The sequence below is a fragment of the Budorcas taxicolor genome, chromosome 11 (assembly GCF_023091745.1).
Source record: "Budorcas taxicolor isolate Tak-1 chromosome 11, Takin1.1, whole genome shotgun sequence".
Classification (NCBI taxonomy): Eukaryota; Metazoa; Chordata; class Mammalia; order Artiodactyla; family Bovidae; genus Budorcas; species Budorcas taxicolor.
In genome coordinates, this window is record NC_068920.1 from 146,165,580 (window position 1) to 146,299,585 (window position 134,006).

General features: G+C 47.3%; 2 protein-coding genes across 5 annotated transcripts; one reads left to right on the plus strand and one right to left on the minus strand.

The window, feature by feature from the left end:
- The first annotated feature begins 32,713 nt into the window (after positions 1–32,713).
- Positions 32,714–55,658, plus strand: PDIA6 (protein disulfide isomerase family A member 6). The gene is made up of 13 exons (XM_052647901.1): positions 32,714–32,801; positions 37,745–37,886; positions 41,223–41,280; positions 41,733–41,859; positions 44,147–44,253; positions 46,442–46,572; positions 46,976–47,090; positions 47,835–47,975; positions 48,695–48,779; positions 48,901–48,973; positions 53,110–53,268; positions 53,993–54,089; positions 54,722–55,658. The coding sequence occupies exons 1-13, from the start codon at positions 32,783–32,785 to the stop codon at positions 54,788–54,790; spliced, it is 1,323 nt and encodes a 440-aa protein (XP_052503861.1). The 5' UTR covers positions 32,714–32,782; the 3' UTR covers positions 54,791–55,658.
- Positions 55,659–55,770: 112 nt separating this feature from the next.
- Positions 55,771–115,369, minus strand: ATP6V1C2 (ATPase H+ transporting V1 subunit C2). Of its 4 annotated transcripts, none has more exons than XM_052648778.1 (15): positions 115,141–115,369; positions 113,981–114,135; positions 111,397–111,464; positions 83,987–84,072; positions 82,869–82,898; positions 76,046–76,140; positions 70,220–70,311; positions 67,677–67,775; positions 67,030–67,098; positions 64,791–64,883; positions 64,582–64,675; positions 61,946–62,083; positions 61,013–61,110; positions 56,168–56,300; positions 55,771–55,948 (listed from the first exon to the last, which is right to left on the minus strand). In XM_052648778.1, the coding sequence occupies exons 2-15, from the start codon at positions 114,107–114,109 to the stop codon at positions 55,859–55,861; spliced, it is 1,314 nt and encodes a 437-aa protein (XP_052504738.1). In that variant the 5' UTR covers positions 114,110–114,135; positions 115,141–115,369; the 3' UTR covers positions 55,771–55,858. The 4 variants fall into 4 exon arrangements, with proteins under 4 accessions (XP_052504738.1, XP_052504739.1, XP_052504740.1 ...); XM_052648779.1 differs by having other exon boundaries at positions 113,981–114,132; positions 115,141–115,225; XM_052648780.1 differs by lacking the exon at positions 82,869–82,898.
- Positions 115,370–134,006: the final 18,637 nt, after the last annotated feature.

Below are 134,006 nucleotides of genomic sequence, written 5' to 3' on the forward strand. Positions count from 1 at the left end.
CCCATCTCCTGAGCACCTCTAAGTAGGAAATTGGCTGCCAAGCCCAGCCAGACACTCTAGAACACCGTGTTCTTGGGTAATTCGGTCTCACTTTCTAGAACATTTACCCCATTTAAGAACACACTGTTGCTAGGTTACAACCAATGAGTAAACACCCTGACTTTCTATTATTGTTCCATAGACTCCCAGCCTCTATCCTTTTATTGAAACGGCTCTGCTAAGGGCTCCCGTGACCTCCTAATCGTTCTCTCTAATGGGCACTTTCTAGTCCTTCCCTTGTCAGACCTGTCGCCCACAGACTTGGGCGTTGGTTTCTATGGCTTCCGGAAAATTCCTTGCACCTCTCTGCTCCTTTCCCCCTTCCCCGCCCCACAGCCTGCCTCTTAAAGATGGCTGGTCCCCAGGCTCCTCCGCCAGGGCCGGGATGGGGTGAGGCGAGGGGACCCAGGCGGCACGTCTCACGGGTGCCTGTCCGGTGCCCGGGATGGAGGTCCTCCAGCAGTTTGCAACCCAGGCCCTCACCTAGCCTCTTCCTTCTGATGCTGATGCCTCCCCAGGGGCCCTGGTCCAGGCTGCCCCATGGAGCACAGGCCTCCCCTCCGTGTCTACTGGGGCTTCATCCAGGGCTCCTTCCCTAGCCTCAGGCCCACGTGTCCACCTTCCTTCCGATGTCTCGACCTTCACCTCCCTCACCTTCTCAAGAGATGGTGTCCACCACCCCAATAAACAAGCTCACCTTTCTCCCTCAGCCTCCCAAGATACAGAAGTGAAAGTCATCCCCCCCGTCCACATACACACACACACACATAAAACCCCACTTCTCTGGGGCTTTCCCAGTGGTCCAGTGGTTAAGAAGCCACCTTGCAATGCAAGGGACACCAGTTTGATCCCTGGTCCGGGAATATCCCACAGGCTGCAGAGCAACTAAAGCCCATGTGCCACAATTACTAAACCCCAGCTCTCGAGCCTGGGGCTGCAATTCCTGCAGCCCGTGTGCCTAGACTCTGTGCTCCAACGCAACAGGAGCCACTGCGGGGAGAAGCCCTCACACTGCGACAGAGTAGCCCCTGCTTCCTGCAACTAGAGAAAGCCCTCGTGCAGACCCAATGCAGTCAAAAAAAAAAAAAAAACAAAACACATAGCTCTGTCACCTTGGCAGGCTGACTTCATGTATTTCTCCAAATCTTTGCTTCCTCAGCACTCCACCGGGACTGTCTTCTATCAGACCCTCACGTCTCTCTCCGGGACTGCTGCAAAATTCACCTCGTCACTGTCCTTGCTCCAGCTGGATAACCCACCTTGCCCAGTCCTCTGAGACTCAGTGCATTCCTGCTGTGATCAGTCTGCTCACACACAGGACTTTGTGTGGCGAATGATTCCCCTCTGACGGAGGACAATTTGGCAAAATATTTATCAAGAGCGTAAATGCAAATGGCCTTTGACTTCGCAATCCCACTTCAGGGAATTCATTCTCTGTGCACATCTCCTATGTATGAGCATATTAACTGCAGTCTGTTTGTAATAGCAGGACATTGGAAACAACTGCAGTGCCCTTCCATTCACAGGGGAAGTCTGGAATATAACATGCCGGGTCCATGGAACACGTTAACAGCTGACAGAAAGACTCCAGCAGTGCCATATGTCCGAATGCAGGATAACTCACAAGGCGTAGAAATAAAATGCAAGGAGTAGAACAGTGGTGCCTCATGTGTTACCACAGAGCTAAAAGGGGAAATATAGTCAGGTACATACTCAGATTCTGTCTGGAATAAACACTGAAAAGGGCCAGTGATTGTTTTTGAGATGAGAACTCAGGGATAAAGGCCAGGGGAGAGTTGTCCCCATAAGCTTTTGGCACCGTTAAAAATTCTTCAAGCTGACCATGTTTCTACCTTTCTAAATAAAAATACGCTCAACCCATCTTGCATGCTACAGCCAGCAACCTTTGCAAAGTACAAATCTGATGACGTCACACTCCCACTTCAAACTCTGCAGGGCTCCCTACGACACTGTGCCTGGGACAGCCATGGTCCACTCTTGTCTAGAGCAGTTCACACCTGTAAGGGATTTTTAGCGCCTGTTCACTCTCAAAAGTGTCCTGGATGGGTGAAAAATTACACTCTGACTCCACCCGCGGCACTAAAAATGTTGTCCGGCCTCCGTCCGCAACCGGAACTGCACGCCTTCCTCACCTGGCCCATCTCCCCAGCCCCACCCGACCTGGCCCCTGGTGGCTTTTTAAGCTCCAGAAAATACTGAACTACCTATGGCTCCCTCCACCCACCCACGTACAGGCTATTTTTAGCCCCCTTTGTTCAGGCTGCACCCTCCCCTGGAAAAGCCTCTGATACCCCGAGCCCCAGGGACAGGCAGCCACTCGGCCCCAGATTGCCCTCCCATCACTGCACCGCCCTGAAAGCCTCTCAGAGCCTGGAGCCTCAGCACCACAAAGCTTTTATGTTCCTGCTTTCTCTCCTATTCTTGACGGCGAGAGCTGCGTCCTATTTAAAATAAAAGGAAAAAGCAACGCACCAAATTCAAGCCCAGCTCCCTGGTTAGGGGAACTAAGATCCCATAGGCTGCATGGTGCAGCCAAAAATAAAAGCAGAAAGAATTCATGAAAGGCCTTACCACAGTGCCTGGCTCTTAGTTGGGTCAATACAAGTTGGTAACACATGAACTGATACCGGATCTGGAGGGATTCTCAAAGCTCACCTAAAGAGATCCAGGCCCCTTGACTCAAGGTTCAGAGAGAAGTTCCTGGAGCTGGCCACCCATGCTAGCAGGCTTTCCCCCTGGAACTCTGATCCCCTCTGAGAATTCATCTTCCTGCCTAGAAGACAGCTCAGCTGACCCCCAGCTGGCACATGGCTGGGTCCTGTCCACGTCAGGCAAGCTTGTCTCTACTTGCGCCAGACATTCCCCCCAGCCTGCTTCTCCAGGGGCCAAAGGAGAAGGTTCTGGGCAGGAATAAGTACTCAGGGACGTCAGAGGTTTTCTCTTCCAAAGAGAAAACCCACTGTCTTCAGAAGGCAGAAAGATTTTTAAGCGGTGGTTGAGTTTATTGAGAATGGGGTTGTACCCTCTTAGAGATGAGCTCTGCTCTTACGCAGCCCATGTGCACAGGGTCAGGGGCATTCCCAGACTTGATGAGAGCTGGGTTCTACTACTTGTGGCTGCAAGGGACATTGGAGGCCAGTGCATACACAGGGCCTGGGAGTACAGACGGTAGGGTTTCCATGGCCAGGACCCACACGGTCAGAAGAGGGCCAAGTGGTCGAAAACCCAGGGCCTGGGAGTACAGAAGGCATGGTTTCCACGGCCCGGACCCATGTGGTCAACAGAGGGCCAAGCAGTCAAAGAAGGAAACAGTGAGGGCAGCACAGAGCTCTGCAAACCCAACCGAGCAGGGACCCTGGATTCCATGCGGCAAACAGCAGGATACGTGGAAGAAAGGCAAGAGGCAGATGAATCCCTCTTATCTGCAGGGATGACTTCAACCTCTCTGAGACTCTGCTTACTTCCTTGTGCAGCAGGGGTGATGATAACTCTGTGGATTAAGAAGACGGATGACAGCGGGGTGGGGGTGGGGGCACAGATTACATCCCTACCATGATACTTATTAAATGTAGTCTTGCAATATCACAGAACTTAGAAGAACTGTGCGGGAAGCATACTCTTACCCACACCCCCCCCCCCCGCCCCCACCATCTTTCTGGCTCCTAACTGTACCCGTCATCAGTTTATTATCTCTCAGCTCCAAATCCACCCTGTCTGCCTCTGGGATGCCAGAGCTGGACCCTGGGAACTTTTGCCCTTGCCAGCGAGTGCAAGCTGAAGCTCTGCCCCTAGAAGAGGCTGGAGGGACACAGCAAAGCCACACAGAGCAAAGGGCTTCTCGTCCTGCTCCCAGGCGTGGTTTTTCCCTTCCCAGGCGCAGCCACCGACAGGACTGGTGTGCAGGAGTCCTGGTGGCACTGATGTCTCCAGCAAACCTCACCGCTACCCAGCGCACCGCTTTCCCTTCCGGGACTAGCTCCAGCCTGCTCTCATAGCCCAACGGCCTGGCCCTGGAGACCACTCTGGCCCCCAGGCCAGCAGACTTTGTGTTTCTGCAGGGGCCACGGCCTCTCCTAAAGGTCTGAGTCCCATCTCAGGGACTCCAGGTCTGTAGTCCCTTCCTTGTTTACTGCCATCAGCCCCGGGATGGGGGTGGTGGGGCAGCCGCTTTCTGCACCTGCTAATGCTGTGTGTGTCTTAGAGGGAGCTTGTGCCCTACTAGTGGTTCAGTTCGGTTCAGTTGCTCAGTCAGGTCTGACTCTTTGCAACCCCATGGACTGCAGCACGCCAGGCCTCGCTGTTCATCACCAACTCCCTGGGCTTGCTCACACTCATGTCCATCACGTCGGTGATGCCATCCAACCATCTCATCCTCTGTTATCCCCTTCTCCTCCTGCCTTCAATCTTTCCCAGCATTAGGATCTTTTCAAATGAGTTGGTTCTGTGCATCAGGTGGCCAAACTACTGAAGCTTCAGCTTCAGCATCAGTCCTTCCAATGACTATTCAGGACTGATTTCCTTTAGAATGGACTGGTTGGATCTTCTTGCAGTCCAAGGGATTCTTAAGAGTCTTGTCCAACACCACGGTTCAAAAGCATCAATTCTTCAGGACTCAGCTTTCTTTATAGTACAATTCTCACATCTATACATGACTTCTTGAAAAACCAAAGCTCTGACTAGACAGACCTTTGTTGGTAAAGTAATGTCTCTGCTTTTTAATATGCTATCTAGGTTGGTCATAGCTTTTCTTCCAAGGAGTAAGTGTCTTAATTTCAGGGCTGCAGTCACCATCTACGGTGATTTTGTAGCCCCCCAAGTTAAAGTCTGTCACTGTTTCCATTGTTTCCTCATCTATTTGCCATGAAGAGATAAGACTGGATGCCATGACCTTAGGTTTCTGAATGCTGAGTTTTAAGCCAGCTTTTTCACTCTCCTCTTTCATCAAGAGTCTCTTTAGTTCTTCTTTGCTTTCTGCCATAAGGGTGGTGTCATCTGTGTATCTGAGGTTATTGATAGTTCTCCCAGCAATCGTGACTCAGCTTGTGCTTCATCCAGCCTGGCATTTCGCATGATGTACTCTGCATATAAGTTAAATAAGCAGGGTGACAATATACAGCCTTGATGTACTCCTTTCCTGATTTGGAACCAGTCTGTTGTTCCATGTCCAGTTTTAATTGTTGCTTCTTGACCTGAGTACAGATTTCTCAGGAGGCAGGTAAGGTGGTCTGGTATTCCCATCTCTTGAAGAATTTTCCACAGTTTGTTGTGATCCACACAGTCAAAGGTTTTGACATAGTCAATAAAGCATAAGCAGATGTTTTTCTGGAACTCTCTTGCTTTTTTGATGATCCAACAGATGTTGGCAATTTGATCTCTGGTTCCTCTGCCTTTTCTAAATCCAGCTTGAATATCTGGAAGTTCACAGTTCACATGCTGTTGAAGCCTGGCTTGGAGAATTTTAGCATTACTTTGCTAGTGTGCAAGATGAGTGCGTTTGTGCAGTAGTTTGAACATTCTTTGGCACTGCCTTTCTTTGAGATTGGAATTTCCAGTCCTGTGGCCACTGCTGAGTTTTCCAAATTTTCTGGCATATTGAGTGCAGCACTTTCACAGCACCATCTTTTATGATTTGAAATAGCTCAACTGGAATTCCATCACCTCCACTAGTTTTGTTCGTAGTGAAGCTTCCTAAGGCCCACTTGACTTTGCATTCCTGGATGCCTGGCTCTAAGTGAGTGATCATGCCATTGTGGTTATCTGGGTCATGAAAATCTTTTTGGTCTAGTTCTTCTGTGTATTCTTGCCACCTCTTCTTAATATCTTCTGCTTCTGTTAAGACCATACCATTTCTGTCCTTTATTGTGCCTATCTTTGCAGTCAGGCTTCCCTGTCCTTCGCTATCTGCTGGAGTTCACTCACATTCATGCCCATTTAGTCAATGATGCTATCTAACCATCACATCCTCTGCCTCTTTCTTCTCCCTTTGCCTTCAATCTTCCCTAGCATCAGGCCCTTTTTTCAGTGATACACAGTAGGTGCTCAATAAATATCTGATGACTATTTTGATATTTTAGAGTTTATTAGAATCAGAGTCTGAAGGATATTGCTATTACTCTCCCAGTATTTTTTTTAAATCAGATTTTAATAAATAACAAGAACCTGAAAGAAGCCTTGTATCTGGTGAGTTTTCTTCTTAAAATTCAGCATCTTTGTTCTCCTTCCCTTTTGTGCTGGAAAATGCCATATGGTCAGTCTTGAAGCTGACTGAGGTCATATTCTGCTTTAGTGAACTTCAGTGACCCTGTGTGACTTCCAGCATGGATAATCCCCATCCTGCCAAGCCGGACCTCCACACAGGCCTGTCCAGAAGCAGGACTGGAAACTGGAAGGTTCTCTGAGCGCCGAGCCTGGTTTCTGAGCAGCTGCAGAAGATGACACAGAAGACGGACAGTGGGTTGTGGCTATGGCTTTGTTTCCCAACTCATCACCTGTGTCCCTGGGCCACACCCTTCCCCCTGGTCAGTCAGAGGTGTCCTCCTGGAAGTAGTCCATGTTCTCCATCTGGTTTGGGTCAGCAGACCCTGCTTAGAGGGGAATGCACCCTGTAAAGAGATCACCTACAATCTTGCAGGGTTCCAACTGGGATATGTTTACTGCCAATTAAGCTGTTTTCTAATACAAACCAACAAAATCATTAAGAGAACAATCTTGATGGAATTAGCATTTGCTTAAACTCCTGGGAACCGTTGACAAGGTAAAAATCTACAAATGATTAAAGCAAATTGCTCAGAACCTGCTTCCAGCAGTGGGGTGGGGGTCCATCCAGATCAGACTGCTCTGTGAGGTTTCTCCAGGGAGCTTTCCTGTGGGAGCCCTGGCCTGTGTGTCAGATCCCAGCAGAGACGTATCCCAGGGGGAGTCCACTCCTGCCTTCTCCAAACTGGGAGCTCAAGAGAAGCACATCCAAGTGCGGGGAGAGTGGCCAGCTTCGGCCAAAAGAGCTTCCATGTGGACCTCAGCACTCACCTTCCTGTGATCTTTCTGGGCCTCTATTTTTCCCTCTGTGAAATGGGTCTACTAATCCCTACCTTCCTCAAGCACAAGGGTGAGCAGTCCACTATACAAAGTGCCTGGCCCGGAGTGGGCCTCCATCAGTGCTGCTCTCAGTTCATCATCCTTAGGGCCTGCGAAGGGGAGGGCTCTCGGCCACAGCCCAGTGACCACCCAGCTGTGCGATCAGAAACCCCTCAGCCTTTTGCTTCTCCACAGCCCCGTACTGGAATGTAAGGTCATCAGGGCACTCTGTCTTGTTCTCAGCTGCCTCCCTGGCACCCAGAACTCAGATGTGCACCCGGGGACCTCCATAAACATTTGTGGAGTGAACCTGTGAGTGAAAGAGGCACAGCTCTCAACACTAACCACCGTCTTAGCTAACATGCCTTTCACCTTGAGAATTTTCTAGAGGGACTCAGACGACGGCCCTGGGCCCCTCCATTCCTGAAATCCATGCCAGCCTATCCACGTGGTCACCTTAACCTCTCCAGAGAAGCCCCTGTACAGCCTCTGCCCCTCTAGTGCCCTGGAGGTGATGACACCCATGCCGGCAGAGCAGGTCTGAGCTCCCTGCAGAGACCATCCCCGGACCTCTTGTCCTTCATTCAGTATCCTTCAGGGCCTCAGTGGAAACTCAGACAGAAGTCTAATTTTATACATCCCATTGCACAGACAGAGAAATGTAAAATAAAACAATGCACATGATTTCTGAGACATTTTCAAAGATAGCAAAGATTTTTTCCAGTAGTCATGTACAGATGTGAGAGTTGGACTATAAAGAAAGCTGAGCTCGGAAGAATTGATGCTTTCGAACTGTGGTGTTGGAGAAGACTTTTAAGAGACCTTGGACTGTAAGGAGATCCAACCAGTCCATCCTAAAGGAGATCAGTCCTGAATATTCATTGGAAGGACTGATGCTGAAGCTGAAGCTCCAAACCTTTGGCCACCTGATGCAAAGAGCTGACTCATTTGAAAGGACCCTGATTCTGGGAAAGACTGAAGGCAAGAGGAGAAGGGGACGACAGAGGATGAGATGGTTGGATGGTATCACCAACTCAATGGACATGAGTTTGAGTAAGCTCCAGGAGTTGGTTACAGACAGGGAGGCCTGGCGTGCTGCAGTCCATGGGGTCACAACGAGTTGGACACGACTGAGCAACTGAACTGAACTGAACTGAAAGATACTCCTTGTTTGTCCTGCTCCAGCTAGGGGAGGGGCTCTGCCCACATCTGTGTGTGCAGGGCCTCAGGAAGCAACAAGGACTGCAGGAACTTGCCCACCTGGGCCTCCCAGGCTTCAAATCCCCTGTCCGCTGCACAGTAGCTGGGAGTCCTTGGGCAAGTTACATAACCTCCCTGGGCCTGGGCTTCCTCACTTGTAAAATGGGATAATAATAGAACCTCCTCACCAGGCTGCCGTGAGGATTAAATGAATCTATATTTGAAAGCGTTCCTTAAATCATGTGGGCTTTCTGTCCCAACCTCCCCACGGCTTCATCTTATTTTTTCCTCCCCCCATTTTTATTTCTCTCTGATAACCCACTTTTTTTTTGATCTTGTCATACTGAATTTTCTTTACACACTGCCTCAAACACTTTGGGGAGGTAAGCAGGGTGTAAATACAGAATATATGCTCTGTCCTCCTTTTCCTGTCTCTCTCCTTGGGTATTTAGTTAAGTCTTTATGAGAGTGTCCCCCCGCCCAGAGGAAGGGGGTTATACCCACCACAGGGGGAGGGGGCAGCATGCTCGTGGCAGAGCTCATGAAAATGGGAGAAGGGTGACAGAAGGGAGGCAAAGGACAGAGCCAGGTCCTAAACCAGGCAGGCTGCCTCCAGAGGTTCTCCTTCTCAGCCCCAAACTCAGGTAGAGTCCTGTATCTACTGTTTAAGAGAGGCAGGATTTTCTTGTTGTAAGAGGGACATATCGTTATTAACCATCAATCATGTTTAAAGATGGGGAAATGGAGCCTCAGAGAGATGTTATCCTTTCTCTGTGCTTACAGCTTGCTAGTATGGGGGTGTAGGGGTGTGGCCTGCTGGATGAGTCTTGGGTGGGTTTGCTGGGCCCTACCTGCTACACTGAAGGCTTCCTTGTTATATGGAGTAAGCCATTTCTTTCTTTCTTTTCTAATCCCCATAGAACTATATGAGAATAAAAAAAGGCACAATATTAAGAAAACATTCTGGAGTTAGAGAGTGGTGATGGTTATACAACCTTGTGAAGATAAGAAAAGCTACTGACTTGGACACTTTTAAAAGGTGGATGGTATGTCGTGTGAACTATATTTTCATTTTTTAAAAAGCTTAAAAAATTTTTTTTCTAAAACCTTGGAACCCCAAAGCCCCAGTTCTAGTCTAGACATGGAAGCTGCAGCCTGATGTAGAGACAGTGTCCACAGCCGCAGTCACAGGACAAAGAGAGCCTTAAAGCAGTGTGACCATCTGTGATTGAACTTCAGGAGCCTCTGCTTAGCTCTGCTCCCTGGGAGGTACCCTCAGAAAAAGAGGGCTGGCTCCCCACTTCCATTTCATTAGTGATCAAAGTAATTTTGGTTTAGCAAAGAGATGTATCAGTGAATGTAATGATTCGATGAGTTTTGGTGCTGGGGAAGAGCTCAGTATTTGGGTACCAAAAAAGATGCAGCTCTACCGCCCCGAAGGCAGGAGATGGAGGTGTGTCTTCAGCTGAGCTGGCAAATGTGCCTTCTTTTCAGGCTCTAATTTGAGTCCCTGGGATTTAGGATGACCAAACTCTGGTGAGAGTAGAGGCCCCACAGTGCCTGCCCCCATCCCTCTGCAGGGATTCGGGTTTGTGGGACAGAAAGCTGACCCTTGGGCCAGAGTCTCCATTCCCCAGGGCAGAGCCACTGGCCCTGTTCAGAGTGATTCCTGAATTCAGTGTGGTTGATTTTGCTGACATAAACACCCAGCAGGGAGGGGAACTGGGATTGGCCCCAGCTGATGCTGAGGTGTAGGTAAGTGGTAGGGGGAGGAGGGGAGGTGGATTCAGGGCTCACCCTGAACATCCTTTTCTTGACTTCTAAGATGAGAGTTTGGGTTTTAGAGGGCTAAAGTTCCTTCTGGGGCTTCCTTGGTGGCTCAGCAGTAAAGAATCCACCTGCAATGCAGAAGACACGGGTTTGATCCCTGGGTGGGGAAGATTCCCTGGAGGAGGGCATGGCAACCCACTTCGGTATTCCTACCTAGAGAATCCCACGGACAGAGGAGCCTGGCGGGCTATAGTCCATAGGGTTGCAAAGAGTCAGACACAACTGAAGCAACTAAGTACGCATGCACACACAAGTTACTTCTACAGAAAAAGAAGACAATTTCTCCATCCTCCGACACAAGAAGGATTGGGGTCAAGAATCTGGGGAGTCCCTCCTAGTCTAGGCTAAGTTCCCATCCAGGTGCCTCAGTCAGATTGGAAGTTTCTTTTTTTTTTTTAATTTTTATTTTTACTTTATTTTACTTTACAATACTGTATTGGTTTTGCCATACATTGACATGAATCCACCACGGGTGTACATGCGATCCCACACATGAACCCCCTCCCACCTCCCTCCCCACAACATCCCTCTGGGTCATCCCCGTGCACCAGCCCCAAGCATCCTGTATCCTGCATCGGATATAGACTGGCGATTCTTTTCTTATATGATAGTATGCATGTTTCAATGCCATTCTCCCAAATCATCCCACCCTCTCCCTCTCCCTCTGAGTCCAAAAGTCCGCTATACACATCTGTGTCTTTTTTGCTGTCTTGCATACAGAGTCATCATTGCCATCTTTCTAAATTCCATATATATGTGTTAGTATACTGTATTGGTGTTTTTCTTTCTGGCTTACTTCACTCTGTATAATCGGCTCCAGTTTCATCCATCTCATCAGAACTGATTCAAATGTATTCTTTTTAACAGCTGAGTAATACTCCATTGTGTATATGTACCACAGCTTTCTTACCATTCATCTGCTGATGGACATCTAGGTTGTTTCCATGTCCTGGCTATTATAAACAGTGCTGCGATGAACATTGGCGTACATGTGTCTCTTTCAATTCTGGTTTGCTCGGTGTGTATGCCCAGCAGTGGGATTGCTGGGTCATAAGGCAGTTCTAATTGCAATTTTTTAAGGAATCTCCACACTATTCTCCATAGTGGCTGTACTAGTGTGCATTCCCACCAACAGTGTAGGAGAGTTCCCTTTTCTCCACACCATCTCCAGCATTTATTGCTTGCAGGTTTTTGGATCGCAGACATTCTGACTGGTGTGAAGTGGTACCTCATTGTGGTTTTGATTTGCATTTCTCTGATAATGAGTGATGTTGAGCATCTTTTCATGTGTTTGTTAGCCATCCGTATGTCTTCTTTGGAGAAATGTCTGTTTAGTTCTTTGGCCCATTTTTTGATTGGGTCATTTATTTTTCTGGAACTGAGCTGCATAAGTTGCTTGTATATTTTTGAGATTAATTGTTTGTCAGTTGCTTCATTTGCTATTATTTTCTCCCATTCAGAAGGCTGTCTTTTCACCTTGCTTATATTTTCCTTTGTTGTGCAGAAGCTTTTAATTTTAATTAGACCCCATTTGTTTATTTTTGCTTTTATTTCCAGAATTCTGGGAGGTGGATCATAGAGGATCCTGCTGTGATTTATGTCGGAGAGTGTTTTCCTATGTTCTCCTCTAGGAGTTTTATAGTTTCTGGTCTTACATTTAGATTTTTAATCCATTTTGAGTTTATTTTTGTGTATGGTGTTAGAAAGTGATCTAGTTTCATTCTTTTACAAGTGGTTGACCAGTTTTCCCAGCACCACTTGTTAAAGAGATTGTCTTTACTCCGTTGTATATTCTTGCCTCCTTTGTCAAAGATAAGGTGTCCATATGTGTGTGGATTTATCTCTGGGCTTTCTATTTTGTTCCATTGATCTATATTTCTGTCTTTGTGCCAGTACCATACTGTCTTGATGACTGTGGCTTTGTAGTAGAGCCTGAAGTCAGGCAAGTTGATTCCTCCAGTTCCATTCTTCTTTCTCAAGATTGATTGGAAGTTTCTTAAACAGACAGGTCTTTCTCCTCCAGCCCTGCGGGCAAAATGAGGCTGACAGAAATGGGCGTCTCCTCATGTCCAGGGTGGACACACCCCAGCAGATGGCTCTCCCAGGGTGCTAGTTCCTGAGGTCCCTGTAACAAAGTACCCCAGACCGAGGGGCTTAAACAGCGCATGGTGATGGTCTCACACTTCTGGAGCTAGAAGTCCAAGGTCAAAGTGTTAGCAAGGTTGGTTCCTTCTGAGGGTCCCCCTTGCTAAGCACACCAGTCACACTGACTTAGGGGCTCACCTCCTCTTGTACAACCTCATCTTCAGTTCGGTTCAGTCGCTCAGTTGTGTCCGACTCTTTGTGACCCCATGAATCGCAACACGCCAGGCCTCCCTCTCCATCACCATCTCCCAGAGTTCACTCAGACTCACGTCCATCGAGTCAGTGATGCCATCCAGCCATCTCATCCTTGGTCGTCCCCTTCTCCTCCTGCCCCCAATCCCTCCCAGCATCAAAGTCTTTTCCAATGAGTCAACTCTTCGCATGAGGTGGCCAAAGTACTGGAGTTTCAGCTTTAGCATCATTCCTTCCAAAGAAACCCCAGGGCTGATCTCCTTCAGAATGGACTGGTTGGATCTCCTTGCAGTCCAAGGGACTCTCAAGAGTCTTCTCCAACACCACAGTTCAAAAGCATCAATTCTTCGGCGCTCAGTCGTCTTCACAGTCCAACTCTCACATCCATACATGACTACTGGAAAAACCATAGCCTTGACTAGACGGACCTTAGTTGGCAAAGTAATGTCTCTGCTTTTGAATATGCTATCTAGGTGGATCATAACTTTTCTTCCAAGGAATAAGCGTCTTTTAATTTCATGGCTGCAGTCACCATCTGCAGTGATTTTGGAGCCCCCCAAAATAAAGTCTGACATTGTTTCCACTGTTTCCCCAACTATTTCCCATGAAGTGATGCGACTGGATGCCATGATCTTTGTTTTCTGAATGTTGAGCTTTAAGACAACTTTTTCACTCTCCACTTTCACTTTCATCAAGAGGCTTTTTAGTTCCTCTTTACTTTCTGCCATAGGGTGGTGTCATCTGCATATCTGAGGTTATTGATATTTCTCCCAGCAATCTTGATTCCAGCTTGTGTTTCTTCCAGTCCAGTGTTTCTCATGATGTACTCTACATATAAGTTAAATAAGCAGGGTGACAACATACAGCCTTGATGCATTCCTTTTCCTATTTGGAACCAGTCTGTTGTTCCATGTCCAGTTCTAACTGTTGCTTCCTGACCTGCATACAGATTTCTCAAGAGGCAGGTCAGGTGGTCTGGTATTTCCATCTCTCTCATAATTTTCCACAGTTTATTGTGATCCACACAGTCAAAGGCTTTGGCATAGTCAATAAAGCAGATAAAGATGTTTTTCTGGAACTCTCTTGCTTTTTCCATGATCCAGCGGATGTTGGCAATTTGATCTCTGGTTCCTCTGCCTCTTCTAAAACCAGCTTGAACATCTGGAAGTTCACGGTTCACATATTGCTGAAGCCTAGCTTGGAGAATTTTGAGCATTACTTTACTAGCATGTGAGATGAGTGCAATTGTGCGGTAGTTTGAGCATTCTTTGGCATTGCCTTTCTTTGGGATTGGAATGAAAACTGAGCTTTTCCAGTCCTGTGGCCACTGCTGAGTTTTCCACATTTGCTGGCATATTGAGTGCAGCACTTTCACAGCATCATCTTTTAGGATTTAAAATAGCTCTACTGGAATTCCATCACCTCCACTAGCTTTATTCGTAGTGATGCTTTCTAAGGCCCACTTGACTTCACATTCCAGGATGTCTGGCTCTAGATGAGTGATCACACCATCATAATTATCCGGGTCGCGAAGATCTTTTTTGTACAGTTCTTCTGTGTATTCTTGCCACCTCTTCTTAATATCTTCTGCTTCTGTTAGGTCCCTACCATTTCTGCCCTTTATCAAGCCCATCTTTGCATGAAATATTCCATTGGTATCTCTAATTTTCTTGAAGAGATCTCTAGTCTTTCCCATTCTGTTGTTTTCCTCTATTTCTTTGCATTGATCGCTGAAGAAGGCTTTCTTATCTCTTCTTGCTATTCTTTAGAATTCTGCATTCAGATGTTTATATCTTTCCTTTTCTCCTTTGCTTTTCACTTCTCTTCTTTTCACAGCTATTTGTAAGGCCTCCCCAGACAGCCATGTTGGTTTTTTGCATTTCTTTTCCATAGGGATGGTCTCGATCCCTGTCTCCTGTACAGTGTCACAAACCTCATTCCATAGTTCATCAGGCACTCTATCTACCAGATCTAGGCCCTTCAATCTATTTCTCACTTCCACTGTATAATCATAAGGGATTTGATTTAGGTGATAATTACATCTACGACAACTCTGTTTCTTAACAAAGTCACATTCTAAGGCGCTGGGGATTAGGACTTCAGTGTATTAATTGGGGGTGGGGGACACAATTCAATCTGCTTGTGAGTTCCTGTTCTCAGGTCCCAAACGTGCGGGATGGCAGGGCTGGCCTCTGAACAAGTGTTGCTCGCTGATAAGCTGGAAAGCCGTCTGTGCAGAGTCTAGATTTCAGATGCAGCTTCCTGATGTTGCCCTGGCTCATTGTGAGACCCAGGCCAGGTAATGCAGGAAGCCAGAGTTTGTTTCAGCTACTGTCGTCATGGTCCATACTGACAAGGCCACCGTCTCCTCGTGCAAAACTCCAATCAGTTCCGTCTCACAGAAAACGGTAGGGGCGCGGGGGGTGGAGGGGGAGTGGGGGTGGAGGTGAGGGGGTTGGGGGGGGATGGGGGGTGAGGAGCAGGCCAAGGATCAAGTAACACACTTCCCTCACCCAGGTTCACAGGATCATCTCCGGCTGGAACCACACTTTACAGTTTGCAGGCGTGGCTGAAGCCCTTACTGGAGTTGAGGGCTGAGACTGCGGTCCCCACGAAAGGCGACACTCAGGCTCTGCACCAATGCCCTCGTGAAGTGAAGTGAAGTGTTAGTCGCTCAGTCGTGCCTGACTCTTTGTGACCCCACGAACTGTAGCCTCCCAGGCTTCTCTGTCCATGGGATTTCCCAGGCAAGAATACTGGAGTGGATTGCCATTCCCTTCTCCAGGGGATCTTCCCAACCCAGGGATGGAACCCCAGTCTCCTGCACTGCAGGAAGATTCTTTACCCTATGAGCTACAGGGAAGTCCATGTCCTCATGGATCTGAGTCAAATTTTGTTTAGTCCAAAGCAAAATGTTTGATTCATGAAAACATTAGCTCGATTTCTTGTCACACAGAAAGGAATTCAAATGCACTAAGAGTCCTACCTTGGGCTCCCCCGCCGGCCTCCCGGCCTCTGAGGCCCCCAGTGCAGACTCCAGCGCGTCCGCAGTGCCACCTGCTGGACGATACCAGCCTCCGGCTCCCCTCCCGCTGCCGGCATCCGGCCTGAGGCTCGGGCATTCAGAGAGCCGAGGGCACAGGGCTGCAAGAAACGGCCCCAGGGATGGAGCCCAGACAGCGATGGTGGGCACTTGGAATCATGTGGATTCCCTGCAGTCCTGGGAGGTCAGGAACCCAGGCTCTGGAGACTGACGGGCTCGGGTGTGCCGCCCTCACCGTCCCGCCCTGTGACCCTGAACCTCTGCTGCCACCTCACGTCTAAAGGCAAGATGATGTTTGGTTCACAGACTGGTTGGGAAGCCTGCAGGACATAATCCAGGTACAGTGTGAGATGGCCACTGGCCCAGCACACGTGCTCAGTAAACACAAAAGTGACAGCAAAAGTGTGAGTCCCTAAGTCGTGTCTGAGTCTTTGGGACCTGACTGACTGTAGCCCACCAGGCTCCTCTGTCCACCGCATTCTCCAGGCAAGAATACTTGAGAGGGTTGCCATTTCCTTCTCCAGGGGATCTTCCCAACCCAGGCATGAAACATGGGTCTCCCACTTTGCAGGCAAATTCTATACTGTCTGAGCCAGCAGGGAAGCCCCAGTAAACACAGAAGTATAACTAATTTCATAAAAATAAAATAAAGTTGCTCAGTTGTGTCTGACTCTTTCCGACTCCATAGACTATACAGTTCATGGAATTCCCCAGGCCAGAACACTGGCGTGAGAAGCCTTTCCCTTCTCCAGGGGATCTTCTCAACCTGGGGATCAAACCCAGGTGTCCTGCACTGCAGGCAGATTCTTTACCAGCTGAGCCACCAGAGAAGCCGTTTCATAAACACACACTCTAAAATTCATTCACTCAACAAACGTTTTCCGAGTGGCCACTGTGGCCCCGGGTGCTCAGTGTCCAAGGGAAAGGAAGTGCCCACCTCTCTGTGTTTATAACAGAAGGACCCAGCAGACTCCCTGAGGCCACAGAGCCCCAGTCCTTCATCCCATCAACACGTGGTCACTGAGCACCTGGGCGGTTCAGGCTCAATGAGACCCCACCCCTCAGAGCCCCATTCTGGAGGGGCCAGTGTGTGCCCAGGGCAGTACCCCAGGCTGTTACCTGCCAGGGGTGGAGAGCTGTGCCCAGGTCCCCCAGGAAACAGCAGAGACTTTGAGCAGGAAGAACACAAATCTAGAAGGTTCCAGAATGTTCTGTTTCCACTGAGGGTCGTTTCCTCTCAAAGCACACTGCTGCAGGCAGCATCTGCGGCCCACGTAGAAACAGCTTCCCCTTGATCCAGCTCAAGATTTCTACGTTTTTAATCTCTGCTCAGAAGTGGAGCCCAAATGGAAATGGAATTGCTGCCTCCTTTTGAGATCTCGCAGCTGCTGCTGCCAGAAAAAAAGATAAAAATGCATTGCAGATTTTTCTTCAGACCTGCCTTTTGCTTACTGTACAAGCTCTTGGGCTTTCATAACAATATTGAGAAAATTCATAATACCGGGCTTAAATCTTCTTCAGAAGTTTGGGGGTTGGGAGAGGGAGGAGGAATTAATTTTAGAATTTCGTGTCTACACAGCATCATCAAAAGATAAGTGGAATACAGAGAAGCACTGGTGAGGGCTGGGAGAAAGGAGAATTCTCTACAAGTGCCCAAGGCTTCTGATAACCATTCTCCGCCCTACTCCAGGATTCTGGTACCCAGAGTTCCACTCCCAGACACTTTGTAGCTTCTAGCCCTGAAGATTCTCTGGTGGCTCAGATGGTAAAGAATCTGTTTGCAATGCAGGAGACCCAAGTTCAATCTCTGGGTTAGGAAGATCCCCGGGAGAAGGGAATGGCAACCCACTCCAGTATTCTGGCCTGGAGAACTCTATGGACAGAGGAGCCTGGTGGGTTACAGTCCGTGAGGTCCAAAGAGCTGGACACAACTAAGCAAATTTCACTACCCTGAGGACATGGTTTAACCTTTCCAGCCTCGATTTCTTTATCTGCTTCTAATCGTGGAGAGCCGGCTATGCATGGGCACTTTGCCCAGGGGATGCTCGTGGCCCCGAGTCCCTGCCCTACCCTGCAGCAGCTCCAAACTCATGTACTGGGAGGAAAATGGGTCTGTGCCAAGGACATGAGCATTTGGGAAACATCTGAGAAGGGGCTCAGGAAAGTCCCCAGCAGACTGCAGCCACCGCTTACTTGGCAGAAGTCAGGAGGTGAATCTTCCAAGGGTTCGTTGAGTCCTGGGGCCACTGTCCTTTTCTGTGACATTTACTACCCAACTGTAGCACTGATTGCAAACCCCCAGTGTGGTGGGGCCTGTGCAAACTGAGAGAAATAACAGCAAAGCTGCCCTAAGAACCCACTTCCTGGACATCCCGCTCCCAGGAATCCCAAAGAAGGACAAGGTGGTGGCAGCTGTATGGAGCAGGGGAAAGGAGGGGGGAGACAGTAAGTGGCAGAAGGAAGGAGACCCTGAAACTCCTCAGGCAGGATCCAGCCTGGACCAGACTGGGTCTGATGTCCGCCCCTCCAGCAAAGCTGGCCTGCCCACCGGGCTGGGCGAGGTGGGCTGCAGCCTTGGGTGTGATCTGAAGGCTGCCTACTGCACCTGGATCAGCACCGGTGACACATCCTATTTATGGGCTATGGGGCTATAGGGAGGGCTGACAGGGATTCATCTCCATCCTGGGTACAGAACTGTTACATAAAGCATCGTATTTGCAGCTGGAAGGTGAGAGGCTGTAGCCACACTGCCAGAAGAGGCTTTCAGCCAGAAAGGAAGTGTCACCTTCTCCCTGGGCAGCGAGGCTGGTTTCAGTGTATTCTCAGCACACCAAGTGATTCTGCAGAGGCGGGAGAGTCCTGGCAGAAAAGCCAGGCCAGGGGTTTCCACAGGTCGAGAGGGTGCCCTTTACATTGATGTTGCTGTTGTTCAGTTGCTCAGATATGTTTGACTCTTTGCGACTCCAGGGACTGCAGCAATCCAGGCTTCCCTGTCCTTCACCATCTCTTGGAATTTGCTTAAACTCATGTCCATTGAGTCGGTGATGCCATCCAACCATGTCATCCTCTGTCGCCCCATTCCCCTCCTCCCCTCAATCTTTCCCAGCATCAGGGTCTTTCGCAACAAGTCGGCTCTTCACATCAGGTGGCCAAAGGATTGGAGCTTCAGCATCAGTCCTTTCAATGACTATTCAGGGTTGATTTCCTTTAGGATTGATTGGTTTGATCTTGGTGTCCACCAAGGAACTCTCAAGAGTCTTCTCCAATACCAGTTTGAAAACGTCAATTTTTCAGTGCTTAGTCGCCTTTATGATCCAACTGCCACATCTGTGCATGACTACTGGAAAAAAAACCATAGTTTTGACTAGACAGACCTTTGTTGGCCAAGTAACGTCTCTGCTTTTTAATATGCTGTCTAGGTTGGTCATAGCTTTTCTTCCAAGGAGCAAACGTCTTCTAATTTTGTGGCTGCAGTCGCCGTCTGCAGTGATTTTGGTGCCTGAGAAAATAAAATCTGTCACTGCTTCCATTTTTTCCCCATCTATTGGCCATGAAGTGATGGGACTGGATGCCATGATCTTAGTTTTTTAAACGTTAAATTTTAAGCCAGCTTTTTCACTCTTTTCTTTCACCTCATTAAGAGGCTCTTTAGTTCCTCTTTGCCTTCTGCCATAAGAGTGGTGTCATCTGCGTATCTGAGGTTGTTGATATTTCTCCAGGGAATCTTGATTCCAGCTTGTGGGCCCTTTACATAGACTACAATATAAACAGGGCCCCTAGGATTGGGCAGGGCTGTGGCCCCAGCCACACGGGTCAAGGGAAGGCTTGTGGGGGGTGAGGGAGAGTGGTCACAGGGGCAATCATCTCAAAGCCTCTCTGTCCAGCTCACCATACTCTTCCTATTGCAGTAAATTCATCTCTGGCTCCAAGTATTAAGCTGAAATTAACCCAAGTGAACTGGAAGTGAAAGGAATCCAGAAAGAAAGAGGTTGGTGGCGTGGGATTGTTTCAGCAGGGGCCTGAAGCAGAGCGGAGGTCCCCGCACTTCCCCAGGGGCCCTCGGAGTTAACAAGTGGGAAAGCCCACAGCTCAGGGAAGGCCAGAGGCTGGTTGGCGCCGATGTAGGACAGAGTCCTCAGTGACAAGAAGAGGCGGAGAGGTTCACTGGGGGAGGAATGAATATTCTCCTGAAGAGCTGCTCTGAGTGGCTCGTGTCCGGAGGAGGCCGCAGCAGCCGGTCCATTTGCCCCTTGAAGAGTCAGCCGACGGAGGGCACCTTGGGGAGTGGACCCGAGCTCTCGTCTGTGCTGTGGAATCTGTTGCTTCCGCTCAGCCTACATCCTGCATATTCACTTGGACTCTTTTCCTCCTTTTAACTGAATTTAGATATCTTTCACGACATTTCTTTGCCTCCATGGGCTGGATTTTGGATTTCAGAGTGAGCTCATGGATACTCCTTCCAGAAAGCAATCTGGAATGACCTACAGCCCCTTTGGAATATGCTCTCTGGGCCTGTTGTTGTTCAGTCACTCAGTCGTGTCCGACTTTGCAACCCCATGGACTGCAGCACGCCAGGCTTCCCTGTGCATCACCACCTCCCGGAGCTTGCTCAGACTCCTGTGCGTTGAGTCAGTGATGCCATCCAACCATCTCGTCCTGTGTTTCCCCTTCTCCTCCTGCCTTCAATCTTGCCCAGCATTAGGGTCTTTTGTGGGCCTGCGAAGGAGGAAATGAACTGCGCTCTCCAGCACGGGGGCCTAGCGCCACCTGGTGGTCTTTCTAATTATACCCAGGCGCGCAGGTAAGCTTGCTGCCATGAAGGCCTTTGAACTTGACAGTGTAGCCACCCCGCCAATGACATTTGATTTGTGCCACCATTTCACCGGGCCTCTAAGTAAACAAATCCACAGTTAGACTTTCGAGGTTGTCTGCAAATGACATTCAATATTAAGCTCCAAGGACTTACCGGCAGGGTAGAAAAAAATGAGAAGTTCGTGAAACTTTCGACTTGTATCCTATTATTAATACCAGGTCACACCACTTGGGATGTGCTATATAGTATCAATTTTTTTTTAAAATTCTACAACCATCTTGTGACTAACACAACCAGATAGCATTATATTTTAAGAATTTAAAGCATTAATTCTGTTAAAAGTAAACATGTAAAATTTTATCATAATCTTATAACCCTGCTTTAACATATTTCTGGGTTTAATGGCTCCAAAAATGAAATAAAGAAGGGTCCTGGGCCTCTCTCAACCTCTGGAACTCTCTGAAAAGCTCTGGAAAGTTCTGGGGAAGGATGGGATGGAAGAGAACCAGAAGAAGGTGAAGCAAGGAGGTACATGTAATAGTTCAGGCCTGAGAACCTGGGCTGAGCCTGGATCTGTGTGGATGGAAAGGAGAAATGCTGCTTAGTTTCCAAATTTGGCAGGATTTGGTGACTGATTCTGTGCTTTCCTGGTGGCTCAGATGGTAGAGAATCTATCTGCCTGCAATGTAAGAGACCCAGGTTCGATCCCTGGGTGGGGAAGATCCCCCTGGAGGAGCAAATGACAAACCACTCCAGTATTCTTGCCTAGAGAATTCCATGGACAGAAGAACTTATCAGGCTACAGTCCATGGGGTTACAAAGAGTCGGACACATCTGAGGGATTAATGCTTTCTGTGAAAGAGGGAAAAAAAGTTTACCATCCCCAGTGCCTGCTAATGAGGGCAGATCTTGGCAATCACAGGACCTTTTGTTTGGAAAGCAGAAAGTCAACATCCTTGGTGTTACAGCTCTTGGCAGAGTTATGAGTAGTATCAGACAGGGGAGGTGCAGGGGCGAGAACTTGAAGAAGCAGGACACTGCCAAACTGCTCAACCAGGAAAGGGAGTGGGGATGTGAAACGTGGACATTCCAGCGGTCCTAGGGGCTGCCCAGGGGTGGGTCTCTGCAGGACAGTCCCTAGGTACCAGGGGACCCAGAAGGCACCTGTATAGTTAGCTACAGGGAATTCTGAGACCTGCTGAGGTCAGTACAGCAATGGAAATGGCCTGGGGACCCAGGCCCAGGAGAGGAGAGGAAGGCATCCAGGGTGAACCCTCAGTTTCTGCCTCTGATGACCTGAATTCTTGCAGAGGAGCCAGGTTGCTGGGAGGTGATACAATCAAATGTCCCCAGGCCACACCAACCTGTGAATCTGAACGCAATTGTCCTGTTCACAAGCACAGAGGAGGGAGTCCCACTTCACTGATCTTGGGACCTGGGCTCAGCAGTGTGCAGGGAATTCTCCCTGCAAATTTCCCCCGGGGGGCCGCCTATGCTGGGGGGACCACTGCCAGGCCCCACAGAGCCAGGGCAGAAGGTCATTTTGCCTTTGTGCTCCTCCCGGAAGGAGAGGTTTCCTAGGAGCATGCTTGGGCCCCCTAGTTCTCAGAGGTCCTCGTAGGAATCAGATTAGGGGGAGAAACAGAGCAAGTGTGGGTCAGGCTCAACATCAACCTCCCTGGCAGCGATCAAGTATAACCGTGGCTTTCTGCCAGCCCCCTTTTCTCCCAAGTGCCGTCTAGGTGCACAGGGAGCCTCCTATGTCCTCTGCACGTGAGAAGGCGACAAACAGAGCCTCAGTGATATCAGCCAGGAGTGGGGAGAGGGGACAGTGCCTGCTAGTTCCAGCCCAGATTAGCACAAGCTAACCTGAGACCCTGGAGTGTTCTTACATCAGCCCCAGACAAGCCCCAAAGGGACACAAAACATAAAAACAGTCCATGGCTGATACTCAAGTTCCAGCGAGAGACTGCTCAGGGAGGAGATTCAGAAAGAGAAGCCCTTGTCTCTGTCCTCAGGAAGCTCTCCTGAGTCTTGCTAGAACAGCAAAATCTGTGACTAAGGCTCACCCTCTGAAGTAGCCTCCCTATTTTTTGGTTTCAGCTTTGCCTAGAAGCCAGGCCAGATCACGAACCAAATGCCACTGGGTCCATATCTGAGCCTCCTGTTTGATGTGTTATAGGTGTAGAGGGTGGAGCTATCTGCTGGTCTATGAAAGGCCTCCTTAGCAAAGACACCCAGATAAGGGGCCTGTGCCCAGTTGCCTCTGTTTGCTGAACCACACTGAAAACCGTTCATTATCACCCTTGGCTATGATCTTCAAAACCACAGAAACACCCACAGTGGTGCAGAGGGAATATGCTCGCTGACTCCTTGAGCCAGGCTTCCGCTTCCTGGATGTTTTCTTAAGGTCAGTTCAGATATGCTGAGCAGGAGGTGACACCCAAGTGCACAGCCAGAGCCCTCCCCGCATGGGCATTGGGACCGGGCCTTCACTGACCTCTCTTTCTCTTCTCGCTGCCCCTTTGGCTTCCTGGTTATCATTCATTTATTCAACACTCATTTATTGGGGGCTTGCCTTGCAGTGGGTACCCTGTCCAGCTCCATGACAAGTGACAGTTCATTGACTAAATCTTGCCCTCCACTTCTTACTTCTCAAGGGGTGATGACAGAGATGGATGGAGGAAGCGAGATGAAGTGAGTTGGGGGCAGAAGAGGGGCAGGCACCGATACTTCTAACTGAGAGAAAACAGGGGAAAGTTGGCAGATTTCAGCAAGGCTGTAAAGGATGGACAGCATTATGTTAAGTGAAATAAGCCAGACACAAAAGATCAAACATTTTTACGATTCCACTTATCTGAGGTACCTAGACAAATCAGGGAGAAGGCAATGGCACCCCATTCCAGTACTCTTGCCTGGAAAATCCCATGGACAGAGGAACCTGGTGGGCTGCAGTCCATGGGGTCGCTAAGAGTCGGACACGACTGAAGTGACGCAGCAGCAGCAGCAGCAAACTAATCAGATTCATAAGACAGAAAGTAGAAGGGTGTGTGCCAGGGGCCGGAGGAGAGCAGAATGGGGTTTATTATTTAACGAGTATAGAGTTTCAGTTTGGGAAGATGGAAGATGTTCCAGACATAATGGTGGGGATGGCACAACAATGTGAATGCCATTGAATTCTTAATGCCACTGAATCATGTATCTAAAACTGGTTAAAATGGTAAATTTATATTGTGTATATTTTACTACAATTAAAAAAAAAATCTTCTCCTCACTTATTCTAACTGAGAACAAGACCCTGCTCTGCTGTGTTCTGAGCCTCAGAATGAATGAGAAACTCAGAGGAGCATCCCTAGGAAGACCTTTGTGCCCCCTGGAGCAGTCTGCCCCAGTCCTCTCATTCATACATCAGCCCAAATCTCCACCATGACAATGTTAAGCCCTGTGTTAGTCAAAGCAAAGCTAAGCTGTTGTGGCAACTCAATTTCAAGAAGTAACAGCTTAGAGCTATAGGATCTTTTCGGTCCCTGGGGGCTCAGAGGGTAAAGCGTCTGCTTGCAATGTGGGAGACCTGGGTTTGATCCCTGGGTCGGGAAGATCCCCTGGAGAAGGAAATGGCAACCCACTCTAGTACTCTTGCCTGGAAAATCCCATAGAAGGAGAAGCCTGGTAGGCTACAGTCCATGGGGTCGCAAAAGGGTCAGACATGTCTGAGCAACCTCACTTTGTCACTTTCACAGTAGCATCAGCGGCACTGAGCCCCACGGTCATTCTGAACTCAGATTCCTTCCAATCACTGTCCCACACTCCCAAGGGTACTGAGGTGGTCCGCATGGTGGAAGTGGGGGTGCCCCACATCTAAGTAGCAGGTAAGAAGAGAGAAGGGAGTCCCAGGCTAAGTCACCGAGGCATCACCTGCTCTCTCACTACATTGGCAAGGACTTGGTCAAGTACAAGGCAGCTGGGCAGGGCAGGGAGGCTGGGCAGCCACGTGTTAGTGTTAGTTGCTCAGCTGTGTCGGACTCTTTGCGATCCCATGGACTATAGCCCACCAGGTTCCTCTGTCCATGGAATTCTCCAGGCAAGAATACTGGAGTGGTTGCATTCTTCTCCAAGGGATCTTCTGGACTCAGGGATCAAACCCAGATCTCCTGCATTGCAGGCAGATTCTTCACCATCTGAGCTATGAGGGAAGCCCTGGTGCCCTCCTGGGCAGCCATATACCTGGCTACAATTCTATGTGGATGAAGGGAGAATGGTACAGATTTTGGCGCTGTACTCAATAGCAGTGTTTATTAAGAGTAACTCTAAAACAAGAGTCACTGCACTGGTACTTTTTTTTTTTTTTTAAGATTTATTTCAGCTGTTATGGGTCTTTGTTGCTGTGCACAGGTTTTCTTTAGTTGCCGACAGCGGGGTCTATTCTCTGTGTAGTGAGTGGGCTTCTCATTGGTGTGGCTTCTCTTGTTGTGGTCTTCCCTGTTGCTCAAATGACAAAGAATCTGCCTGTAATGCAGGAGACTTGGGTTTGATCCCTGGGTCGGGAAGATTCTCTGGAGAAGGGAATGGCAATCCACTCCAGTATTCTTACCTGGAGAATCCCATGGACAGAGGAGCCAGGCAGGGTACAGTCTGTAGAGCCACAAAGAGTCAGGCACAACTGAGCTACTAACACTACTATTGTTGCTGAGTACGGGCTCTGAGGCACTCAGGCTTCAGTAGTTTGGTGCCTGGGCTTAGTTGCTCCATGGCATGTGCGATGTTCCTGGACCAGGGATCAAACCAGTGTCCCTTGCATTGCATGGTGGATTCTTAACCCCTGGACCACCAGGGAAGCCCCACACTGGTACTTGAGGAGAGTTCTTTGCTCTGATCCAGAAGGACAACTAGGATGTCAGAATTAGTATCTGGAGACCCTTGGGCCTAGATGGACCCAGACGGAGGTATACAGCCATGACTCTATTCTCTGTGTCACGACAGTGTTACCATCAATGCTAAGGGTGCGGAAAGCAACTTGTTGCTAATAATACTCACATCTGCAAACCGTTGACTTTGCTGTAGAAAGTAAAAGGTTAGCCTTCCAACAGCATCACTATCACCCAAGAGAAAACCCATGGGCTTCCTGAGTGGGAGGGAAAGGATAGATTCCATAAGTGAGGGTGGGGGAATTTGTTTTTTTTTAAAGAAACATTAATGGGCCAACAAAGGGCATGCCCTTCTTTGCCCCCCTGGGAGCACCTGCGGCCATCAGAGCTTCCACAGGGAGAGGATGATGGTGTTTGTCACCTTCCAGGTGCAGGCTGGCACCAGCCTCTCTTGGCCCAATGTGTCTTGGCAGCAGTTGTGCTGAGTCTGGCCCTTTTAAGAAAGATGGCCCTCCATGACCCACGTGCTCTCTGTTCCTGAAGCATATACATCAGGACTGCATGAGAATTCTGGGGGCTCTCTGTAGAGTAGACAACTGGGGCGACCATGGATGAGGCTGGGGCCTCCACAGAGAAAGGCCTGGAGGGCCACGGGGGCCAGGCCTGAGCAATGAAATGCTCCTGAGAGCATCCAGAGCCCCAGGACAGCATGGAGCGGAGTGTGTGGCCTGGAGGCAGACCAGCTTGGCAGGATCTCCTGCTCCTCTCATCACCTGTGGGCCCTCAGGCACAGTACTCCACCTCCCAACTTCAGTCTGCTCCAAGGAACACAGGGACACAGCTGTGACTTCATCCTAGGATGACTGCCAGTCCAGCACGAGGCAGTCCAAGTAAAGCGGTCACACAGCATCTGACGCAGGGCGTACGCTCCCTGAATGATAGCCCTATTATCAAGGAATGTGACTTATCCTAATAGTGAAATGAAAATGGTGCATACATTTGAGGAAGACACTGGGCATGACATGCGATCAGCCAGCAGCTGGGCCACATGAGGATCAGAGAGGACCAGGCAAACCCCCCTCCTCAGTGAGCTTGTGACCAGAGCAGAAGGCTCTGAGCCAGGGCTCCTTACTGGATGTTGGAGCTGCAGAAGCTGGGTGAGAATCTATGTGGACTGCCCGGAGCCAGCGTGGAGAATCCCGCCCATGGCAAAGGTCATGAGGAAGAGGCCTGACGGGCAAAGGCGAGATCAGGCCTCGAGGGGCCCCCTTTCTCAGGCATCTACCCCAAAACCAGAATCTCTCTGTTTTTTCATGACTTTCACCAACTCCTCTGACATTAACAGGGGGCTATCCCCAACCACCTTTCTCTGGAGAAAATCAACTTAGGGCTGTAGCTAATAAATCTCATGGGCATGAAAAGAGTGCTTCAATTCAAACCCCCAGTTAGCATTCTAGCTTACTTGGCAGGTTTATCCAGACTCTTGCAACATTGTTGAGCCAATGCTTGCTGCCAAGTTCTCACATCCCTTATCCATTGTGTTCCTGGGAGTGCATATAGTCAGGATGTAGAAAAAACAAGCAGCAGCTTTAGCATTAGCAACATTAGACTTTGAGTTAATAAGTTCTTTCTTCGCTGTAAGCTGCTGAATCTTTGCTCCATAAAAATGTAACTCTGTACTTTAAGGGTGATGCAGGCTAGGAATTTAAGAAGAAACATTTTAAGGGAAAATTATCATTCTGGCTGACCAACCCTTATCAAAAAGGGGTCATAAAATATCAACAGGCCTCCAGGCCAGAAGATAATGTACAAAAAATAAGAATCTTGCAGGAAAGAACCTGGTAGCAATAAATGTTAATACTGGTGGAATGTTGAGTTGAGTCTACATTTTTCACCTTGCAGTATGTACAACTCAGGGTATAAAAGCCCTCTCTGAAAATAAAGTGATGGGCCTAGCTCACCGAAGAAGCTTGGTCTCCCTGTATCTTTCTTCCTTTCTCTTTCTTACTCTTCTTTCAGGCTAGTTCCCATCTGGAGCACAGAGGTCTGCCATGTCTACTTATTTGCCTGGGCTTCTAAACCCTGAACGGGAAGGCGCCCTGCGTCTTCACTCCCTCGGGAGACCGGGAGGGCGCCTGCGGCCTACACAGACGGTGCAAGTCTCTTGTCTCAGGACTTTATTGATTTTCTGTGTAAACCAAGGAACATCAGCCTCTTTTCTCCCCTATTTTCTCCACCACACTATTCGCTCCTATTCTTTCCTCCCTCATTCATTCCTTTCTTTCTTCACTTGCCAACGTCATCCATCCTGAGGATATCCCTGGACTCTGCTGAGGCTGGACCCCGGCAGTGGACTTTATATAAATTTTCTGCCACAAGTTTCCTTACCCTCCCCGGGATGTTCTTCCCTATGGGAAAATGACCCATCACTGTTACCAACTGAACTGTGTCCGCTCAAATTCATAGGTGGAAGCCTTGTGCTCCAATGGGACTGTATTTGGAGATGGAGCCTTTAAGGAGGTAATTAAGATTAAATGAAGTCATAAGGGTGAGGTCCTAAGCCAATAGGACTGGTTGCCTAATGAGAGGGAGAGACACACAGAGGAAAGGCCCCTGGAGGACATGGAGAGGAGGTGGCTGTCTACAAGCCAAGGAGAGAGTCCTCAGGAGAAACCAATCCAGCCGCACCTTGATCTTGACCTTCCAGCCTCCAGAAATGTGAGAAAATCAATTCCTGTTATTTAAACCACTCAGCCTATGGTACTTTGTTAGCAGGGCCCTAGAAAACTAATTCAGGCCCCACTAGTTAAACTCATGGGTCCTGCTTTGGTTCTACAAATGTGAGGACTTACAGACAGAAGATTTAGGAGCCTGTGTGTGGCTGAGCCAGAGATCAAATTGTCAGCATCTGTTGGATTATAGAAAAAGCAGAGAATTCCAGAAGAACATCTACTTCTGCTTTATTGATTATGCTAAAGCCTTTGACTGTGTGGATCACAACAAACTGTGGATAATTCTTAAAGCAATGGGAATACCAAACCACGTTACCTGCTCCTGAGAAATCTGTATGCAGGTCAAGAACAACAGTTAGAATCAGACATGGAACAACACTTGCTCCTTTGAAGAAAAGCTATGACAAACCTAGACAGCATATTAAAAAACAGAGACTCTACTTTGCTGACAAAGCTCTGTCTAGTCAAAGCTATGGTTTTTCCAGTAGTCACGTACATATGTGAGAGTTGGACCATAAAGATGCCTGAGCACCAAAGAATTGATGCTTTCGAACTGTGGTGTTGGAGAAGACTCTTGAGAGTCCCTTGGCCTGCAAGGTGATCAAACCAGTCAGTCCTAAAGGAAATCAGTCCTGAATATTCATTGGAAGGGCTGACACTGAAGCTGAAGCTCCAATCCTTTGCCCACCTGATGTGAAGAACCAACACATTAGAAAAGACCCTGATGCTGGGAACGATTGTAGGTAGGAGGTGAAGGGGACGGAAGAGAATGAGATGATTGGATGGCATTACCGATTCAGTGGACATGAGTCTGAGCAAACTCTGGGAGATGGTGAAGGAGGGAAGCCTGGCATGCTGTAATCCATAGGGTCACAAAGAGTCAGACACACAACTGAGCAACTGAACAAGTAGGGTCACAAAGAGTCAGACACGACTGAGCAACTGAACAACAACATCAGAGGCCCCTGGAGAAGGGCATGACAACCCACTCCAGTATTCTTGCCTGGAGAATCCCATGGACAGAAGAGCCTGGTGGATTACAGTCCGTTGGGTCTCAAAGAGTTAAACATGACTGAGGTATTAACACACACACGAGTGTCAAACAAGGAGAGGTGAAATGATATTCCAGTTTCTTCCTCAGGGTTTTCATATCACTTACTTCTGAGCAAATGTAACCCACGTGAGAGGTACATATTCTCATCCAGCCCCACAGCCTTCCTCTCTTTTGTTTCCAGGGTAGAAAGATTGCTGCAGAAACTTGGGGTTGATGGAAAAGGGCAGACAAGCTGCAATCACGGTAGCTAAGCATCAGGGGCTGGAAATCATAAAAAATGAAATGAAAAATAAGTGTCCAGTTTGTTCATCAATATCACCACACCCACTTTAAAAAGTTCTGAAGCAAGCACATACAAAGTTATCATCTATTATTTATTATTATAGTTATTATTAACCATATGAAGCATGATGGGAATTTGAGTCACTAACATTGCTCATTGTTCTATTAAAAAATATGAGGATTTCTGGATAGTCCTCTCTTGCTACTTAAATCATCTGTTTTATTCTTTTCTGGTTGGAGATGAAGCCTTTGAGGACAGAACAAGAAGAGGAACCTGCGGTACTTCAGAAGATATGATGGCTGCCTTTTTTGTCTTTTCTGGGAACAATGGTCCAGAGCTGGTGTTTGATCAGCTTGTCTTCCAGCCAAGGTCAGCAAGAGTTTTTGAAACTGTCTCCAGTCTCAGCCACCCAATGCTGGAAAGCTCCATCCTTAACTGCTGAGCACCTAAAGAGACCTACAGAATGTCGGCCCAAAGTTCTAGAATTCAAGAAATTTAGTTATGTAAAATGGTTTAATCTTTTGTTCTTAAAACTCACAGTTTTGATAAAAGTGTCACTGTTGAGACTGGTCCCAGTCGACCTGCTATGGAGGGCTGGTCAGGTTTCTCTATGCACCACGTATTTCTCCACTTCTGTGCTTTTGGTCATGAATCTGCCCGTGCCTGGAACATCTCCTTGCCATGCCAGGAACCCTCTTCCAATCAGACTCTTTCAAGCAGAGCAGATTAATGGCTCATTTCATGACCCGAGAGAACTCTCTGTATGTACCTTCACTGTAACTTTTTATTGACCTGCCTTCCACTTTGGACTGTGAGCTCCTTTGGGCAAGAAACAGCTCTTCATTACATTGGTACCCCCCAGGACCTACCAATGTGCTGAAAATAAGGGGATATTCAGGAATTATCTGTTGAGTGAATGAGTGAGTGAACTTTTCCTTTGTTTGCACCTGTAACCAAAGCCTTCTTCGCACCTGTAACCAAAGCCTTCTTCCAGTGTCCACCCATCAGAATGATTCCACCCAATTCAGAACGTCCACCCATTTCAAAATGGCCCTAAACCGGGGACCTCTGTGTATCTCCTACCACTTTCCTTTCTGAAAGGGACCATTTATTATGATTCTCCTGTCCTGTCCTGTCCCAACATTGTACACTGGGAGTTTGGGGGTAGAGAGGATAGTTCTAATTTCCAAGCTCGACACCATGAGGACTCACCTCCTGACGTGGGATTAAGACATCATCCAGACACCCTAACTTTAGACTTGCTTTAAGCATAAAATACGGGGTTCCCAGGTTGCTCAGAGGGTAAAGAATCTACCTGCAATGCAGGAGACGCAGGAGATGCCAGTTCAGTCCCTGAGTGGGGAAGGTCCCCTGGAGGAGGACATGGTAACCCACTCCAGTGTTCTTGCCTGGAGAATCCCATGGACAAAGGAGCTTGGTGGACTACAGTCCACAGGATCGCAAAGAGTCGGACAAAACTGAAGCGAATGAGCACACACACACAAGCATAAAATATACACTGCGTTTCAAATATTTAGAATGAAAACAAATGTCAATAGCTCATCAACCATTTTTTCTTGATTACATGTTAAAATGATAAAATTTGGAATATTTAGGGTCAATCTGCATTATTAAAATTATCTCCTCTTTTTACCTTTTCAACATGGCTCCTAAAATTTTTAAAATTTCATGTATGATCGTGGTTGACATTATATTTCTGTTGGACAGCCCTGTTCTAGAGCACTGTTTCTCTACTTGGTTTTTCATCATCACCTCTTCTGGCATGCTGCAGTTCATGGGGTCACAAAGAGTCACACACAACTTAGCGAGGAACAACAATAACCCCTAAGGAGAACTTTTAGATGTCTCTTCTCCTAATTTCTTCTCTCCCATGAAATTTCTGTTTCTGTACTGTGGCCCTGGTAATATCTAAGATTTTCTTAATATTCTGTGCCAAAATCCAATTTTGTCCCCTTGGGGCAGTATTTCCCATGTTGAAAGCACTTGTTTTAGAGGATGGTGTCTTTGTACGGTGTGAGGACCCAGAGTCCCTGAATCACCACAGGAAAAGCTGCTCTCCAATGAGAGTAAGAAACAAACCATTATGGGAGAAGCCACTGGGATTTCAGAGTTTTCCCTAAAACTTACCCCAACACACCAAATCCTAGATTTTACAAAAGTATCAGTAAACTCAAAGAGATCTTACAGAATCAAAATTCAGGAATCTACATGGCTCTACATGATCTTAAAGTCTCTCAAACAGCCCCTAGCACCACCCCTTCATCTGGCTTTTGCTGCCAGCTTCCTTTTCGTGGTGTCAGTTCACCCCTCTGTGCCCTCATCACTCCCTTTCCTCTCTGTGCTTTGACAGACTTTCTCCTTCTTCCAGACTCAGCTCCAGTGCCACTTCCTCCAAGAAGCCCTACCAGCCTCCACTACTCCCAGATCTCATAAATGCTTTGGCCAAAATCAGAGCTGTTTCATGCACTAAGCATTACGAAGAAATAAACCATGGTGATAATACACTAGTAATACAAAACCAAAATGCTCGAGTCTGCTCTAAACGTAAGAAAGGGAATCAGAGTGGAAAGATGCAGAGATCTTAGCCCGTAATGCTGAAAATATTTCACTTTTGCAAGTGCTACAAAACACATGACCATGTAAACTCATTGCTAGGGTCCCTCCCGGGAGGAGGAAGTAAACCCTGCAAATCAGGAGTCGTGAAGCTTCATCCCCGCAGGGTTTCCACAGAGAACGGAGGGCCTGTCTGTGAAAAACTTTGCAGTCTTGTGCCCTGGTCCTGAGAACTTTAATTCAACAAAATGAATACTTGTTGAATTGTGTTCTGTACAGTGTGTGCTTAGCAAGTGTTTTTTATAACTGAGTACTTGTTCAGGCACAACGAGTGAAACAAATTAATATGTCATTTTTAATAAGGTCGTAGATACGCTGACGGCCCAAAAAAACTTTTCCTCCCTGGGGACAAAGAGGGTGATGGGTGGAGGATTAGGAGGGTAGAGGGAAGCAAGGGATGAAGGAAGGAAAGAGACTGGTTAGAAGCGAGTGGGGAAAAGACAGAACCGTAAGGATCCGAGAGAAAAACAACACTAACTGCTTTACTCCCAGAAAGAACAAGTACGGAAAACCAGGGCTGTGGGTACGTGAGGCACAAGGGTGGGGGGCGGGGCGGACAACTGTTCTGCCCCGCCCCCCATCTAGTCCCTCCTTCCGCCCATCACCCCCGCTCCCGCAAAAACCCAAACCGGTAACCTCTACCCGGCCGCCTGTCATTGGCTATGCAAATGAGCGAAGTCTGCCGGGACCAATAAGCCGCGGCCACGGCTTGGCGAACGTCTTCCGGCCCACCCCTGCCGCCCCGCGCCGAGCTCACCTCGCGAGCCGAGGGCGGTACGAGGGGCGGCGGGGGCGCGGCGCGGCGCGGCGCGGCGGTGAGGCGGCGGCTGGAACGTGTGGCGGCGCGGGCGCTCAGCATGGCTCGCCTGGTGCTTGGTAGGCTTGGGCCTCCTCGTCCGGGAGGCCGGGGGGTGAGGTGAAGGGAACAGCCTGAGAGGTCCGGGGAGCAAGCGGGCGCCTGGCCTTGCCCGGGCCCCGCGCTGGCGAGGAGGGTCGCGGGCCGGGTCCTCGCGGAGGATGCCGCAGAGGCAGCCGCGGCGGCGGTAGGGGAGCTCTGCGAGCTGAGACTGTCCTTGACCGGAGCTTCCCCCTCCTCCCCCAACCCTGCGCTGGCCCTCCAGCAGACGTGTGGGGCGCGCGGGAAGGTGAGGGAGCCCTTGGCGGGGGGCGACCGCATCCCACCTGGGCTGGGGTGGTGGGTGGAGCGTGTGCGCGCAGGAGCCCCGAGGCTGGGCTCGAACCCGGGGCGCTGGGGACAGCCCCGAGCCGGGGGCCGAGTGCCGGACGCCGGGCTCTTGTGAAGGGGCGGGCGGGGTGTGAGCGAAGGCCGGGAGCTGCGATCGAACCCCCCGAGACCGACTATGGCTCGTCCCTGACCGTGGCTGGGTATTGGGGCGGGGGTGGGGCACCTGGAAGGGGGACCTTGTTCTGGGCCTCGAGTGTTCGGGGGGAGTCACGGGCTCCTCATACTGCAGCTTGCCCTCACCAACTGTTTTATGGAATTCCCACTTGTGAAAAACCTGAAATATCAAAACCCAGTCCTGAAATCGATCAGAAGTTTCCTTCAAAGGCAGCAGTACCTTCTTAAAGCGGGTTTCACGATGCAAGAGCGCTTTAGATGTGATTGAACTTTTCAGAACTAAATCGAACCCAGACTAAGGGAAATGTCTTAGCGAGTTCAGTAGTGAGATGGAGGATCCCCTTCCTTCCCTGGGCCCTCTTGGTCCCAATCAAGGCGCTGTAACAGTGGGTACCTGAGCACGCTGGTCCAGAGAGCAAGATTCGGTCCCCCGAATCTACTAGCTGGGTAACTGGGAGCTAGTTACTTAACCACTTTGGGCTTGTACTCCCTAGCGTTGTTCTCGGGATTAAGGAGTTTGTGTGTATGTATATATACCTAAAGAGAGAAAGCAAGAGAAATATTTGCCATATTACTGTAGAGATAATAGATGAGGAGCGAAGAACTTAGTTTCTGTTTAGTTGCTTGCAAGTGAATTCAGACAGGGCTCTGAAAGCGTCTATGATTCTTTCAGTTGACTCATTATTTTAAGGTAGTCAGCCTTTTGGGGCGCCCTCTCGGTTTCTAGATGACTTTTTTGGGACCATGTACTCTTGCTAGCAGGTGAAGTACAGAGAGGTTACTAATGTAGATTTATAGCATCTTTAACTACTGTTGGGGGATAATAGGAGGCCACAGATGGCAAAACCATCTGCTCACAAAGCTTCTAGACATTTGGATGTTCCAATTTCCCATTGGTGCACGTTATCAGTGAGTGGAATGACCATGTGAATATTAGAAACAGATCATTATCGATCAACATTGACCTACTCTTATCATTTTAAGTGGGCTGAATGTTTTTGTAGGGGGTAGTTACTGACTGCTGTTATTGCTGTTGGATTTTGTACACCTTCTAATACTTTTGGAGTAGCATGTTTGATTTCCTTCTAACCCTATAGGTCTTACTGCCTCTTAAAGAATTTAGTTCTTGAACCTTTATCAAGACATTTCCATTGATAGCCATTATAGTGGGAGGGTGCTCTTGGGAGATCCAGGCTACTTTATAGAAAGTTACAAAAGTCCAGCACCATTACTAGAGGGAAAAAAAGCTGAAGTTTATGTTATACTGAGTGTCATTAGGCATGCCCATCTTCGTACCACTTTCCTGATGTGAACAATTAAACAAAAATCACTGTTTAATGAGTGAAACAGTCATTAAAACCTCTTATAATGACTCCAACCTACTTGGAACAGCATGAAGAGGAGAGTGCCTTCTTCGTTGTTCTTCCGGATTGACAGAAGAGAAAGAATGTGATTCCTCTGCACAGTCTGTAGAACGCCCCTTCTGGGGTTTACTCCCACAGGGTCCAGTCCTTTGGTTAAAATTTGGGGGTGGGTACCTAGTTACTCTTTAGTTATGTGGCCTTAAGCAAGTTACCTTTTCTGTGTTTCCATTTCCTGGGCTAAAAATGGTCATGATGACACATACCACTTAGAGTAAATGAGTTAACTGTATGTAGTGTCTTATAAGTGTTATTCTTAGTTGAGATGTCAATTTTTGGAGGCCAGTTGAATAGATACATATATCAAAATGGTAGCCATACCCCATCTCCCTTTTAAGATTTTTTCTTAGGGAAATAATCAAATTTATTTGAGAATAAATAGAATTTTTAGCATTGGCCTCTTAATAGGAAAAAAAAATGTGGAAACCATCAAATTGTGTCAGTAGTGGATTAGGAACATGATACAGCCATTAAAAATGGTTACATGGGGGCTACTTAGTAGAAAATGTAACTTATTTTGAGTGAAAAAGGTTACAAAAGGGAATGTATAATAAGATAACATTTATATAAAATTTTAAACCTCTGTATAATGTAGAGAGATGTCAGCTACAATATCTACCTAAATATTAATAATTCATTCTAAGCAGAACTGTTTATAGTTTGTTTGTTTGCTTTTCTTATTTTTAAAAATTTGCAAGGAGCTCAATATATTGAATAAATAACAAGTCATACAGATTTTTTTCTTTAAAGAAGATAAATGTATTTTAAAAATCCATAGAAGAGTTTCCAAAACCAGTTTTATTCTCAAGCTTACTGACGATTAGGATGGTCTCTACTTAGGTTCTTGATTTACTTGCTTTAGTGAATGTGTCCAACTCTGATCTTTTCCACAGCAAAGATTATTAAGTGGCACCACCCAATAGAAATATAATGCTAAATTTATATGGTAACTTAAAATTTTCTGGTAGTCACATTTAAAAGACAAAAGGAAGTCGGTGAGATTAATTTTAATATATATTTATTTATCCGTTATATCTAAAATATCTTGAGGAAATCAATATCAGAAATACTAATGAGATAATTTGCTCTTTTCCCCTATCAAGTCTTTGAGATTCAGTGTGCTTTTTACACCTCCAGCACGCCTCCCTTCGGGGTAGCCCCATGTGGCTGCTGTATTGACCTGCAATTATAAAAGGAGCCTCTCCTTGGTTGGCTTGACCTCCGTCCGCACTCACCCTTCTCCACCTCTTGAAATGGAAGAGGAGTTCATCCTGTGGCAAGATACCCCTCTCTTTGACTCTGGGTTTACTCACCTCCTTGTAATTCAGGCATTTTGTTCCATTATTCCCTGTAGTAGTCTCTGCTGCTCCACATATTTCTTCCCTTCATGCTCAAATCACTCCCATCCTTGAAAAGAAGACTTCCTTTTATCCCACATTGACTTGGCGTCTCCTGCTCTCTATAAGAAACCAGTTTTAAAAGATTCTGTATTATTTTCACCAGCTTGTCCCCTCCTGCTTTCTCTAACCTTGTGCAGCCTGACTGCTGCTTACTTTCGCTTCTCTCCCACGACCGCCCAGGGCCCCGGGGACCTCTCTGTCATCATATATCCAGTAGGCAGTTTTCAGCCTTGGCTACTTGACCTCCTGTTAGCCTTTGTTACTGTAGTTCATTTCACGTTGCCCTCGGTTTATGTGAAACCACTCTCCTGATAATTCTCCATCCCCTGTTCACATTGCAGCCAGAAGACTCTATAGAAAGCAAATCTGATCATACCCATTGCATGATAACCTTTAGTGGCATCGCATCACTGTTAGTAGAGTTTGCAGTGAAGTTCCTACAGTGTGATAGAGTTCACGGTGAAGTTCCTACAGTGCTAGTCATGTTGTAATTCAGATGCAGTGTTCTCAAGCAGTGTAATTATTATTCATGCCCATGGCGTACTGAATCTTTCTATCTTGAGTACTGAAAAGACAACATGGTTTAATTGATAGAGCTTGGAAATAAGAGTCAGAGCTGCTCCACCAGTTTTAGGTGTAACCGTAGATGGGCCATTTGATCTCTATCTGCCCATGTTTCCAAAATCAGGATGATTCTCATGTTCTAAGTAGTAGTGCTCTGAGAAATCAAGTGGATCCAATGTATTTCAAAGTGATTTGAAAATTCAGAATGCCTTAGTAGTAGGTGTAAGGTGGAGGACTGAGCAATAGAACAATTGACATCAATATGTACTCCTTCTCAAAGTTTACCATTGGGTTATTTAAAAAGTTCCACATGAAATCTAAATCCTGTCTACAAAGTAAGCATATGAAATTGTGACTAAGGTGGCATATGAGTAGCCAGAGAAATATATTTGTTCCACAGGGTAGCTAAACTGTTAATAATATAATAGACTGTCTGCCTCCCTTTGTCAGTTGTTCACGTGAACATTCAGAGCTCATCCAGCAGCGCTGTGAGTGCCTCATGATATGCCATGAATAATGTTAGTAGCAAGAAAGATACCTAAAAAAAAATCATTGTCCTTAAGAGAGTCACAGTCTAGTCGAAGAGTCAAATAATTATTTTTCCCGTCAAAAAGCTTTAATAAAAATAGCATGCTAATAATGCATTTGAATAACACAAGAAATAGTGGATGGATTATCCAGGGTTTCAGAGTTGGATGGAATGTCCCAGTTTTTCAGCACCCTTGCCCAGAAGACGGCAGTAATAGTCCTGCCTCATAGAGTGTGATTGTACAGAATGAAGGTGTTAGCATAGGGAAAGCACTAAGAATAGTATTTAAATCTGTTCCCAACACAGCTCAAGAGATGAGGGTGTGGGCCGTCTGTTCCCTTCTTGTTCACCACTGCCCCAGAGAGAGTAAAATCCCAGGAGCTCCAACAGTAGCCAGGCTGAAAGTGGGGGAGTAGAGGAATGAGAGGGCTAGGAGAGAGCTGACCCAAGCTGCCCTCTGTGTGAATGGCCTAGGTTAGTTGAAAAGAACTTTTCCAGTCAGAGCGTGAACCCTGCTGTTGATGGTATGTTTCTTGTCATTCCAGGTCTGATGAGCTGTACCCTCTTTATAACAGTTAATGGTCTGTATTCGTCTAGTGATGATGTAATTGAATTAACCCCCTCAAACTTCAACCGAGAAGTTATTCAGAGTGACAGTTTGTGGCTTGTAGAATTCTATGCTCCATGGTAAGTAAGTATAAAGTAGTTGTCGATTGAGCCATCTTGTTTACCTAATTTACTGATTGTTTAAAAGAGGTAGAGAAAAAAAAAAATAAAAAAAAAGAGGTAGAGGACACATCCAGGTAATGCTAATGAAAAGAAATCTCATAATGGTAAAAAGTAGAAGACAAGAGGGAAAGGGTTGATTGACTATTAAAGGGTGCAGAGTTTGAGTCAGTTAGGAAAAAATGCTGGAAGTAGCTAATAGTTGCAAGAAAGAAGGAATTTTAGGAAGACGCACTTACCTGGTCTTTAGGACAATGTAAGTGGGCTGAAGATAAATTCTTCTCTTGCTTTGCATCTACTTCTGGGGGGAAAAGAGAAACCTGCAGTGAAGATACAACTGTGCAAGTCACTTAAATGTGGGCTTTTTTTTTCCCCAACAAATTTGTACTCCATTGTTACACAGTTCACTGTGGTTGAATCTGTGGATACAGGGGGCTGACTATAAAGTTATATGTGGATTTTCGACTGCAGCAGGTCAGCAGCACCTGTAACTCTCCTTATTCAAGGGTCATCTACACAGTCAAAATACACAGTATTGCACTGATCGTTTATGTAGTTAAAATACTTAATGAAAACAAAACCAAAGCCCCAACAAATAAACGTGTAGAAACAGATCAATGGAATTGGTGCAGAATAGGCATGAGACTGTCACTGCTGCAGACTGCAGGTGACAGGTGCCTGAGAGGAGATGGAGTACCACCAGCTGTATCTGCAGGTGAGCTGTGCGCCGACTTGAGGTCCAGAGTGGTCCTCTGAGGGGCAGGGCGGGTAGTGAATGGAATTCTTACAGATAGTCCTTGAGCAGGCGCTTTTTAGGCAATGCCTAAATAATAAAGATTTTCCTTTATTGCTTTTCAGTTTTTTCTTTGGAAAAAGAAAACAGTTTTAGAAACTCAGTACCAGTTCAGTGTAGCAAATCATGGTAAAATCCTTTACTTTAAAAGTTTATGTTACTACATTATGAAAATACTGTTCATCTTAATACTTTTTTTAAAATTCCTTTTGTTTTTTTCTTTGTTATCCAAATAAGAATTTTGTATAGGTTCATTCATTCATTTTAGTAAAGGTACAAATGGCAGTTGTACAGGCTTAATATTGTTGAATGCCTTTGTATGCAGCTTTTACAAGTTTGATATTTTTTGTCGTTTATGGCATTGGTAATTTACCTTGTTTGGGGGGAGCTACAGTATATGAAAATATACCTCATTTCAAAACAAAACCAGTCAGCATGCTTGAGAAGGTTCTGGATCAAGTAGTTAATTATCATTGTTAACTGGCAAAGTTTTGCTTCATAGTGTCCTGGATGAGAGAATGTCTCATTAGAGAGTGTGCTTTTAACCTCTCAGTGTGTTTAAACTTTGGCAGCTTGGCGAAGACTATGAGTTCCTCCTTAGAATAAAGGTTTTACATGCATAGAATAAAAGCTATGGGATCACAAAGGAAACCTGAAATACTGGAATAAGATTATTAAACTATCAAAGTAAATCTTGATATGGTTTTGCAGTCCTCATTTACAGAGACTATAAACAGCAAGGTCCAGCAGCAGATTTTCACAGCTAGCTACCATAATTCTGAAATGGTGATGAACGTAAATGATGTTGAAAGAAACTTGCACCAGCTATAGTGGTGGTGAGAAAATAGCTGTGATTTTTATTTTTGACAGAGTCACAAGTACAAACCCACTATGATATGTAATTACTGTTTATAATTGAAAGAAATCCTAAATTTTAATTATAGGTTAGTGAAAATAGAGGATTTCCCCCCAATCAAAGGTTACAGAGCTCTTAAATTCTTGTCCACTATCCCTTTGGGGATCTGTGGACCCCAGTGAAAAACCCCTGAGTTATAGGGTGTGCTGCTATATTTATATTTGTGGCATTTTGATCTGTCTTTACATTGCTTGACATTGAAATTACAGGGTGTATGTACTCTGACAATCTCTGATTTAAGTCCTTCCTTCATTAGAATAAGTTCAAATTAAAGAGGCACAAAGTCCTGTAAAATTTTGACTCCTAGATTTCCAAGTAGCTTACCTGAATAGGAAAATATGCTGTGTAGGTAGTGGGTAGAATCAGCATTTCAGGGCACTTTGCTGAAAGATCTTGACTTCTAAACTGTTGGATTATGCTTAGGCCCCCGGAAGGTGATGTTACATACTGACTAAGAGCGTGGGATCTGGAGCCAGGAAAACCTGTCAGGCAGCTCTGTGACATTGGAAGGGTTTCTTACCTTCTTAGGCTCTGTTTCATCATCTGTAGAATGAAAATGACCACGAAGCCTGCCTGCAGGGTGGCTGTGCTGATGAGATGAAATCCTGTGTGAAGAATGCGCTTCATGGTCCTGGCACGTGGCATTGGCTCATTAGGTGCTTAGAGACCTAATTAAAAGAAAATTGACTTTGTTTAAAAAAGGAAATAGTCACCTGTAGTTAAATTAGCTACGCTGTCTTCATACATGGGTATTACACGGTGATGAAAGTAATACAGCTGCCTATAACCTATGGCTGATACACACATAATAGACTTCTGTATATATAATTTTTTTTTTAAGCACTTGTCTGTGTGTTACATTTCACAGTAATTTTTCCCAAGTACTAGTACCTAAAAGATGAAGAATATTTTTCCTTGTCTTGTGTGTCTCTGTCTCACTCCCCTTGTTCTTTTATCACCACCTTATGGTGTCAAGGCTTTTCACTCCTTAGCCTTACTGACTTGAGACTCCATGTGCATTTCAATTCCACAAGCTGCCATGGGAGCTATAGCGCATTAAGACACAGGCCCCACAGATCCAGGCTCTAAAACAGTCATCTCATCTATAAGATGAAAATTCTGGACTATGTCGGGGCTATCAAACCTTAATAGATTGAAGAATCACTAGTGGGACTTACTAAAGACAGGTTCCTGAACCTCTTCTTTAGGAACTCTGATTCCTTGGGGGTCTCAGAATCTTCATTTTGCTTAGCATAGAACTCAGACCACACTTGAGGCACACTCGGCAAGGTAAATACTGATGTTCCCCCTCAGGGATGGAGTTAAAATGATAATATTTGTTTAAACTGTTTAAATATAATTTAACTTGGCAGTAGTTTGGAAGGTTTTTTATTATGATTTTTTTAAAAAAAGGATCGTAGTGAAATCACAACAATGAGCTCCTTCTGGTCGCCGATCATGTCTTTTTAGTGCTGTTCTCCCTGCAAACGCCCACCCCCAGTCCATGGCACTCAGGAGACCATTGGGGAGTGTTTCTCGAATTGGAATCAAAGACTGACTGTTTTCTCGTGTTTTTATCCCCTGCAAGGTGTGGCCACTGCCAGAGGTTAACACCAGAATGGAAGAAAGCAGCAACTGCCTTGAAAGTGAGTTTATGGGATGTTTATGTTCACCTGTGTATGTGTATGTTGAAATAAGTTTAAGCAAATGGGCTTAATGTACAGTAGGAGGTCAGTTTGCATGTTGAAGCCCAGTACTCTTGTTCTGCTTCCAGAATTATGTAGGGAACAAGGGGATACTGTACATTCTAAATTATGTCTTGTCTGTTTTCGTTAATTCTGTTTCCCAGTGAAGTGGCATAATTGTGCTTAGTCGGGCTATTTCTGGGAGCTGCTGAGTTTCCTCACAGGCTGACTTGCCTGTTGTCCAGCCCTCCATTTAGGATTGGTTTCCCAGGCTACAGCTGTCATAATTCTGTTGGCAAATAGGACCCTGCCCTTTATTATCTTGTCTCTGAGTTTACATCATCAGATGATGGGTTCTTGTGGAGTCTGCTCTGGTTGAAAGAAAATCGGATATTCCTTCTGTGTTTCCACAGGATGTTGTCAAAGTTGGTGCAGTTGACGCAGACAAACATCAGTCCCTAGGGGGTCAGTATGGTGTTCAGGGATTTCCTACCATTAAGATTTTTGGATCCAACAAAAACAAACCAGAAGATTATCAAGGTAAGAACTTTTCCTAATTACTTCATGCCCTTGGTTGGAATTCTAATGTGAGTGGGTAGGACCAGATAGAGAACCCGGGGTTCTGTAACCTGTTGGCCCTGCTGCCTACAAGTTTCTCACCTGCCTTGTGCCTGAAATTCCTGATCTGTGATTTCGTACATCTTCTGAGTTGCTCAGAGATTAAACGTGTCAAACAGGTGAAAGGTTTTTTTTATTATTATTGTTTATGCTAGCTTAGACCACACGGCCTTAGCAATGATAGAGTAGTGATGTTTTGTGCTTTCCTTTTTCTTGTTAGTTTAAAAAAAAAAAAACTAATTACTCAATATTTTACCTGGAGAAGGAAATGACAGCCCACCCCAGTATTCTTGCCTGGGGAATCCCATGGACAGAGGAACCTCACGGACTGTAGTCCATGGGTTCGCAAAGAGTTGAACACAACTTAGCAACTAAACAACAACAAGATATTTTACTCATTACTTACTATTTAATAAGTTTCTATAATTATATAGTATTTTTAAAGATCTGCAAGTGTTTTCTTGCTCCGAGTGCTCATCCCTTCACTGTTAGGAATTCGAGCATAAGAGTGGGAAAAGAAAGTCCTATAACTGGAAAGTCAGTTTGAACTGTTGATATTACCATGGAGTGTTTTGCCCATGAATCTTTAAGTCTTGTAAACATATATAGTATTTGAATTATTAAAGCTATTATTTAGTCTTTTAAACTGTTGATAATGAAGAAGTCCTGCACGTTCTCCTTTTTATAGGTGAGGTAGTTGTATCTGCTGTGAGTTACTGAAGCAGCTGGAGAGAACTCTGGCTCCAGACTCTCAAGACTTAAATGTTACTTTAGTCAGCTGTTCTTTTGTAGAGTTGCCTGTTATTTAAGATGTCACAAATAGGTATCATATTGAAGATAGCTCTAAAACTCCATAAAACAAAGTTGCATTTTTCTTAGTAAACACCTGCTTTTCTGCTTTGGAATACAATTTTTTAATTTTGCTAATTTGTGAAAATTGAATGTTTAGAGGAGGGGTTAGCATTTGGTCTGCTGCTTGGTTTTGTGAATAAGTTTTCAAAACACTGTCATGCTTTTTCACTGGTGTTGTCTATGGCTACTTCTACAGTAAGACAGCAGAGTCAAGTGGCTACGACGAGCAGTGTGGCCTGCAGAGCCAAAAATAATGACTGTTTTATTTTCTGCAGGAAGAATTTGCTCGCCTTTGGTCTAGAATGAGAAAACCCTCTCTGTCTTTTTCCCTAGTGTATTTCTTGATTCGGTGTACTTCTAGGTAGAGATTGTTGGGAGGGGCACTGACTCAGAAAGTGGGGTGTCTGCAGTAGATAAGGAGCAGAAGGCTGTTTTTATGTTGAGGTCTGCCTGCCTGCCTGTCTTAGGAAGTGACATGCTTGGTCACTACATCTCAACCAGGATGTAGTAGACGATTATCTGAACACACTCTTGAGTACTGCTGTGCTATATTTTCTTTCTAATGTCAGGTCTGAAGTGTTCTTAGACGTTTTTATCTCTCCCTGGGCAGTTTGATTAGAAAACTCTAATAAAGAAAAAACTTTCTGAGGAGATTTTGTTAGTTTTGCCTTTGAACTCCGATAATCTCAAGGCATGTATTGTCCATTTTCTTCTGAGTAAATCAAGAGTCTCCTGACTTGTTCTTGAGCACATAGCTTTTGGTAAACTTCCCAAGGTTAGTGCCACTGTTGTAAATACAGGGATTGAAATTAAGAGCAAGTTCAGCTACAGAACCTCAAAGCCCAGAATAACTGTGTTTTAAACAAGGTAGAGAAGGAAGTAGGTTGCTTTCCAGTTTCTTAGCTTCGGATGCCTTGTATCCTCCTTTGTCCAGTCCTTTCTATCCCTTAATCTCATTTAAATAGTTTTTTCCATTCCCTTCATTTGGTACTTTGTGTTTAGAAATTTATCCTGCTCTGTTAACAAGATAACCTTTTTCATCTGTGTACATGTTACACATTCAGTAGACATTGCCGTGAACTATTCTCAGTAGTAGATGGTATTTATGGGTGAATAGAATGTCCTTGTTCTCACTAACAACCTAAAACTGAAGAAGAGGAATTAGTTTTCCCAGTGTAAAGTTTAAGCAGGAAATACATCCTAGAAGAAACTGGTCCTGTCTTAAAGACACTCGAGTAGGTCTGTTTGAACACCAGATGAAGCTGACAGACATGTCTGTTCCAGTCTTTAGCTAGCATCAGATATAGACACCCAGCCTGCCCACTGCTGTTCACCTGATGCCCCTGTCTCCCTGCAGGTGGCAGAACTGGTGAAGCCATTGTGGATGCTGCCCTCAGTGCTCTGCGCCAGCTTGTGAAAGACCGCCTTGGCGGCCGGGGCAGTGGCTACAGCTCTGGAAAACAAGTAAGGCTCTGTATAATGTCAGTTTTTAACCTGTGTCATGATCTTGAAGCCTGATTGTAAACTGGGCATGAAAGTGAAAGTCGTTTAGTCGTGTCCAACTCTTCGCAAGCCCATGCACTAGTCCATAGAATTCCCCAGGCCAGAATACTGGAGTGGGTAGCTGTTCCCTTCTACAGGGGATCTTCTCAACCCAGAGATAGAACCCAGGTCTCCCACATTGCAGGTGGGTTCTTTACCAGCTGAGCCACCAGGGAAACTCTGCAAAGAAGAGAATTATCTTTAAAAGTGGTTTAAATTGGTGGACTTTGAGTTTAAAAAATAGTAATAATAAGAGGACGTTGAGTCAAGTGACTGCAGAGGGAGTCAGAGCTGCTCGTGTGGCCCCCTGTGGTCTCTGCTCCTAGCCAGTCACCCCTGGGGCGTCCACCACAGCTGAGCTGCTGGCCAAAAACCAGGCCCCAAAATGGCTTCCTTGGCCCTGGGCCTAAGTAGAAGAGTTTGGAAGACAGCAAGAGAGAAAGAGCTTCAGGCCCTGGAAGCTGAACTCTGGCCTCCATGGTGTTTGTAGTTCCAAAGTGGTGAGAGGGAGATATGCTCTTCTCCAGGTCAACTTTGGGCAAACACGGATGAAATTTGGATGGCCTCTCGGCCTGTGTCTGTGGCAGTCAGGCTGAAATCCCTGGACGTTTTTATTCACACATAATTGGATAGAGAGCCCGGGTGGTGCTAGTGGTAAAGAATGCCTGCCAGTGCAGGAGACACAAGAGATGTTGGTTCAATGCCTAAGTCAGGAAGATATCCTGGAGTAGGAAATGGCAACCCCCTCCAGTATTCTTCCCTGGAAAATCCCATGGATGGAGAAGCAAGCCTGCCAGGCTACAGTCCATGGGGCCAGAAAGAGTCAGACACAGCTGAGCATACGTGCACATACACGCACACACAACTGGATAGGGAAGAAGATTCCTGTTCTGTAGATGGATGTATTAGATCTCCTTGTATGAAATGTGGATTTTAACCATGATGTGCTTATGTTTTTGTGAAAAGGCATTGGATTCTTCCTGATACATGCAGGCACACTTCATTGTATAGCACTTCTCAAATCATTGCATTTTTTACAAAGTGAAGATTTGTGGCAACCGTGCATCAAGCAATTCTGTCAGTGCCATTTTTTCAAAAGCGTATGCTCACCCTGTCACATTGTGTTAATTCTTGGAGTATTTCAAAAGTTTTTGTTATAATTATGGTGATTTAATTGTGATCTGTGATCTTTGATGTTGCTATTACAGCGAAATAAAACTCTCTAGAGGCTCAAATGAGGGTTAGCATTTTTTAGCATTAACATATTTTTGAATTAAGATATTTATTGTCTTTTAGACATAATGCTATTGCATACTGAATAAACTATGGTACGAAAATTATAGGCTACAGTATAGTGTGAACATAACTTTTATGCGCACCAGGAAAGCCAAGAAATTCATATGAGTTGCTTTATTGCGATGCTCACTTTACTGCAGTGGTCTGGAACCAAACCATCAGGATCTCCAAGGTCTGCCTGCTCACGTAACAAAACAGCCCTTCACTTCTAGGAGACCAATAGGAGTAGCTTCTTTATACAGACTTAGCTTACCAGAGATTTCATGCCTTTTATCTCAAACTTAAGACATTTAATGAGCACAGGTTTTCTTTTCAACGCTGATGGCTTTTGGCCCAGGCAACAGAAAGCATTATATCAATTCTGACTGTTTTGTAGGTTTAGTATTAAAGAAAATGCTTCGAAAAGATAAAAGGGTTAAGTGTTGTTTTTAGCTTTCTCAAGTAGTAGGGGCTTTATCTGAACTGTAGGTATCCAGGATGAACCAGCGTGGTTCTGAATGAGAACAGTGTTACTGAGGTGGTTCTGTGAGCCACACTGGGGTTTCTCAATGAAGGTAGCAAAAGTAGAGTTCAGGTTCATGTTACGTGTGATACTGAGTGTACTGGTAATTCTTTGAAAGTAAATACTGTTTGCCAGGTAAAAAGAATAATACTAAGGAATGTTCCCTATCTAAGTAAAATAGTTTTCGCTTGAAAGAAGAATTCAAAACTTTGTTAAGATGTAGAATTGATTATTGCTATATGTATATTTAGAATGGTGATAGTGTTCTTTTTGGCCAAGTTGTAAACTAAGGTTTAATGTCACAAATGACAGGGCAGAGGTGACAGTTCAAGTAAGAAGGACGTGATTGAGCTGACGGATGACAACTTTGACAAGAATGTCCTTGACAGTGAAGATGTTTGGATGGTTGAGTTTTATGCTCCCTGGTGTGGACACTGCAAAAAGTAAGTGCTTTGTACCAGGTACTTTTTTAAGTCACAGTGCTTTTAGTCTGTTCACCTGGCTCACTTCTGAAGAGCTGAAGCAGGTCCTAGGTGATCCCCAAGATGTTCTCCCCCAGAGTTTCGGCTCTACGTGAATGTTAAACCTCAGCATTTGCGCCGAGTGTTTCCTCTGTCATGTTTTCAGAGATGAGCAGGGAGCTGGCATCCAGGGTTGGGAGGGGCATGATGGATGAAGGATGGGGAAGTGAATGTGGGAGGGTGGGGCATCATAGCTTTCATAAAGCTGCATGCGGAGTGTTTCCCAAGTGTGATTTCACTGGACTGAATGGAAATGTGTGCAGCAGTTAAAGGATGTGTGCCTAGAGTTGGCATACCCTTTTAAAATGCAGGGTGTTTTCTGTAGCCTAGAGCCAGAATGGGCCGCGGCCGCTACAGAGGTGAAAGAGCAAACGAAAGGCAAAGTGAAACTCGCAGCTGTGGATGCCACCGTGAACCAGGTTCTCGCCAGCCGATACGGGGTGAGTGTGCTTGGGAGGCTGGTTTCTCTGTGAAACACGCTGCTTTCAACTGTCGCTCCATTGTGTATTCCTGGTCTCCCTAGGAGGTGGGAGAGGAATTTAGCCATTTTGTAATGAAGAAATGAAATCATTCGCTATCTTAACTAGTAAATATGGGACTCAAGACTGTTGAGGGTTCTTGGTTTTGCTTTCAGCATTGCACTGCCTACGGGCTTAATGTGAGCCCAGGCTTTCACAGGTTACTCATACAGCTTCTGAAGTTTGTCCCTTTGTTCTTGAGCACATATATTACTGTATTGATGTATGTCCAGCGTTTGAATAAGATTTGGCTAAGCCTGGCAGTGAGACTGTTAATATCCCCTGACTGATAGACCTCTGCATGCTGCCCCTTAGACACTGATGCAGGCCAAGGAGTGTTTTTGTTATGTTAAATTACCTATAAAGTAGTTTTAGCCATAAAGATCATCTTATTTATTATTAAATATTAATTTGGTATCTACTCTGATATTTTATTTTGGGGGTTTCCCTGGTAGCTCAGTGGTAAAGAATTCACCTGACAATGTAGGAGATGCGGGTTTGATCCCTGGGTTGGGAAGATCTCCTGGAGGAGGAAATGACAACCTACTCTAGTATTTTTGCCTGGGAAATACCACATAGGAGCCCAGTGGGATACAGTCCATGGGGGTCGCAAAGAGTCAGACACGACTTAGCAACAAACAGCAACAAAATTTTAATTTTTAATAGATTAGGGGATTCCCTACAATCAAGATATTCCAGAAAGGTGAGTCTCCTGTGGATTACGACGGGGGACGCACGAGATCCGACATTGTTTCCCGGGCCCTCGATCTGTTTTCTGATAACGCCCCACCTCCTGAGCTGCTTGAGGTAAACCTCTTCATCACCTATAGTAAGGAGTGCTTTTCCAGTCTGATGAAAGACCACATTGAAGCAGTAAAGACATTTTCTGTCTTTGCCAGTTAGCTCTTTATCTTTTTAAAATTGTTCTCTTTAGAGTGTTTTTGTACTTTCAGATGGGGAGAACTTGTCTTATAAATTGCAGCTTTTCATAACTTTCAGTACTAAAGTAATTGCACTGTAAGCAAAAGGTACCTTAGCTTCATTAAAATTAAATCCAGTCTTTCATTTATCATTCTCAAAATAATAGCTAACATTTATTGAGCACCTAATTCTCATATGAACACTTACAGGTGGATACCGTTTTTATCTCCATTTTACATATGGGGAAGAGGCAAAGAAAGCCTCAAATCCATGAGAATATATAATACATGTTAATGGCTTTCTTACCTGTATAAAAGACTAAACATCAGAGCAAGGCTGTGCCCAGGCATCCTGACTGATTTCAGAGACCATGTGTGCATACAAATGGCTCGTCCCCACCGCAGATAGATGGCTAAGAGATAAAAATGGAATTCTCGTTCATATTTCTGTAGTGCACACAGGAAGTATTATTTGGGAAGAGCCTAATCTCGCTCTTGAATTACTTTGCTCTTCAGTAAGCATGACAATGCCCAGTCTGTTCAAGCAGACCTGTGGGTTCTGTGTCACATGGTCTTCCAACACCCGTTGTGTTCTGGACCCCGCAGATCATCAATGAGGACGTCGCCAAGAAGACGTGTGAGGAGCATCAGCTCTGCGTTGTGGCCGTGCTGCCCCACATTCTTGACACGGGTATGGCCAGTGGGGGCTCTCTGTCCAGTAGTTCTGTGCTGCCTGCTCTGAGGACACTTAACAGATGGAATTACTTTACCAACTCCTTTCTTTTTACCTGTAAAATCTTTGTTTAAATCAGGAGCTGCAGGCAGAAATTCTTACTTGGAAGTTCTTCTGAAGTTGGCGGACAAATACAAGAAGAAGATGTGGGGGTGAGTTATCAAACTGTCCCAGGATCATTTGGGAAGGAAAGTATAGTGCTGTTTGAAAGTGGTTTCCTCAGCATTTCCTGTAGTCTGTGTTCCTCTGCTCACGTTGGTGTGTTTTTTGTTGTTGTTCGTTGCTAAGTCTCATCCAACTCTGATCCCATGGACTGAAGTACGCCAGTCTTCTCTGTCCTTTGCCATCTCTCAGGGTTTGCTCCAACTCATGGCCATCGAGTCAGTGATGCCATCCAACCATCTCATCCTCTGTCATCCCCTTCTCCGCCTGCCTGCAGTCTTTCCCAGCATCAGGTTCTTTTCAGTGAGTCAGCTCCTCACATTACATGGCCAGGGTATTGGAGATTCAGCTTCAGCATCAGTCCTTCCGGAGAGTATTCAGGGTTGATTTCCTTTAGGATTGGCTGGTTTGATGTCCTTGCTGTCCAAGGAACTCTGAAGAGTCTTCTCCAGCACCACAGTTCGAAAGCATCAGTTCTTTGGCACTCAGCATTCTTTTGGTCCAACTCTCACATCCACATGACTACTGGAAAAAAGCATAGCTTTGACAATATGGACCTTTGTCAGCGAAGTGGTATCTCTCTTTTTTAATATACTAAGTTTGTCCTAGTTTTCCTTCCAAGGAGCAAGCGTCCTTTAATTTCATGGCTGAAGTCACGTTTCACAGTGATTTTGGAGCCTAAGAAGATAAAATCTGTCACTGTTTCCACTTTGAAGTGATGGGACCAGATGCCATGATCTTAGTTTTTAGAATATTGAGTTTCAAGGTAGCATTTTCATTCTTCTCTTTTACCCTCATGAAGAGGCTTTTTGGTTCCTCTTCACTTACTGCCATTAAGAGTGGTATCTTAGATATCTGCCTATCTAATGTTGTTGATACTTCCCCTTGCAATCTTGATTCCATCTTGGGATTCATCTAGCCGGCATTTGACGTGATACACTTTGTATTTAAGTTAAAGAAGCAGGGTGACAATACATACATAGCCTTGATGTACTCCTTCCCCAATTTTGAACCAGTTCTTTGTTCCATGTCTGGTCCTCACTGTTGCTTCTTACCTGCATACAAGTTTCTCAAGAGGCAGGTAAGGTGATCTGGTATTCCCATCTCTTTAAGAATTTTCCACAATTTGTTGTGATCCACACAGTCAAAGGCTTTAGCGTAGTCAGTGAAGCAGAAGTAGATGTTTTTCCAGAAGTCCCTTGCTTTTTCTGTGATCCAGCAGATGTTGGCAGTTTGATCTCTGGTTCTTCTGCCTTTTCTAAATCCAGCTGGTACATCTGGAAGTTCTCGGTTCACGTACTGCCGAAGTCTGCCTTTGAAGGATTTTGAACATGATGTTGCTGGCATGTGAAATAAGCACAGTTGTATGATGATTTGAACATTCTTTGTCATTGCCTTTTGGGGGGATTGGGATGAAAACTGATCTTTTCCAGTCCTGTGGCCACTGCTGAGTTTTCCAAATTTTCTGGCATATTACGTGCATCACTTTCACAGCATCATCTTTTAGGATTTGAAATAGCTGGAATTTCATCATCTCCATTAGCTTTTTCATAGTAATGCTTCCTAAGGCCCACTTGACTTCACACTCTAGGATGTCTGGCTCTAGGTGAGTGACCACACATTTGTGATTATCCAGGTCATTAAGGTTGTGTATAGTTCTGTGTATTTGTGCCACATAGTCTTCATTCTGTTAGGTCCTTGCTGTTTCTGTCCTTTATTGTGCCCATCATTGTATGAAATATTCCCTTGGTATCTCCAGTTTCCTTCAAGAGATCTCTAGTCTTTCCCATTCTATTTTCCTCTTTCTTTGGAGGCTTCACTTAAGAAGGCTTTTTATCTCCCCTTTGCTATTCTTTGGAACTCTGCATTCAGTTGGGTTGTCTTTCCCTTTCTTCCTTGTCTTTCACTTTGCTTCTTTTCTCAGCTATTTGTAAAAGTCTCCTGAGACAATCACTTTGCCTTCTTGCGTTTCTTTTTCTTAGGATTGGTCTTGGTCATCGCCTTTTGTATAGTATTATACAGTACCTCCATCCATAATTCTTCAGGCAGTCTGTCTACCAGATCTAATCTCTTGAATCTGTTCATCCCCTCCGTTGTATAATCATAAGTGATTTGATGTAGATCATAGCCAAATGGCCTGGTGGTTTTCCCTACTTTCTTCAGTTTAAGTCTGAATTTTGTAATAAGGAGCTCATAATCTGAGCCAGTCCCCTCCGGTCTTGTTTTTGCTTACTGTATAGAGCTTCTCCATCTTCAGCTGCAAAGAAAATGATCAGTCTAATTTCGGTATTGCCTATCTGGTGATGTCCATGTGTAGAGTTGTCTCTTGTGTTGTTGTAATGGGGTGTTTGCCATGACCAGTGTGTTCTGACAAAACTCTGTTAGCCTTTGCCCTGCTTCAGTTTGTACTTCAAGGCCAAACTTGCCTGTTACTCCAGGTATCTCTTGACTTCCTACTTTTGCATTCCAATCCCCTGTGATGAAAAGGACATCTTTTTGGGGTGTTAGTTCTAGAAGGTTTCGTAGGTCTTTGTAGAACTGGTCCACTTCAGCTTCTTTGGCATAGTGGTTAGGGCATAGACTTGGATTACTGTGATGTTGAATGATTTGCCTTGGAAATGAACCAGCTTCCTTCTGTTGTTTTTGAGATTGCATCCAAATACTGCATTTTGAACTCTCTTGTTGCCTATGATGGCTACTCCATTTCTTCTAAGGCATCCTTGCCCATAGTAGTAGATATAATGGTCATCTGAATTAAATTCGCCCATTCCAGTCCATTTTAGTTCACTGATTCCTAAGATGGTCGATGTTCACTCTTGCCTTCTCCTGCTTGACCGCATCCAGTTTACCTTGATTCATGGACCTAACACTCCAAGTGCTTATGCAGTATTGTTCTTTATAGGATCAGACTTTACTTTCACCACCAGACACATCCACAACTGAGCGTTGTTTCCACTTTGGCCCAGCCTGTTCGTTCCTTCTGGAGCTATCTCTCCTCTCATCCCTGGTAGCATATTGGACACCTACTGACCTGAGGGGCTCATCTTCTGGTGTTTTTTTAGTAAATAAAAATAATTACCACCTAGGAAGAAACAAATCAATGCAAGTATCTTATTTGTACCATGGTACACTTTTTCTTATAGGAATCATGTTCTAATGGTGGTTGGAGTCCTCGGCTAGCAAGCAAAAACAATTAGTAACAGAGCTGAATTCTAGCACAGCCTTGAAGGCTAGATAAAGACAGAAATAGAGGCATGTTTCTTTACCCTCTTCTGAGCGAGGGCCGGACGTTGGCAATTGTTCAGAACAAAGCTTGTCTCATTTCCACTGTATAATCTTTCTGCCCTATGTACTCCATCTCCACTGCTGTCCCGGGTTCCACGTGGGTGCAGGTCTCACACAGAGGCCTTGCACAGCCTCTGTTAGTTTAGCGTGTGCATGCAGGAGGCTGTGTGCCCAGGTTCCTTGTCCTTCATCTTTGTATGAGTAGAGGGAGCTGACATTGGGTAGCCTTCTCATTGCACTGGGTTTTCTTGTTGGGGAGCATGAGCCCTAGGGACATGGGCTTCAGTGGTTGCAGCATGTAGACTCAGTAGTTGTGACAATGGGTTTAGTTGCTTCCACAGCATGTGATATCTTCCCGTACCAGGGATTGAACCTGTGTCCCCTGCATTGGCAGGCAGATTCTTACCTACTGTGCTACCCAGGAAGTCTGGTTGAGCATTTTTTACATGTGTGAATTATGACATATCCTTAACTTAAAAAAAGTTGTTACATGCCCGAAGAACATTAATAACCCCAAATGATACTGATAGGATTTCAAGTAACAGAGAAAATTCATCAGGTTTATTGGACAGTATTTTGGGCACTGGGAGGAGAAATGGTCCTGTTGGTAGACCAGTCCATTTAGGGTTAGGGTGTAGGAAACAGGAGAGGAACCAAGGATACTTAAGAGCACATCTGGAACATGTTATTTAAAAAACTCAAATTAGTTTTTGATTTTTTTTCTATACTTATTCTGTAAATTATTTGATGTGTAATCTTTTGTCCTTTAATTAATGTCTACTAATTGGGTTCTAATTAAGTCAAAAGGGATCTTTACCCTAAAATCAATCCACTTTTCTAGGTGGCTGTGGACAGAAGCTGGAGCCCAATCTGAACTAGAAAGTGCGCTGGGGATTGGAGGGTTTGGATACCCTGCTATGGCAGCTATTAACGCACGCAAGATGAAATTTGCTCTCCTAAAGGGATCATTCAGTGAGCAAGGCATTAATGAGTTTCTCAGGTAACTTCTTCCTTCTTTGAGTTTTTGTTTTGTCAAACTGTTTACTTGGTTCTTTTGTAGTAATGGTTCCAGACTATTCTAGAGTACGCAATAAGTGGAGTAATTTCCTCTTTCACGTTTCGGAGAACACATGTTCATAAATTAGAGCTTTGGAATCATCTTCCTGTGCAGTTGAAGTCTTTTACTTAGCAAGTGATCCTACCACTTTTCTCCTCTCGGGCCCCTTTGCCACCCTGTGCACTTGGCATTGAGCCATCCTGGTGTAACAGCCTGCACGAGTCTGGTACACGCAGGGTCTGACTGACTGTGCTGAAGCCCTCTGCTCTGCCCATACAGCAGTTCAGGGAATGGTGGGAAAGTGACCCCCTGGGCCAGAACATGGAGAGTGGCCGCACTGAGAAACCTTCTTGGGCTCTAAAGTTAGTGTGGAATTTCGTTAATCCAGTTACTGGTCTAGTCCATGTCTAGATCCACTTTGATCATTTTTTACTTAATTATATTTTGGCAAGATATGTTTGCGCTGTTTTTCAAATTACTGGTAGTAACTGGCTTTATCTGCTGCCAAATCCTTCCTCAGGAATGCCATTATATTGTCATACAGTGACATTGTTGTCCCTGATGGAAAAGATAGTTTGTGAAGTACTTCTCAGGAGCGAAGAGTTGTTTCTTCACTGGCGCCAACCGTCCATTGTTAACACACGTGTTCTCCTCATCTTTCCCTCAGGGAGCTGTCTTTTGGGCGTGGATCCACGGCGCCTGTAGGCGGTGGGGCTTTCCCCACCATCAGCACCAGGGAGCCCTGGGATGGCAAGGACGGCGAGGTGAGTCCTGAGGGCAACTGAGCCATGAGCAGGACTCGGGGCTTCCGTCCTGCCTCTGACTTTCTTGACCCATCTTTGCTGCTTGTGACCCAAGACCTCTCCCTCAGACCTGAACTTTGATGTGAGCCTAGCCCTGAAGTATGTTTCTCAGGCCTGTAGGCCCTTCATCCCATCCTCCCTGTTTGTCGGTGCATCACTGGATGTTCATGACTGAGACAGCCAGAGAAATTCACTGAGGTTGCTTTCCTACTGGCCCTCAAGTGAACATTTAACCTGGAATTCAGTAACTTTGAGAGAAGTGCAAAATTCAGGCTTTGAAATTAAATATATTCCAGTACATTTCTGCCCATCCTCCTCAAAGGACAAGTTAAATCACTGTTAGTTTTCTCCCTGTATTGATAGGCAGGGTTAAAAGCAGGAGCTGGGTGAGCAGAAGCTGTTGTGCTCAGAGCACCGCTAGAAATGTACTGGTCTGTGAAGTGAGACGTCAGGCTTCAGGGTCATCCTCCCTGTGGTTCTGCATAGACCCTGCAGGGCCTGACTGTGTGAAGTGAGACGTTAGGCTTCAGGGTTGCCTGCCTGTCTCTCTGTGTAGACAGTGCAGGGCCTGACCGTGGTTTTCTGTCCCACAGCTTCCCGTGGAAGACGACATTGACCTGAGTGACGTGGAGCTGGACGACCTGGAGAAAGATGAGTTGTGAGAGGCTCCGCAAAGACTTCAGCTTTCTTTTCTTGGGAGCAGATTTTCCTGCGGTGAAGGAACGTCCTTTCCAGTCCAAGGAACCTACCAGTGGCCTTTTTAACCAAGAAGTAACCCTTGACTGGTCATTTGAAAACACTGCAACAGTGAACTTTTGCATCTCAAGAAAACAATGAAAAATTCTATGAATTGTCGTAGCCAGTGAAATGAGTTGTATCCTGTCAAGTAATATTTTGAAGAAAACTGATGGGCTGTTGAAGCGTTTTTCCCTCCCTCTGACTTGCTGCTTGGATGTTCTTGGAGGCTGTTTCTTACAAGTTTTTTAATGTGACCCTTTTCATTTGAATATTAATAGCTTTTTTCCATTAAAGAATAAAACAATATTTTGGACAATGCCAATAAACGTATGAAATCAGTGTCCACATGGTAAATTCAGAGTGTGGTATTCAGCCTGTACATTAATATTGTGAAGGGACGACCTTGACGTCTGTCCTCCCTATAACCTGCAGCTCACGTGACACTGTCTGGATGCCTGCTGCCACACAGGTCTTACCTGTGACCCACAAGGCCAGGTTCCAGCTGTAAATGTGAATCGTAAAGCGAGTTTATATAGAAGGATGAAAAATAGTGTGGATCATCAAGTGGGAACTGCCCTCCGTGCCCAATCTTTTGTCTTTGGGCCATCACCAGCAACTACTAGGGAAAAGAGCTGGTTATACACTTAGCCCAAGGTTTTTGACGTTGTTATTAAACCCTCACAGCATGTCCCGTTAAGACATGAAATACAGCAGCAGGTTGCCAATTGATAGGAAGTCCCCATTCATGTAAGACATTCAGAAAACTGAGCTTTTGAATTACATTAGAATATAAGTGAAGAGACAATTCAAAGAACTGAGAACATTTCTTTACTGTAACTTACAAAAAATAAATAACTGTCACTAATCTTTGTGAGCAATTTCTCTAAAAATCTAAATTCTGTAGGATACTTAAATTGTTCTTGGGCTAGAGGAAAGCAGCGTCTGTAGTGGTTCGCACGAATACTCAAGTTTAGCGGTACCAGCCCATCTTTCTAGTCGAGAAGACTAAGGTCGATGTGGAAGTAGACGTAAGGAAAGTAGTCTTGGTTGCTGAGTTGGAGTCCAGGGATCTCCACGGATGCCTGCAAAAGAGGTCACGTTAATGCATAAGCTCGTCTCGTCTTACGTTTCTGCCTGCCACAGTCCACCCCGACTCATGCACACAATCTCTTGTTAACCTTTCACATTTGTGAAGTGTAGATTTTTCTAATAGTCTGGCAGGTACTGTGTTGGGGGAATAGCTCCATGTGGAGAGGCTGACCTTACTGTAAAAGGCTGCTCTCTCTGGGTGATATACCTACATCCAATATACTTGCAGCTGCAACTTCATCCAGATGCCTAAAGACGGAGTTCAGAACCTCTCGTAAACGTTTGGTGCACGACTTCTTATGAGGCCTCAGGAGAACCGCCTGGAAGTTCACTGGCAGTCCATACCTGTTGAGGCAGACCAGCGTGTAACGGAGTTACTGCCAATATGGGTAAAATGAACCGACAGTAAATTTAGTTAAGAGTGAGAAATCAGCCAACACAGCTTAGAAGAAGAAAACTCCGTTGAGCAGAAAGTCAAGGGTCAGGAGTGAGGCTAATTTTTAGATTTTTCTGCACAGAAAAATCTCTAGAACATGCTCAACAGCTTCTGATTGGTGACAGTCTTTGACTTAGAGGCAAGGGGTCCCTTTGGTATGTGTGATTGTCAGGTGGTAAGAGCTCAAGATGAAAGGAGGCCATCTGAAAAATACTTTGACTCCAAAGCCTTTGTCTAAAATTCAGCTTAGTGGCTTTACTTTTCTCCACTGAAAAACCAGCACACACAGATCTGGTTTATCAAGACTGTTCATTCCTTTTGCTGAGTTTTGGGTGGACAGAAAGGATTTTAAATGGACTTTGGATGCCGGAGTACATGTAAAAACCACTTGCTGGCAGCTTTTCCTATTGTGTTATCTCAACAAAGTATTTACACTGGGACTTCCCTGGTGGTCCAGTGGATAAGAATCCGCCTGTCAATGCAGGGTACTCGGATTCCATCCCTGGTCAAGGAACATCCCACATGCCACAGAGCACCCAAGGGGCTGTGCACCATAACTACTGAAGTCTGTGGGTCTAGATCCTGTGCTCGGCAACTAGAGAGTAGCCCCTGCTCTCCACCATTACAGCAATGAAGACCCAGTACAACCAAAAATAAAATGCTTACACCGAGTACTATATTAAGTAAGTGTGCATTTTGTAATGGGTCAGTGTTTTAAATATATATATACTACCAGTGAGCAAATGCTTGGATATTCAATACTTACCCATGCTTCATGCCCGAGTCAGGCATGTGAAAGCTGGCCTTGAGGTGCCCTTTTACTGCCTAACCTGTTAGTATTTGTTTTTATTTCACAATCAAGGCCCATAAATTAGCCCCTGACTTTCCCGGTCCTCATTTCTGGCTGTTAATGGTGCAAAGCGTTCACTTAAGTCCTGAGGTCTCCTAGTGGGTCTATAGAAAAGTAAAATGAAAGGGCCATTTGTAATTGCCTCACTGTAACCAAGCAGAAGACCTACCTGGTCCCATGGCCTTAAGACACTGAGCGAGCGGGGCCCCACCAGAGCCAAGAGGAGGAGGGCCACAGGGGCCGCTGATGCTGCCGGGGACTAGCAGGAGCCCCTGGGCTCGATGGTGGGTGAGAGGATGGCCCAGCAGACACCCTCATTCCTTCTTTGCTCTCGTCTCTTGTCATCAAAGCTCCGGCTACCCAGAGGACAATGAGCAGAAGGTCACAGTGCTTCCTGGAGAGCCCCTGTCGCTTGAATGAGCAGTGGCTCTCACCCTGCCTTCCCTCCTGAATGTCCCACCCCACTCCCAGTGCCCTGGATGGAGACCCCACCGCACACCCACGACCTCACCAGCACAGCTGACCCTGCCCACCCTGCAGGGAAGTCCAAGCACCAGCCTTTAGACTTCTCAAAGGGTGACAGTCACTGATGCAGAGCCCAGGGCACACGTGTGTCTGGAGGCAGCATTCCAGCTCACAGTTCAGTAGCCAGACCATCACTCTGCCACCCTCTGACCGGGCACCCCATCATGTTCATCGCCAGGTTGCTCTGGGAGGCTGTTTACCCTTCCCCTGAACCAAGAGGCCATCTGCTGAGCTCTGCTCCCCTGAGCAGCCCGTGAACTCCTTGTTCACTGTGCTACCCCTGTGTCTGATGAGTAACAGACACCTCTAGCTAGACACGGGCCACAGAAATGCTCCTTGCCCCTCGCCCAGCCTCCATGCTCTGGACCCCTTCCTCATCCCATCCCCCTTTTGGTTTCAGGGCTTCCACATTCTTCCCAGACCCTTCCAGTCTTCTCCCTGCTAGTTGTCCCTCCTGGTCAGTTCAAACACCTACTCCATCCCGCTCAGAACAGGCCTTCCAGGAACAGGGGGTCAGCTCTCCCACTCCTTTCTCCTCCAGCCGCCCCCAGGCTCCCCACTTCTGGACCACTCAGTACAGGAGCCTCGGGGCCCCCTAGTGGGGACCCTCCTCCTCCACCTGTGCCCTCTGTACTCAGAAGGTTGCAGTCACCACCCCTGCCTGCTCACATGCCACCATTGTGCCCTTTTTAAAAATTCCCCCACCTCTCATCCCACCTATGGAGCATCCAGGGTCCTACGTCACCGGAGCATCCTTCAGTCACTAGTTGCTCACGCCCAGTGGTCTCATTCCAGAAACACGTCAAGCCTCAACTGTCTGCTTCCTGACTCACCCATCTCTTCCCTCCTCCAGCCTCTGACATCCCCATGGGCTTCTCTGCCCCGATGCCTTAGAGGCTGGGCTCCCCTTTGGTGTACCCTCTAAATGACCCTCCGTAGGTGAGCTCATCCAAACACATCAACTGTCACTGGTGATTCCCTAACATCCATCCTCCACCAAGTCCTCTCCCAAGATCCAGACTAATTAATTACCCAGCTACCTTGCCGGCTTCTCCAGTCTCATCATGGTCCCACCACTTAGCCAGGGCCCATTTCCATTTTCATCTTGGGTGATTTAAGCGCCTGACAATGAACCAGCACTTCCTCCACTGAGAGCTGGTCCACTTCTCTTTGACGTGATTCAGCCCACAAACATAGAGCACCTCCTCTCTATCCGACTCCGGGCTGGGTGACAGGCAGAGAGGCAAGTCACCCCGGCCCTCCCCTCGAGCTCCTAGAGTAGGGGAAAAGGACAGAACCAACTCTGAGGAAAGACAAAGCAGCAAGGGCCAATTGAGGGCAAAGGCCGAGAGGTCGGAGGAACAAGATAACAAGTGAACTCGAGTTGCTTTAACACCTGTTTTCTTGGCTTATGTGCGCTCCATACGATGGAATATGAAAAAGTCATGAAAAAAGATCGAGAATCTCTATGCATAGTCATGAAACTATTAGTAGATGAAAAAAAAAAAAAACATTGCAGAACATCAAGTATAAATGACCCAACTTGGGAAAGAAGAGTCTTAAAACCATTAACCGGGATAATCTATGGGTGGTGGAACTGACAGGAACTTACTTTCCATAGTACCTATTTCTGAACTTGAATTTTTTTTTTTAACAGTAGTGATGTATTACAACTATTCAGGAGAAATCAAAGTATAGGTTTTAAAAATGTCATACATTGATAGTTTTGAATAGAACTGTTTTTGCATATACTCTGTTTTATTGAGCTTAAACATGATATTTGGGACCTCTGTGGAGCATCTGGACTTTGCTCTTGAGCAAAATGGGCCTCCTGTAAGGATGGCAGGCTTTGCCGTACTGAGCCTGAGGACCAATGATTTTCAAGGTGAGCAGGGACAGACTGGGGCCTGTTGATATCTGGGACACTCTGGGTTATCTTGAGTCTGCCCTTCAGCCCGTTTTCACAATGCTTGGCATGGCAGAGGTCTGAGATGTCTGAGAGAGGACGAGGAGCCATGTCAGACCCAGCTTGTGTTTGGACAAAACCACGTTGGCAGCCACATGAAGGATGAGCTGGAGGCAGGGGACCAAGGAAGAGCCTTTGGCAACAGCTGGGAAGGAGATGGTGAAAGAGAGAGACAGAGAGAGAGCGAGCAAGGGTCAAGGCAGGATGGAGGCTTGTCAGGGGTGCCGTGATGTGGAGGGAGGGGGAAGGAAGGATGTAAGGACGAGGGGAGGGAGGCGTCCAAGGGGGCCCTTAAGTTTGGGGAGGAACCTGAGGCCATTGGCAGATACGAGGATCAGGAGGAAAGGACTGGGAGGGAAGAAGAGCCAGAAGTCCAGGGAAGCCTCTGGGGAAATGAATAGCAGGGGGCACCAAGGAAGCCTGGGCAAGGAAAAGAGATCAGGGCACTCTACCAGGCAGGTGCAGGATGGGGTCCTGAGGATGCCTTTGGGATACACAGGGAAGGAGCCCAGCAAGACCACCCAGAGAGGCCAAGAGGCGACTGGACCTGCAGGCCTGAGCAGGTCAAGCTTTGGGAATGGGGGTGCAGTCAGCTACATGCAGTGCTGCCAAGACCCACCCCCCTCAACAGTTCAGGGCACAGGAGATGTTCAAATGGGCTTCAGTAAAAATTTCCTGCTTGACTCCATTTTTGTAAACATTTTATAAAAATCATGCGTATCTGCAAATTTAAAAAAACAAACTCAAAAAGCCTGAAGGATGCTAGGAACACCAGCGAGTTAGCAGTGTTTCCTCTTGGTGTTAAAGTTACAGGTGATTTTTCTTCATTCTTTGTGCTTACCTGTAGTTGCCAAGTTTTCCACAAAATAGTGTACCTATTTCGCATTTGTTTAAAAAGAGGTAAAGTAAGTTTTGTTGCTGTTGGTTCGTTTGGGTTTTATATTTTGTGCTGCCTTGAGGGCTAGGCCTCAAAACTTAAGGACGGAGACAGTGCTGGTGTTTCTTGCAGGAGCCACTGGACCTTGGAGGGCTGCAGAGAGTGGGTGGGGGGAGCAAGACGCCAGCCTGGCAGGAGACACACAGCACCGGACAGCAGGGGCCTCAGGACTGAGGGAAGGTTTGTTGGAGTCAGGAATCCCTAAGCCTGTTGCCAAGAGCCAAGAATTGCAGAGGAGGGTAGGAGGGCCAGGGTATGTCCCAGAGGCTGGCAGGGTGGGGGGGTCCCAGTTGGAAGGAGGGTGGCAGAGGCCAGGTGGCCCCAGAGCATCACGTCTACGCACCTGAGCACAGATTCCACAAACACTCTCAGCGCCTTGATGTGGATCCAGGCAATAAAGGCTTCACTGAAGTTGACCTTGAGCCATCGCAGCAGCGGGCCCTGCAGAGGACAGGAGAGCGGTGACCCCTCCCGGCCATTCCACTTGACGCCTGGCCAACAGAGGGACATGGGTTTTGACAGAACGAGCCCCAAGCCGAGAAGAAATGCCCAGTGGCCCACAGAAGCGGCAGGTCGGTCAGACAAGGCCCAGGGCCAGGCCTGGGTGCGTGTTCTCCAGGGGCTGCCTGGTGCCAGGGTGGCTCGGTGGGCCAGCCCACCCGGCACACGCACGGGGCCACCGCCGACCAAGCTTCAGGGGGCTGGGTAGCCCCTGACCCAGGGCTCTCTGCAGGCAGCTAGCAGACTTCTCCGTCTGACACTGCGCTGCCAAGGAGTCCCCCTTCTGCCAGGTCCTGGCATCATCCACCAGCCACCGCTTCCAGGGGTCTCCTCACGGCCCCACTTCACGTGGCCACAGCCCCTCAGCCACAGCAGCTATCACTACTGCTGGCGAGGCTGTCCTCCGCGGATGCCCGCAGAGGTCAGGGGTGGGTCCAGCTGGAGCACCCAGGGAAGACAGCTGAGATGCCCGACCATCACCACCCCCCCGCCCCCAGCCAGTCTGTGCCCCATCACCAGCTCCAGCCACCTCCAGCCAGAACCAAGGCAGCCTGGCCAGCAAGCACCCATCACTGCTGGGGGAGGGGAGGGCAGCTCCCAAGAGGCCCTGCAGATCAGGAGGAAGCATGATTCTGGGGGTCCTTGAATTTAAGACCTCAAAAGCCACAGTAGGTAACAGGAAAGGCGAAGATTTGTTTTCTCCCAAAGGTGCCTGCGCGGGCGGGCGAGGACGTGCGAGCCAGGGAACCCCAGGGCTCCCGGGGGGGTTGCTTACCTCACCCTCGCCCTCACTCTCTCTCTCTCTGTCGCTCTGCCCCGCAGCAGGCCTATCGGGGTTCCCTAGCGGGGTTACCTTAACCTTGTGGTCCGGGAAGGTGGATGATCCCTTTTTAAGAGCAACACAGGAAGTTTGCTAAGGGCACAGAAATGATTTATTAATCTTTCAGCAAACAGGCATCACAAAACAGAAATCATTCTCACGGCTTGAAAAGCACGTGCTTGGCAACTCAAGAATGCCAGCCCACCCCCCGGGGGCTTGCGTGCTGGTTGGACTGGAGGGCGTGATGATGCCCTTGGCCCCCTGGGGGTGGGATGGTGGGGGTGGCAGAGGTCATTAAAGACCCGGGATTCCGTATTCCAGGGGCAGAGTCCACAGCTCCTCCCTCGGCCTGGCCAGGAGCCTTCCCACACTGGCACCGACCAGCTCCACCTGCCGGGCTGTGTGGGCTCCGTCAGGGTGTCTCCCCCAAGGCCAGCCCACAATCGCCTCCTTGGCCATCGGAGTGCACTTTGGCATGTTGCAGGCAGGAAATGGGTCAAGCACCCTTTAACATCTTTCTGTGCAAACAGAGGCAACGCCCAGGAAAATCCCAGCCTGTACTCTCAAAGGGGGCTGAAACCCGGGACCCAGCCCGGCCCCTCCGGTTAACAAGTTAACGACAGGGACGCAGGACGCTGGTCCCACCTCAAAGAAGGCTAAAGGCGGGAAGAGATTCTTAAGCTGGGGTAGGGCTGACCCCAGCTGACCCTGCTCGCGGGCGCACCGCAAGAACCTCACAAGGAGCTAAATGTTTCAGTGTGTCTCCTTTGGGGCTCCGGTTCCCCCTCCAGGGAGACTGGGCAGGGCTCCCCAGGGCAGCCAGGGGTGCAGAAGTCTACACCATGTGAAAAAGCGCCAGTGGGCAACCTGAGACGGAGGTGCAGGCGTCAGGTTCAGGTGTATCACTATGATCCCCAGGGGGGTCTGTGCCAGCTTGGAGATGGGTGCCAAAGGCCCCAGACACCCATGGAAGGTGCCACTATCAAGCCCCTCCAGCGACGCCGTGGGGGGCTGCGGCCAGGACTGAGGCAAGCGGGGAAAGGCCTCAGCTAAAGAGTGGGCTCGAACGTCCTTGGGTTATTTTGGTTTCGGGTGAGCTGGGGTGAAGGAAGACACCCTTTGGACCTCAGCTCCGGCTGGTGATCATCCTTTCTGCTGGTGAGTGTGATCTGAGACAAGGGGCTTAGGGCTCCAGCTCAGTCCTTAGCCTCAGGAAGGGGCGCCAAGCCCTGGCGCCTTGGCCAGAGCCCAACAGATTATAGATCTAAGAAGTGTGTGTTCCCTTGTGTGTGCTCGTGCGTTTCTCCTCGAGGGGCATGTATGCTAAGTCGCTCCAGTCGTGTCCGACTCTGTGTGACCCTGTGTACGGTAGCCCACCAGGCTCCTCAGTCCACGGGATTCTCCAGGCAAGAATACTGGAGCAAGTAGCTATGCCCGCCTCCAGGGGAGAGGGGCTGAAATTCCCTACAGGTACTTCTATGTCATCAGTTTCTGTTTCCTCCTCAAAGAAGGATGGGTCGATCAGGTGGGGATCGGGGGACCCCATTGTGGGGGGCTCTGAGCCTGGTTCTCACTCGGAGGCCATGTGTCTACAGTCCCTCTGCAAAGGTCACTGACCAAAGAGGTCAGGTGGGACATGCAGAATGCCCAGCCCAAGGCCGGAGGAGGCCCTGGGCAAACACACAGCCCATGGGAGGCACTCGCACGTCACCCAAACACACACATAGCCTCATGTTTACACACTGGACCTCCCACTCCTCCCTCCTCTCGACACTAGAGGCTGAACTGGAAGCTTCTCTGAGAACCCTCCCTGGTGGGGCCAGTAGGGAATAGGGACCTCAAAACATCCCATGGGGCTCAGGCTCATTCCAAGCTGGGGATGGCCGTGTCCTGAATGTGCCCATTTTACAGAGTCACAGCCGCACCACTCACATGTCAACAATGAAAACCTGTTTTTCTCCCCCCTTGAGCTCAGCTGCCCTCACACAGGAGAAGGTTCTGAGTGGCAGCGGTCGGAAGTTTCTGGGAGAAGCATCCACTCTTTGCTAAAAGCCTGGGGGAGGTAAATACAGGTGCTGGTGACTGGTCACGTCCCTCCTGGAGGTCACACAGGCCAGGGCTTCGGGTGACTGCTGGCTGCACTCTGCAAGGTGGTGGCCGCTCTTGGCACAAGTGCTGCTGCCTGAAGAGCCAACAGCCTCGCCCAACCTCCAGGGGCTGGCAAGGTCCTCTCCCTGGGCCTGTGCTCCCCCGCCTCTTAGAGCCTCACTTTCTCATCCTCAGGACGGATCCCGGAGTCCCTGGAGGGCAGGGCCTGGCTCGGTGAGATCTGCTGCAGGGCTCAAGTGCCACCTCTGAGTTACCAGGCTTGTCACTGTCCCCCAGACCTGCTCCAGCAGCCCCAGGAAGACATGTCCCTGGGGGTGTGCACCAGGGGGAGGGGGATGAAGGGCACTGGGGGGTGGGGACTGGGCGGGGCCCTTCTGCTCCAGGCCTGTGGTGCAGGGGTGGGAGGTAGGGTGGGGTTGTGGTGGGGTGGGGGCCACCCAGAACCTTTCTGAGAACCCTCCCGGCCGGTATCATACACTCACATATTGTTGCTTCTTATCCGACAGCAATCGGGTCATCTCTTCCCTTTCCCTTTTGATTTCTTTTTCATCATAGTAAAATTCTCGTACCGTGAACCTTAAAACAAGCAAACGAGTGGCTGAGGCTAAGAAGCTTCCAGTCGGACCAGAAATCACCCCCTCCAAGGGCAGATGGGCCAACCTCGGGGGAAACCCACCAACCCGGCCCTTACTTATTCTCTTTGGCTTTGGTTTTGAAATCATCGATCACTTTTCGAAACAGAGTCACGGTGAAGAGGCCGCCTTCCTTGTCCTCAGCGATCAACCTGTTGGAGAAAAGGTCTCGTTCACTGGCTGCACCACCAGGCCCCTGAGCTGGGCCAGAAAGAGTCCATCGTCTCCCCGGGGGCGGTGGGTCGCTGCCAGTGGGAGCCCGGTGGTCCAGGTGCAGCGGCCCTGGAAGGAGCAAGGGCACCGGACAAAGGACGACGCTTCCTGTGTCCTAAGTCCAGGCGGTGTGTTGTCAGCAGCCTAACTCTGGCTCCTTTCACTCACCCTCCAGGCTAGGGCTGCAAGGGCCCGCGGGTGATCTGAACACAGGCCCTGGAGGAAAATGCTGGAGACTCGCGCAGATCTGGGCTGGTGGTCCAGACATGAACTAGCCAGGAGCCAGCTGGTCACGGATCTCAATCACCTGGCGTGCATAGCAAGCGCCCAGCTCTCGAATGCCACAGTGCAATGAAGCAGGGCAGAGTTCCCATTGGTAAAAACCATCCCACAATGGGCATTTCATGTCCAGGGTCACACTGTTCTGATTAGACACGCCCTGGCGTAGGAGTGCTGCGGTCACTGGGACCCATGTTCTGAGGGCCTTGGCATCCTGCTGACTGCATGGCCTGACCATGGGCCCGGGCAGGGTCTCGGGTCACCTTTCCTGCTTCGCCAAGCCACCCACTGGGGCTGACTCAGGCTCCAGGAACCTGTCCACAGTCATCTCAGGAGGCTCGCAGGTACCCCCGACAATGAAGGGCCTGGGGGTTCTAATCTGAGAAGCCAAGCTGCCTCCGGTGGCAGGCTCTCCCGGCATGTGGCCATGGACAGCCAGCCCTGGAGAAAAGTGAACGTTCCGGCCAAACAGGCCAGCTTTGAGGGCAGCTCCTCTGCCAGCCTGCACCCCTCCTCCACCTCCTGCGGGTACGCTGCCCCCGGCTCACTCCAGCCTCCCCTTCCGACCTCAGGCTGTGACTGTCCTGGTCCCTGCACCCTTCAGTTTAGTTCCTGATTGCTATCGGTTGAGAGCCTGTGACCCAGGGAGAGCCTGTGACCCTGCAGCAGGTGCCAGGCCAGAGGCCTCTGGGTTGGGCTGGTAGTGAACAGGGCTGCCCCATGCTGAACTCTGTGTGTGCCTAAGTGTGTGTGTGTGTGTGTGTGTGTTAATCGTTCAGTCTTATCCGACTCTGCAACTGCAAGAACTGCAGCCCGCCAGGCTCCTCTGGCCATGGGATTCTCCAGGCAACAGTACTGGAGTGGGTTGCCATTCCCTTCTCCAGGGCATCTTCCCAATGCAGGGATCGAACCTGGGTCTCCTGCACTGCCATTGGATTCTTTACCGTCTGAGCCACAAGACTCACTGTCAAATCATTTCAAATGACAAGCTATTTCAGACACAGGGAAAGGTATAGAGGATGACAAACATCCATGTATCCCCCATTCCCTCAACAAGCTTAAGACACAGAACGATTTTCATACAATTGAAGACCCACGTTCTCTCCCAACCACATCCTGCGGCCCACCCCCAGGTCATCACTGTGCAGTTCAGCATTTCTCATCCTCCAGTACCCCGTGATCCATGCACCTGCATCTTTCAAGTCATATACCGTCTGGTTCTGTCCATTTGGAGATCTTAAATAATAAATGCCTTCGTGCTGTGTGTCCCCTTCTACAATTTTCTCTCCCCTTCACATCGTACAGTGAGATCTATGCCTGCTCCTGCCTACAGCGCTAAATCCTTGGTTTTCCCCACTGGGTGGCACTCATGGGTTGAATATGTTCCTCCATCCCTTCTAAGTCACTTCTCCAGCCCTCACTGGCCGCTCCTGCTCTGACCCCAGCAGGCCACAAGCCGAGACTCTTCCTTCTCTGCTCGTGCTCTGCGGTCATCACAGCCAGGCCCTTGCTTGACCCCCAGGTGGGGAAGAATCCAGGCCAAGATGAGCATGCGGCACAGAGTGCTGCTCAGGCCTTGCAAGCGCTGAGGGCCAGAGGTAGTCAGGGTGGGCTTCCTGGAGGAGACGCCAAGGAAGCAGACTTCTGAAAGATGGAGGGAGTCTGGCCTGTGGCTGAGTGTGTGGCTGTGAACGAACATGTGTGGAGGGCTGAGGGCCCTTGCACCTCTGGAATATGTTTGGTGGCTGGGAGTCTCAGAGTGCCCATACATGGCCCCCCAAACCCAGGACCTGAGGCCTCACTTACTTGGTTGACCGTGGGACCACCATGTCTGAGAGGGATTCATAGGTTTTTTGCCATTGTACGTAACTTGGCCTGCAAGAGTACAGAATCGTTTAATGATTTTTGAAGAAAAGGTTGTGAGGAAATTGCGTGTCTAGGCAATTGAGTGCCCTTTTCCCTAAGGGACTGGGGGGAGCAGGGCTGGGGGCCAGACAGTGCCCCAAACATCCCCCAAGCCCCTGCCATGGGCATTGGAATGCTCACCTCCCTAGGAGGCCCCAGGCAGCAGGGAGGGGCCCATGGGAAGGACTCAGTGGAGACTCCAGCTGGGAGCGCTAATCCCAGGCCTGTGTGACCTTGGGCAGGCCAGCAGAGCTCTCTGGTTTTAGGACAAGGAAACAATAACAGCCCCCAGACTTGTGTGAGATGCCTCCTGTGTACGGCACCTGACAACAGTGGATGGATGTCTGAGAAATGGCCGCTCCTGTCACTATGACTAGCACAAGCTCTATCAGCTGCTCCTGAAACCAACTCCACAGCTGCCATTTAGGTCCCCGGCATCTGGCCATGGTGGGCTCTCCCTTCCTCTCCACTGAGCAGGACAATTTCCTCTGTAATCGCCAACCCAGCCCCAAACTCCCCCCACCCCCCCCCCACCCTGGCCCGCTTACTTGGGGACAATGACCAGCAGTGTGATCAGGTACTCGGAATCCAGCACGAAGTCTTCCTTGCTCACAATGTCGCTCAGGGTCCGAGTGAAGAGGTTTCCCCTGGATTCACGGGGGACAAAGAGGTGGGGTCAGCAGAAAGGCACGTGGAGCCACCCCTGGGCACACCCATAACACCCAGGGCAGCGGGGGACAGGAAGGCTTGGGACACTCCCCAGGGAGGGGCGGGGACCCTGGGCCAAGTGTCCCCCGCTCTGTGTCCGGGTGGCCAGAACTACAGTAACTGGCAGGACCCCAGGTGCCATCACCAGTCACCCGAGCTGAATTCAACACTTTGGCTGCCAGCGCTGCCCTGGCACAAAGCCACTGGCTGTTGGGAGGGGATTGCTGGGGGCAGGCAGCTTAAGTTACACAAGTGGCAACACAGTGGCTGGCTCAAGATGCCACCTGGGCTGTGCTGGGCAAACACAGCCCTGATGAGGGCTCCGTTTCACATTACACGCCTTGTCGGTCCAGCAGCCAGGAGACATTCACCTGAAATAGCTTTGCATGTGTGTCCAGTGGAGCCTAGTCTCATTGAGGTCATGGTATTTTCTAGAACAGGGACCAAGGGTGTTGTACCAACAATTGGGCCAAAGCTATAGTTCCTGAGATGCTCTGTATCAGTGCGTGGTTGTTCAGTTGCTCAGTCGTGTCCGACTGTTTGTGACCCCACAAACTGAATCACTCCAGGCTTCCCTGTCCTTCACTATCTCTCGGAATTTGCTCAAACTCATGTTCATCAAGTTGGTGATGTCATCCAACCATCTCATCCTCTGTTGTCCCCTTCTCCTCCTGCCTCCAATCTTTCCAACAAAGTCTTTTCCAATCAGCCAGCGCTTCAAATCAGGTGGCCAAAGGATTAGAGCTGCAGCTTCAGCTTCAGTCCTTCCAATGAATATTCAGGACTGATCTCCTTTAGGATGGACTGGATGGATCTCCTTGCAGTCCAAGGGACTCTTAAGAGTCTTCTCCAGCACCGCAATTCAAAAGCATCACTTCTTCGGTGCTCAGCATTCTTTAGGTCCATCTCTCACATCCATACATGACTACCTCGAAAAACCATAGCTTTGACTATAGGGACCTTTGTTGGCAAAGTGATGTCTCTCCTTTTTAATGTGATGTCTAGGTTGGTCATAGCTTTTCTTCCTAGGAGCAAGCATCTTTTAATTTCATGGCTAAAGTCAGCATCCACCATGATTTTGGAGCCCAAGAAAATAAACTCTGTCACTATGTTGCCTCAGTGCACAGGCTGTGATGTTAACTAATACCTAGGCGCAGATGCTTCCCAAGGAAAGAGTTCTCAAGCCCTCAGTCAAGGCTGAAGAGCCGTCCTGCAGAGGCTCTCTAGCCTACCCCGCCCCAGAGCCTACACCTCTCTCCTCCCCCTGCCAACCAGCCATCACTGAAAAGGCCTTTAGGGACCCTCTCCAAAGGCACCCTGCACGTGCCTTCCTGTCCCAGACTCCTTGTACTATTAGACCTTATCTGTCTGGTTTATACCCGTACCCCTTGTGCAAAGCACACTTTTCGTAAACGTTTGTTGAATGAATAATTGTGAGTTTTCCAAGTGCAGAAATGATACTTAATTCTGCTTTGTACCTTCAGGGCCTAATATGAGGCCTGAGTGGGCCTTCCCAGTGGTAAAGAATCCGCCTGCCAATGCAGGGCATGCAAGAGACACGGGTTTGATCCCTGGGTCAGGAAGATCTCCTGGAATACCAAATGGCAACCCACTCCAATATTCTTTTTTTTTTTTTTTTAATATTTTTTTGATGTGGACCATTTTTAAAGTCTTTATTGAATTTGTTAGAATATTGTTTCTGTTTTTATGTTTTGGTTTTCCAGCCGCAAGGCATATGGGATCCTAGCTCCCTGGCCAGCGATTGAACCTGCACCCCTTGCATCGGAAGGTGAAGTCTTAACCACTGGACCACCAGGGAAGTCCCTCCAATATTCTTGCCTGGGAAATCTCATGGACAGAGGAGCCTGGTAGGCTACAGTCCATGGGGTCACAAAGAGTCGGACACAACTGAGCCACTGATGGCACACATATAAGGCCTGAGTGTAGTAGGTACTTAATAATAATTGAGCCAGGAATTCCCTGGTGGTTCCAATGCTTAGGACTCTGCACTTTCGCTGCAGTGGCCTGGGTTTAGTCCCTGGTCAGGGAACTAAGATCCCACAAGACGCAAGCTGTGGCAAAAAAAAAAAACCAAAAAACCCACTGCTTGAAAGAATTAACAGAAGAGGGAGGAAGACCCCAACCCACTTCACCCTCATCTCCTTCACTCAGTGTATATGTTCAAAGGATCAACCACTGCGACTGCTGACCTCCCCACCCAGCACATAGCACCCAGCGGGAGTGCCTCTGGCCTTCCTGCTCGGACACAGACAGAGACAGACCTTGGCTCGGCCAAGGATCTCAACCGCGTGTGTATGCCCAGCCTGGACCCCAACTCAGCCAGGCCCTGAGGCCACCAGGAGCTCAGAGCCCGAATACTCACATGGATTTCTTCTCCAGATTCTCTAGGTTTGTCTTCAGAGTGTTGTAGGCAGCTGTTCGGGACTTTAGGTCTGTCTCGATCTGTGCCAGTTGCTAGTTAGAAAAGCAAAAGAGAGTTTAAAAAGTTGGTTGAACTTCTCAAAATCACCACAAATTGCTTCTGGTGCAGTTAAGGAAAAACACTGCACCCTGCCCATTTGCTGGAATGGCTTACATTTTTCTCCCTTCTGCTCTCACAGACTGCCAGCATCCCGGCCCTACAGAGCACCCCACGTTGCAGACAGGAGGCTTGAGATATAAATGGCTTTTCTAGCATTACTCAGTGAGCGGAGTCTTGTCCTTATGTTGAGCCCATCTCATACTCTCACAAGCCCCAGCCCCGACTCCATACGCCCTCAGGCTCTCAGTTCAGTTGCTCAGTTGTGGCTGACTCTCTGCGATCCCATGGATTGCAGCAAGCCAGGCTTCCCTGTCCATAATCAACTCCTGGAGCTTACTCAAACTCATGTCCATCAAGTTGGTGATGCCATCCAACCATCTCATCCTCTGTCGTCCCCTTCTCCTCCTGCCTTCAATCTTTCCCAGCATCACGGTCTTTTCAAATGAGTCAGTTCTTTGCATCACGTAGCCAAAGTATTGGAGTTTCAGCTTCAGCATCAGTCCTTCCAATAAATATTCAGGACTGATTTCCTTTAGGATGGACTGCTTGGATCTCCTTGCAGTCCAAGGGACTCTCAAGAGTCTTCTCCAACACCATAGTTCAAAAGTATCAATTCTTCAGCGCTCAGCTTTCTTTATAGTCCAACTCTCACATCCATACATGTCTACTAGAAAAACCACAGCGTTGATGAGACAGACCTTTGTTGGCAAAGTAATGTCTCTGCTTTTTATTATGCTGTCTAGGTTGGTAATAGCTTTTCTTCCAAGGAGTAAGCATCTTTTAATTCCATGGCTGCAGTCACCATCTGCAGTGATTTTGGAGCCCAAGAAAATAAAGTCCGTCACTGTTTCCATTACTTCCCCATCTATTTGCCATGAAGTGACGGGACCAGATGCCATGATCTCAGTTTTCTGAATGTTTAGTTTTAAGCTAGCTTTTTCACTTTCCTCTTTCACTTTCATCAAGGGATTCTTTACTTCTTCTTTGCTTTCTGCCATAAGGGTGGTGTCATCTGCACATCTGAGGTGACTGATATCTCTCCCGACAATCTTGATTCCAGCTTGTGCTTCACATGACGTACTCTGCATGTAAGTTAAATAAGCAGGGTGACAATATACAGCCTTGATGTACTCCCAATTTGGGAAAGGAGTACATCATATACAAACATCCAGCAGTACATCTAGCATATATTTTCATTTCTTCCCTTTTCAAATACAAAGGAAAAGGAAACAGCAACCCACTTCAGTATTCTTGCCTAGAGAATCCCACGGACAGAGGAGCCTGGTGGGCCTCTGGGGTCCATGGGGTCACACAGAGTAGGACATAACTGAGTGACTAACACACTCACACACTGCATATAAGTTAAATAAGCAGGGTGACAACATACAGCCTTGATGTACTCCTTTCCCAATATGGAACCAGTCCATTGTTCCACGTCCAGTTCCAACTGTTGCTTCTTGTCAGGTTTCTCAGGAGGCAGGTAAGGTGGTCTGGTATTCCAATCTCTTTCAGAAGTTTCCACAGTTTGTTGTGATCCACAGAGTCATAGGCTTTGATGTAGTCAATGAAGCAGAGGTATATGTTTTTCTGGAACTCTCTTGCTTTTTTGATGATCCAACGGATATTGGCAATTTGATCTCTGGTTCCTTTGCCTTTTCTAAATCCAGCTTGAACATCTGAAGGTTCTCAGTTCACAGACTGTTGAAGCCTAGCTTAGAGAATTTTGAGCTTTACTTAGCCAGCGTGTGAGATGAGTGCAATTGTGTGGTAGTTTGAGCATTCTTTGGCATTGCCTTTCTTAGGGATTGGAATGAAAACTGACCTTTTCCTGTCCTGTGGCCACTGCTGAGTTTTCCACATTTGCTGGCATATTGAGTACAGCACTTTCACAGCATTATCTTTCAGGATTTGAAATAGCTCAGCTAGAATTCTAACACCTCCACTAGCTTTGTTCATAATGATGCTTCCTAAGGCCCACTTGACTTTGCATTCCAGGATGTCTGGCTCTAGGTGAGTGATCACAACTTCATGGTTATCTGGGTCATGAAGATCTTTTTTGTACAGTTCTTCTGAGTATTCCTGCCACCTCTTCTTAATATCTTCTGCTTCTGTTAGGTCCATACCGTTTCTGTCCTTTATTGTGCCCATCTTTGTATGAAATGTTCCCTTGGTATCTCTAATTTTCTTGAAGAGATCTCTAGTCTTTCCCATCCTATTGTTTTCCTCTATTTCTTTGCATTGATCACTTAGGAAGGCTTTCTTATCTCTCCTTGCTATTCTTTGGACCTCTGAATTCAGATCTTTCCTTTTCTCCTTTGCCTTTAGCTTCTCTTCTTTTCTCAGCTATTTGTAAGGCCTCCTCAGACAACCATGTTGTCTTTTTGCATTTCTCTATTGATCTCCAGTAGCTACTGGGCACCTACCAACCTGGGGAGTTCATCTTTCAGTGTCCTATCTTTTTGCTTTTTCATACTATTCATGGGGTTCTCCAGCCAAGAATACTGAAGTGGTTTGCCATTCCCTTCTCCAGTAGACCACATTTTGTCAGAATCCTCCACCATAACCCATCCGTCTTGGGTGGCCCTACACGGCATGGCTCATAGTTTCATTGAGTTAGACACAGCTGTGATCTACATGATCAGTTTGGTTAGTTTTCTGTGATTGTGGTTTTCATTCTTTCCGCCCTCTGATGGAGAAGGGTAAGAGGCTTGTGTCTCTCAGGCTCTGTTGGAGATCAATTCTGTCTGACCCTCATCCTGGCCCCTCTAAGTACCCACTGTGGCCAAGCCCTGACCAGTGCCCAGGTCTCCAGGCTCAGCTGTGCCCCAGGTAGCCCCTTCATGCTCTGCACAGGGAAGAAGGCTCTTTTCAGTTTGGAGAGAGGTCACCAGTCTGACCATAGGGCGATATCCCTTGTTCTGGAAGTTTGAGGAACACATCCGAGTTCCCCTCCTTGATGGGCAGGGAAATGAGACCACTGTGGCCAAGACCCAGTTCCCCAGGTGCCTAGCCTCAGGTGCCCACCTGCTCTGGCTGTACGACATGGTGTCAGCTGAACCTTTCTGAGCTCAGTGCCACGGAGCAGGTTACCCAGGAAGGCGAGTCCTTTCTCCAGCAGACCGAGCCCCTTGAGGGTGGGTCTGCACCTGGGTCAACTCTGCAATTCTGGACAGAGTGGCTGGCACTTGGCCATGCTTCAAGAACGTGTCCAGGACCAAACACTCCCAGCCTTGCTCCTTCTGGCCTCTGGCTGGCATGCACTCCTCACCACCAAAGGCATGTGTGCCAGGCAGAGCCTTGAGACACCATGTACCTCCCTGCATAGGGATGCTTCAGGTGGTGGAGGTACCGAGGGCCAGTGCCCTGAGTGAGCAGACAAGAAGCAGGCCCCCACTAACCACTGTGGACACTCATACGGCGAAGAAAGAAACTTTGCTATTTACTGTAGGCTGGTGAGATCTAGAGACCTTTTAACAACTTCAGTGTGGCCCAGCCCACAGAGATCGCTGCAGGCATGGGCTGGGTCCCCATCCTTGCTCTTTCTCATTAATGGAGGCAGGTGGGCTCAGCTTCCAGCTGTCGGGAGGGTCGGGGGCCCAGCCCTGCCCATGTCAGCATGGGGCACCTCCGGGTGGGGAGACCTGCTTGGACACCCAAAAGACACTGGTCACTTTAGAAGGGAATTTCTCTGACCGGGATATCTCTAGTTAACTAATTTTCATTTCCCACTGGGGGAACAGGCCCGAGCCAGTGCCAAGGGCATGACTCCAGTGCTCCTGGGGCAGACACAGGGTGAGGAAGCCGATACCCAGACCCTCTCCCCGGCCTGCCTCAAGGAGCTGACCCCATCAGTGGAGCCATCTCAGGGCTGCCTCGGGAAGCAGAGCCAGGCACACACCTGAGACCTTCATCCCCCTCCCAGGGCACTACTTCAGCCCCTGCAGGGCCTGGGGGATGCCACGCCACCTCTCAGCCAACCTCCCCACCTGAAATCAGGGAAGGTGATACCTGCCCACGAGGGTGTATCGGAAGTAAATGTTCTAGGCATACAGCGAGTGCTTTCAAACCAGGGTTTGCTTCCCCACCCTGCTTTCCTCTGGCCCCCAGGGGGGAGAGAGAGGCCAGGCTCTGTCCTCTACAGTGACTCCCCAACCAGCTGATAACCCAGTGTGCTCCGGGAGCTCCCATCACTGCCTATGTCCCCGGGACAGCCACGCCAGCGAGCGTCATCCCCAGCAGATGCTTAGCACAGCTCTGGCCACGCTGTCTGGCTCAGCCTGGCCTCAGCAGTGGCAGGGCAGGGAGCGGCCAGCCCTGAACACCACCGCATGCTTCCAGCTTGGGGGTGGAGGTGTGCAATGTCCCCCAGGATGCCATACCTGGAACGGGTGCTCTCAGAGCTCCTCCTCGAAGGGCCTTTTAGAATCACTGCCGAACTGTCCCAGGAGGGGCTGGGGCCTCTGTGATGTAAGGGGTGCCCAGTGAGCCGCACCCAGATTCCTCAGACTGCAGGCCTGCCCTTGTTCCCAGAGATACCGGCTGGGGCACCAGCCCTCCAGCAGGAGACCCACAGAGCGGTGGATCCCGAGCCCCATCTTCTCCACCTGACCCGCCCAGCCACACCTGGTGGGCCTCAGGAGACATATGAGGGGCTCCATGTGTCACGGAGGGAGATGGGGACAGAGGTCATAAACCATCAGGCTAAATCTCAGAATGTTCATCAGTGCCCACCCTCAGGGAGGCGACAGGAGTCAACATGCCAGGAGACACCCTTGATGTCCCCAGAGGGCTTCACTTTGATACTTTCATTCATGGAGCAGAAGTTGGAGGCCACGGCTCACCAAGAAGGCTGAATCGTGGGGCCAGGGCTTACTGGCTCCCCAGTGTCATCAGGGGTGGCACGCTGGGCAATGCCTTGCAGGAGTTAGGGCTCCTAAGCTCAACGTTCCACTGAAGCTGATACTTTTTGTTAAGTCAACAACCACCCTGGGGGTAGGGGTGTCAGGGAGGGGCTGACTTCTCCATCAGCATCTTTCAAAGGGGGACGCAGTGAACTGACTCCAGAATCTGGGCTCAGAACACCAAAGGGCTCAGAGTGCCCCTGGAGGGGAGTATCCTGTAAGATGAAGCCACCCTGTCGAGTGGTAGGTTTGGAAGAGGTATTCTGGCCTGGAGAATTCCATGGACTGTATAGTCCATGGGGTTCAAAGAGTCGGACACGACTGAGGGACTTTCACTTTTCACTTTGGAAGTGGTATATATGGTTTCCCTGGTGGTTGAGATGGTGAAGAATCTGCCTGCAATGCAGGAGACCCAGGTTCGATCCCTGGGTTGGGAAGATCCCCTGGAGAAGGGAATGGCAACCCACTCCAGTATTCTTGCCTGGAGAATCCCATGGACAGAGGAGCCTGGCGGGCAATAGTCCATGGGGTTTCAAAGAGTCAGACGTGACTGAGCAAGTAACTTTGAAAGAGGTATAGAGGGGCAGGTGGTCATCAACCTGTTTCCAGGGTACCCTGAACCCCACCCCGCCTCCCGCCTCTGGCATCCTGGGAAGTGCCTCCCTGCTTCACCAGGGTCCAAAGGCCATGTAGATTCACCCCAATGTCCCCAGATGGTCAGGGTCACAGAAGTGTGACCACCCTGGAGAGAAGATCCTCCTAGTACCTTTGCCAGAGTGTCCACCACGCTCACCAGCGGCTGCTTCGCAGGATACTTGGCCATGTCCCATTCGAAGTGGGTCACAAAGGACATGAGGTCAACTGCAAGAGACAGACACATCTCAGCAGACAGTGGGCTTCTCGTCTCTCCTGAGACCCAGGTGCCATGCCCGGGCCAATGTCCCCACTTAAACCAAGGAATTAGAGAAACTGAAGGACAGACTCGGGGCTCCCTCCTCTCTGGGAGAGCAGAGGCTGGGCCAGCCACCAGCCAGGCCCGCAGGCAGCTCCTAAGCCCCTCAGAAAAGCTCACCACAGTCCCCGGGATGCTGTAAGGGTGAGCTCCTGTGCCCAAGCTCGAACCCAGACAGCTGCCCCAGAGCTCCGCATGAGAGGCCCTGCCTTCGCAGGAGGTGGACCCTGAGTCAGGAGAAACTCAGACACTGAGAGAATTCCCCGCACTTTCCAATAGGTTCGGCCATGCCCCCTGCTGAGTTATTGGCTCGAAGTACCCCAAAAGCATGCCAGAGAGCCCTGAGCCACCCCCCGCAAACCACACAGCCTGTCACGGGTGCTAGCTGCCCAGCAGATGAGCAATCTTCCTGCCTCCCATGCCCAGCACTGGACAGGCCAGCGCCACACACATCTGCTTTAACGAAGGCATTTTCAACATTAGCAAAATGCTAGTGTTCGTGTACGTGGTCTTCACCACTTGGCACTGACGTGCTTTTGTCAGAGTATCTCCTTTGTATAAAATCTATAGTCAGAAGAACAAATCAGTGTCTTTTCAACGTTTCCTTTTTTCCCTTATTTTCTTCAAAAGCAAACTAAACCTTGCATGCCCGGGGTGTTTGCGATTGTTTCTAACGAGCTGAGGGCAGAGAAGGGGCTTGGAGGTCAGTGCTGGGGGCGGAGGGGCACGGAAACATGTTAGTAACCACCCTGTTTGCACCTCAGTCTCCCTACCTGAGCGGTCGGGGCACAGGGGGAAGTCTCTCGAGGGCCCACTCTCCTCAGGGGAGGGCCCGCACTCCTCTAAGGTGCTACCTGGGGGCCAGCTGCAGGTTACACCCCAGTCGGTCACCCCTTCAGTGTATGATGTGCTAAGGGGGCCCCCGAATTCCTCGAAGCCAGCAAGAAGGGCCTGGATTCTCACCCCAGGTTATGTGGACGTGAGCCTTTCCCAGCCTACCCTCACACAGATGGAAAGGGACTGGCCACCGTCCCTCGACATTCAGGCACCGTGACCGAAGGCCAGCCCGCTATCATGCTGGGGTCGGCAGGCCACAGCCCGCTCTCCCTCGGTCTCCTGGGAAAGCGGGTCTAAGCTGATACCCCAGTGAGATGTGTGACGTGAGGAGGGCAGGACTGCAGGAGGAGGGGAGAGCCAGCACCTGCCTCCTGCCCTGAGGGCTGGGGGGTTCGGAGAGCTTTGAGGAGACCCTGTATTTACATGGGTCCTGAGGGGGCCAGAGGGTTTGCCACGTGGCCAGTGAAGGAGGGGGCTGGGTGTTGACCAGATGGACTGGCCAACGTCACTTTCTGGGCACGGGGAATCCCTGGGTCAAGCTGATGGGCCGGGGGTTGGAAGGAGCGGGGTCAGGTCACGTCTGCACCTTCTCCTGTGGCAATCAAGACTCCGGGCCCATTTACTGAGCCCCTCGTGTGTGCCGGGAGTTGGGCACGCATCCCTCCAACCCCAACAGCAGAGCTGAAAGCTCAGCAAAGCAGGTCCAGACGCAAGCCTCCAGGGGCCGCATAGCCAGGTGAGCACACTCATGTCCCGAGCGGTCGTCTAAGGTTGGCAAGAGAGAAGGAAAAGCTTGGGGGCCCAAGCCCTGCAGGTGGAGGCAGGAAGTCAGCTTAATAGGACACAGGGACAGTGACCCCAGGGCAAAATGGAGCCTGGGGGGACACTTGGGTTTCCAGGTTGCGTGGGGGCATGAAAGACAGGGACATTCACTCAGCCAGGCAGCCAGGAGGTGGCAGCCTGGGCCAGAGCAGAGGCGAGAGGAGACGGGCTCAGCTTGAGAAGAGCCTGAGTTGGACACTTGGGGCTGACAAGTACCCACGGAGCAGACGGAAATGAAGTGGGGCTTGGGGGAGGGAAGAGGTCTGCAAGCAGAGCTGCTAGATGGGCCTTAACATAAGGATGGCTTCCCTGGTGGCTCAGATGGTAAAAACGTCTGCCTACAATGTGGGAGACCTACAATTCGGTCCCTGGGTCGGGAAGATCCCCTGGAGAAGGAATGGCAACCCATTCAGGTACTCTTGCCTTGAAAATCCCATGGACGGAGGAGCCTGTTAGGCTACAGTCCTTGGGGGGTCACAAAGAGTCGGACACGACAAAGCAACTTCACTAACTCACTCAACGTAAGGATGACGATGCTGGTGACAACTTTCACAGCCAGCTGACCCTGGTTGGTGTTTCACCCTGGCCTGGATGCATGAACTATTGGATTGGCCAGAAAGCCCATTTGAGTTTTTCCATAAGAGGATACCAAAACGCTTGAACGAACTTTTTGGCCAACCCGCTATTTCAGTTAATTTACTTTTCAACCCTATTGGGTCTTCTCATTATCTCCAGCTTAGAGATAAGGAAACTCTGGCACAGAGTAAGTCATGTAACCTCCACCAGAAAAGGAGACGAGGAACGTGGAGCTGGGGGTGGGGGGTGCTCCTTCTCTGCCCCACCCTTGGGCAGGTGAGGCAGTGGCGGAGGCAGCGGGGGGCTGTGGGGGGGGGACACAGGGAAATTGTCATGGGTTGGCGCCTTCCTGAGAACCACACGCCAATATATCTGGTCTCGGGACTCAGAGAGGTCCTTCAGATTCCAAGAGCTCCCCTTGTGGCTCAGCTGGTAAAGAATCCGCCTGCAATGCAGGAAACCTGGGTTCGATTTCTGGGTTGGGAAGATCTTCTGGAGAAGGGAAAGGCTACCCACTCCAGTATTGTGGCCTGGAGAATTCCAGGGACTGTATAGTCTGTGGGGTCGCAGAGAGTCGGACACGACTGAGCGACTTTCACTTTCAGATTCCAATGGTGTTGAGATTGCCGAGACCACCCCGGAGGCACCAAAGGTGAGGTACTGACCCAATGAACTAAGTGCCCTTAGAAGGAGACACCAGTGAGCCACCCCCACCCCCGCCCCATTCTGTGTGTGTTCTCCCACCAAGGAAGGGATGTGTGAACACACAGCAAAGGAGGCAGGTTCTCATCAGGAACCAAACCTGCCATCACCCTGACCCTGAATTTCCAGCCTCCAGAGATAAATGTCCGCAGTTTAAGCTCCAGTCTGGGTATTTTGATATGGTAGCCTGAGCTGACTCATATGGGATTTTGGTGCTAATTTGGTATTAATATGGATTGGGGGACTGCCACACTAGGGCAGGGAGGTGACGTTGCAGGGAGGATCCAGGCCTGTGAGGAGCTGAATTAAGGTCTGGATGATGGCAGGGGCATGGTCAGTGGCAGAACCGAAGGTCACAAAGGACTTGTCCTGTGTCAGTGGTCTCCCTTGATGCTGCTACTGAACCCTACTGTGGGCCAGGCACTGGACAGGCATGACGGTCACACAGCTCCCATGCTGGTCGCTTGCTGCCTGGTGGGAGCCACCAACACCTCCCCGCCACAACAGACCAGGAAACATCCCCCTAGGCCAATGCCATGCAGATGTGTGCTCTGGCGATCCCCACCACTGGCCCCTCCAGACCCCGTGGGCACACCACACCACCCAAGCCAAGCCATCCCCAGCCCCTCACTCTCCCTCTCACGGCTGCCCTTGTCCTAAACATCAGGATGGAGACCAAGTCCTGAAAGCCTGCCCAACCCTCCCTCCCCTTGCCAGCCAGAGCCTGTGGACGCTGGCCAACTCCTTCACACTAACAACGCCACACAACCATGGTTGATTCCCCTGCCCTTTCAGGCTCCTTGAGGGCAGTTGACTATCTCTGTGTCCCCAGAGCTCTGTGACAGTGTCCAGCAAGGGGCAAGTGCTTCATATGAGATTCTTCCTAATAACCCTGATTACTAGCCAGGTTGCTTAGAAGAGGTACCTTTCAGACAAGCTCTTGTCTCCATGTATTTTTACTGACTCCGGGCTTTCCAGCATTCAGCCCAAAGAGAATGAATGCATCCTCCTGTCCACTAGAACACCTATAATTCCTCTACGACTCAGCCCCTCTCCTCCTGAAGGCTCCCAAGCCCTTGGTTTCCATGACAGCACATGAGGCAGTGTGGGTCTGATCCCCAGACCGCGGGCTCCTGGAGGGCGATCATCTCCGGATGCCCAGAACCCAGCACAGTGCCTGGAGCTCAATGGCCAAGCGTGAGTATCTGATGAAGGAGGAGGGAAGATAAGGAGATGGTGACAAGCTCCCTGCTCCAGGGACCTCGGGGTTGTGACTGACTTCCTCCTCCGACATCGCCTCTTCCTATTCGGGAGCACCAGTTCCAGACATTGCGCCTTGTCCGGATCACGTAGACGAGGACCTTGCCCCTCACACGCTGCCTTTGGTGAGAGTGTGGTCCGAGGACGGTTCTCAGCCTTAGAAAGCGGCAGCCCCAGACCCTCTGGGTGCTCCCAAACCACACCCTCCTCTCTGCCTGCTTGTAATGACAGGCTCCCCTCCCTTCCCATCCCCTGGCTGAAATCCCAGAAGCCTGGCCTCCAGGAAGCAGTGCGTGCTTGGATCGAAGGCCTGTGAGGTCAAACCATGACCCAGGCGAGCTCACTTTGAATCAAAACACTCAAAACACCCAGACAGCTGCCCTTGAGCAACAGTGATGTCATCCAAGAACCCAAACAAAGCCTTCCCAGCAGCAGAGGAACAAAGGACCAGTGACCACACCAACGGAGGCCAGACAGCCAGACGGACCATCAGGTAGTTCCAACCCTGAGGCTTCCAGGGCATGTTTGCTCAGCTCTGCTGCAATCACACACACCTGTGTCCTTCCCGCTTCAAGCGCAGCAAGAAGCAAAGAACAGACGGAAACAAAAGGTGCCCAAGCCGAGAACTATAAAGGGATTAAGTCCATAGAGGCAAGAAAACTAAGACCCAGGGAGGTGACTTGCCGAGGTCGCAAAGGGCCAAGGCTGACCGCTCCAAGGCCGGGGCTCCTGGCCCTCCAGGAGACATAGCCCAGAGGACCTGGGGGGGTAACCTCAGAGAGATCAGGTTAAAATCCCACCTGCTAGGAAAACCCTGAGTTCCTGCAGTTAATTCTATCACTAGCTTCCTGGGTGCTCTCTAGAAGAAAAATAGTTCCTCGTAGAAAAATAGTTCCTCGTCCATCCGAATAATATCAAGAAAGTTGAAAGTGTTAGTCGCTCAGTCGTGTCTGATTCTTTGCCACTCCATGGACTATAGCCCACCAGGCTCTGCTATCCACGGGATTCTCCAGGCAAGTGGGTTGCCATTCCCTTTTCCAGGCGATCTTTCTGGATCGCCTACACCCTGGGTCTCCTACACTGCAGCGAGACTATCAGGAAAGCCTGAGACAAACTGACTCAAAGGTGTCTTGACTGCAGCAGTTTTCAGAGACTTTACTATGCTGCTGTGCATCACGAATGTTCAAGAGGGGCCATGAACGCTGCCCGAGGGTCCTTGACTTTTGTTTGCATAGGGTTGGGTACCGGACCAGCTTTGGAAAGTCACGGGGACCTGACTCCCAGGAGGCCTAGAGATAATGAAACAGATGGAAACAAATAACGCTGAATTCTCTCCTCCTGAGAGGACACTGAGGATGGATACAATGTAATAATGACACCTAATTTTAACTGAGGTGAATTTTGAATAGAATGTAAGCATTTTGATCATTATTGTCAAGTGAGCTCAAATTCTCAAATCCTCAGTTCAGTTCAGTCCCTTAGTTGTGTCCTACTCTTTGCCACCCCATGGACTGCAGCACACCAGGCCTCCCTGTTCATCACCAACTCCCAGAGTTTACTCAGACTCATGTCCATTGAGTTGGTGATGCCATCCAACCATCTCATCCTCTGCCGTCCCCTTCTCCTCCCACCTTCAATCTTTCCCAGCATCAGGGTCTTTTCAAATGAGTCAGTTCTTGAATCCTCAAGACCAGGTTTTTCAGCTAGAAAAGTAGTCCTAAGCCAGCATTTCCATCTAGGGCCCTATGAGTTACCTGCTGGGAAATAAGATCAGTTCATCAACTCAACAAAACATTTTTTTTTGATTAGCACACAGGCAAGGAATCTCAGTGTAATTAACAGATTGCATTTGGAAAGGCATTTTGGCGACTTCTGGTCTGCAAAGATTTGTATATGTCCTACCTAATGGGATTTGCTGGTTTTAATTCCACCAGTCTGAGCAGGCTGGAGAAGAACCAATGCAAACGACACCTTCTAATGGGGAAACCAGAAATGGCCTGTTTGAGCACAGAGGCTCTCCCAGGAGAGGCTCGAAGAGTGTATGAGAGTCCCCCATTGAGGCCACACAAAGCTAAGCCTGGCATTTAAGGATGTCAGGGTCCACGCAACAGCCAGCCCTTGCAGGCAGGAGGATGCTGGGGACGGCCATCAAGGCAAGAAGCAAACCACAAGCAAAAAGATGCCAAAGACAATACTGAACTCCAGGAGGCATGCGGTGCTGCTGGGGAGGCAGGGGAGATGCAAGGAAGAGGGGGAAGGGAAGAAACAGTTACTGTCTGTGCTATATGGACACCGTGCCCAAGCCACGAGGCTGTCACTTGAGAAATCCGTCGTCACCTGGTCACTGTATCCCTACAACCAGACTGAGGTTCCACCTTCTCAGGGGCACGCGGGCGTCACACTGAACACACACACACAGAGCAAACAACACACAACCTACTCTTTAAATACTTCATTTTTTCTTTCAAACCTGCAACGTTAGAGGGTGGAGTCATTAGACGGCAATAACATACAAAACTAAGTTCTGACTTAGGAATACGAACATTTCCCTTTATCAATTTAATCAAGCAAATGTAATGGTTTCCAAGGTTCCCAGATGGGAGCTCCCTAATGGTCCAGTGGATGGAACTCTGCCCTTTCACTGCAGAGGGCTCGGATTCGATTCCTGGTTGGGGAACTAAGATCCTGCACACCATGTGACAACCAAAAAAAAAGGGGGAAAAAACATGAATATATATGTAACAAATTTATAATATTTATATATTTAAAATACATGTGTGATTATGTATAATATTGTATTATTGTAATATTGTACAATATTATATATGTATAATGTATGATGTTAATAATATGTACTAAATGACATATTAAAAATAGAATATATGCTTTCATTTTCAGTATACTGATGCATAGAGCCATGGGTTTAATTATCTCTACAGATATTGAAACATCTAATTCTAAGGTTCCCAAAGCCTCAGAGTTTTTGTCTTGCACATTTTAAGGGCACTCAAATTGTCTGTGCCCTAATACATGGACCAAAACATCCTTGGAATCTACAGGCTTATCCTATCAGTGTAGGAGACAGAAATTCCAAATGCAAACCCACTACACAAAGTGTTTTTGGTCTAACCCTCATCTAATTAGTGGGCACAGCAAAAGAATTCCGTTTGAGGCATTCCAGCCTCCTTTGGGGATAGGATTAAATCGGTTAGGGTGTGGGGATAGAAGGGAGGCTGACAGAGAAGGTGGGTGGGCCAACTAACCCCTAAACCCCATTGAATCCATTTTCATCTCAAATTTCACTGAGGAGTTCAGCTACAGGTAAGAAATGCCAGGTGCTTTAGAAATGAGACAGAAGGATTATAAGGGAGATTGGAGTCTTCCGAACAGCGGTGCCACTGTGCTCCAAGTGGCGTGGACAGTCTCTGCCCGGCGTGCCAGTTTGGAGCCTCCGTGGTGCCGCGTCATTTCAGCCCTCCTGTGTGGCCACAGCTGGGACCACGAATGGACTAGAATAAGCTGGGAAAGGACCATCATAAGCGCACTTCAGGGACCTACCTCCATTGGCCAGAAGGTTCTCCTGGACCTTTCCCTTGGCATCTTCCATCACTTCCACCACGCTCTGGGCCATTCTCCTTATGAGACTTTTGGGAAGGAATACAAAGCCAGTTAAGAGCGGAAAACTACCTGCAGAATGCTCTCCCCACTGCTGGGGCCACCCTTTGGGGAACAACTTGGCAATATGTACGAAGAGACATAAAACGCGAACTGGTAATTGAACCAGTATTTCCACTTCTGAGAAACCATCTTAAGGAAATAGGACAAACAGAAAAAGCTTTCTGAATAAAAAGATGCTCTTTGCAGCAATGTTGCTGACAGCAAGGAACTGGAAACCACCGGATGGTCTGACAATAGACGATTGTTTAAGCAAATGATAGTGTACCCAGCTGAGGGATTATTAGCAGCCACTGAAAACAAGGTTTACAAAGAATTTCTAGGATTGTGGACCAAGACATGTATTATAATGTTACATGAAAAAAAACCCGCAAACTTATACAGACAGTATGGCTGCAGCTATGTGAAAATGTCCTTCCTACTTCACATATTTTCTATCATAATCCAGTATTGCTTTTATAAGGCTTCCCTGGTGGCTCAGTAGTAAAGAAACTGCCGGCCAATGCAGGTAGGTTCGATCCTTGGGTCAGGAAGATCCCCTTGAGAAGAAAATGGCAACCCACTCTAGTATTCTTGTCTGGAAAAATCCGTGGACAGAGGAGCATGGTGGGCTGTAATCCATAGGGTCAGAAAAGAGTCAAACACGACTTAGTGACTAAACAACCACAAATTGCTTTTATAATTAGAAAAGTAAAGCTCTTTAAGTCTTCAGAAAACATACTGAAGGCTCCAGAAAGTTTAAAAAAGGATAAGGAAGTAGGAGATTCAGCGGCATTCACATTTTCTGTGGCTCTGCCACCTGTATGATTTTTGGCCAAATGTATTTAATCTCTGTGATCCATAGTTCCCTTCTTTGTAAAATGGGATGATATCCATTTTGAGGAATTGTTATAAATATTAATAGAATAAGTGGCAAAGAGTGTCCGCTCCTGGAAGCCCATCAGTTAGAACTGCAGGAGGAAGCAGGCCAGTTGCATCAAAGTCTCCGACGATCCACATCTTTGCCTTGGGCCCTCTCTCCTGGTTCTCCTGGCTCCCAGGAGGGAGCGGCTGTTGGCAGGGAGGAGGAAGAGGTCCCTGAATTCCGAGTGGAGGATGACTCCCCAGCTGTGGCAGGCACTGGCCATGTGGCCACTCAGAGGATGGCCCAGGGGCCTAGGGTCCAAGACACAAAACCGAGGCAGAGGACACCGAAAGGCCCCAGGTTAAAGAGAGAGAGAGAGAGGAGGGAGGGGAAAAAAAGAACAGAGTAGTGGGGAAAGCAACTTGCTTTGATATCTAACCATTATCTGTTTGGGCCAAAAAACTGATGAATACAAGGATAAAGTAATTAACCAAAAATGAACAACCACACTCTCCCTCCCAAAACCATGTTTCACACACTTTGCAGGTCAGCATTTTCCTTTTGTTGACCACATGCCGATTTCTGTATCACTGTTATTGAATCATCACAAGAATTCTCGAAGATGGGGAGACTGAGGCCCAGAGTAGTATTAATAATTAATAATTTCCCTCCCAACTATACAGTCTGTCTGTGGGCCCCACAGCTCTGGGCCACTTGGGTTTAAAATCTCCACAGATGTTGGCATTTCTTAGGATAGTAGTTCCGCCTCTTCCTAAAGATAGCTGGGGCACGGGACGGAGCTAATCTCATCCTGTTTTCTCGGCAACATGAGGATGACACCCCGCCTCTCACAGAGTTTGGAGCAGTGCATTAAAGACCCAGGCCCCCGGGCGTGTGTGATAAATACCTTCAGGTGTGCAGCCTGACGGAGACATTCAGGCTCCCTGCCCTCTGGCTCCCCAGGCGATTCAATAGGAGATGGGGGGACGTGAATCCGGTTCCCTCCCAGTTCCGTAACCCAATTCCTCTGGCCTCCTACGGCCTACAGGTGTGACAACATCCATCCTTCTACCTGGGTTTCTGAACCATTCCGTGTGCTTCTCCAACAGTCCTCACACACTCACATGCCCCTTCCTGAAGAGTCTTTCCTCAAATTATCCTAATTGGAGTGTGTTTTCTGTTATTTTTTTTAATGTATTTATTTTTGGTTGCAGTGGCTCTTGGTGGCTGCGTGCGGGCTTTCTCCAGTTGGGGCGAGGGGCCGGCTCCTCGTGGCAGGGTGCAGGCTTCTCATTGCGGTCGCTTCTCTTATCGTGGAGCCCAGGCTCTAGGCACACAGGTCCAGAAGTTCTGGTGCACAGGCTTAGTTGCTCTGCGGCACGTGGACTCTTCCCAGACCAGGGATCGAACCTGTGTCCTTTGTATAAGCAGGTGGATTCTTATCCACCGTACCACCAGGGAAGTACCTCTTCTGTTATTTGTTAGAACCCTGATTCTATCAATTCATTTGTTCATTCACTCATTCATTTAGCAAATTCCAGACATTAACCAGCTATGTGCCAAGCACGCACTAGAGTGCTATGAATGCAGATGCTGTGAACGATACAGCCCCTGCTCTCAGAGAACTTCTTTCTGATGCTGTCAAGGGTTCCTACTTATCATTATTATAGTGAGAAGGCAGGTTGCTGTCTTTTATTATCATATCCTCGGTCATACTTTGAGTATTGTCCTTACATGAGGGTTCTAACTCCAGCCCCAAGGGCAACATTTTGGTGCATAATAGCTGTTCAGGAAATGTTTGTTGAATGAATAAATGAATGTCAGAGCACCTAAATAACACACGGGGCTCCTTCTCAATAGACCTAAAAGGAGAACCCACTTGCCATTCTGTTAATGACTATTTGCTGTTTCCAGTTCTAGCCTCTATGAAGTTTTTAACCATAACAAGTATGGTGGCACACCTGCCCCCAGGCATGTACACCACCACGGAACATCTCAAAATAGCATGGTCCAACGAAGCTTAACTGCTGGAAAAATTGCTTGTTGCACCTAACAAAAACGTCCCTGACTTAGCTGTGATCATTAACCACAGGCATCAGTGAACTACAGTATTGCTAAATCAGAACACTTTTCTCACGGAAAGGAATATGAGAGTCTAGATGTTGTTTTAAAATTTTTTTTTCATTGTACAGTTTATTGTAAAAACTTAACATGCCATACTAGAGCTTCCTCATTCCTTTCATTAACTGTATAGCATTTAATTGCAAACATGAGTCATAACTAATTTGCTCTATTGAACATTTGGGTTGCTTATGCTTTGATGGATTTTGCAACAAAACACATTCTTTGCCCATTTGTACAGGCACATAAGCAGAGACATCTCTGCTCACAAAGGTCTGTATAGACAAAGCTATGGTTTTTCCAGTAGTCATGTATGGATGTGAGAGCTGGACCATAAAGAAGGCTGAGCACCAACATATTGATACTTTTGCACTGTGGTGCTGGAGAAGACTCTTGAGAGTCCCTTGGACATCAAAGAGATCAAACCAGTCAATCCTAAAGGAAATCAGTTCTGAAGATTCATTGCAAGGACTGCTGTGGAAGCTAAAGCTCCAATCCTTTGGCTACCTGATGTGAAGAGTCGACTCACTGGAAAAGACCCTGATGCTGGGAGAGATGGCGGGCAGGAGGAGAAGGGGACAACAGACAATGAGATAGTTAGATGGCCTCATCTACACAATGGACATGAGTTTGGGCAAATTCCAGGAGATAGTGATGGACAGGGAAGCCCCCTGGAAGTCCATGGGGTTGCAAAGAGTCAGATGTGACTTAGCAACTGAACATATGTATAATAAACGACAAAAGAATAACTACTGGGATAAAGGGTGTGAGCAGTTAACATTGTTAACAGATGAGGCCAAATTATCCTTCAAGTATACAGAGCCAATGTACTGTCAAGTGCCTACCTCTGAAACCCTTGCCAACATGACAGATTATGTACCTTTTTAATCCCTGCCAATCTGACAGCTGAACAATTCTATGTCACTGTTGCTCTGACTTGCATCTGTTTGATCATCGGTGAGGCTGGACAGCTTTTGATAGGTTTATTGACTCTACAAATGACTATTTTCTTCTGTTAATAGAGTGTTCACATCTTTTGTTGGTTTTTCTACTGGCTTCTACATTAAAAAAAAATTATTTATAAGGGCTCTTAGGTGTTTCAGGGACTCAATTCTTGAGACACTGTTTTGAGCTAGGTAACATCCCCATTTTAAAGATGAAAAAATTAGTACTTAGAGAGCTGAAAGTCACCTTATATGAGCTATAAGTGTCAGAGCAGAAATTGATCCTAAATCTACATGACTCTAAAGCCATGCTCTTCAATGGTAGTCTGGCTAAACTAAACTAAAGCTAAACTCTGGCTCCTTCCTCTAAAATACTGGGCAAAAACTTATTCTAACCTATAAGGGAAGATGTATGCTGCAGCCGCTGCTGCTAAGTCGCTTCAGTCGTGTCCAACTCTGTGCAACCCCATAGACGGCAGCCCACCAGGCTCCCCCGTCCCTGGGATTCTCCAGGCAAGAACACTGGGGTGGGTTGCCATTTCCTTCTCCAATGCATGAAAGTGAAAAGTGAACATGAAGTTGCTCAGTCATGTCTGACTCTTAGTGACCCCATGGACTGCAGCCTGCCAGGCTCCTCCGTCCATGGGATTTTCCAGGCAAGAGTACTGGAGCGGGGTGCCATTGCCTTCTCCAAAGATGTATGAATCATATTTTAATTAAAAAAACAAACTGCAAACAGTATATAACTTGATTGGGGTGTTGGTTAAACTGACATACCCAACAAAATTCATCAACCAGTTAATTTTTTTAAGATGTGCACATTTCACTCTATGTACATTTTGCCTGATTAAAAAATTGTTTTGATCACCAACAGGCACATGAGAAGCATGTGAGCATGAAAAGATACCCAATATCACTAATTATTAGAAAGATGCAAACCAAAACTACAATGAAGTATCATCACACACCAGTCAGCATGGCCATCATTATAAAGTCTACAAAAGACTTCCCTGGTGGTCCAGTGACAAGGACTCCCTGCTTCCAATGTGGTGGGCCCTGGTTTGATCCCTGGTCAGGGAACTAAATTCTGTAAGAGTTTTCATGCCACAACTAAAGACCCTACATGCTGCAGCTAAGACCCATTGTTGCTGCTGCTAAGTCGCTTCAGTCGTGTCCAACTCTGTGCAACCCCATAGATGGCGGCCCACCAGGCCCCCCGTCCCTGGGATTCTCCAGGCAAGAACACTGGAGTGGGTTGCCATTTCCTTCTCCAATGCGTGAGAGTGAAAAGTGAAAGTGAAGTCGCTCAGTCGTGTTCAACTCTTAGCGACCCCATGGACTGCAGCCCACCAGGCTCCTCCATCCATGGGATTTTCCAAGCAAGAGTGCTGGAGTGGGGTCCATTGCCTTCTCCAAAGACCCATTGTAGCCAACAAATAAAGAAAGACTGTGAACCAAAACTACTGAAGTCCATACACTCTAGAGCCCATATTCTACAACAGGAGAAGCCACCACAATGAGAAGCTTGTGCACTGCAACTAGAGGGTAGCCTCACTGGCTGCAATTAGAGAAAGCTGCACACAGCAATGAAGACCCCAGTACAGGCAAAAAATAAAATAAAATAAAATTATAGTTACCATATGATCCTACAATCCCACTCCTGGGCATATATCTAGAGAAAACTCTAACTCAACATAGAAACACCCCAATGTTTGCACTATTTACAATAGCCAAGACATGGAAGCAACCTAAATGTCCATCGAAAGATGAATAGATAAAGGTGTGGTCCATAAATATACTGGAATGTTACTCAGCCATAAAAAAGAATGAAATAATGCCGTTTGCAGCAACATGGATGGACCTAGAGAATATCATATTAAGTGAAGACAGAGAAAGACAAATATGATATAATATCACGTATATGTGGAACCCTTTTAAAAAAGTGATAGAAATGAACTTCTTCACAAAACAGAAACCAACTCACAGACATAGAAAACAAGCTTATGCTTACCACAAGGGAGGAGGGAGCTGGGGAGGGATAAATTAGGAGTTTGCGATTAAGATATATACCCCTCTGTATATAAAATAGATAAATGACAAGGACCTAATATATAGCACAGGGAACTATATTAAATACCTTGTAATAACATATAATGGAAAGTAAACCAAATCACTTTTCTGTACACCTGAAATGAACATAGTGTTTTAAATTAAACTTCAACCTTAAAAAAAAAAAAAGAAAGAAAATTTACAACAGATACTATCTGTTCAAGTCACCAGTAATGAGAATATGAATAGCATGTGTCTCTTGATATGATGTACTGAGAAGAACACAACTCCACTTCAAGGGTATTCCTGCAAAAAGCGCATAATCTGTATCTCATCATGAGGAAACATCAGACGAGTTTAAATTAAGAAGCATTTTACAAAATAACTGACTTGTACTTGTCAAAGCAACTCAACATAAAAGTCAGAGTCTGAATAACCATTCCAGTTTAAACAAGGTGAACAAGACATGACAATTAATTGTGAAAAACAGGGAGACAACTTAATGTTTACCATTATCTAAGAAAAATATGAGATTTTGTTATTAAGGATACTATTGGCTAATTGGTGATATCCAACTAAATCAGTAAACTACAATAATATTGTATTTCTGATTTTGATCATTGTATTAAGGGACAATATTAGTGGCAGTCCTTGTTTTTAGAAAATATACATTAAAGTATTTAGAAGTAAAGGGACATTGTATCTGCCAGGAGACTTCAGAAAAAGCAAGTGAGAGAAGATAAAGTAAATGTGGAAAAGAGAAATTCTTTGAATAGTCTTGCAGTTTTTCTGGAACTTGGAAATTAGCTCAGAATAAAACATTAAACAATATTTAAGCATGTACAGTACCTAATTCCACTTTTAAAAATTGTATGTCAGTATATACCTAAATGAGAATCCTGACACGATTCTGGTAATACGAAACTGTTAATACATGTTCCCTTCAAGATGGTAAAGTGTCCTGCCTACAATGTGGGAGACCCAAGTTTGATCCCTAGGTGGGGAAGATCCTCTGGAGAAGGAAATGGCACCCCACTCCAGTACTCTTGCCTGGAAAATCCCATGGACGGAGGAGCCTGGCAGGCTACAGTCCATGGGGTCGCAAACAGTCGGACATGACTGAGCAACTAAACTTTCTTTCTTTCTTTTCTTTTTCAGGTGTACTAGAACAGGGACTTTCCCTTTAAATGTATTTCTGTAATGCCATGCTTGAAGTGATTAAGATGTATATTACTTTTTAAAGTAGAAAACAAAAGAAAAATAAATAAAAATAAATAAACATAGCAGCATTATTTACAATTGCAAAAAAAAAAAAAACAATCCAAGTGCTCATCAATGGATGCATAGACAAATAAAATGTAGTATTACTCATGTAATGAAATATTGCTGTTGTGGTTTAGTCACTCAGTCATGTCCGACTCTTTGCAACCCCATGGACTGTAGCCCACCAGGCTCCTCTTCCATGGGATTTCCCAGGCAAGGATATTGGAGTGGGTAATCATTTCCTAATCCAGGGGATCTTCCCCACCCAGGGATAGACCCTGCATAGCAGGTGAGTTTTTTACTGCTGAGCCACCAGGGAAGCCTAATAGTGGAATATTATGCAGGCTTTAAAATGAAAGAAAGCCTGCCACATGGTACAGCAAGGCTGAACTTTGAAGTCATTATGCTAAGTGAAATAAAAAGATAAACACTGTATGATTCCACTTATATGAAGTACCCAGCATCAAATTCATAGAAGCAGTAAGTAAAATGATGGTTTCCAGGAGCTTGGAGGAGGAGGGAATAAGGAGTTAGTATATAATGGATTAGCAGAGTTTCAGTTTTGCAAGACTTCTGAAGTGGCGATGATGGTTGTACAACGATGTGAATGTACTTAATGCCACTGAACTATTTAAAAAATGATTAATATGGCTGTAAATAGGAGAGAATTCTAGGCATACAGAGGTGTCGCAAGCACCAGGAAACTGTCTCCCCACCTAGACAACAAGGACACTAGCCGAGTCTGTCCGATGTAGCCATTTCGGAACTCTGGAATCTACTGAAGGCCAGCAACTTCCAGGGCGAAGCTTGAACCATAAAACTGCAGTTAATCTTGGTCACTTCCAGCTCTTAGCACAGTGGCAGCAAGTCCTCGGAACCCCCAGCCACAGGCAGGCAGCTGTGTGTTCCTGGAGCAATTTGCACACAGTTTGGGGGAGCCAGGGTGGGCAAAGGACACTGTCCTCCAAATAGTGAAGAATCTGTGCTCTGACTGTGGCTTCTGATCCCAGAGGTGCAGACAAAGAGATGGGCACCCCTATCGTAATCTCCCCACGTTGTGTTGTTGCAAGCCCCTCTCCTTCCAGGTGTGAGGCAGAGCAGGGAGGGAACAGAGAAGGGAGGGGGTCTTCAGGAGCTGAGCAGGCAGAATCCGGGCACCTGCAACAGCAGGGATAAGAGTCGGGAGAGACAGAGTTGTCTGTGGCCAGGTGTGTGACGGACACGTCCTGTCCTCCCTTTCTGCAAACACTCTGGGGCACCCCTAACACTGCTGATTTCTGGGCTCCAAGGACACCCAGAGTTCCTGCTGCCCCTTCAGGTGGGTGGTGGCTCAAGAGCTGGGAGCACCGCCAGGCAGGTGTTCTGAGATTTCTGTGTCCACCAACTGCCCTCCTGCAACCTGGAACTCATCTGACTGACTGGCATGCAGGGTCCCAGGGCTCTTCCAGGCATGGGGCTGTGAGTGGGAGAAGGCTGGCCCCACTAGACAGAAGTGGAGGAGGCTGCTGATCCCCATGCACCCAAGCCTACCCGCCCCCACTCCGGGGCTCAAGCCCAGATGAGATGTTTCCTAAATGGTGTCTCCAGTACAGACCGTGCACAACAGAGCATCCCTGAGGGCCACGCTTCCATCCAGGTGCTCGGCTGGGCCATCTGTACCTACCTGCCTCACCTCTGCTCTGAAGGAGGGACTGGGTCTCCTATACCTGGTTCCCTTGTAGGGAGAGCGTGGCTATCAGGTTCCGAGGTAAGGAGCACAGGTCTACAGGGATGTGAAAGAGAGGGTATCCACCCAACTCCAGGGTTTTCTGGATAATTCGGGCAATGCAGGCTAGGGTTGGTCTAAGTTTTCAGAAATGACACCTTGCCCGGAAGGAGAGGGCCAATGAGGTGACAGGGAGGGCTGAGGCCATTTCCATAGCCTCTGACACAGAGGAAAACAGTGGCCCCATCTAGCGAGCTGTCCTGGGTCCTTATGTAACATGAGGGAAGGGGACAGGGGAGAACTTTCTGAAAGAATGACCTAGCCCAAGGACACAACATAAACCGATTAGAACCGAATGGGTCCAAGATGGCAGACACGTCGATTTTAATTAGACCTTGATCCTCAATCAAGGTTTTTCCAGTAATCACATATGGATGTGAGAGTTGGACTATAAAGAAAGCTAGCACCAAAGAATTGATGCTTTTGAACTGTGGTGTTGGAGAAGACACTTGAGAGTACCTTGGACAGCAAGGAGATCCAGCCAGTCCATCCTAAAGGAAACCAGTCCTGAATATTCATTGGAAGGACAGATGCTGAAGCTGAAACTCCAATACTTTGGCCACCTGATGCGAAGAACTGACTCATTTGAAAAGACCCTGATGCTGGGAAAGATTGAAGGCAGGAGGAGAAGGGGACGACAGAGGATGAGATTGTTAGATGGCATGACCAACTCGATGGACATGAGTTTGAGCAAGCTCCGGGGGTTGGTGATGGGTAGGGAAGCCTGACAGGCTGCAGTCCATGGGGTCGCAGAGAGATGGACGTGACTGAGTGACTGAACTGACTCGCCCTCTGCGATGGCCCACACTGTGTCTGTGGAGTGTGCTTCTCTCCAAATCTGAATTAAATCCACTTTATACCTATCACTTTATCTCTCACTGAATTCTTTCTGCAATGAGACATCAAGGATCTGAGCTTGATTAGGTCCTGAAACCAGGTACCGTGGGTTTTGGCTGGGTTTGAGTCCCAGCCACATGGGTTGAAGTCCCAAACTAAAGCCCACTCAGAGGACACATGGCAGATTCACCTGGCTCCACAGGACAAAGGAGGGAAAGCCCCCAGGAGCTGAGCAAACAGGCTCAGGGAGGCTAAAAACTGCCCCGCCCCTGCCTGCTTCCAGCCTCCCCACCCTGGTCCCTTCACTGGTGGCCGTACCAACCCTGCACCCTGCCTCTAAAGCAAGTCTCCCTCCTCCACACCAGCTGCTGTCAGCACACCAGGGGCTGTCAGGACCCTCCGTGGAAGACCCATACCCCAAAACTCCCCACACACAGAGCTACTGCCTGCAGCCAGACTGAGGCCCTGGGGAGAGAGGCCTAGAAGCTCCCACTCAAGCGCCTGCTGCTGACTCAGGGCCCCCCCCCCCCCCCCCGCCCCGGGGCACCTCACCCCCGCCCCTCCTTTGTCTCTCCACTTCCTCCACAGTCAAGGGACATGCCCTGCAGCAAAGTCATCAGGAAAATGTGAGCAGAGCAATTCAGTGACTTTGTTTTTAGAAACAAAAGATCCCCGGTGAGGCCTCTGGGAGGTCCCTGCTCTGGGGACTCTGGCCCCATTTATGGCTTACTGTGGATCCTGTCCTTGCTTCAAAGAAACTCTGAGTTTCAATAATGGATGGATATTCCCATCTTTAGAGCAATTCCATTCAGCAGAGTCACCCATCTCCTCCCCCATCACTCAAACCAGAATCAGCCCTAGCTTTGGGCACCTTGATTCTCCCACATCACAGCATAGACATTCTGTGTGTGTGTGTGTGTGTGTGTGTGTGTGTGTGTGTGTGTGTGTGTGTGTGTGGTGTGTGTGTGTGTGTGTGTGTGTTAGTCACTCAGCTGTGTCGGACTCTGCGACCCCATGGACTGTAGCCCACCAGGCTCCTCTGTCCGTGGAATTCTCCAGGCAGGAATACTGGAATGGGTAGCCATTCTCTTCTCCAGAAGCTTTTCCTGACCCAGGGGTCGAACCCAGGTCCCCTGCATTACAGGCAGATTCTTTACCATCTGAGCCATCAAGAAATTATTGGTCCTCTTCAAAAAGCCAACATACCCTCGGAGAAAATTTGCCCTCTAGTGGAACATGGAGGGGGAAGGCTCCTTGTTCTGAATTGGTGCTAAAATGCTCTGAGGTCTTATAGGAGTAACTGGGCAGTTCTGCTAATACTTAGCTGAAACTTAGCTGATGATGTCTACGTTCTGGAGAGTTTGCTACAAGTCAACCCACCAAGGGCTTCCCTAGTGGCTCAGTGCTAAAGACTCTGCCGGCCAACGCAAGAGACTGTTAGGTAGTTAGAATAGGAAACAGGAGTCCAGGATGGCTGTGGCTAAAAGACAAGGAAGTAAAAAGCCTGGAAAATAGAACAAAGGAAGGTCTGAAGACAGGAGTGAGGACCTCAGGTAGAACAGACAGCATTCCTGGTTAGCCCAATTTACATAGGGCAGGCCCAGGGGGGAGGAAAAAACATACAAAAAGAGGAGCCAAAGGGCCGGGGGCCCCCCTCTTGGGGGACCCCTCTCTTCTCTCCGAGCGTCTTTGGGTCGGCATGCCCTCATGCCTTAAGGATGGATTTTCCTGCTATTTTCTAAATAAAATTGAGCTGTAACACAGACCTGTAACACTGATCTGTCTAAGAGCTATAACAAAGTCTTTCGGAGACCTGAGAGCTATAACATGGTCTGTCCAAGACCTGAGAGCTATAACACAGTCTGTCTGAGGGCTACGACACGCTGTGAGCTCTAACACTCATGGCTTCAAATTTTTGCTAAGACAAGACAGAACCGAGGAGAATACACTCGCCTGACATCCATAGGCAGAGGGGCCTGACGATGTCTAAGTTCTGGAGAGTTTGCTACAAGTCAGCCCACTAAGGGCTTCCCTAGTGGCTCAGTGCTAAACAGTCTGCCGGCCAACTCAAAAGATGAGGGAGACTCGAGTTCGGTCTCTGGTCTGGGAAGATCCCACATGTTGTGGAGCAACTAAGCCAGAGTGCCACAGCTACTGAACCTGTGTCCTAGAGCCCGGGAGTCACAACTACTGAGCCCAAGCACTCCAGAGCTTGTGCTGGATCCACAAGAGAAGCCACTTCCATGAGAAGCCTGCACTGCAACAAACAGCCCCCACTCGCAGCAGCTAGAGGAAAGCCCATGCAGCAACGAAGACCCAGCACAGGCCAAAACAGATACATTCAAACTATTTTCAAAAGTCACCCATCGAGCAGCCCAGTCACTGTACCCAACCGCAGGGATCCCAGGACTCACAAGTGAAGAGTGTCACCAGAGCGGTGCAACCCACAGCCCTCTCAGAAGACGCCAGGGCGACAGCCAGAACTGGCAGATCACAAATGGGAGGATAGAAGGCTCAGAACCGCCTGTAAGTGTGCTTACTCAAGCTGGTGATCCAATAAATCCATATTCAAACAATCCCACATCATTTGCATTTTGCCAGGGAAATGAACAATGTTTTCTAAAGGCACTCAGTTGACAAGGGTCTGATGAAACGACCTGTTCTTGTGACCTCTCTGGAAACAATTTAGCAATATATACAAACAACTTTAAATACGTCTCCATCCCCTGAATCAGTAATTCCACTTTCAGAAGTGCAACTTTAGGAGGTACCCAAAAATGAAGACAGAGATTTATGCCAAGATGCTAATTAAGGTGGTAATTATAGTAGAATCATCTGTGCTTGATTACCATAAAAAATAAAATGAAACAAGCCCTTCTCCCCCATTAAAAATCCTTAACGTTAGTGTCATGGAAGTATGATCATAACATAGTCTGCCCACCCAGAATCACTGCATGGAGTCACAGCTGGAAGGGCCTTTAGGGGCCAAGGTGAGGTGGGGACTTGACTAAGATCGAACAGCTCCTTGGGAACTGACCAGGACAGGACAGCCTGATCCTCCCTGGGAGGGGACTGCAATGGGAACTGGGCTTCCGTTGAGACAACATTCTGGAATGTGATGGTGGCAGTGGCTGGACTGGGCTTCTCAGGTGACTCAGTGGGTGAAGAATGCACCTGCAGTCCAGGAGACACCTGGCTCAATCCCTGGGTCAGGAAGGTCCCCTGGAGGAGGGCATGGCAACCCACTCCGGGATGCTCGTCTGCAGAATTCCCATGGACAGAGGAGCCTGGTGGGCTAGAGTCCATGGGGTCACCGAGTAGGACATGACTGAGGAGACTGAGCATGTGTGCAATGGCTGGACTTCCTTGTAAACACACTAGAGACGAATGAATTTTATACCTTAAGGGAGTGAATGTAACAGTGTGTGAATTATACCGCAATTTTTTAGAAAAAGTCTTAGCCTTCTTCTTGGCTTCCAGGGTAGAGACCCAGCCCGAGAATGTCAAGGACTGGTTTGGCCCCTTACGCTGGATATCGTCACCTTCCCCAGAGTTCCTTGGCTCCACCCTCTTCTCTCCCATCACCACTATATTTTAGCTACCAGAAATCAGCCCAGGCCCGGCCCTGGGTCACTGTCCTAGGCAGGTCATGCCGTCTTTGTTCAGATTTCCGACAGCACCCCACTCTGGGCTTTCCTCGTCTCTCCCAACCCAGCTTCCAGCTGTCCATCCCTCCCACGGCAGCCAGGGGGATCTCCAAAAATACACATCTTTGCATGCCATTGTATTGCTTAAACTCTACCAGTGGTTTCCCAAGAAGTTCAAATATTGACATTCAAACTCCTTAGCAGAGTTTACAAGAATACCCCACCCGGTCTGGCCTCCTTTTTCTCCATCCTCCTCCTCTCCCTTGCCCTTCCCGGGCCAGCCTTCTGGAGCCACTTGGATGCTACTCACTCTTTCTAACAGCCCAAGTGCCCCCTCCTCAAGGCAAGGCACCCCTAACAAGTACAATCAGCACTGGCGAACACCCCCACCCAAAACTGGTTGCTTTCTGCACTCAGCAAAAAAACATACTGCGTCCACTATGCACCAGGCACTGTTATGGGAAACAGTAGTGAACAGACCACAGCTGCTGCCCTCATGGAGTTGACACCAGGAACCCCCCTCCTCCATATAAATGATCGCAATGCAAAAGTGCTCTGGTCGCCACTATGCAAAGAGATCTCTGAAAGTTTATTACTCCCGCTATCGTCAGCTGCTGCAAAATACAGGGGGTTCAAGCAAACACACAGATGACCAGCAGATCCTGGCTGCCCGGCTGGACAAGTGCCCGGGGATATGAAGCAGGACATCAGTCCAGCGCTCCTCAGAGCCAAAGGGCTCCCTGTCTTTCTGGCTTCACTCATGTCCCACCTAGGATCCAGATGGCCTCTTTACTCCTTCACCTCATCTCCCAGAATGTGACCTTTGCAAAGAATGAGCATTTCTGTAAAAAAAAAAAATCAGTGTTCTTGAGAATTCCCTGGTGGTCCAGTGATGGGGACTCCCTGCATACTTCCACATAAGGGGGAAAGGGTTTGATCCCTGGTTGGGGAACTAAGATTCTGCAAGCTGTGGCATGGTAAAAAAAAAAAAAAAAAAAAAAAATCAGTATTCCTTATTTCTACAAAATAGTATTCAATGCAGCTGTTATTTCAAGCTTAGTCCAAGCAAGGGGGCCACACCCTGGGACTCCATGATCTGATCTGGCCCTCCATGATCTGATCTGGCCCTCCTCCAAGCCATACCCATCCCCCAGGGTCAGGAAGCGATGCAAAGGTTTAAGGGTCACAGTTTGGGTACCAGGATCCTAGCTGCCTCAAGGGGTAAGTATTTACTCAAAAGAAATGAAAATTTGTCAATACAAAAATAGTACATAATACATGGGTATTCACAACTTAGTCCAAAACTGGAAATCTTCCAATGGGTAAATAAATAAACTATGGTTTACCTATGAAATGGAATACTACTCAGCAGTAAAAAAAAAAAAAAAAAAAGGAAACATTAATATACATACCGCAGCATAGAAAAATCTCAAATAATGAGGCAGAGTGGAAAAACCAAAAAAAGAATACTCACCATATTATTCCACGAGTTCTAAAATATGTGTGCACTCTTACAGTGATAGAAAGCAGATTAGTGTTGAAGGAGGTGATGAAAGGGTAACAGATATGTTCATTACCTTGACTGTGGTGATGGCTTCACTGGTATATAAATGTCAAAACTCATCATTCAAACTGTACAGCTTAAAACCTGCCATTTACTGCACATCATTTATGTCTAAATAAAGCCACTTAAAAAAAAAAAAAGCCCACACTACACTGAGGCAGCATTTCTTACCTACCAGGTTCATAACGATCCCCAAAATTTGACAGCACCCTTGATTAGAAAGATTGTAGGAAAATGGGGGACTCTTAATTCCACTGCTATTGGAAATTCAAAATGGTCAGAGAAATCTGATAACATCCATTAAAATTACGGAGCCACCTGACCCAGGACCCGGCAATTTACTTCCGAGAATTCATCCTGGAGATACACATGCAAAATTGTATGTGCAAAGGAATGATGTAGGAGCAAGATTATACCCTGCAGCACTGTTGGTAACAGGCCCCCTTCTCCATAAAAGTGAATAAGCCAAGGGTCCACCTCTAGGGCTGACTAATAAACCTCCCCCACGTGGAATGCATGGTAGTTTAAAACCAAGAAGGTTCTCTATACACTGATGGAAAAATCTCTCCCAGGATATACTGTTAAGTGAAAAAGAACCAAGATGCTAAACATGTGGATTATGACTTTGTATTTGAAAATGTGTTACTTTCAAAATACAATACTGTCACTCAGTCTTGTCTGACTCTGTGCGACCCCATGGACCCCACAGGCCCATCAGGCTCCTCTGTCCATGGCATTCTCTAGGCAAGAATACTGGAGTAGGTTGCCATTTCCTTCTCCATTGTATTTGAAAAGGGAAAAAATAAAAATATATGCTGGAATTTGCCTCTACTTGCATAAAGAAGCATCAGAAATGTATCCAAGCAATTCATACACGTGGCTTCCTAAGCAGAGGCTGGGGAGGGGTTGGATGGGCAGGGTGTAAGGGAGACTTCTCATGTAAAACCTTTTATCTTGTTTTGCCCTTGATACATGTAAATGTATTACCTGTTCAGAAAACAAAAACAACTTCGTTCTAAAGGTTGTTTTAAATATAAATATCTTTTAAATATAAATTCAGAATCCCTGGCCTTAATACTTCCTAGAAGTACGTTAGGATCCAATGGGCTAATAGCCATATAAATGCTATTGATAACACAGGTCCTCAAAGTCAGAAGCCCACCTGACTCACGATTACACTGAGTACCTCCTTAAAATGCAGATTCCTAGGTCCTACCCCAAATGAACCTAATCAGCATCCCTGGAGGTGGTGCCCCAGGACCCATAAATTTTTTAGGTTCCCTAGCGGATAGAACTGGTGCTAGAAGAGATGGCCCACTACTGTGAGATGGATGTGTACCCAGTAAATATTGATTCAGCACCGGCTCTGTGCTAGGCTCTGCTCTAGGAGATGCACACAGAAGTACCACCCCTGTTTCCTTAGGGCAGATATTCCATTAGACACACAAACAAGGAGAGTATTAAATAGAGGGGCTTTCCAGGTGGTGCTTGTGGCAAAGAACCTGTTTACCAATGCAGGAAGTTCGTTCCCCAGATCAGGAAGATCTCCTGGAGAAGGAAACAGCAACCTGCTCCAGTATTCTTGCCTGCAGAATCCCACAGACAGAGGAGCCTAGTGGGCTACAGTCCATGGGATCGCACAGAGTCAGGCATGACGGAAGCGACAGCATCCATGCACACATGGAAGACAGATAATTAAAATAAAGGACCTAGAGGGACTCGGCCTCTGGAGGAGGTTAACATTCTAACTGAGATGGGATGAGGACAGGGTTCCCCCACTCCCCCATCTTCAATGTGGAGTGGCAGGTGGGGGCCTTGTAGGCTGGGGGAATGGGCTGTGCAAGACCAGATGGAGCTAGCATCATGGGAGGTGATTGGGCCAGTGAACCTTGAAGGGGACACCTAGGATCTGATAGTTAGGGGTCTGGCAGCCAGTCAAATGTATGTTTTCTACTGTGGGCACTGGAAAACCATGAGGGGGTCTTCCAGCAAAAAAAAAAAAAAAAATTCACATATTGTTTTTTAAAAAAGATAACTGGGGCTGCTGTGTGGGCAGTGATGAAAAGCGAGCAGGACACAACATCAAGGGGTTGTTGCAAAAACACAGAAGGCGTTGAAGGTGAACTGGAGGAAGGCAGAGGAGTGGATGGATACAGGACAGGTTTGGGAGGCGTAGGCCATGAGGCTCAGTCCTCACTGGGGTCTCAAGGGGATGGTCAGAAAGGAGATGCCCAGACTGTTTGTTTGAACACAGGTGCCTGGACCCCAGGAGCCTTTGACTGAGGTGGGAGAGACCACAAAAGAGGAGAAAGGATATATATAAGCTGTCCGTAGAGAATGACATGAAGCCAGTGCCCAAAAAAGAACCACTTAAAGCTGCCCCTGAAGCCCCTGAAAACAAGTCTCGTGAAGAGTGTGATGTGGACAGGGCTGCTGAGGTCTGGAGAACAGTTGTGTCTTGGCTCCCAGGAGCTGGCCCGGGTCTAAAATGAAAGGGCCTGATCCTAAATTTCCCCTCCAGAGAGTCAACCTGTGAGTTTCACAGTGTTGCTTGAGGCTGGCGCTCGCCTCCTACACAGAAATCAACAACCCTCCTTCCCTGCGGGTGACTTCTGGTTTGGTGAGAGCTGCTGGGAGCTGGCTGGGGGACTGTCAAAGCAGCGACTGTCCCAGCAGGGCCTGAAGGAGGAGACAGAGCCAGGGCAGGAAGGCAAGAAGTTAACCTCCATCTGCCTGGAAGAGAGAGAAGCAGATTGACCAGGTGAAGGCCTGATGCTCATCAGCTAAGTGGCTTAACTCTGAGAACATCAGGGTTCTCATCTAGAACATGGTGAGGATCTATGAGGAAACACAGAAATGGTGGTGGTGGTTTAGTTGCTAAGTCATGTCCGACTCTCACGACCCAATGGACTGTTGCACACCAGGCTCCTCTGTCCAAGGGATTCTCCAGGCAGGAACACTGGAGGGGGTTGTCATTTCCTTCTTCAAGGCATCTCCTCAACCCAGTGAGGGAACCTGCATCTCCTGCATTGGCAGGCAGATCCTTTACCACTGAGCCACAAGGGAAATGGAAGGCACCTAACACAGTGCCTGGCACATGGCAAACAATAGGCAACCAAAGCGTTCAGTTCAGCTCAGTCACTCAGTCGAGTCTGACTCTTTGCGACCCCATGAACCGCAGCACGCCAGGCCTCCCTGTCCATCACCAACTCCTGGAGTCCACCCAAACCCATGTCCATTGAGCTGGTGATGCCATTCAGCCATCTCATCCTCTGTCATCCCCTTCTCCTCCTGCCCTCAATCTTTCCCAGCATCAGGGTCTTTTCAAACGAGTCAGTTCTTCACATCAGGTGGCCAAAGTACTGGAGTTTCAGCTTTAGCATCAGTTCTTCCAATGTACACCCAGGACTGATCTCCTTTAGGATGGACTGGTTGGATCTTCTTGCAGTCCAAGGGACTCCCAAGAGTCTTCTTCAAAACCATAGTTCAAAAGCATCAATTCTTTGGCACTCAGCTTTCTTTATAGTCCAACTCTCTCATCATACATGACCACTGGAAAAACCATAGCCTTGACTAGACAGACCTTAGTCGGCAAAGTAATGTCTCTGCCATATGCTGTCTAGGTTGGTCATAACTTTCCGTCCAGGGAGTAAACGTCTTTTAATTTCATGGCTGCAATCACCATCTGCAGTGATTCTGGAGCCCAAAAAAATAAAGTCAGCCATTGTTTCCACTGTTTCCCCATCTATTTCTCATGAAGTGATGGGACCAGATGCCATGATCTTAGTTTTCTGAATGTTGAGCTTTAAGCCAACTGTTTCACTCTCCTCTTTCACTTTCATCAAGAGGCTCTTTAGTTCCTCTTCACTTTCTGCCATAAGGGTGGTGTCATCTGCATATCTGAGGTTATTGAGATTTCTCCCGGCAATCTTGATTCCAGCTTGTGCTTCATCCAGTCCAGCGTTTTTCATGATGGACTCTGCATAGAAGTTAAATAAGCAGGGTGACAATATACAGCCCTAACATACTCCTTTTCCTATTTGGAACCAGTCTGTTGTTCCATGTCCAGTTCTAACTGTTGCTTCCTGACCTGCATATAGGTCTCTCAAGAGGCAGGTCAGGTGGTCTGGTATTTCCATCTCTTTCAGAAGTTTCCACAGTTTATCGTGATCCACACAGTCAAAAGGCTTTGGCATAGTCAATAAAGCAGATAAAGATGTTTTTCTGGAACTCTCTTGCTTTTTCCATGATCCAGTGGATGTTGGCAATTTGATCTCTGGTTCCTCTGCCTCTTCTAAAACCAGCTTGAACATCTGGAAGTTCATGGTTCATATATTGCTGAAGCCTGGATTGGAGAATTTTAAGCATTACTTTACTAGCATGTGAGATGAGTGCAATTGTGAGGTAGTTTGAGCATTCTTTTGCATTGTCTTTCTTTGGGATTGGAATGAAAAATGACCTTTTCCAGTCCTGTGGCCACTGCTGAGTTTTCCAAATTTGCTGGCATATTGAGTGCAGCACTTTCACAGCATCATCTTTCAGGATTTGAAATAGCTCAACTAGAATTCCATCACCTCCACTAGCTTTGTTCGTAGTGATGCTTCCTAAGGCCCACTTGACTTCACATTCCAGGATGTCTGGCTCTAGGTGAGTGATCACACCATCGTGATTATCTGGGTCGTGAAGATCTTTTTTGTACAGTTCTTCTGTGTATTCTTGCCATCTTTTCTTAATATCTTCTGCTTCTGTTAGGTCCCCACCATTTCTGTCCTTTACTGAGCCCATCTTTGCATGAAATGTTCCCTTAGTATCTCTAATTTTCTTGAAGAGATCTCTAGTCTTTCCCATTCTATTGTTTTCCTCTATCTCTTTGCATTGATCACTGAGGAAGGCTTTCTTATCTCTCCTTGCTGTTCTTTGGAACTCTGCACTCAAATGGATATATCTTTCCTTTTCTCCCTTGCTTTTTGCTTCCTTTATTTTCACAGCTATTTGTAAGGCCTTTTCAGACAGCAATTTGGTTTTTTGCATTTCTTTTTCCTAGGGATGGTCTTGATCCCTGTCTCCTGTACAATGTCACATACCTCCATCTATATTTCATCAGGCACTCTATATATCAGATCTAGTCCCTAAATCTATTTCTCACTTCCACTGTATAGTCATAAGGGATTTGATTTAGGTCATACCTGAATGGTCTAGTGGTTTTCCCTACTTTCTTCAATTTCAGTCTGAATTTGGCAATAAGGAGTTCATGATCTGAGCCACCGTCAGCTCCTGGTCTTGTTTTTGCTGACTGTATAGAGCTTCTCCATCTTTGGCTGCAAAGAAAATAATCAGTCCAATTTCGGTGTTGACCATCTGGTGATGTCCATGTGTAGAGTCTTCTCTTGTGTTGTTGGAAGAGGGTGTTTGCTATGACCAGTACATTCTCTTGGCAAAACTCTCTTAGCCTTTGCCTTGCTTCATTCTGTACTCCAAGGCCAAATTTGCCTGTTACTCCAGGTGTTTCTTGACATCCTACTTTTGCATTCCAGTCCCCTATAATGAAAAGGACACCTTTTTGGGGTGTTAGTTCTAGAAGGTCTTGTAGGTCTTCATAGAACTGTTCAACTTCAGCTTCTTCAGCCTTACTGGTCATGGCATAGACATGGATTACCGTGATATTAAATGGTTTGCCTTGGAAACGAACAGAGATCACTCTGTCATTTTTGAGATTGCATCCAAGTATTGCATTTCGGACTCTTTTGTTGACTATGATGGATACTCTATTTCTTCTAAGGGATTCCTGCCCACAGTAGTAGATATAATGGTCATCTGAGTTAAATTCACCCATGCCAGTCCATCTTAGTTCACTGATTCCTAAAATGTCGATGTTCACTCTTTCCATCTCCTGTTTGACCACTTCCAATTTGCCTTGATTCATGGACCTAACATTCCAGGTTCCTGTGTAATATTCCTCAAAGCGTGATGCCTAGCAAAACAGGGAAGTGACAACCAGCAGCATCCCTAGACACTTCTCTGGGGACTCAAGACCAGAACAATATAACAGAAGCACCAGAGAACATCCCAGGGAGCCATAACCATCACAGACCTTGGTGATTCAGCAATAAGAGTAGCAAAGTGCACCAAGATTAGACACATGGACAGCAGATATGGAAATCATTGATACTGTTGCACCAACAGATATATGTCAACTCTATACAAGGAAAACTAGAGACTACATCCATATAAGGCATCCATATAGGCACCCGTATAACACGTAGAAAAAGCAGCAAAGGGAACTTCAAATTTCCAAAGATAGAAATAGCACTTACCTCTTTTTTTTTATTCTCTAACAACAAAGCAACAAAAGTACAAAACAAAAACAGAAACAAAACAAGCAAAAAAACTCAACAGTCTAGAAATTTTATAAAGGTTAAAAAACTTGCAGAACACATAGAAAAAAATTGATAATGAAAATTCCACATGCCAACAATTATGTAATATGCCGAGAAAAATCCATTGCCTTAAACATCACAGAATGAACAAAAAGAACATAAATGAATGCTGCACATAAACCAGTTACGTTTGCAGAAAAGAGCAAGGAAACAAACCCAAACGAAGCAAGAGGAAGGAATGAAGATAAACGAAGACATGTGACAATTAGAAATCGTAAGAGTGTAAGATTGATTTTTAAAAATTGAGGAAAAAAAGCTGCTTCTCTTAAAGAGTGAGATAGGTAAACTGTTGGATGGCCTTATCAAAGAAAACACCAAAAAAAAAAAAAAAACGAAAGAGAGAGAGAGAGAAATTATCAGAGACTATCACAAAACACAAAAATAGCTGGTTCTATGCAAATAACTTGGAAAAGTCAACAATGTGGATTATTTTTGAGGAAAATGAAATTTACCAAAATTGATACACTTCTCCCAAAGAGGAAACTGGAGAATCCTGGAAATTTGGAGGAACAGAACTACTCCTAAAAGTGCAGCAAGCCCCAATACCTCAGAGTGACGTATTTTAAACTTTCCAGAAATGGATCATCCCGTCACCATTTAAAGCAGCAGTTCTCAGTCTCAGCACCGAGACCAGCAGCATCAGCCTCACCTGAGAACTTGCAGAAATGCAGATTCTGAGGTCCCACATCACAGCTACTGAATCAGAAATTGTGGAAGGGGAGCCCAGAAATCCATGTTTTAACAAATCTTCCATATGATTCTGACCCACATGACACTCTGAGAGCCCCTGTTCGAATGTGCTGCACCCAGATAGTCCCCAGCAGCACCAGTATCACTGGGGAGCTGGGAAAAAATGCAGAATCCTAGGCTCAGCCCAGACATGCTAAGTCGGACTCTGCATTTTGTCAAGATCCTCAGGGGACTCACATGTCTGAGAAGCACTGCCTTCAGCTCTAGGCTTCCCAGGTGGCACTAGTGGTAAAGAACCTACCTATCAATGCAGGAGACCTAAGAGATGGGAGTTCAATCCCTGGATTGGGAAGATTCCCTGAAGGAGGGCATAGCAACCCACTCCAGTATTCTTGCCTGGAGAATCCCATGGACTGAGGAGCCTTGTAGGCTACAGTCCATCCGGTTGCAAACAGCTGGACACAACTGAAGCAACTTAGCACGTCTACAACTCTAGGCCAGGGCTGTGCAATAGAAACAGAAGTGAACCAGATGTATATAAAATTTCTAGTAGCCACATTTTAAAAAATAAAAGAAACTAAATTGATTTTTAAAATATATTTTATGGACTTCCCTGGTGGCTCAGTGGTAAAGCATCTGCCTGCCAATGCAGAAGACACAGGTTTGATCCCTGGGTTGGGAAGATCCCCTGGAGAAGGAAATGGCAACCCACTCCAGTATTTTGGCCTGAAAAATGCCACGGACAGAGCAGCCTGGCAGGCTACAGTCCATGGGGTCGCAAAGAGTCGGATGTGACTTAGTGACTTAACAACCACAAAGCACAGATCAACAGACTGACCATTAATGGGCAAATTGTTGAATTTGGATCAAAGGTCTATTCCCCTCTACTCCCCCAGCCCACCCAGTTCTTTCCAGAAGCTTCTGTCTGGGCATGTTTCCTCACCTGGAACATGAAAGAGATAGATTAGATCTCTAAAGAACTTGTCAGCTCTAATATTCCAGGATTCTTTCTTCTGTTCATTCATTCAGCTGGTTTTCAGGAGCTTACAGTCTAGCTGGGAAGACAATCTTCTAATGATGCCACAAGGAAATATACAAGGACACCACAGAGGGTGTTATGAAGGAGGGGACAGGTGTGCTCAGTGGTATTGGGTTGGCCAAGAAGCTCATTCGGGTTTTTCTGTACCATCTTACAGAAAAACCCAAATGAAATTTTTGGCCAGCCCAATACTAGTAGAGTCTGAAGGTAGGAGCTGAGGTTGGGAGAAGAGTCTGGGGGAGCTGAATGGGGGGAAACAGGCAATAACAGGGAGAGTAGGATGTGGGGAAGACTAGTCATTTCAGGGACCAGGAAGTCAGCACACATGCAGCAGGACTACCAAGCCCTGAGGAAAGCATAAACAGGCATTCAGCTGGTATTTGTCCAGTCAATCTAAGCTGCGTCAATGCAGATAATTTTGACCTGATATTCTTGCAGGGGGAGAGAAGAGAAGTTTGGGTAATATATTTTGTTTGTCTCTAGAATGCCCTTTGAAGAGCTGACTCTCTAAGACCCGCATCACTAAACAGACATCCACACTTGGATATGGAATCTTTCATCAGCCAGCCCGCAGGCAGCTTCACAGAACCACGTGGCTAAAGAAAATCCACCAGTGACTCTGCAGACCAGGTAATGCTCTCAGAGGCAGGTGACAGTCACCAAAGCACCAAAGAAACTCATGAGGTGCCTCTGACAGCCCCAGTGCCAGTGAAATGTAATATTTTAACCAACACCACAAAACAGGATAAGATACTGAGAAGAACTCAAACATAAAAGGAAAAAAAAAGGGGGGGAGGGCTCTTTTCAAGGGAAAATCATTTGGTTTCTCAAAAGTTCATGAATCAAAATGTAAACACAGGGTAAATTACCAAAGACGGTATGGGGCAATCAATCAAAAATAAAAGGAAGGCTCCAGTAAGCAAGCAAAAGCTGCCTTCCAGCTACACGGAAAAACACTCTAGTGCCCCAGGTAAATAAATAATAAAAGGATGTGGAAACAATACACCTTGAAAACTCCTGATCCTTCTCCGCTCTCCTAACCAGAAGCAGTGCTCACGGGTTCATGCTGCCTGGGTTACATTCCCGGCTAGCCTTTATTTATCTAATAACACTTGTGTCCTTCTAACTGAAGCTGATCTTTGTATTTTATCAGTGTTTCCCATTGTTTTACCCTAAGCCCCAGCATTAACCCCCAAACAAAAGTTATCTGACCTCCAGACTGGATAAATGCTAGAAATAAGAATTTCAGGGTGTTCAGTCCACACCACTTTTCTTCTCCTGATAGGAAGGCTCTTGGGAATATGTACCCACAAGGAAAAAAAATACAACAAGGCACAGTGATTTTCATTCTGCCATAGCTCACTCTGTTTATATATTAAAAAAACAAAAAACAAAAAACAACCTCTTTAATTCATTCAGGTGTTGTTTCACAATTACAGACTTAATCTGCCTTGCTCATTATTTTCTTAACCACAAGTCATTTGTGTAACCAACAGACACAGGATAAAACTCTAATGCTTACTGAAAAAAACCAAACCAAAAAACAAACAAAAAAGGAAAGTAAAGTGATAATAATCTAAGGTCACAAAATTTTATGAGAGGTAGAAAGGGCTCTGGTCAACAAGGAAGAACTTAAGGACATGCACCTTTTTAAGGAAGAAAATTGGTAGCAAATAAAGGCTAGAGAAATCAAAATGTTGACTAGCTGTCATTTCTACAGCAGGCCTAGGAACAATTCACACTTTTCCTTTCTTTTTTTTTTTAACAATTTACTCTCCTTAGGCCAATGCTGCTGCCCCTTCACTGTATAGCATCCTGCTGTTTGTCAGGGCTGCCAATAAAAGGCATTGCCAGCCCAGGATAGTGGGCTAGGCTCCCCAGTATCTGTTAGACCCACCTCCCCATGGGGTGGAGCAGCTGTTGAAAGGAGCTGATATTAAGGGACCAACCCACTTGTTTCTTGGATGTTAGTGATTCTTAGAACATGTCCTGGGATTTGATCACTCTTGATTCAACATGATTTGACTCCCCTTCACTCTTCCCTGAAAGCACAGAGATGATCACTACTATTCCATTTTACAGATGAGGAAGGTAAAGGTTTTCTTTCTCGAGGACTGTGAGCTACAAACTGCCTGATAATTAGGATTGCCTTTTTGTGGTTAGTCCAACATCCCACGCAGAGCAAGATGTTACCAACAAAGGGCTTCTTTTTATTCTTAGGTGATGGGTGGCTGAACAGGAAGTAGAACACAGAAAATGTAATTTCTAGCCCATGGCACCAAGCTACAGATCAGAAACCTCTAGTGTGATCACTAGAAATCCTAGTTATACAATTTTCATTAAATGAATCAGAAAAGGCCATAGCATCCAAATCACCATTCCCCTGAGAAGGTAATAAAAGCACATGTCCACAGTCCCTGAAAATAGGCAACCGTGGGTGGCTCAGTGGTAAAGAATCCACCTGCCAATGCTGGAGGCATGGGTTTGATCCCTGGGTCAGGAAGATCCCACATGCCTGGGAGCAACTAAGCCCCTGTGCCACAAGTACCGAGCCTGCTGCTGCTGCGAAGTCACATCAGTCGTGTCCGACTCTGTGCGACCCCATAGACGGCAGCCCACCAGGCTCCCCCGTCCCTGGGATTCTCCAGGCAAGAACACTGGAGTGGGTTGCCATTTCCTTCTCCAAGTACTGAGCCTACCCGCTGCAAATACTGAAGAAGCCTGTGCTCCAAAGCAAGAGAAGCTACTGCAATGCAAAGGCCTTGCACTGCAACTGGAGAATAGACCCCACTGGCTGCAAGTAGAGAAAGGCCCGCGCAGCAGTGAAGACCCAGCACAAGCAAAAATAAATAAATAAAATTAAAAAAAAAGAAAAGGAAACCCCCTAAAGAGGATCAAGCGGCCAAAACCTGGTCTCCCCTGGACAGGCAGAGTGGCAGGTGTATGCCCTAGCCCCTGAAGACTCTTTCGTCACCTATTTCATCTGTGTTTTTCTTAGAACCAAGTGCAAACAGTTGTTAAACCACAGAGTTTCATCCACACCAAGACAAGATAGTATTATTATTTAAAACCTACCTGAAAGATAAATTATGGCAAATCCATATGGTGTAACATTACAGTGGACTAGTTAATGGTGAGATCCAAAGTATAACATATGAAGGGAAAAGCATGTAAAATGTGTGAATCCCACGGACAGAGAAGCCTGGTGGGCTACAGTCCATGGTGGGCTACAGTCCATGGATGTCACTTAGTGAATTAACAATAATGATCTATAAATATTTCCCAATGATTATGTACCAGATTTGTAATAATTTTTTTTAAATAAATGATTTTAAGGTTCTAAAATAATTATCCCACTCCTACATGGGCACAAAGAAGTACAAAAAAGGAGAGTCATTACAGCGTTGTTTGTAATAGCAAAACACTAGAAAACTTAAATGTCCATCAATAGGAAAATTCAAATAAATTAGGTTACATTTAGTCAAAGTAATACAGCCATTTTTTTTCTATAATTATGGGCTGACATGAAATTATCTCTAAGAAATGGGATTCAGGGCAGGGAAACAAGATGCAGGATATATGCTATCATTTGTATAAAATTATTTTTAAGAATATGCTCATATTTATTGGTACAGGTACAGACTGTCTCTGGAAGGCTTTCCTAAAAATTATAATAACATTGCCTTAAAAGAGGGAAAACAAGGGGACAGGAAAATGGAAAACAGGTGAGAAGAAAGCAGATTTTACTGGACAGCTTTTCTTTGTAATTTGAATTTTTAATGGTGTGCACTTGCATATGTTCCTACAAAAACCAACCGAAACCAAAAAAAAAAACCGAAAAGCTTTTGGCGGGGTTAAGCTGCATTATATTTTTCTAAGTGTTTCAGCACCTTATTTCATAGTCCTCTGAATGGCAGCCCCCTAAAAAACCATGCTGCCTGAGGAAGCAAATCTCCTCAAGGTCTCCCGCACCCTCACGAAGACCCACCCAGCTCTTCCTGTGACGTCCAGCGCCAGCCAAAGCAAAAGCACTGTGTCTTCTGACAACATTGGCACATTCTCACTTGTATGTAGTAAATAAGAAATATTTTACCTTTCAGCAAAGATATCAAGCTTCGCCAGCTCATCAGAGAGGCCGACAAGGGAATCCAAGGTCCCCACCTAGAAAGGTGGGAGAGAAGTCAGGGGCTCAGACTTTGTAGCAGAGGGGTGGAGGAGTGCCCTTTCAACTCCAGGGCAGGGAATTCTCTAACTTCCATCTTGACTTAGTTTTCCTTGGGTGAATGGTCACACTGGAAACCGAGAAGGGCTCTCAAGAGAAACCAGTCGATTTGGGAATATTATTGTTATTACTATTATTTTATTTTTTGGCCAAGAGGATAAACTAGCATTTCAGCCAGAGGAAGGAGTGACTTTATGTGTCCTGGTCTGCCCTCAGCTCACTTTCCTCTAAGAATGGCAGTCTGGGGGACTCCCCTAGCAGTCCAGTGCTTGACTCCATACTTCCAATGTTGGGGGCGCAGGTTTGAACCCTGGTTGAGGAACTAAGATCCCACATAACCAAGTGGGATAAAATTTTTTTAAAAAGACAGAAAAAGAGAAAGACAGTCTGCTCTCCAGGGGATTAATCCTCAGAGCCGAGGAAAAGCTGTGACAAAAGCCAGTCGAGGAAATCACCATTTCTGAAAGCCCTTCTCCTCCACGTTAGTACAGCCAAGCCTTCTGTCTGGCCCTCTCTGCTGTTATTAACAATGACCTTTCTGGGGCAAGCCCAGCTTTTCCTCCCGCCCTCATTTAGGAAAGTCCTTTTCTTTTCAGGATAGCTTACTTATGACGACCTGTTTCTTCCTGTAGAAATTGCTACCGTGTCCAAAATCGTATTTAAAGGCCTACTCACGGAATCAGAAGGAAAAAGTTCATTCTCAATTCATCAACCACTCATCAGACACTGAGAAGTAATTAGGAAACCATGAAGCCTGGATATTCCTAGAATATCCTTTTCAAAGGACTTGATTTTAAGTAACTTTAGGCAGAAGTCATGTCTTTTTTAAATCTTTGTACCCTTGGGCTAATACAATGCCTCACATGTAGTAAGTAAGCAATGAGTGGATGCTTCGTTTACTAAGCTTCACATATGTGATCATGGACAAACAACAGCAGGCTGGAAAAATCAGCAAGAAATGGGCTCAGAACCCAATGTTGCTGCTTACCAGTTCCACAGCCCCAGTCTCCTTCCTCAGCCCGTCCTGATCTATAATGTGGGAGTGGTGACGATGCACTTAAAGATGTGTACAGGCCTCCAGTGTACCAGTCCATAAACTCTAGCAAACGCAGTAGCCTCATTAACAACTATGCGGGTCTTTTGCCAGAGAGGCAAACTGAGGTTTAAAAGAGGATTATATAGCAATTCACTAGAAGAACTGCCTCTGGGCGTTTAGCAACATCCCTCCAGAACCTGGGGCTTCCTAGGTGGGGCTAGTCGTAAAGAACCCGCCTGCCAATGCAGGAGACATAAGTGATGCAGGTGCGATCCCTGGGTTGGGAAGATCCCCTGGAGGAGGACATGGCAACCCAGTCCAGTATTCTTGCCTGGCAGGCTACAGTTCATGGGGTTGCAAAGAGTTGGACAGGACTGACTGTCAGCACACACGCACTCCAGATCCCAAGAGATACTTGTAGGGCAGAAAGACTGCCTTACGCTTCTTCTCTTGGAGGAAGCATGGCAAACAGTCTACTCTTTTGGAAGTTAAGAAGACTACACAGGGACTTCCCTGGTAGTCCAGTGACTCAGACTCCATGCTCCCAATGCAGGGGGCCTGGATTCAGTCCTTGGTCACGGAACTAAGATCCCATTTGCCACAACTAAGAGTTTGCTCATTTGAAAAAGACCCTGATGCTGGGAAAGATTGAAGGCGGGAAGAGAAGGGGACAACAGAGGATGAGATGGTTGGATGGCATCACTGACTCAATGGACATGAGTTTGAGTAAACTCCAGGAGTTGGTGATGGACCGGGAGGCCTGGCGTGCTACAGTCCATGGGGGTTGCAAAGAGTCAGACATAACTGAGCGACTGAACTGAATAGTTTGCTAAAGATCCCATAGCGTAGCCAAATAAATAAATTTTTAAAGGATTATCAATTTTTTTTTTAAGATTTCACATATCTTGATCCTGTCATGTCCGTTTCATTTTAAAATCTCTTTCTGCCATCCACACAGTTATCACTGAACCTCCTTCTTTCTCTCTCCATCAGAACCAGAGGGATGTTAGATTACCCATCTTGCTCCCAGCCCAAGAACGCAAGCAAGGATGAACATCTCCAAGCCTGCACATTTAAACCATGTTGAAACGTTTTCTTAGATGTTGAAGACAGAAAGGATCTGAGAACAACTGAGGACCCAAGTGTGTAAGACACCCTTTCCATCTTTTGAAGTCACTGCTAGCCACACCCTTGTCTCCTCCTCATTCAGTCCGTGGCTCTGGGTCCACAGTCACCACAGTTAATTTGGGACTATTCGTGAAGCCCCCACCCAGGCCAGTCGCATCTGGACCCCCAGTCCAGCATCACACCCAGGCTGAACCTCAGCGTTGGTGCCTTTGACATAGTTTTTCTCCTTGGCTTTCCAGAAGATACCCACCCCAGCCCATGACCTCTTTCCTCCTCCCCAGGAAATTGTACCTTGAAGTCAGGAATTGTGAATTTGGTGTTATAAGACAGGTTAGACTTGGAGGTTACTCTGTTCATCCTCTCCAGGGCTTGTAAATTTTCCTTATCTCCTGGGGCAGAAATTAACCAAAACTCCGACATGTTTCCAGTCTTCTTTGATCCAGCTACTAACCAGAACCACAGCAACACACACAAACAGAAACAGGAGGAAACAAGTGTCAAACATCTCTACCTGTTCACCACTCCCTTCCCTCAAAATTAATCCTCTCGCTTTTCCCACTTCCCATTTGTTCCTTCTCTGACCTTCCAGTTCAGATTCTATAGCTCCAAGGACAGCCCATGTGCCGGAGGCTTATCTCCACCTGGAAAGCCCTCCGGTCTTCACAAAGACTCCCAAAAATCCTCCTTCCCTCAGGTTATTCGGACTGGTTTTGAGGGGAGGAGGAGGAGGACTGCTGTTTCTGTCTCTTCTATTTCAGAGAAAGACCCACACTGGATATCGCAAAGCGGGGGACAGTAGCCTGGGTTTGGGCACCTCCTGGACTATTTTTTTCCCTCTCCTGGGATGCAGGATAGGGGGTGGGGGGTGGGGGGGTGTGTGTGCAGGGATGCAGGAACCAGACAGGAGGCACTTCCACAAAGGGCAGCCTGGGCAAACCCAGATCTTAATTGATCAACCTTGAGATTGATGCTAGTTTTAAAAGACTTCAAGGGACTTCTCTGGCGGTCCAGGTCTTGGCTAAGGTCCTGGTGAACTATGCTGCATCTAAGACCCAGTACAGCCAAATAAATATGAAAAAAAAAAAAAAAAAACCACTCCAGAAAAACGTCTCTTTTTGTAAACTAAGGTTGGGGGGGAGGGAAAGAGAGGGGACTATTAAAGTCATTTTTCCGCAAGACTAGGTGTCTATTCTGCAGAGGTGGGCAACACGCTGAATCTGGTTGGAAGTTTCTGTCCAGCGTCTAAAGTCGATTCGTTCCGTTCATTCAAACGTGTACACACCCACACCTTTCTCCCCTCGGCTTGTTCTTCCCTTCCATCGCCTCCCAAAGCAGCTCCCGGGATGGCCACGAAAAACCCCAGGATAATAATAGCCAGAGTCCCATCGTGCAAGCTCTTCTGGTCGACCCCCGTCTCCCTCCACTTCAAGACAATCTTCACCCCTCCTAACCTCGAGCACACAGAACGCAGTTCCTTTCGCTTTCGATCGCTGATGGCCTGGGGACAAACTGGCCCCGAGGAGATGCCACCTGCCCCGGCCCCTGGGAGGGCACAGCAGAGGCGCCGGCGCCCGGGTTCCCACGGAGAAAGCTCGTGGAGGGCGCGCGTGGGCCGAGGAGGAGCGCGGACCAAGGGGACGCGGGCAATTCGCTCTGGTCCCCCGGGTCGCGACGCGAGCCCTCTCCCCGAGCCGCCTCGGGTCCCCGAGCCGCCGCGCGTTCTTATCGGGAGCCCGCGGGCTGCACGAGCAGGCAGCAGGCGGGCGCGGGGCCGGAGCGCACCGCCGGCTCCCGGGAGGCAGCGGCTTCTGTGCGGCGCCCCGCCCTGAGCTTTTATCCGAGCGGGAGGCGGCTCCCTCCCCGCTGATAATTTGCATAGCCGGCAGCCCGCCTCCAGCCGCCTCCGGGGCCCGGGGCGCGGGGCCCCTGGGGCCACCGTGCCACGCGAGGGGGCGTAGGATCCGTTCCCTTCGCGTCTTGGCCAGATCCCCGAACCCCGATCAGCTTGGGCTGGGGACCGGCGGGATTCTGGAGAGCATCAGACGGGGGTCCCAACCCCGCGACGGAGAAGAGCGGACGACCGAGAGAAACAAGGGAGGCGCTGGGGACCCGGACACCTGCCCTCCCCGCGTCTCTCCACCCTCTACCCCATCCCTTGACAGCAACCGGGGACCGGGTCTCAAAGGGGATCACCAAGAGACAGAACTGACCTGTCTGTTGGTGTCTGGAAAGCGCCAGGACAGGTTCGTATATGTTTTGGAACACCTGGGCAGAGGAACAGTCTTCCCCTGGACGCGGGCGTGAACTTGCCCTTGGGTTGCCAAGGAAACTGTCCACCGCAGGGCGCGCCCACTCGACTTGACCGCCTTTGTAATTGCAGTGACTATAGTAGGAATTTATCAGTAAAACTACCGCGTAGTACCGCGGCTTGAGCTCATAATCCGTGCTGTTTGAAAACAACAGATGGAACCCCCCATAACTTAACGCGTGAGTGTTTAAAGAAAAACAAAAACACCTCTAAGAATTCATTTTCTCTGGAGGCTAGGAGGAAACTTTAGTGTATCCTTCTTCGTGGATGGTATTTTCAGTAGTTTCTGGGAAAGATTAAAATCTCTAAATTATTTTTTAGGGGGGAGAGGATGTTGAAGAAGTTTCAGTTGCGTCCCTGAGTGTGTGCTCCCCTTGCCACCTGAGGCTAGCCAGACTGGCCACCTGCTACGGGGAATGCTTTCAGACCTCTGAAAAGAAGCCTAATGCGTAAGAGCCCCAGATGCAGGATGGAAATGTGAGTTTTAAGGTCACAGCAGATGGCCCTGCAATCCTATTGTGGAGCCGGGAATGGCAGGTCGGAACTCCCTGCAGCTGTCCACTGTATCATCATGATTGGGACATGCGGGCGCATTAGTCAGTCCTTGCGACATTCCCTCCTGAGGGAGGACACCTGAAACCAAGGATGAGGAAACCCAGTGTGTACAGGAAGGTTAAGTGGCAATTTCAGGGAAGGAGTGGCCTGGTTGGACATTGACCTGGGATCTTGTATTTTGGACTTTATCTGGAATGCCATTCTTTCCAACCAGGGAAGACAGATGCCTTAGAGTCAGGCTTCCCTGGTGGCTCAGCCAGTAAAGAATCTGCCTGCAATGCAAAAGACTCGGGTTCGGGTCTCGCTGGGTCAGAAAAATCCCCTGGAGAAGGGAATGGCAATCCACTCCAGTATTCTTGCCTGGAGAATCCCGTGGACAGAGGAGCCTGGTGGGCTTCAGTCCATGAGGTTGCAAAGAGTTGGACATGACTGAGCAACTAACACACAGAGTTGGGAGCAGACCTCTTTTATGAACAACAGCATCAATGCCCACAGATGTTGCTGGAATTGCTGGTGTCACATGACTGATAAGTGGCAATGCTGTGAGTGGAACTCAGACTTCTGATCCAAATCCCATGTCCTTCCGACTGCTCCCAGAAAGCCTGCAGGCCCGGTCCTCACTGTGAGAACCTGTGCTTTCCATCTAAGTCCAGGTTTTCCCATCCTTCCTTGTTCAGAGACCTGGCTTCTCAGAGATTGGGCAACGTGTTTAGAAGCATCCCCAACTTTGCTTATGAATCCTTTTCTTTTTATAAATCTGATTTCCTCTTTTTTGGTGAAATAAAAGTCTGACATGAATTAACTCCAGGATATCTGATTAAGAAAAGAATAAGGACTGTAGTCTTGCTCATCTTACTCAGAATCTACAATCTTTCTGGTCTTTTGCTTTTTTTTTTTTTTTAAAAAAAACACTTAATTATTTAGTTATTGTTGGCTGTGCTGGGTCTTCGTTGCTGCGAAGGTTTTCTCTAGTTACAGAGAGCGGGGGCTGTCCTTGATTGTGGTGCTTGGGCTTTTCATTGCCATGGCTTCTCTTGTTGCAGAGTACAGGCTCTAGAGCTCGAAGGCTATATTTCCACAATTTAAAAATAACCACTGTTAACATTCAAATTGCCTCTGTTATTTTTTAAATGTATATTCATATATACAAATATGGGCTTTAGGACATGACTGAGATTATATGTTATACATAAAGTTTGGCATCCTGCTACGGATTGCTTTTTAGAGATAAAAATAAATTTATCAGTCTATGTTATCACTAATTTACCACACCAGAACTTGAGTCAGATACATTTGATTTCAAAGGCAAATGAAGAGATCTTGCTGAACAACTTACATCTTAAACTAAAATAGAGAGAGAGAGAGAGAGAGACAGAGAGAGAGAGAGAGAGAGAGAGAGAGAGAGAGAGAAACAACTCTGTCTTGTCCCAGGGCTTTTTGATTTGCAGTTTTCAAGACAGTATATGTACTTATCCATTTTGAATCAAGGTGTTACTCTCCTGTTTCCCTATAAAGTGAGATCACTCTTTAACAGAAAGAGAGAGGCATCAACCAAAAGTTGTAGAGCCTGATCCTTTAGGATACTGTGAAGTGAAAGTCGCTCAGTCATGTCCGACTCTTCTTGACCCCATGGACTATACAGTCCATGGAATTCTCCAGGCCAGAATACTGGAGTGGGTAGCCTTTCCCTTTTCCAGGGGATCTTCCCAACCCAGGGATCAAACCCAGGTCTCCCGCATTGCAGGCAGATTCTTTACCAGCTGAGCCACAAGGGAAGCCCCTTTTAGAATATTGGAAGAATACAAAACAGCATTCCCATCCCATACATCAATAGAACGAAAGTGGTTTCCTTCCATATATTAGCCTGAAGCAGCATTTAGTACCCTTGTTCAAATTCTCCACCCCAACTCCCAAAGTCTCTGAAAGCTGCACTAAGTTGAAGTGCCTTGACTAACATTTATAAAATACCCCCAGGTTACGAAAATAAAAACAGGTTTATAGACACAGTTCTGGAAGAACCCAGGTTACAACCCAGGTTAAAGAATGCTATCTCTTCCTGGGAAAAAAAAGGCTGGGGAGGAAATGCCATCAGCCTTGAATCATCTCTAGCGTATTATGAATTTGGCTTTGGCTAAATATTCCAGAAATATTTCTGCAGTTGTCACTGGCTGTGCACTGAGCCAGCTAAATCATACAGAAGGGAACAGTCCCATCAGGTTTGGGAACTAGAAGGACAAGGGTGGTCTTTTTGATCTGTTGTCCACTGGCCTCTCCCACACGGTGCCCTCTTCCTTACTGCATGGAGACAACCCTTCTCAATGATGCGTGACTTCACCTGTAATCGGCTTGGGTGAATTTGTTTAGACTTTGCTGAGAAGGACCCAGGGAAGTTTTTCTGAAGGGACAGGTCTCTAGAAGAGAAAAATGCAAGCCAAATTGTCCCTGGAGTGTCAGCATGGTGTTGTAGGAAGAGATTAGGCTTTGGAATCAGATAATCTGATAAACCGCTTAACCTCGCTGAGCTACAGGGTTCCTATGTTTAAAAAGGAGGGCAATTATGCTCTCCTTTCAGGCCTGCTCTGAGGATGAGAGAAAATAGTGTTCGAAGCACCAAAGTCATAGCCTGAGAACCCGCTGTGCTCAGTAAACCTTCCCTTCACCTCTCACTCCCTCTGCTTTCTTAGAAGGTCTCTAGGGGTTTATGTTTGGCCTACTATTTGCCATTACGTTTGGCATATTATAATAATTCCTTGTTATTGCCCAACATCTTTCTCTAGGGACTCAGAGTACTTCGATCTATATTTTGTTATCCAGCCAAAACCCTTGTGATTTTAAGGACAGCATCCTGATGGTGTTCATTTTTTTTCTTGAAGAAAATAAAGCCGAGGAATTCTCATGATTCCTTTACTCGAGTACACAGAGATAAGTGTTCATTTCATTTAACAAGTTTTTTTTTTTTCCCTCCAGTATCTTCCAGCCTCTGTGGAGTTTGCAAAAATAAATCAGTTTTCAGACCTGTGGTAGAGCAAAACAAGCATGGTAAACAAACAGAATTTCGAGCTGTCCCAACTCATGAAGCTATGAATACAAAACACGGAGCAGGATATAGCACATGCATAAAAATGAGATATAAACATTCAAGAAGTGCCATGATCCTCATTTTACAGATGAGGAAACAAGCCCAGGGAGATTAAGTGAGTCGAATGAGAGCACAGTCAGTGGTAGGCCTGGGATCTGAACTCCATTCTTCTGAGTGTTACACAATCTCTAAACGACTCCTCCAGTCCAGAGAAGCAGCTTCTAACATACTATGTAGAGTTCAATTCCTGGCTCTTCCACTCATCAGCCAAGTGAACTTGCACAGTTAGGGCTCAGGGGGCTGTAAAGTGGGGATAATAATCATTCCTGTTTTATAACCTTTTCCTGAAGATTAAACAATAGGGTTCAGCGACCGGTCCCTACCAGTCTTCAGTCAAGGTGTGCTCTGAGTATCAGCCACCTTAAAAAGCACCTCTCTCTCCTTGGCCTCTTTTTCTCCTTTTGTTTCTCATTTCCAAGTTCCTTTTCCCCCCTCCTGGGTTCTTTTGGAAGATACTGATTCTGCCCAGCTGTAAACACGTGACCCATCTGTCACTCATGCGTTCAGTCACTTCTAACATGTCTTTGATGCAGTTAACCCAGGAGGGAGGAAGGAGTGGCCAGTGCTTGAGGAGGAGTCTCCCGGCTCCAGCAAAGAGAACCCACCAGCGTTTCAAGCTCTGCCTTGGACTTGAGAGGCTCTGACCTCGTCTCCAGTTCTGTCATGGATCAGCTGTGCCCTTTCCAAGTACAAGCTCCTGTAGTCAGGTTTCCTCGCCTATAAAATGGGGACACCAAGGTCCTGTTGTTGTTTTCGTTGTGTCTGTGCTTCGTCGCTCAGTTGTGCCCTAGTCTTTGCAACCCCCTGCTCTGTAGCCCACCAGGCTCCTCTGTTCATGGAATTTTCCAAGCAAGACTACTGGAGTGGCTTGCCTTTCTCCTCTCCAGGGGATCTTCCCAATCCAGGGATGGAACCCATGTCTCTTTCATCTCCTGCACTGGCAGGTGGATTCTTTACCATTGCGCCACCAGAAGTTCAATAAAAATGGAAATAAAAATGGCCTCGTGTGTATGTGTGTGTGTGTGTGTTAGTCACTCAGTCATGTCTGACTCTTTGTGACCCCGTGGACTGTAGCCCGCCAGGCTCCTCTGTCCATGGGATTCTCCAGGAAAGAATACTGGAGTGGGTTGCCATTCCCTTCACCAGGGGATCTTCCCGACCCAGGGATCGAACCTGGGTCTCAGGCATTGCAGGCAGGTTCTTTACCATTTGAGCCATGAGGAAAGCCCAAAAATGGCCTGGCATATAGCAAACATTCAAATGTTTAGATGTGGAAATAAGCAAATATCTGTTGCAACCCGAAAGGACTTTCCTAGCTTTATGACAACCTTTCAAAAACATGAAGTGAATGTTTTCTTGTGTTCCATTCTGTTTTCCAGTTCTTCATTTCAGTAGCTTCCTAATGGCCAATCCAAAGCATACCTTACATGTTCTACGCTATAGCACAGGGAACTCTCAGTCCTCTGTAATGGCCTATATGGGAAAAGAATCTAAAAAACAGAGTGGGTACATGTATTAATATAACTGATTCAATTTGCTGTACACCTGAAACTAATGCAACATTGTAAATCAACTATACTCAAATAAAAATTTTAAAAATAAATAAATTCAAATATATCTTATATCTGCCTACTTGTCTTCTTTCTTTTGATTCTTCTACGTCATTATCATCTTTACTCTCATCTCCTATAGCAGATGGAATAGTATTCTCCCCAACAGAAATTCACATCCACCCTGAATCTCAGGTGCAGAAGCTTCCTGCTTGCTCAGGCATGTCCAGCTCTTAGTGACCCCACGGGCTGTAGCTGTCAACTCCTCTGTCGATGGGATGGACATTATTTAGGAAAAGGGTCTTTGCAGATATAATTAGTTAAGGATATTGGGATGACATCATACTGGATTTATCATAAAAGAAGACACAGAGACACATGGGGAAGAAGACATGCAGATAGAGGCAGAGACTGGAACATTTCACCCCCAAACAGGCCACTCTGGCATATTGATTACTGTGAATGAAAGGTACTTAAGACACATCAGAGCAAGAAGGACACTGATCTTGCTCTTTTTCCTGAAAGCAGGAGATAAAACTCCCATATGAAAGTGTCCTCATTGATCCAGGGGGAAGAAAGACTTTCTTATCACTAGAGATGGGCAGGGTGGGGGGTTGGGTGGGGGGGAGCCAGGGACTAAGATCTGTACCAACATCCTTGTTAAACTAACCCTTATCTTCCAAGGTTACTTCTTCAGCATTTATTACCCCTCAATATAAGCCCCTTTGTCTTGTCCATTTGTCACAGATTGTGTGCTTGTCTGAAAGATGGAAACGCTTCCTGCTCTGGTTTTTAAAAATTGTATGCTTTTCTCCTGTTAATTTGTTCTGTGTCAGTTTAATTCTTAGGCCTAGCCTGAGACCCAAATAGGATTGAGGAGAGTTTTCCCCCCTTACAATTCCACTTTAAGTTTATGACCAGGAGCCCAAGTTGAGCCCACTATGTGATGCCACTTCACACTCACCAAGAGAACTATAATTTAAAAAAGGGAAACAAGTGCTGATGAGGATATGAGATGAGTTGGGGCCCTCATACACGATTGGTGGCAATAAAAAATGGCTCAGCCACTTTGGAAAACAGTTTGGTAGTTTCTTAAATGTTAAACACAGTTACCAGATGACCCAGCAACCTCACTCCCAGGTATACAGTGAAGAAATTCAAACTACATGCACACAAAAACTTGGACACAAATGTGAACAACAGCACTAGTCATAATACCCCAAAACAATTCAAATGTCTATCGACTGATGAACAGGTAAATAAAATGTGGCATACCAACACAATGGAATATTATTTGGCAATGACAATGAGCAGAGGTGGGGAGTTCCCTGGTGGACTAGGGGTTAGGATTCTGGGCTTTCATTGTTGTGGCCAGGGTTCAGTCTGAGGTTGGGGAACTGATAGCCAGGCAAAAAACAAACAAACAGAAAGAAGTAGGGGGCTGACACTCGCTTCAATATGGATGAACCTTGATAACACTGAAGCCAGTCACTGAAGACCATAAATTGTCATGATTAGCTTTAGGTGAAATATCCAAAATAGGCCAGTTCATTGAGGCAGAAAGCAGATGAGTAGTTGTCTAGGGTTTGGGGGAAAGCAAAGGGGTGGGGGAGAAGGCAATGACACCCCACTCCAGTACTCTTGCCTGGAAAACCCCATGGACGGAGGAGCCTGGTAGGCTGCGGTCCATGGGGTCGCTGAGAGTCGGACACGACTGAGCAACTTCACTTTTACTTTTCACTTTCATGCACTGGAGAAGGAAATGGCAACCCACTCCAGTGTTCTTGCCTGGAGAATCCCAGGGATGGTGGAGCCTGATGGGCTGCCGTCTATGGGGTCGCACAGAGTCGGACACGACTGAAGCGACTTAGCAGCAGCAGCAGCAGCAAGGGGGTGGGGAAGAGTTAGAGGAAAATGGAAAGCGGCTGCTAAGAGTTTCTCTGAGAAGGTGAGATTGAGTGTGGCGATGATTGCACAACTGTGTAAAAACAGAATTGCAATTTAACGAGTGAATTGTATGGTATGTGAAATATTTCTCAATAAAGCTGTTAAAATATAGAAAGCAACCACAAATACCATTTACCAAAAAAATAACCGAAAACAAACAAGGCCACCCAAGCGTGACCCGCTGGTGAAACCTTTCTAAATCCTTGTTTGGATCCCAACCCGTTCCTCTTTCAGGGTTTTCAGAGCCATGGCCCGAGAGCCTGCTGTCCGTCTGTCTGTCCTCATCGCTGGAGTGGATCAGCAGGCTTCACTCTTGTCCTCATCTCCACCTTCACAAGGATGGCTGCCAGTAAAGGTCTGTGTAATGAGTGAATTCTCATAATCACCTTGATACATCCTGTGACACAGCAAACATATCATCAGATAGCTAATAGTTTGATCAATAAATATTCATAGCCATGAACCTTGGCTTCATCAGCATCTGATAAATATTGCTGAACCTGAGGTTCTGAGAAGCATGCTTTGCTTAATAATCTCAGAGGTCAAGTATGTCAGATTTCTGGAGTGCTTCAACTCTGCTTTGATCTCAGCACTGTGCAGCCAACATTTTGCTGGGTTGCTGGAGCAAGTTGCTGGGTTCGTGGCCGGAGTGGGAATGCCCCGGCCCAGGTGCCCCCACCCCCTCTCCTGCCTTCAGTCTGCAGCCAGCTCTGGAGATGACCTAGTGCGTCCAGACCCTATATCTGAGTCACCAAGACTAGCACTGTGAGCTCTTCTTCCTTAACTGACCCTGGAGACCTGCGCCTGGCCAGCAGGCCAGAGCACAGATGACAGTGACGGAGGAAGTGGCCGGTCCTGTCCTCCTCGTCCTGGCATTCCACTGAGAGCCTGCAGCCAGTCCCTTGGCTGGGCTTGTGGGGAGGACAGCGTAGGCAGTTCCCTGGCTCTACAAAGGAGGCTCCTGCCTGGCAGTTTTTAAAAGGAGGTTGTCAAGGTCCCTTTGACCATCTTCTCTCTCCATAGGTTGATCTGGTGACAGTGACACCAGGATGGTATCCATTTGGACAATGAGCACTGCACTCCTAGGGAGTTTTGAATAAGAATGTCACAGAGGAATGAGGGTCCCCAACACGCAACCGCCGTGAGAAGCAGCATGAATTTTCTGCGAGTCTCTGTGTTTTGGAAACCTGCTGAAGAGTCAACCAGGTTGATGAAGTGACACACAAAGCAGGACTTTCCAGATGTTAGTGAGACTGGGTGCTGAAATCCCTTGGGAGATTGCCATGGGTCTGGGTTGGGGGATGACCCTGAGCCACATGCCTGAGTTTGGGAGGCCCTTGGGGACCCTCATATCTTCGGCCAACCCGTCTCATTCCACCTTGGGCACTTGCTGCTTCTCTGTGCTTTGCTCTCCTCACTCCCGACCTGCCCAGGGTGCTCCAGGTCCTCCCCCTGATCCCAGAGCCTGCAGGCAACTTGGCGACATCTTCCAGGGCAAATATACTGGCTGCGTGTCAACCTGCCTCCTTCGTGCTGATCCTCCACCTCGAGGACATCTGGGGTTGGCAGGGGTAACCGGTGTGGCCAGACCAGAGGCCTCTGTGTCTGTGGAGAAGACGCTGCGGCCAAGGCTCCAGCAGGGCCAGGAAGGGACGGGGAAAGCAGAGACCTGCGTGGTCCTTGGAGACGGTGGAGTAGGTCAAGGAAAGACTCCTGTCTGCCTGGTTGCCTGTGAAGGCAAAGCAAATCGATGGTATTTCCTAAATGAATGAATGAAGATGAATGAGTGAAACGTCATCACTAGCCCCTCCCCCCGCTCCTCTGCGAGGACCCAAGCATCTGACTTTGGTATGGTGGTTCTCTCCAGCTCGAGTCGGGTGGCTTGAGTGTCCCCATGGACAATGTCCATCCCCGGCCTCCAAAGCTCCTCCACTCCAAGGACCTTCCATCTGTCTTTTCAGCTGCCCACTCCTGTGGCCGCACCCTGCGCCTTGTCATCACCTGAAACTGCCCCACCTCAGAAAGCTTGAATACCAGTATCCCGCTCTCATACCCAGCTCCCACTGCACTGCCCTCAGCGCGCCCACGCACACACAGACACACACGCACACACCTCTGCCTTCCCCTGCTTGGTCACCTCCTCCCAATGCGGCTTCTTTTCATGCCAGGCAAACGGTCTGAACTGCCTTCTCATCAGCACCTCTGATGCTCTCACGACCTACTCTTCCCGTGAATCCACCTCACCTTATTTCAGCAAAGCCCTTGGTGCTGTCTCCCCCTGCCCCCCAGGCAGCCCAGCCATGCCCGAGAGGTGCCCCCGTGCTGCCCAGCTCCACACGTGGCCTCCGTCCGGTTGTCCCTTCCCTCCGTCACTCACCCTTCTGTGCTTTCAACAGATATGCAGAGCCATGACCGCAAGCCAGGACCGTTCAAGGTGCCAGGGACTGAGTGGTGAAAGCTAGTTCCGGTCCTGCTCTCATAGACCTCCCCGCTCGTGGGGGGCACGGTAAATTGACCCAAGACCATTGTGGTGACTCAGCCAGGTCTGCCTCGCTGCTCGGCTGCAGTCTCTCCTGGAGGCTTTGCAGCCTTCATTCTGAAGATGACCTCACCCCCCACTCCCCAGGAAAGTGATACCCTCAGATGTCAGTGTTGCTTCTAATTCTGCTGGTCTATGGATTTACCACCTTTTGTAGTCCTTCACCCTGTTGCTGCCTTGTTCCTGTTTAGAGGATATGACAGGTCCACCTCTTTGAGGCTGGCACCCCCTCCCCGGCTCATCACCAAAGCCTCCCCCATCTCCTCTGTCAGCTACCTCCTAGCTGTCTTTCATCATCCAGCACACCGTCACTCTACGATCCTCCCCTTCAGCGTGCAAACTCAGCCTTCTTTCTTTCTGTATTATTGTCTTAATTATTGGCCGTGCCTTGCAGCTTGTAGGATCTTAGTTCCCTGACTGGGGATTGAACCCAAGTCACCACGGTGGAAGTGTTGAGTCTTAACCTCTGAACCACCAGGGAATTCCCTTAATCATCATTTTTATTTAAACCTCTTTCCTTGGTCCCTGAGCCCTACTCCACTGCCCCCCGGGTCTCTCTCCTTCATTCTAAATGTCCAGCACTGTGTTCACATCCCGACTGCCGGGCACACCCGCGTTCCCCTGCCTGTGGAGGACCTACTGTGTGTACAAGCCTGTGCTCATGGCTAGGGGAACCACAGGGGACACAAGACCCCGGCCTCAGGCAGCTTCCATTCTAGTGTGGAAGGCAGGTCAGATGCAAGTAAACAGGTAAATAAGCATAAGAAATTAACATTTTTTTTTAAAGTTCTTACAAAGAAGATCAAAAGGGGGAATGAGACTGAGAGTAGCTGGGAAAACCCATTTCAAATAGGGTTCTCCCTGGAGAAGTGACAGGGCCGTGAAAGCTTAGAGTGGCCCAGATTCATGAGGGATGGAGACAGGAAGAGCTGCACCTGGTGGGAGGAATCTCCAGCTGAGCATGTGTAGGTGGGTGCTGTTCCCTTCTCAGGCCGCCCCCATCTGGCTCTGTCCTCACCACTTCCTCAAAAACAATCCTCCTCCCATTTTTCAGCCCAGGGAACAGGTGTGGTCGTGTTTATCAGTGCTCCCCTATCTAGGTTGTTGTTCAGTCACCAACTCATATCCGATTCTTTGTGATCCCATGGACTACAGCACGCCAGGTTCCCCTATCCTTCACCACCTCCCAAAGTTTGCTCAAATTCACGTCCATTGAGTCAGTGGTGCCATCCAACCGTCTCACCCTCTGTCACCCCATTCTCCTCCTGCCTTCAATTTTTCCCAACATCAGGATCTTTTCCGGTGAGTCAGCTCTTTGCATCAGGTGGCCAAAGTATTGGAGCTTCAGCTTTAGCCTCAGTCCTCCCAAGGAGTATTCAGGGTTGATTTCCTTTGGGATTGACTGGTTTGATCTCCTTGCTGTCCAACGGGCTCTCAAGAGTCTTCTCTAGCACTACAACTCATTTAACACTCTCCTCTGGAATCACCCCTTGTTGGGACTTGCATGAATCCATCGTCTTATGTGGTCACTCAGGCTCCTTCCTGAACATCTTTTCTCTGACCTCCCTTTATTTTTGTTGTCTCCATTCATTATCCACTGCTCTCTTGCGCTACACTGGAGGTTCATGGCTTTTGAGGACTCACAGAACCCTTTGATTCTCTGTTGATCTCTCCTCCCAGGAAAAATATGTGTATATTACATGTACATAGGATTCTTTTCATATATCATCAAGGGGTTTGTGGGCCCACCTAGACTCTTGGATTCCAGATTAAGAAGCCTTATCTATACATTTTCCCAGAGATATTTCATCCACTTCCACAGGAACTACTTGTTCTTCATAACTTTAAAAAATTCAAGTGTAGTGGAGAGGAAGGGATGAGTAGATAGAATACAGAGGATTTTTAAAATAGTGAAACTATTTTGTATTATATAATATTTTTGTAACATCTAATGGGAAAACTGAAATTTAAATTTGAGCCAACCCAATGCTATTACAATGATGAATACATGTCATTATACATTTTTGTCCAAACCCACAGAATACCAAAAATGAAACCTAATATAAACTACAAACTTTGGGTGGTAATGAAAATCAGATGACAATATAAATTGGGATATTTGTCTGGACTCTCTCTTCTTTTCCATGATATATTTGTTGATTCTTCCTTCAGAAGCACACCATCTTGATTACGGTGACTTTATTGTAGGCCTTTAAATAGTCTCTAACTTTGTGGTTTTTTAAAAGTGTTTTTAAAATAATTTTTGTACTGCTACACATTTAAAAAAAAAAAGCCTGCTGATGTTTTGCATTGAATCTATAGATTAGTGTGGTGAGAATGAATATCTTCTCATTTATTTATATATCCCCCCAACCTTCCACCCCTCCCCCACCACCAGGACCTGTTCTTGTGTTATCTACCATCATGCCTGACCCTGAAACTGGGAGGAACATTTAACCTTGCCCTCTCCCTTAGCCCTAACGACAATCATGAAGGTCTGCTGATTTTTCTCTTTGTCCTTAGTGGTACCATGTGCAGGCCTTCCTCATTACTCACTCAAATAATTGCAATCACTGCTTAATAGCTGGACCCAGCAAATATAACTCACATATCAGCCTGAGAGGCTGCTTTTGCAAATCTGACCCCACCCATCTAGCTTGACACCCATTAGCTCAGGGGGAATTTCCAGTTGCCTTAACTTGCAATATACCAGTTCACTATCTGGCTCTTTTGTACCTTCTTGGCTGCATTTCCCAATATCCACTGCCCCTTCCTTTTCCCGAAAGCCTCCCCACCCCCTGAATGAGTTGGGGCCCCTTGTTGATGCACCCATCATGCCCAGTACGTGGGACTGGGCACATAAGGCAGGGTCTCTTGCTCCAGAATTGTTAAGAATTTCAAGATGCAATGGCAGAGTTTTAAACCAGGTGTGAGTGAGGCTCTTGTGAGCACAGGGCTCTTCATGACCGTACTGGGCCTTTGCATATCTCGTGCTTGTCGCTGTCTCTGTTTCTATGGAGCAGGAAGCCCTGGAGCTCTGAAGAGCCTGGGCAGGTCATCTGTGAAGTGAGCTGCTTTTTTCCAAAACCAGTGGCTTTTGTTCCTTTGTTATAACCTGATCACGTTGAATGCTCTTAGAACAGAGAACATTGACTACCATTATAGTCTAGCTGCTTAATTCTGACAACTGAGTCAAGAAATAATTACGTTCGATGAGGCCTGCTGTGAACAGGGTATTTGGAGATGAAATGAATTCGCTTGTGGTTTCCTCGTCAGCCAGTGATCCCACTGCAAAGGTGGGGATGGTGATAAACCTTCAAGCACAGAGGTCACCCGTTTTGGGGTAGTATAATCAGCCTGTGCTCATTCTTAGTAAACATCTGTTCTTATTCAAAGGATTCTACACATGAAACTCAGGTTTTCCAGGTGGCTCGGCGGTAATGAATCTGCCTGCCAATGTAGGAGGTGGGTTCGATCCCTGGGTTGGGAAAATCCCCTGGAGAAGGAAATAGCAACAGACTCCAATATTCTTGCCTGAAAAATCCCATGGACAGAGGAGCCTGGCTGGCTATAGTCCATGGGACCACAACACAGACAGACATGACTTAGTGACTAAAGAACAACAAATAGATTAAACTTTCCAAAAAAGCTCCTTTAAATAGACTGGAAATGCATGCCCATGTGTATTTGGTGTTATTTACACAAAGTGTAAGTGTGTGATTGAAGGGGGAAATGTGCTCCGAGGTAGCATCCCACAGTCTGGGGCAAGGTATGGGGTGCTTGCTGTGATCTGGTTTGTTCTCAGGCCCTAGTGAGAGTCTTCATGGTCAAGTATAAGAAGGCTTCTAGTCTGACTTCTACTTCCCCTGGCTTAATTTCTCCTGCTCTGGACTCCTTTTCAGCATGGACTGTGCTCTATGCAGTCTTTTATCTCTAATATGCATGAGGTCTGGAAATAGGTCCACTAAATGGCTAATGAATGGAACATAAAGAGAGGAAAAAAAGAGAGAAAGAATCAGAGGGGAGATTTCAGGGTTGGATTGTATTATCTTATGGAAATAAGATAACTTCTATTACCCCCTACCACCACCACCTAGAGCAGACAATAAAATGAAATACAGCCTTACTTAAAGTTCAGCTTAAGTTTGTCCATAATGTAGATAATAACTCATTCCAGTTTAAGATAGCTAAATGCCCATATATGTAATACTAATGAAAACAAAAAAATTTAAAAGCTAGCAGAGACAATAATAAATTTATATCAATAACATTTGTGAAAGTTGTTTTCTTAAGAACATGTATGTAACTTTGACTTTTAAAATTTAGTCGTTCATTTATTTATTCAACAGACATGAAGTGTTTATTATGTGTCTACCTAAGGAACAGATTTCCATGATCAAACATTCTATAATTCACCATCATCCATTTGTGGATTTAACATAATTAAAAAGGAAATCTTTTTAACAGCAAAAATATTAAGTCTATTCCTCTCTCTTTCTTGCCCAAGCTATATAAAATGGACAAAAAGCATAACACAAGGCCATGTGAAAATGCAGGGCAGCACCAATGTGCAAACTGCGTGTGCATTCCAGAAAACTTGAACATTATCTCATAATACTGACTCTGGAATCTGTGTACCAAGTCAGCCCACAGAGAAAGACTTACATGGTAGTATCTTATTTTCATATAATAATGTCATCTGCAACGCATTTTCATAGGTGTAATGTCACTTCAAATATGCCTTCTAGAACCCAGCAACCTGAAGCAGACATATTGACAAATACCTGAACACATAGTAGTAACTCAATAGCTACATTTTTTTCTGGCGGGCACTGGGTCTTCACTGCTGCGCGTGGGTTTTCTCTAGTTGTGGTGAGTGGGGGCTACTCTCCTGTTGAGGAGCTCGGACTCTAGAGCATGCAGGTTTCAGTAGCTGTGGCACGTGGGCTTTAGTTGCCCCGCACCATGTGGAATCTGCCCAGACCAGGCATCAAACTCTTGTGCCTTGCACTGGCAGGTGGATTCTTAACCACTGGGCCACCAGGAACGTCCCTCAATAGATATTTGCTGAATGAGTATATGAGTGAATATGGTTACAGGACACATAATCAAGAGCAAAGTATTAAAAGAATACAAAAATTTTATAGGGAAGTCCTAAAGGCATTTCAAGGCAATAGCTGAATACATGTGTACTTAATTTAGTTTCTCAAATGCCTGCTGTATCTCAGGAGGGATTCTCTTCTTCTCTGGGTGGGAAAGACAACCTGTCCATGCTGGTTATGATGACAATGATGGTGATGGTGACAACTATACAAGCTGCACGTGGTTAGGCAGGATTCCCAGATGACCCAGTGTCCTTCACCTTTGCATAATTCCCTCCTCTGTAAATACGATCTTATGCTACATCACATGGCAAAAAGGCTTTGCAGATGTAATTAAGGTTACTAATCAATTGATCTTAAGATAGGGCTCACCCACTCACATGAGTCCTTCTCTGTTGGATACAGAGGGGAAGTCTGAGACCTACTCTGGCGGGCTTGAAAGCCTACAAGCATCTATTTCGCGAGTTGCCCGTGGCGGGAAGTGGGGGAGCGGTCACAGGGGAAGAACCTGTGATCAGCTTCTGGGAGCTAGGAGTGGCCCCTGGCTGACAGCCAGCAAGGAAATAATAAGGGATCTCAGTTCTACAACTGCAGAACATTGAATTCTGCCAAAAGCAAGAATGATCTGGGAAGCCGCTTTCTCCCCAGAGCCTCCAGACCAGCCAGACTGGATGACACCATGGTTTCTGCCAGAGAACCAGCCATGCCATACTAGTCTTCTGGCATACACAGCTGTGGGTCAATATTGATACTGTTTTAAGCCAGTACCTCCCCTGGAGAAGGGAATGGCTGCCCACTCCAGCCTTCTGGCCTGGAGAATTCCATGGACAAAGGAGCCTGGCAGGCTACAGTCTGCTGCTGCTGCTGCTAAATTGCCTCAGTCGCGTCCGACTCTGTGCGACCCCAGAGACGGCTGCCCACCAGGCTCCCTCGTCCCTGGGATTCTCCAGGCAAGAACAATGGAGTGGGTTGCCATTTCCTTCTCCAGTTCATGAAAGTGAAACGTAAAAGTGAAGTCGCTCAGTCGTGTCTGACTCCTAGCGACCCCATGGACTGCAGCCTACCAGGCTCCCTCATCCATGGGATTTTCCAGTCTATGGAGTCGCAAAAAGTCGGACATGACTGAGCAACTTTCACTTCACTTTAAGCCACTACGTTTGTGGTAATTTCCTATTAGAAACAGAAAACCAATCCAGTTGTTGATGATATTTTTAAGGTGTGTAAATTCCTGTGCAGGAATTTACGGGAAGCCTGAGCGATGATTTAGAGAAACAGGGAAATAGGTGGGCTTGGGCAAGGTGTGGCCAGCCACCAGGAACTTCAGTATTCTGAAACAGGGTCTGTCAGGCGGGAGGAAGACCATGCCATCAGCAAGAGCCTGAAAGACAGAGCATTATCTTTGGGAATCACTGAGAATAACATCTTTCTCTTTCGTTCAACAAATTTATATTTGTCCTGTTCTCAGCGTTGCATGTAATTACATACATGTATAGCGGTCAGATGGATAAGGTCCCTGTTCTCAAGGGGCTTCCATGTTAGTGAGCATGGAGGAACCAGAGGATGAAAAAACTTTCATCACTGTCTGAGAGCAAAGTCATTCCAGGTAATAAATGCAGGAAAGACAACAAAGCACATGAATGTGATGGAGGCAGCCAGGTGGGGGTGGGACTGCTGTGGGTCAAAGAAGGCATCCGGGGGTGGGGAGGGACATTTCAAATGAGATCCAGATGGTGCATAGTGGCAAAATGCTAAGGTCAGAACATTCTAGACAGAGAGAACAGCAAGTGCAAGAACCCTGAGGTCAGAAAAGCAAGCAAGTAATGTGGCCAAGCCACTGGGGAGAAAGAGGTAGGCTGAAGACAGGCAGTGGAGGATCGCATCGGCATCAGGGAGGAGCTGGGATTTAAATGTCAGTGCACTGGGTTCTAAGAAGGAGAAGGGAATCATCTGATGTGGTGTTTCTAAAAGGTTGTTCTCAGGGCTAAGAGTCCGGGTAGGAGTGAGAGCAGGGAGGTCAGGGGTGAGAGGCATCAAGAGTTCTGGTTCTTGGGCCTTCCTGGTAGTCCAGTGGTAAAGAATCCACCTGGCAATGTGGGAGACACGGGTTCAATCCCCGATCGGGGAAGAACCCGCACACCTCCGAGCAACGTGCAGCAACTACTAAAGCCCTTGCGCCCTAGAGCCTGTGCTCCACGAGAGGAGTCATTGAAAAGAGCGTGCACACCGCAACTAGAGTCGCCCTGCTCAACGCAACGAGAGCAAAGCTCACTCAGCAGCAAAGACCCAGCCCAGCCACAAATCAATAAATCAATAAAAATAAATTTTTAAAAAAGTGTTCTGGTCCTGGTGGATAGTCGGGAAATCTATACACAGGCCTCCTGTAATGCTCACGGAGAGAAAACGAGTAAGCAGGCTCCAGAAGAAACGGTGAAGCTCTATGGACCTAACAGGAGGACTCTCAATATCAGCTGATTCTTAAAAGACGAGCAGGCAAGCAAACAAAAAAACTTTTATTTTTAAGTAATTTTAGGTGAATTTAACTCACACGACCATTTTATCTACTGCTGTGGGCAGGAATCCCTTAGAAGAAATGGAGTAGCCATCAGAGAGTCCGAAATGCAGTACTTGGATTCAGTCTCAAAAACAAACAATGATCTCTGTTCGTTTCCAAGGCAAACCATTCAATATCACGGTAATCCATGTCTATGCCACGACCAGTAATGCTGAAGAAGCTGAAGTTGAACAGTTCTATGCAGACCTACAAGACCTTTTAGAACTAACACCCCCAAAATATATCCTTTTCATTATAGGGGACTGGAATGCAAAAGCAGGAAGTCAAGAAACACCTGGAGTAACAAATTTGACCTTGGAGTACAGAATGAAGCAGGGCAAAGGCTAATAGAGTTCTGCCAAGAGAACACACTGGTCATAGCAAATACCCTCTTCCAACAACACAAGAGAAGGCTCTACACATGGACATCACCAGATGGCCAACACCAAAATTAGACTGATTATATTCTTTGCAGCCAAAGATGGAGAAGCTCTATACAGTCAGCAAAAACAAGACCGGGAGCTGACGGTGGCTCAGATCATGAACTCCTTATTGCCAAATTCAGACTGAAATTGAAGAAAGTGGGGAAAATCACTAGACCATTCAGGTATGACCTAAATCAAATC

Coding starts and splice junctions, on each gene's coding strand:
- ATP6V1C2 (XM_052648778.1), bottom strand. CDS start 114,109: ATGTCGGAGTTTTGGTTAATTTCTGCCCCAGGAGATAAGGAAAATTTA. Junction 111,465..113,980: donor TCACAATTCCTGACTTCAAG/GTACAATTTCCT, acceptor CCACCTTTCTAG/GTGGGGACCTTGGATTCCCT. Junction 84,073..111,396: donor CTTGATATCTTTGCTGAAAG/GTAAAATATTTC, acceptor CCTTCCCAAAAG/TCTCATAAGGAGAATGGCCC.
- PDIA6 (XM_052647901.1), top strand. Junction 41,860..44,146: donor CAAACCAGAAGATTATCAAG/GTAAGAACTTTT, acceptor GTCTCCCTGCAG/GTGGCAGAACTGGTGAAGCC. Junction 53,269..53,992: donor GGCATTAATGAGTTTCTCAG/GTAACTTCTTCC, acceptor TCTTTCCCTCAG/GGAGCTGTCTTTTGGGCGTG.